This window comes from Diadema antillarum, unplaced genomic scaffold, assembly GCF_040938485.1.
Source record: "Diadema antillarum isolate AM-2024a unplaced genomic scaffold, OU_Dant_1.0 scf00000071, whole genome shotgun sequence".
Lineage (NCBI taxonomy): Eukaryota > Metazoa > Echinodermata > Echinoidea > Diadematoida > Diadematidae > Diadema > Diadema antillarum.
In genome coordinates this window covers 12070076-12214027 of record NW_027270960.1, presented here as the reverse complement: position 1 = coordinate 12214027, position 143952 = coordinate 12070076, and the positions used below count along the sequence as shown (strand labels likewise).

Below are 143952 nucleotides of genomic sequence, written 5' to 3'. Positions count from 1 at the left end.
CAATATTAAAAGCTGTTGTAATCACATGTAGGAATATCTGTTAATGCATATGAATGGGCCGTAATAGAGTTCATCTCATTTTTTTTTCATTCAGTATTTATTGGTAAAAAAGCAAATGCCATTTACAGCAAATAATAAAAAAGAATCAATCGAATTACAGAATCATATAATAAAAAATTGCAGCAAAACATAATGGATACTTAGAATATCACTTATCAAATATGACAAAAATACCTTGTAGAAAAAGTGTACAGTTCAAATTAAATGTCAAACCTCCAATTTTTAAAATGAATACCAAGTTTGCCTTTCTTTTTAGAAATTTTATATTCTATTTCTTTATTATTATTTAAGTAAGCCTAGAAAGATTCCAAAGTAGGGGTTTTATTCTGGAATTTACAGACATATATGAAATACTTTACAGATAAAAAGAATATATGATATATAAGAATCTCAAAATATTATTGATGTCCAAACAGACCTTTCGCAATCCACCGAGGATCTACATGATTCCGCAGAGTACCAAGTCCTGGAAGATGGCACCTTTTAGTTCAACCATTCAATCACTTACCTTCGTCAATGACAAGACAGAGATCTACGAAGAAACAATTCCGTTTACACAGGCTGGAAACCAACTCTCGTCACATGTACCAGATACCAGCTACAGTAAGAAGGAAGGTAAATGGTGCTGGGAATCCAACACTTTGGACGAAGATGTAGCCAACCTTGATGAGGAACTATTCACCTTCCGCAGCGATGGCAAGCCTCTCTTTTCTACGACTTCTCCTGCAGTGCTAGGAATCCAGGAACTGCCATCTTGTCTTCAAGTAAAGGTGAATAAGATTTTCCTTTTTTGTGAAAGCAAGACTGCTCAAAGGATATTTGAATGATAGCATAATGCTGTGTATGGAGTCACTAAAGCCCCTGTCACACTTTGCCGGATAGGCCCGCCGTACAAGAAACGGGCGATATTTTGCTCATCCGTTGTTGAAATCGTCAATCCGGTGGACAAAGTGTAAGGTTTCCGTTTTAGAGGAGCGTACATGCACGGTTTAGGGGCCGAACAAAACGAAGAAACAAAGCACCTGGGGCGTTTGTGTATACGACAGTGGAACTTGTGCAAAAGCATGAGAAACGAATATGAACTGCGTGCCCACAGGACAAAACGTACGAGGAACAAATGGGTGACGCATGAGACGTACATCGAAACATCAGAGATCCGTTGACGTGACGGCTATCAGGCTTTAAATACTTGCATCATCTTAGACAGTTGGAGCGTTCACCACTCGGCCAGTTTTGCCCCTACTGCCTCTTCACTTCACTTCACATCCCATCAGTTCCCATCAATATGCAAAAGGGATCAATGCCAATAGACTTAGTTTCCTCCTCAATGTGGTGGCTACTAATTGCTATAAGACCTTTGGCACGCCATGTCCCAAATATCACTTACATGCATGATTTACCTAAAGGTTTCTCACTTTACATATTTAACATCCAAACATGCCCAGTGTTACTTAACAACTTTAATCTTCTCTATGTTTGTTTGTTTTTTTCTTTTTTGATTGATTTACCTTTTAAGATTTTTTTTTTATGATCAATAGCTTGATCAACATTGATTTCATGAAGTAAAGGCACATATCCTCAATGAACTCAGCCATTGTATTCGAAGATCCAAACAACATTTGACAGCATTCAGAATATCAATGTCAAGAATGAATTATTCAAGTTTTGATGTTGACTCAAGGTTTGAAGTAGTCTTTACTTTCTCTCAAACAGTTTCTGTTACACATAAAATCAAATTCATCACAGTAAGATGGCTCATTTAGATTTTCTAATGCTATTCGAACCTTGTCGTCATATAGGGTTTAATTTTGATGGCTTCTACTCGTCTCACTTTCAACTCGAAGTTCACTCACAACTCACAACTTACAACCTGTGAATATCCAATAGTTTATCTCAGCCAATGCCCAGTCACATTGAATACGCTTCATCACCCTATGATAGCAAAAATGATTAAGGCTGCCTTTTTTTTTGTTTGGTGGTAAAAACTACAACTATACATAGTGTATTATAGGTGAGATGCTTCCCTAAAATTGTTCAGATCTCTGCAGTTCCTCATTATTTACAATATTCTAACAACTCACTGAAAACTTTGCTTTTTCGAAAGACTAGTTATCCTGTCACAAAGAGTGAGATTTTTTTTCCCGATATTATGATGCATTAAAATGTTTGCTTTGTTTTTGATGTGCCCCTCACCTTTTCACCTGAAACACAACATTTGCATGCTAAATTCAGGGAGACTTAGCAAAGTAGTTCGAATTTGTTTCGCCTTTGTGTCTATGACGATTGGTGATACAAACCAAATTGCCTGCGTCTCTCAGAACCAAGCCACTTCTTGGACCACACCTGCCTTCTCTATTGCTTGCGTTGCCTCCTCCAGGCGGCAACGATGCTTCTGCAGGGCCATGCTGGCATTCTGCAGATTCAGGTCTGCCTGAGGTAAGGCTTTTGGCTGCCCTGTATCAATGTGTATAGCTTGGAGTCGTTGGCAGTTCATCAGTTAAGAGGCATTAAATGAAAAGGGCGAGGTCCTAAATACGACGTTTTAATATGTCGTTGCAGGGGTCAGTTGTAGCAAGGCTGGTATGTATTCGTTAAACATCGGCTTCATTTCCTGTTCATATACTGTGGATGTGTTGTAGGTATCCTGTAGATATGCTGTAATCATAGCTTTTGGCCGTCCTGTGCGTTTGTCATCCGGAACTACATGCGCTTTGCCCGGTAGTTGTCATGTGGCTATGCCGTGGGTATGCGTTTGATATGCTGTACATAGCCGTTCCATCCGTTCCTTCTCTTACAGCAACTGAATCTACAGGAGGCCTTGCGGACGGAAACGAGTGGAAAACGACAAAGTACAGTACAGATACAGGAGAAAACGGGCAACTATAGGACAAGGGTCGGATCGCGCTGTCCGTTTTTGGCGAGGAAAAAACTTTGTGCATGCACAAAGTTTTCTCGCCGCTCTGACGAACATCACCGGAAGACACCGGAAGACAATCGTCCATCTAAAGGATAAAAAGGACATGAAAAGCATTTTGACGGATATCAACGGATGCCAAAAATCGACCTTCGTTTCCCATGCGTTTGCCTTATCCGGCAAAGTGTGGCAGGGGCACAACAAAACATAAAAGAGTGGCGTGTCGTTTTTTATTTCGAACGTTTGTTGTTGTTATTGTTGTTTGGTTTTTTTTTTTCTTCCTCCGGCAGTAACGATTTCAAACTTTTGAACCAATAACTCAAGTGCACGAAATCACATACGTTTTGTCGCATTATTTTTTCGGGTTGTCCGCCGTCCGTCCGTCTGTCCTTCCGCCCGTCCGTCGGACGTCCGTCCGTCAGTCCGTCCGTCTGTCCTTCTGCTCGTCCGTCCGTCCGTCCTTCCGTCTGTCCTTCCGTCAGTAATCATTTTTGTGAACAGCGTAACTGCAAAACCGTTTGAGGTATCCTGTATGAAACTTGGCATTGTATATGTAGGAGCGGGCGAAGTTGTGCCTATCAACTTTTGGGTGCACATTATTACGGTCAAAGGTCAAAAGGTCAAGGTCAAATGCTCAAAATTTTACTGTATACCCATATCTATGCAATGCCTGAAGGAATTTTCTTGAAACTTAGTGTATACATGTAATACCACATAAAGATCTCTAAAGAGAGTTTCGGGTCATGGGGTCAAAGGTCAAAAGTCAAGGGAACATGTTAAGATTTCAGTTTTGTCCTCCATATTCTGCAAATTTTGCATGAACTGACTGGCAGTTATAATCTAGGGAATTTGGGGGTCATGGGTCAAGGTCAGGGTTAAGAATCAAGGTCAACTCCTCAAATTTTACTAATTCCCTCATATTCATGCAATATTCCAATGCCTATTATACAGGATTTTCTTGAAACCTTATACATCCTCTTATAGATCCTCTGGGAAGTTTCTTTGACGAAAGTTCAAAGGTCAAAAGGTCAAAGTTCAAGTGAAAGTGACCTAAGGTATCATCATGAAACTTGGTATGATAATGCACGTTCTTTGACAGTGATCCTCTTGGGAATTTTAGGGTCTAATGGAAAAAGGCCAAGATTCAAAGGCTGGCTTAAAATGCTAAAATTTTACTATTTGATACTGAAATTATTGTTTTTTCCATACCTTGGAAATTGCTCAATGCATAAACTTATAAAAAGGTCAAAAGTCAAGTAAAATTCCTGAAATCCCCAATACCTTCACTCATAGACTTAGACTCATCCAATTAAACCTACTTCAAAGAAAGTGAACATTCAACACAATCGCGTCATTTATTTTGTGACAAACCTATAATTGAATATTTTGTCAATGATGTGAAACTGTCATTACACATTGCCAAGATATTGTACTAAAGACCTATAAGGAGAACCATGCATTATGACGGAGGGATACCAGTCGCCTTGTTAGTTTTCTTCTTCTTCCCTATAAACGAGTTGTCTGATCTACGAAATGTAGGGTCTACTTTTCGTTGCTGTACATGCCCGTAGATTTCAAATGGTCATTTTCGGACCCTTTTAGCATGTGACACTGATTCATCACTAACTGAAACTGCAAATGAAAACTTGTACAAAATACAGTTTATTATTATTGTTATTATTATTATTATTATTATTATTATTATTATTATTATCATTATTATTATTATTATCATTAAGTTTAGTCACAACGTACACAGAGACTAATCTGTCTATAGATAGACATATAGAGCCGGGCTGGCCAGATATCCAACATATTTCAGAACTACGTCAGCCATTTGGTTAAAAGCTGAAAAAAAAAGAATAATTAGTTTCAAAATAACGGAATTGTTATAATGATATTTATTTTACAAATCTAGAAAACAGCACTAAAGCAAATCATTGATTTATGACTATAAAAGAATTGACTCCAAGAGCAACATAGACAATAATGGCATCATAGACCCACCTAACTAGACATTGGACAGTTTACCAGTAAACTATTACCACACTTGACATAATACAGATTGGTCTAATTTCAACTCAACCCTTTATTCATCTATCGATTTTCTTTTAAGGGAAGGGGGTTGCGTTTTTTTAATTGATAGGTTTTATTAGGTGATCCGAGTATCCTCTCGGATCACCTATTGTATTTGTACGGATTCTTTCTTTCTTTCTTTCTTTCTTTCTTTCTTTCTTTATTTATTTATTTATTTCTGGACAAAATTTGTGCAGAGGTTAGCTCAGAAAGTCCTGTGCCTATCAATTTCAAATTTCGCTTTGTTTTTCTTTTGAGAAGATTCTGTTTCTTTGTGTTTGTGTGTGTGTATCTATTTTTTTTTTGGGGGGGTTGCTTTGTTTTTGTTTTCTTGCCTGTCAATTTATCTTTATTTAGCACAAGTTTTCATTTCTGGCATTTGGCCTGCACGTACCGCGTGATCACGAGTTCATCCAAAATCATAGCAGAACTATGCGTGATATGTACTCCTTCACCCAATCCTGCATATTAGTCTGTGACTATTAGTCACCCCTTAAAGGTAATTTTTGAACGTCTCTGTCGAGCACATGATTGCTGTGTGCTTGTTTAACAAGAAAATTTTAACAGAATATTGGGTTATAATTACGTGACCCACCACTTCGTAGATCACATCGCATGCTTCCACAAAGGTGAACAAAGTGTAACTTGAATGACGTTTTACACGTGACTGCTAAAGTCAATTCAAACGGTAGAAGTAGCAAAGTCCTGTCACGCACTTTCTCTTTCAGGCTACGTCTGTCGAGCTGATGTATTGCCATCTAGAGCACGGACTCACCGACCAACTATGGCGCAGTCTCACGTCATGCGAGAACCTTCAAGAAATGAAGATATGGGAGTCGTCGCTGAATTTCTGCGATACGCCGAAGCTCATCACCGTTACTCGTCTCACAGTAGGACCTCTCGAACACACCTATCAATATGTGGGACTAATAGCATCTCTTCCTAGTCTTCAGGAGCTGTCCGTTGAAAATAATCCCAACCTTGACAAACTGAACGCCGTAATAACGAGCGTAGCCACCGGCTTGAGACAAACCAATGGCAAGCTCAGATGCCTCACTATCAGCGGGTGTAATGGAAGATTGTCAGAAGAGGCTGTCAAGTTTCTGGATCGTTCCAGAATGAATACTCCGTGTCTAGAAAAACTGGAGCTGGTCAGCTTAAGAGTTGATGAAATTTGGTTGGTCCAAACACTCAGTGAGTTTAGAGCGAGCCGGTACATGTCGAACATTGAGTGAGTATTTCATGATTACCTTCACGAATGAACCTTTAGGAGACCTACACCAACGAGCCATACATCCTACGAGTTCGACATTGCAGATAATAATGATAATAATAATGTATCCATGAGTCACACAACCCACGATTCATACAGCACATGGGCTTCACACTGGAAAAATAAGGCCCATGAGTCCGACAGTAGGCAAAGAAAGCCCCAATAGTCCGACACTAGGCAAGAAAAGCCTTACGAATCCGACATTACGCTGTGAGCAGTTATTTGTCTCATTCGGTCGAGCGTCTGCCCCCAGATCCATAGGATTCCCAAGTCAATTATTATGAGCAATGTTGTGTGTAATCATACCGTCCCCTCTAGCAAGAGGCAAAACACTCTGTCCCTCGGATGTGACTTGAAATGGAGGTCCCGTGTGTGAGAGAGTCACGACTCATGCACGTAAAAGATCCTACTTCATTCATTCATCGAAAAGAGCAGGGTGCCATAACCCGGTGAAGTGGTCTCGCCGCACATTAAACTTGACCCTATGGAAGACCATAGAGTGCAGCTGAATAATTGTGCGCTATCCAGTCATCTTCTCAGATTGAAAAATGAAACAACTAGTCAAGCAAGGTCAAGGAGTTCGACACTATAGGCAAATTAAAAAAAAATCGACATTACATCAATTAAAGGGCTTTACTGGCGATCTAGTCATGCTAGTGGGCCTTTTTGTTCAGTGTCGAACTCGTGGGCATATACAGTGGAAGTCACGGGCCATTTTGCCATGACTGTATGACTCGTGGGTGTCAAACTACTGCAATGACGTGCACCCCATGCAACACACCAGGTTCCCGGTAACCATGGATGCCCCGTTTCAAACCACCGTGGACAAAACGGGATGGACGTGAAACAACGCGATGAGACGGGATGGGCAAGCGTAACAGGCCGCGATTGTCCGAGTTTTAAACGGTCAAAAAAAATGTCAGTTCTGGTGCTGATGAACAATCTTATATGCCGTGATTAAACGGGGTGAAAGCAAAGAAACACGGCCGTAACAAAACTTGGAGGCGGTCCGTAGGGGGAGGCCAAGGAAAATATCGATAGTCTAGCCTGACCAGACGCCGTGAGAACAGCGTCTGACACAGTAGCTATATGTTCACCGGGGCGAAGACTGGAATGGACAAGGCTAGAATGCGAAGAGGCGGGGGGTGGGGGACAGGAGAATATCTCATCTATATACCCACGGCGCGCTACGTTACGGGCAAATGGGGCTGTCTTGGCCGCCGGGAACATGGTGTAAACGCAGAGATAATAATAACGTCTGCAACACGTCCATAGTTTTATGCTATTTGTATCTTCCACTAACTGCCTATTTTCTTGGAAGTATTTTGGCGAAATTACTCAAAAGAGCTATCATAATAGTCTCCTCTGGTATATGTTGCATAAACAGAGCATAAGTGCTCGCATTGTCATGAAAACTTTGCACGGCTTTCCTCATCCTATAGGCTAATCGACTGCACACAGGAGGGAGGTGCAGTGCACCGATATCTCCACATTAAGGAGGACAAATTACACGGCGAGATCGAGGTAGTTCTCCAACATGTAAGTTTCTTGTAATTTTAAGTACATGTAGACTTTTTTTTTTCTTGCTGTAGCTCTTCGTAAGTTAGATTGCGTGTTCGGTCTATATCATAATAGCGTTCATGAAAAGATTGAATCCGCCTTGGATTTGAATCCCTTCACAAATTTCTTATCACGTAGCAGCACTACCAACTAAGCCGAATCCGAATGCAATTCATTGAGTAATTACAGGATAAACTAAATTATTACAGGATTACCTCACCCCCCTTTTCTGGCGTTCTCTCTACCCAGTAAGGAGTGTGCCAGTAGCAAACGTCACTTGAATTAAATGATTGCGTGTTTTAGATAGAGATTTTATTCTTTTGTAAAATTATTCAGTGCTCTTGTTGCTGTCCGCTGTACGTGAAATTAAGTGGAGAAGAAAGAACCATTCTGGACTCTGAATAATTCAGAGGCTGAATTTGTCACCTACTCCTTAACTGCAAGCTTGGTGCAACTGATATTGATGAGCTTTCCTCAACATGATTAAAATATCAATGCTTTATAGAGCATCATTGTCCATATAGAGGGTTTTTTATTCCCTCCACAACGTGTTATTTTTGGTTTTGTGTAGGCCTATGTAAAGTTTTTAATGTTCTCTCAACATATTCATTTTGCAATAACGCTCATCGAAAACTTACATTTAACATGGACGACACGGCATAACAAATTGTCACTATTAAAAGCTGATGCAATCAATAGGAATATCTGTTGATGCATATGAAAGATTGTAATAGACAGAGTTAATCTCAAAATATTTTGATGTCCAAACAGACCTTTCGCAATCCACCGAGGATCTACAAGATTCCGCGTACCTATAGAGTGATGAACGTCACGCAGAATACCAAGTCCTGGAAGATGGCACCTTTTAGTCCAACCTTGCTTGATCTACAGTGAACACAGCAACGAGAGAAGTCGCAGAGTTCGGATATAAGAACACATACCTCTACTCATATTAATGATTCTTTTGTTTCGAGTTAGCTGATGTTTGATGTTGTTGTTTTTTAATTGCAGTTGATTGACACCAATCAGTCAGTCTAGTGGATAATAGAGGCTCGCATAGCAATCACGAAGTTATGATTTCGAATGAATATCATCTGATATTCATAACGATGATCAATCAATAAGACAATAGAATCATGAACTGATACTCGTATCACAAGCAAAATGGCTTTCTGCTTTTGTATAGCATTGTGTTAACAAAGAACTCCAGCGAGTTTAAAAGTTATTATTAAAGACCGAACATGGATCAAATAACATTAACATCCTGAAATGTACCTAATTGCTTCAATTACTGGAAAGTTACCAGCTACTGCCTCGATCGTGGTAACCATGACAACTCTTTTCATAACTTTACAATTCTAGCTAGTTCTATATATGCAATATAGTATCGACATTCCAAAGGTTCGTTATTCCGATCAAAGGTTTGTCAATCCGAAAATGAGATAAGGTTGGTTTCGTTATTCCGTAAATTCGTAAATCCGAAAACGAAATAATGTTCATAATTTCGAATGTTCGTTTCTATGCACCGCTTTTTGGTTCTATTTTCGAATTTAAGATACCTTATTTATTATCGGACTAAAGAACCTTTGTAATAAAAAACATCACCCCAACTATTTAAAGGGCTTGAATAGTATTGGTAGAGATAAGAATTGGGCTTTTAAATTTTTGCGAGATATCAAGAAACTACTTATGAAATAGTACAGAGCATACTGTTCTAAGAGGAATTAAAAGTTCATTTCATGGAAATCAGTTTTGGAATTGCCTTGACGTATAAAAACAAAGTAAAACAAAGTGATCCTTGTAAAATGTGGGTTCCACTTTTTTATTAGGATTGTTCTTTTTGGATATTTCAGCCGTTTCAAAACCAATTTTCATCAAATAACCGTTTAATTCCTCTTGGAATTGCATGCTCTTTCATATTTTAAAAGAGGTTTCTCATTTTCTCATAAAAAATACTTAGAATCTTGAAGTTTGGTCTCAACAAATAGTATATGATCCTTTAATGAAATTCGTTTGTTTGTAAAATATCAATGCTGTTGGTACGTAAATCACAGTTCTTTTCTTCAGTCATACGTGAAGTATGTAAACTGTGGTTCAGATGTTTCAAATTCTATTTGAAAGACTTTAAAAAAAGATGTAAGCAATTAATTTGTAGAACATATTTCGTGCGATTTATTTTTTTCAAATGTACGGGTATCATTCCTGAGAAACTCAATAATGCAACTTTGCACATTGATAAATCAGAAATATTTTATCTAGCCTATTGTCGTCATCTTTGACTCTAATTAGCTGTTTAAAAGAATGAAAAAAAGATGCCCAACGCCTATCGGAAAATTGTAAACTAATTGTCGAAAGGAAAGGAGATATTTCACACACACACACACACACACACACACACACGCATACACACGCGCACCCACACACGCACACACACACACACACACACACACACGCACACACATACACACAAATTACTTATAGTGTCGTTCCCTTTTCCGGTTTCCTATATAGGGGAATTTTGAGGGGAACCTGTTCTTGTTTATAGACATGTTGACGATATCTCGTAGCACTCAAAATTACCCATAAATAAATTTTTCTTGCAAAACGAAAGCAAAATATTGTACAATGTATCTGGTTTCAAAAACATCTCAGTGACTTAAATTAGCAGGGCCTATGTGATGGGCGATTGTGTTAACTATATGCGATTGGTTATTGACAAAATAGTGTATTATATAAGAATGATATACATAAAAACGTTTTGTGTAATGCACTTATCTTATTACATGTTTTATGTCAACGGTATCTTTTCTTCAAAGCTGTATTTTGTATATGTTTAATAAACAATACTATCTACAGTCACAGACAAGTTCTTGTCATTTCCACTATTGCAAACGCTGCATGTTGGGTATGTACATGAATAGTGCATTGCCATTGAATTATTCTTAAACTTCAACTTTAAATAACAAAGTACTGAGGTTACATCCAAAAGGGAAATAACTTTGACTATAATCCAAAAGATATTAGGATCGAGAACATTCCAAACAAAGGAGGTGAGTCAAAGAATTTCTCAGACATTTTCTTGGTATAACTTTGACTAGAAGTACCGAGTATATGACAACACTGTTTGCTTTAGAATTTTATAAGTAAAGGTGTCTTATTTAATCCATATTTATTCTGTCTTCCCAGAATATTGGATAAGATTAATGATATTGTGATGTCACCTCACCATAACTGACCATCCGTATCGCCTCTTTATTCATATCATGACTTGTATTGTTTCATATTTTGCCAAATGAACAAATTGATTGAATGACAGAATGAATTCGTGCATGTGTCTGAATTGGCCCCTATCATCACTATGATCATCATCAAATCTAATCTAGTTACATGGATAGGGTCGATATCCCAATATTTGTGTACTAAATTGCCGTGTCATTGTTTTCACAAAATCTTTACATTTTAAGAGAAATTGAAGGATTTTCATATGTTCATGTGGGTATGTTTGACAGGTAGCCACACTTGTCCAGGTGCACTTGCGTGCGTGTACAGTGTGTGTCTGAGTGTAATAAGTGTATGTATACAGCCTGTGTTGATTTTCTTTCTGGGAACCTACTCTTACAAGCATCTGCTTCTTTGTGGGTTCCCGCCACACATAATTTTATTTATCCGTCATGAATGTACCCTTGAGAATAATTTCAATTGATTTTGTGCTATGTAAATGCTTTTTGTATATACTGAACTTATAACTTACAATTTATGTGTCACTTCACATTGTCATTGATGGATGTTGTAAACAGAACACTGTATGATTTGTGTGGAGACCTAATAAATGGAATGAAATGAAATGAGATGAAATGTAAATTACCATTCTCAATTTGATTTTATACCTGTGTTTTCCCTTCTCCGTTGACCAAGACAGTTCTGGACCAAAACATAATAAACAGATTAAGCTCTAATCACTTTCTTGCAAGGAATTTACACATTGATGCATTTGTATCATTGTGTTCCTGTCTCGTGACACTTCTAGGCAAATTTTGTCCTATCGTGTAGAAATAAGAATTGCTGCACACACACATACACACACTCTCTCTCATATATATATATATATATATATATATATATATGCATATGGATATGGGTAATTCAAATCAATTCAATCTAGTTTATTTCTATTCTATTCTATTCTATTCTATTCCATTCTATTCTGTTATTTTCATTCCTTTTTTTTTTCAAATAAATAATATTCCGCTGAGACGTAAAACAGTATTTCTTGCATCTTTATTATTATGTATATCATAATCACATAAAACCAATAGTAGAACAGAATTCCAGAATTAATCTATTATGCTGTCAATAAAAACACTTTGAAAACACACTTTCTGTATAATTAACCTATAAAGAAACTTTGCAAATGAAGTAAATGAACTCTTTGTTAACAGCATGATACATTTCTGGAGTTATATTCCCCTACTGTTGATAATACTATTTGATCAACACACGGGCTACGAAATACTTAATATTATAATGTTTTATTGTGTTCACTACTGTTAACAGTGTTTGTATGCGTGTATGAGTAGGTGTAGGTGTAAGTATCTAGGCCTACCTGCCTACTTGTCCATCCCCCGAGATGAACTTTAATCTACAACTGTATTAAGTCCGTAAATTCAAGCCACACTGTAGAGATGAGGGAGTCGAGACCCAGCATATTACTACATACGGTATATCTCCCAGCAGTAACACAAACACACACACACACACACACACCATGCCATCACCACCTTCATTTATAGTCTCAACCCTCTCACATCTATTGAAGTGATATTTATCATAATCTTTCCCGTCCTGCTAGTCACAGTGACCTACGATCACTCTCCACACATTTTTCGAAACACACCATAAAGTGCTATGGAAGACAAACAGACAAACGGACTTTGATAATACGTGATTTATTCCAGTCTATGCTCATTGAATGTAAAAGGAGAAACAGAGACACCTGCAGATAATAGATATCAAACACAACAGTGTATTTTGAGGGGGAGAGGAGAATCAGCTATACCACTAATTGAAAATCATTTTAAACTTGTTAAACTTGAAAGGTCGGGAACCCTTTAATGCCAGTAACATTCGGAGGATACACCCAGTCGTTCTTTGTTTACCTCAAATTATAAACATTCATTCTAATAATGATAACATCAACTAATAAGACAGAAAAGTATTAACTGCCTGCCAAGTTTCAAGGCTGAATCACGACAAGCCACTGTCAGCTGACGTTCAAATAAAATCAAAGCGGAAGAGGTCGCTGCTTACTTTTCTTATTATTTTTTCTAGAGTCAAGAACACTCGATCGTGTATCAAGTCTGACAATTGCACTGAGTTTGTTGAACACATCGATTTAACATCACTCAACATGGTGTCTTCAGTCGCATGCTTAAATTAAATTTTCTGATTTTGTGATATATTCATGACACAAAAACAAAACGAAATGCAAGTGGAGTACTGTGTACAATAGAGTCGAGAAATGAGAGCGACCACATTCACATAGCAGCGGCAGTCAAAAGTTTGTTTTTGGAGGTGGGGTATACTTCATTTGATACTGGTACCAATGATATTGGTACATGCAAAACAGGTTGGACAGGACAGTTGAAGGTGGATTTTCGGTGAGATGACTGGAATCAAGGGCGTGGTCAAATGTATGACGTCAGCAGCAATCGAAGAGCATGCGTTTGTTCTGTAGGAAAACATGGAGACAAACATAAAGACGAGTTTCATGAGTCACCCAGAATAACTATTGTTGATTGATTTAACAATCCATGCTGTTAAGACAACCATTACGTAATCACCACGAAATTTCCCGGATGGGTAAAAACATATGAACATTTTTTTTTTCGAAAAACGGGTTGAGCACCTGAGGGTAAAATAAAACTTTGATACTTCACTTACTACATATTAAGGAAACTTCTTGAGGTTTTGATTTGAAATTTCCCATATCTCTTTATTATTTTCTTTTGTTTCTAGCAGCTTTAATCACAAATATCTGAAATTAACACAAAAGGAAAGGAAAAGAAATTTTGCTAAGAAACTCTTCATATCCTGCGCTCATAGAAGTGTGAAGAGACGAAACTGATATGTCTAAGCAAAATTTAAGGGTTCCCCTACCTGTCCATTACACTCATGGGGTGCCACGGATTAGACCCATGGCATGGATCTGTCTCTTTTTGCTGAGCTTTTTATCTAATGTTATTGGTGCATGTCACATGGTCAACACCAAGATAGTTTAGAAACCCAACGAGAAGAGACAAATACCATCGGTCTACTCATGGATGCGTTTTTATCTTTTGATTTTATTAACGACTGCGAAAGACATAGAAATCACCTCTTTCATCACATCTCTTAATGTCTTCAATGTATCTTATTCTAAAATCATTCATGATATTATCCAGAACTGAATTTGCATTCTCAACGTTATTGTCCAGACGAAGACTGCTGTGATTTTTTTTTCACATAAGTTAATTTTAAGTATAAGGTGGTAGATAATTCTCTCGTCACTACTAATTTTCTATGATGATTCCAAAGGAATGCTGATGGTGTTGAGTACTCACTAACGGATGTAGCAACCGTCGTAGTAGTCTTTCACTGCGCATGTTTGTTTGGTATTGTTGACGTAGCAGAAGACACGAGATAGGCCGCTCCCATCAACATTACGGCATTTGTTCCCCAGGTCGCCGAAGGTTTGAGCGTAGCTGTTGCCGAGATCAGCCCAGTTCTGACACGTTTCTCCTGCTTCAGTGATTGACAAGTCTCCTGCATAGTCAGTACCCGACCCAAGTAGGTAGCACTCTGGATACACGCCATATCGCAACTCTGTAAGAGAGAGGAAGTAATAAGCATTTGCAATATTATCTCTTTTTACTCTGTATCATTATGAATTGAGAAAACAACTGGTAACAGTTTCAATAAGTATTGTAAGCTTCTCTTTCCAGAGAACAAAGTCCTACACTTCTCAGAAGAAAGTTCATGCAGATAGTCTCACCCCTGAGATCTTGTACATTTTTAAGTCGACTGCATTGAATTCCAGAACGATAAATGACAATTCAGCCCATCGTACCGAAAGGCGAGACAATCATTTCCCAAAAATCGTTGAAAATTTCAGCTAGTGGTCAACTGGTGGTTCTGAATAGATGAAGCAAGTGGTGTGATCAAACGCAAATTCTAAAATAAAGCTGTGTCGATCAAGTTAGCATCACGCGTTTTTCAGCAAATTTGCTGAAGAGTGTATATATGTCCTATTTACGAAAGTATCTGGCTATCATTCTATTAAAAACTCACGTGACACAGCAGTGCCCTTTCCATCACAGGAGTCCTTCTTGTACCGACCAGTGTCACAGTAATCCCAAGTTTTCCTGCATAGGGAAAGGGGAAAGTATGACGTACAGTGCACTCTCGTTATAACGAACACGGTTTTATAACGAAATTCCGGTTAACACGAGGTTAGAATTCAGACCACAACATTATCCACTCTATGTAATTATATTGTTTATTTGTTCTCAACATTATAAATGTAGGCCCTATACAACTTTTTACAAAAATCAACACAACGATTCAGAAAAGAAGGTCGAGCTAAATGAAATGCTCAATTGCCTTTGGCAATGGAAAAGTATACTTTTATCCTACTTCCTAGTTTCGTATTAATTTACCACGTCATCTTTGCTTGCAACATGATGTTTGCATTATTAACATCCGAGGAAAACACGCATATCATTGTTATGTTGGATACGTAATTCACGCAGACCTCGGACAAGTCTATGCAGTCTTCGCCGGTGGCCCTTTAGAGCTCTACTGAAATTCACGTGTGTAATATTGAGATGCAGCCGAGCAGTTCAACCCGCACTTCAAAATAACAGTCTAAAATTCCCATGAGCTGTTGAACAGGAACCAACAAGTTCTGGCAGGCAACGGGTTAAGGCACGTGTAAGTGGGTTAGCCAAGTATTTACACCGGTGGTTCTCACCCTGCTGATGTATCAGCAATCCAACACCAAGGACCCGTCGCTGTTCCGTCGGGGGCGCTGCCCATGTTTCTGCAGTAGTTGTGGCTGCCGAAGCGGATATGGTCAAAACGGGGTTTGGCCTTTTTCGCTTGTCCACTCCTCTTCTGGGGGTAGTTAACGTCCCATCGCTGGCATTTGTACCCCTCGATAGTCACATCGACGTATCCTGTGTAGTCCAGACCAGTGTCGTCGGTGTAGCACTCTGCGCGATCGTAGTCAGTAATTGCTGCGAACTCGGCGACCAGGGTGTCAAAATCTGGGAAGGCCAACAGCAAGAGTGTCATTTCAGTCAAAAACGGATCATCTGTGTCTTATCATAGTCTCTTTATATAATAGTTGGCAATGTTTTAGCATCCTCAGTGACAAAGTGGGATTTTGTTGTTGTTATTTTTTGTAACACTTTACATTGGCATTCCCCTCCTTGGGAATGATAGGTAACTTGTTGACACAGGGATTCATAAAAAAGCTGTTCGACAGTATTTTGGAAATACATGCACAAAATGTATTGAAAAATTGAAATTGAAATTGAAATCAGTCAAAGAATATTATTGATTAGCTGAATTATGACTTTGCGTTGTTTTCGTCACTGCCGTTACAGTGTTATCTGAACATGTTACATCCCTTATCAATCTGGCAGCATTTCAGTGACTAAAATGTATGTAACGTTGACAATATTACCAGGTATGGCAGGCTTGTCCGTGCAAACGTCACTTTTCTTTGGTATCAATAGGCAATACTCCCATTCAACTTCCTCAACGGTAGTGTAGCACCAGGGGGCAGTCCTGCCGCTCCCGGGGTAGTTACGGCAGTAGTTTTCGTGGTCACGGAAGAGGAAATGATCGAAGTCGCTGCATCGACAATGAGAAAATTTAAATACTTGCAATTGCCTTGACAGAATATTGACTCCAGCAAATTAATGTGAAGAGTTATAAGGTAAGCTTTTATGCAGATATATTGCACAGATTTTCCTCTGATATTGTGAAGCGTTACTATCTTTATTTTCATTGGAAAAAACACGGAAATGCATCTCAAGAATAAATGCTCAAAATGTATGCTGGTCTTTATGAAATTCGATTTTCATTCTTCTTCTTCTTCTTCTTCTCCTTCTTCTTTTTTTAGGGGAGGGGGCGGTGAATAACATTAATGTCTTCCGAGCAATCCCTACTAAGCTCACCTAACACGCTGAGGGTGGGTGTTGGCCCAATTCTGGCAGTCATACCCACTTTTGGTCATGGCAATTGTACCCCGATAATCCGATCCATCGTCCTCCACGTAGCACTCGGGTCCGCTTCCCTCAACTGTTTGGGTCACGAAATGAAGCCATAATGATAATAATGATAATTGGACAAATTTGTATAGCGCAGCTACTGTGTAAATACTCTACTGCGATGTGATGTAACAGAGCTCCTAACATTGTTACTGATTATAGACACACAAAAATATAATGCAAATTGATCAGTGACAGATATACTGTAAACCACTACAATACACATCGTAAGATTTTTCCTTTTTACAATGCTGAGCTTGACAGGAACAAAAACAGACCAATATTTTTTTTTATTACGTATATGAACATGTTATAGGCCTATGTGGTACGCAGGTTAATTTTGAAATCACAATTGCTGTATTTGCTCTATTCACCATGTTTATTTCTGCACACAAATTTTTGAGCGATTCGCTCTTTCTCAATTCAATTCAATTCATTTATTTTTCACTCTTCTTTTTTCCAACAAAACATAACGCAAAATAAATTTGGAATTACATCATAAACATAAACATTCGACTTTGCAAAAGATATATGATACAGATAAACAAAAGAATGCATACTGGCAACAAAGTACAATATGCTTCAGTTGAGAAAAAAAAGAATTGAGAGGTCCACTAAAAAGCAAGCTTGTATGTTATGAACCACTCAAAAAATGAACAAACTTATGAATTACTTATTTACAAATACTTATCACAGATCTTTTGGGTTTGATCAATTGGGTTTGAACGAGCTCAATAACAAGTATTTCCAGTATCATAGTAGTGTATTATTTTGTATCTTTTCTCGTAATGTTCTCGTAACTCTCAGGAATGCAAATGCTTCTTATTACTCAAAACAAACAAACACACACACACACACACACACAAAATCAGAGGTATATCCTGAAGATATCCGAGTATTTAGCAATAATTTGCCTATTTATCGAAATTTTCGTATAATTTAAGAAGCTGAACTTACCCATGTCACATCTCTCTCCGCTGTAACCCACGTCACACTCACAGTGGAAATAATTTACAAAGTCCACACATTGTCCATTCACACATGGATTAGACGCACAATCGTCAATGTCTGGGAACAGAGAGCGAAGAGCCTTGTGTAAATATAGAGAACTCACATAATATTTATCGTTAAGCTCTGCGTTACCACTTTTACTCCTTAAATATCGCTTGCATGAACGGTCTTTTTCAATACAGTGATTGAGTTTTGTACGAGTGAAAAGTGCTCAAGACCCACCAACACAAGTCCCTGGCTTCCAGTCAAGCCCGATTTGGATTGTCAGTCTGCCTAGTTGGAAACCTGAAGCCCCAATCTCAACCAAAATTATAACATCCCTTTAACGGGCTAGCATGAATGGCGATTATTTGTCGGTAGAATCTGTCAGTTTGTGCTTGAAGTAAGTTTGCTCTTGAGAAGATATTACCATTATCGCCCATTAGCTTAAAATTTAAAGTTTACATTGTACACTAAAAGCATAAAGGAATGTAAAAAGTAAAGCGTAATCAACTATAGCTGCTGGCGAGTCAAGATTATAGGAAACGCACATCTTGGTCGTGTTGGTTGCCATGATAAATGTAAACTGCTTTAAGCTCAGAAATGGTCATTGTACTGGTGATTCATAAACTTACCAATTTCACACCTATCACCGTCGAATCCTGCATCGCACTGACATTGGAAGCCGTTGATCAAGTCTGTGCAGTACCCATTCACACAGGGACTGGATTCACACTCATTTATATCTAGACAGAGAAAAATATCATAATTTGCTCTTGTGAGTGTTAAGTTTTCTGTTTGTTTTTGTTTTTGTTTTTTTGCTTTTGGTTTGTATTGTGCTGTTTTTGTTTTTGTTTTGTTTTGTTTTTTTATTTTTTTGGCTGCTTTCATATTCATCGTTGGTGTGTTCACATTTCTTGAAACAAAAAAAAAATCAAGATTTATATTGCATATTGGAGATTATTTTTTTTTTTGAAGATTTTTTTTTCCCCTTCCACAGGGTTCCTTTATTGAATAATATCATACACACAAATATATACAAAAAGAGATATGTATGTACATGCAGATTTAACACATGATATTCTTGGCCATTCTAAATACAATAAGAACAGCAAACAGTTACAAAAATCAATTATAAATTGCAAATTCTTTTCAAAGTGTCAGAAAATTACCTGACAAATCATTTCATAAGAAAACACAATCAGAAACATTTAGTAAAATGTAACCACTTTTTCATAAATTTCTTTTCTTTCAGATTTGTTTTACATATATACTTTTCCATATCATAATAACTTTTTATCGCTGACATGATTTGTTCAAAAACTGGCAAACAATTTTTGCATTTGGCTGTAAAAATTTCTTTCCTTACTATAATCATAATGCAATTGAGGGCACTGTTATTACGTCCATAAAAACCAAATAATTTATTTTGATTTGTAAGCTTAATATGAATAGCATTACGGGACAGCCAAAGCTCAAGTTTTGACCATATCTCGTTTGAATATATACAAGAACAAAATATATGCATAATTGTTTCTTCGCTGTTATTACAAAAAGTACATAAGTTATCTGTTACTAATTTAAATCTCAATAAAGCGTCTTTCATATAAAGAATTCTATTTAGCATCTTGAACTGAAACCATCTCATGTTTACATCGACAGTTGAATAAAAGGGAATTTGGTAATAACTAGAAATGTCGCTATGGCGACTGGTATGCCTCCGCCATAATGCATGATTCTCCTAATAGGTCTATAGTACATGTGGACAATGTGTGATTACATTTTCACAAAATTGGCAAAATATTAAAATGACATGTTTGTCACAAATGCATTGAATGTTTACCTTCCTTGACCTATGTTTAATTGGATGAATAGGAGAGCATGTATTTGGGGATTTAAGAACTTTAACTTGACTTTGACCATTTCATAAGTTTATGCACTGAGTAATTTTCAAGGTATGGAGAAAAAGCGCAATTTCTGTATTGAACAGTAAATTGTTATCATTTTCATCTGGTCTTTGATTTATAAGAGAAGCACTGTCACGCAGAACATACATAAATTCAGCATGTACTAAGTTTCAAGATAACTTGAGCCACTTCCGAGATATGGAGAAAAAAGTAAGTTCAGCACGTTCACTTGATCTTTGACCTTTTGACCTTTGACCTTCTTGGCAAAAAAAAAAAATCCCAGAGAATCTCTATTGGGTTAGACATGCATGTATACATCAAGTTTAAAAAAAATATATATCCTGCTGGCATTGCATAAATATAAGGAAAATAGTAAGATTTTGAAGTATTGCCCTTGACCTTTGACCCCTGACCTTTGACCCCATGAACCCTAAATTCCCTAGATAACCACTGCCAGTCAGTAGATGCATATACACTATGTTCCATGAAGATACCTTGAACAATTTCCAAGATACAGAGAAAAAAGTGAAATTTTAACATTTTACTTGACCTTTTGACCTCATGACCCCAAACTTTCACCAGAGAATCTTAATTGGGTAGTACATGTATACACTAAGTTTCAAGAAAATATCTTCAGGCATTGCATAGATATGGGGGAAATAGTAAAATTTTAAGCATTTGACCTTGACCTTTTGACCTTTGACCTTGAGCATGTGCACCCAAAAGTTGATAGGCACAACTTCACCCCCTAATACACATACATGCCCAGTTTCATTAGGATACCTCAAAAGGTTTTGGTAGTTACCCTGTCCACAAAATTCATTACGGACGGACGGAAGGACGGACGGACGGAAGGACGGACGGACGGAAGGACGGACGGACGGAAGGACGGACGGACGGAAGGACGGACGGACGGAAGGACGGACGGACGGACGGACAACCCGAAAACATAATGCCTCCGGCACCACTTCGTGGCGGAGGCATAAAAACTCCAAATGATATTGTCAAAATCAAACTCCTGTTTCCATTTCATAAGACTTTTACATTCCTTTGTCTTATGTTTCAAGAAAGCCTGGTAGATATGTGCCCAACCTTTTTTCACTTTCAGTATTAAAAGCAATGTTTCAGGGATAATACATGTAGGTTCCATAATCTTAGGTATGACATTTTTATTATAACCACATCGAATAGCATTACACAAACCATAATATTGAAGAAAGTTTACTTGTACATTGTATTTACGTTGAAAATCAAAATATGAAAGAAATTTTCCATCTGTTTCTAGAACATCGTTAACAAAACGTACCCCCTTAGCACACCATGACTTATAATAAATTACATTATTATTAACTTGTATTCTAGGATTGTTCCAAAGGGGTTGACATGCGATATTATCTACAATGGACTGAGTTAAATCTGAAAAGGCTAATAATACCTCTTTCCAAAATGGGTTGCGCATTGAAATGGCTAATTCTTTGTAATGTTCAGCCCCCATGAATAAGTGGAGAGATGTGTATGATGGAGGCAAGAATGATTGGAACATATGTAAAGTGAAATTTTCGTTACTTGGATAACAAAAGAATCTTCTTATCCATGATATTTTGAGTGATTTAGAATGTATAAAAATATCTGTCATTTTAACCCCACCATCACTGTATAATTGACACATTTGTTTCCTACTTATTTTATCAGGTTTATCGTGCCATATAAATTTATAAAAAGATCGGTTAACATCATTCATAATTTCTAATTTTGGTTCTGGAAGAGATAAAAGCAAATAATTCAGTTTGGGTATCAATAAAGATTTTACTATCGTTACTCTCCCTAAGGGAGTCAATGTTCTTTTCAGCCATATCGCTATCTGACGTTTTATCTCTTTAACCTTTTCTTGATAATTGTGATTAACCATTTCAGATAATTTAACTGAAAAATCAATGCCCAGGTACCTGAAATATCCTTCAGATATCCAGTTTAATTTGTACTCATGTAAAATCTCTTTTTTGAAAGTTCTGTTCTTCCCAATCCATATTACTTGAGTTTTAGTTACGTTAATTTTGAGGTTGGACATATTTGCAAATTCATTAAGTATTGTAAGAGCACTTTGTAAATCCTGGGTTGAACCGTTGAGTGTCAAAAGGGTATCATCTGCATATTGCAAAAGTTTAAGCGATTTCCCATTCATATGCAATCCAACTAAAGAATCCGAGTGTCGTATTAGGATACCAAGTATTTCACTGACTAACAAAAAGAGGTAGGGGGACAAAGGATCTCCCTGGCGACACCCTCGTCCTATTTCAAATCTATCTGTACAGAATCCGTTAACTAATACACAAGAGGATGCATTTGCATAAAATAACTTGATCCATTTCTTTACAGATGGACCGAAGTGAAAAAAATCCAGGACCTTGAATAGAAAAGTATGCGATACGGAGTCGAAAGCTTTTTTCGAAATCGACAACAAGAAGCATGCCTGCTATATCATTTAATTCAGTATAAAGTATTGGAGATTATCATGATGTTTAGGCGATGTTGTCATTCCAATGTAATTTTAATCTTGCCCAATGCTGGATAAGAATTCGAATCTGATATTCCTGATGATATGCCCCATAATATAGTTAGGGTCCGTTTACACCGAGCACGGTAATTTTAACGGTCCGGTTTCTTACTATGGTGCGTCAAAGGGAACCGTGTCTGGTTCTGTTACAATATCACTTCCCTGCTGATAATTTTGGTACAAAATTAATCTTCAACTGGTAATTTTGTTGCTCTTGATTTGACATAAGAATAACATTTTGGGTGATTTTATACGGAATTACTGGGTTTTTTTAACAGAACCAGATATGATTCCTTTTGGCGCACCATAGCATATAATCGGATCGTGCCTTGTACCGTGTTCAGTGTAAACACGCCCCATACGGTTACAATTACCATACTATTAAGCTTAGATAAAGATATGCAAAACCTCATTACCATAATCACAATGACGTCCGTGGAAACCCGGATCACAAAGGCAGGTGTAATTATTGATGTGATTCTGACAGACGCCATTCACACATGGGTTCGACAGGCACTCGTCAATATCTTGGCAAAAGATCATGGCGATGATAAAGACAAGGAAATAAAAAGAAAATAAGTTGCCAGAAAAAAAGAGTAGAAGCGCGTATAGGTCAAAGTTTTTGTATCTTAAATTTCACGTATGGTGATAACTCCGGAGTAATTATCAAATATTGAAGATTGCATCCATCTCGTGCATGTAGATCCTGATCCCCAATATTTGTTACCTCTAAAGTTGGAGAACAATTCAATTTTGTGGAGGTTTGAACACTTGCTTGGAAAAGACATCTGATGATGTGATATACATCCTTTATGAACATTATACTTCTATGTCATACCCAACTCGTCCCACGATTTTCACCTTCAAAACTGTTTCACAAGCAACACCACCTAATATTCTTAGATGTAGTTGATTATATATTACCTTATGATTGATTTCACTAATTATCACTTTCAGAACATAACTTATACCGGAGGATTGAGGCTTAGGAGAATCTTAAATATATTCCTACCATTATCACAGTGGAGTCCGTCATAGCCAGGAGTACACTGGCATGTATAACCGTTGACTTGATCCAGACAGACGCCGTTCACACACGGGTTGGACAAACACTCATCAATATCTTGGATAAGGATTATAGACAGGAAAGAATATTTTTTGAATAGAAAAAGTTGTCAAACTCTTAGCAAGAACGATCAATAGAAATGTATATTTTAAAAAAAAAATGTTAAGACCAAGAAAAAAATCAGCAGCATAAACCGAAGTTTGCACCACAGTAGGTTACGTATAGCTTAAAATTTTCTATAAGGCCATTAGGTCTTATGTGCAATGATGTACCACCGTAATTAGAATTGAATCGTACCGTCCTTTCTATTTTTAAAGAGGTTATTGGTTTGAGGGATTCCAAGCTTAAGCAGCGTCATTTTCGTGAGGTAACATATATTCTGGAATGATGTCACATGAAAGTCCATCTATTCTTATCACTCACTTACTAACTATACTGATTGTTCTCATGAGTTAGCTAGAGGACTATATGCCTAAACCTTGAGTAGAAGGCTGAGCTAAATCTGAATTGTATTCTCACCATTATCACAGTTGAGTCCATCAAACCCAGGAGCACACTGGCAAGTATAACCGTTGATTTGATCCTGGCAGACGCCGTTATTCGCACACGGGTTAGACAGACACTCATCAATATCTTGAGGCAAGAAAACAAAGACAGAAATCATGAAAGAAGTATCAACATAGCGGCAACAGAAAACAAAACAAAAAAATTAGACTTCTTATTGCTTGGATTTAATCTCTGAAAGTATCAGAAATAATAAGAGTATAGTTACCTGTGTCGCATCTTTCTCCTCCAAAACCGGCGTCGCATGTACACTGAAAGCCGCCAACCACGTTTACGCAGAGTCCGTTTACACAGGGGCTAGAGGCACACTCGTCGATATCTGGGGAAAGGAAAAAAAATATATTTTGTAAAGTGCAATCCCGAAGCGGGGTCCCTGCTAGTCTTTAGGTGATGTTTTTATCATAATAAAGAGTTACTAGATTTCATGTGGTAGAAAATTACTTTGTCGTGGTTGTACAATTCGTTTCAGAAAAGTTTTGTTTAATGACGTAGAATGTTCATTAACGCTGATGATATAATGAATAAATAAGCCAGGGGAAAATGTTATTTATACGCAAATTAAAGTTTTTATTACTTCACGTTGGAAGCTTATTCTGTCGATTTCGGGCTGCTTTATGGGAAGATCTCAATTCTTAATAATGATACAATTCTTTCAACTTTGACATTCAGCGCTAATTTCACCAATAACGGATTAAAACAGAAGAAAAAGAAAGGAAGGAAACCCTCACCAACGTCACAGTTGAATCCTGCGTAACCAGAATTACAGGAGCACTGGTATTCCTGAGAGGTGATTCGAATACACGTCCCTTGTACGCACGGGTTGGAGGAACAAGGATCTGTTGCAATGTAAGAATGTGAATTATGAAAGAAAATGGATAAATCAGTGAAGAAAGGAATAACCGTTTATTCGAGACTGAAAGTTCTCAGGTGGAGGGTAAAATAAAGTTCCAGCGCGTTTATGATAGTTAAGGTAACATGAGAATATCCCTCATTTAATCTCTTAATATTTCAATCTCTTCGGAACAAATTGTATCCTTTGTCCACAATGTCTGGGTCGATAGAAAACGAATGATCATAGAAGAATATTCGAAAAAAAGTATCTTCACAAAGCATACGAGGCGCTTGAAAAAAGAAAAAAACACTGACACCTTTATTTGTCATCAACCCATCATTTATACACAGTGGCTGATCTAGAGTGGGTGCACTTGGCGCGCACCCCCTCTTTCTTATTTTTGTGTGTGAGTGTGTTAAACCAAAATGAATAAAAAGAAAAAATGGGGGCCGCGTGCGCCCCCCTTCAACGTTATAATTAAGCGCCTCCCCTTTATGGAACTCCTGGATCCGCCCCTGTTTACAGAACTTTACTTTGGAAGTGGGGCATTTCAGTATTTCATTAGTATAAAACACGCACATTGCCACTTTTAATACCAAGATCTAAAGTAATGAATGATATGTACCCAAATGCATGCCCAATACTTACCAACGCACTGGTTGTCATTTATGATGTTGTCGAGAAGAGCTGCATAATTAAACAAGTAAACAGGCAGTAGATACTGAGTATTACATTGTGACATGGTTACTAGTCAATGCAGTTTCACGGTATATATACCAATACTTCTCGCACAGAATACGAACACAATGTAAAGAAAATTTTAAGCTTTAAGATTAATGTCAACTCATCAACCAATGTCAAATATCAGTTTCGATCACTATAATTTACCATTTTTATTTTATTTTTTTGCTACGGTGACAGAAAATTTCAATTTTCAATTTTAATTTATTTTCATATTTCTCAAAAATAGCACATAAAGTATAATTATACAACACGAAAATTACACAAAACATAGATTAGATGAAACTTCACAGGAATGTACAAAAGTTTGCCTTGGGATAAACACAAGGTCTGTTTACATCAGAGTTTAGCTATGGTCATATAAATGCGAGAAATATAATGGAGCCTGCGTAAAAGCAAGCTTGTACAGTCGCAAGTCCCGCGACAAAGCAGATTAGGGGAATTATGAAATTATGAAAATGAGATACGATATTTAAATAGTATTTGATAGTAATGAAGAACAACCTGCCAGTCTGCAATCGTTTCTCATTCACCTACGTGCCAAAAGCAGAGGACGGTTGATGATTTATGTTACTTTGGTTACATGCATCTCGCTGAACATTCTATAGGCCAGTTGGAGCTTATAGGCCAAAGCAACGGCCACAATCTACGTTCTCACGCTAAAAACGTCTTACAACTCTTTCTACGGCTGTCGAAATTCCTTTACATGCAAGAAAATGACACTTTGAATGACTATAGTCTAGATTTTACTGAATAACTGGTATGATATATATAATTAATTTTTTAAAAAGATCTTTCCCGTTCTATGCCGCTCAACAAATATCTATTTCCGATAATGACTCGCCAACACAGAGATCTGAGCAAGTATCTTACCGAGGGCATCCTGGATTAGGGTATCTGAAAAGAATCATTAAAACACAGTGCCAGAATCATTATGATATTTCTTTTTAACTATCATAATCAAAGACACTGACTCTAGATAGTGCAGAAATGATGTCAGTGTACCATCTTATCTTTAGAAACATCCATGACATCAGTTGATTATTTGCTGTGCCATGTATGTGAATGTGTGGTCATACAGTAATTTAATTTGATGCTGTCGTGGTTATAGAACACATTAATTCATCAATTTGTGACAGCTATCCGTGATCTATTTCTTTTTCGTCAGGGCTTTATAACGACCCTTACACACAAAATCGTCACGAGTAATACAACACGGTTCGAAATAACAGCGCCCCTGTTCTTGCGTCTTATTTAAGTATTTTTCCAATTTTGATACATTCAAGCAAGAATAAATCAATTTTGTTTTAGTAGTTGGTCTCATACGACACCTTCATGACAATGTTAACATTTCTCTGTGAAATCAATGAGATATAAAACATTTTCTGGTTAATTATAGAGAAATGTAGATTCTGAAGAATTCATAGTGATTCGGGACGTTGTCTTCAAAGTCATGCAGGGAAATAAAGAATCATCTGGAAAATAAAGAGAGAGAGAGAGAGAGAGAGATAGTACATACCGGAGTTACTGCAATCCAGGACTGTGAATTAGGATAAAATGAGAGAGAAAACATGGATTTTCAGTCAATATTTCGTGTGTGTGTGTGTTTTTTTTTCTCATACCCGTCATAATTCTTAGGGTTTGGAGTATCCCACTGAGCTTTAATTTCGTCCAATTTCGTCCATAATTCATTGTATGACAATATAGTATCTCGGAGTTTAGTTAGTATTAAATTATGTACCATAAGCAGCAAGCAGGTATCACTGTGAAACAATTAATTGATATTAGCACACTAATCATACTAATGAGTTGTGGTAAACGTGCACTGAAAGAGTGAAAAATGGCAAGAATGCATAGATATGTAACGTTATGGCCTGATTGTTTTGTTGTTGTTGTTGTTGTTGTTTTACGATTTGGAAGATTTAACCTGACGCGAAAAGGAATATAATCATGCACTATTTCGTTGCGTGATTTTACTTTGCAAATAAACACGACATCAGCACTCAATGAGGTTATGTTTCATAAATCTACCCACAAAAAGGAACTTTTAGAAGACAAAAATAGCTAGATCTGAAATTTTACCTGGGCTGCAGAGGTCTTTGTTGAGATTGGCAATGCACTGGTCTGGAATGAATAATAAGGTCAGTGATAAACCTCTGGCAAAATCTTTTAAAAGTACAATTTTACAACTTTATACTGCACAAAATCATAACGCTGCCTAAATGAAGGTCACGCGTCATTTTCTCTATGCAATATTTGTTACCATTACAGGAGTCGAAATTTTGAAAAAAAAAAGTTGATTTACATCCCTGTTTTTCTTTCAAAAATTAGCTTTGAACATGGCATTTACTTAAACATGGAAAGGAAAATGAGTTTTCCTTTTTCATGTTTATTTGCTTCAACGTCGGGATTGGCCTATATGTCACTATCTTATAAAGTACTAATTTACACAATGCTTAGGCTTACATCAGAAAAGTCCTCATGATATATATAATATATATATATATATATATATATTTCTTTTTTTATCTAGAAAATGTTTTCTTAAAGAAAAAATGTATCTCACACGTAAGATATCATGAAAAAACTGATATGAACACAATGAATACCATATTGTTCAATTTGTATCTTGCGCCATCTTGCAGAGTAGATTTTAGTTTGAAACCATTTATATCACGATTACTGCCAAAATTACAAATTGAAGCAGAGGTAACATACTGTATGCTGATATGCAGAAAAACTATTGTTCTTTTTTTAACAACGGAAACCATCTTCTACAAGAAAGAGATCTGCTATATAATCAGTTTGAGATAACCATGTTAAAAGTGTTTGGGTTTCCGTATCCTACATCCAGTCGCTGAGTCACGCACCTTGTTAATATCTTAATGATTCAATGAAATATGAAAGGAAAAGGACAAAACAACGTCGCAAGATAAGTATGTTCAATAAACTTACTGAGTTGACTGGATGAAACAAGTCCAGGGACAATGCTTGTGACGATCTCGGCGAAGTTACAGAAGTCGATCTGAATGTTGTTGGTTTGGTAGATGTCACATACACCCTCTGATGATAAATCGAATGAAAAATAATGGAATAAACACAAGCAGCACATCGGATGATACGCGACTTTTTTTCATCATCTCTTCTACCAGTGAATTACAATAATAATGACACACAAGAGCGGTAAATGAAACATATACCAAGCAGTTTGTATGCTTGCTGTTTTAGAAAATGGTGCTTAACCACAAATGCATCAGACCAAAACAAATATATAAACAAACTGTAAAACTATGACAACAACAAAAATACTAATATACGCATTGCGTTGTTTTTGTTTTTGGTTTGTTTGTTTTTTAGATATAATTAATGTTCCCAATGTAACTTTTCTCATTCTATAAGATCAATTTGATTCTATATACTTGCTACTTCGGTGTATATTGTTCTTATCATTTTAGGTATGGCTACCCACAGTTCAATAACAAAACAGATTGTTAAATTTTGCATTTCATTTACAGTAACTCTCTCAAAACCGTTATCTCGAAATTCACTTCATATTGTATACATGCAAGGAGGTAAGTGATGGTAATGCTGGAGTTAAACAAAGAAGTTGAAGGTTCTTGTTTTCCCGTTACTTACCAACCATCACGCTGGTTGCAATGAGGAGAACCCCGAAGGTTAGTAACCACGTCATGGCTGGTGTTGTTTGACAGTGGTTCTTCTACTGCGGAGAAAGATTTCAGGAGTACTGCGCCTGGTACACTGTAAAACGTATACACAAAATTATTAAATCTTCGTTTGTACTGCAAGAAGTAAACCATAGAAACACAACCACATTTGTGAGTTTTAGCAACTAATAATCTTATAATTGTTCTGCTTTGCTAACAGCAGTTGATGGGAACAAAAGACATTGGATATTGAGTCACAATGCCGTATATATGGCGTCGACCAAGAACGTGTTCACCAAATAATTCATGTGATTATTCAAGTGAATTCGATAAAGCAGCACAAGACGTGTAGAATTCTGTATATTCTAATGTCAAATTTCTGCACTTCTCGGCGTATTTTGTCTATGATAATAATATCAATGCTTCAATCACTTACAGGAATAATCAGAAAACTTAACGATAAATATGATGCAAAGTACATGTATCCCTCTCTTCGTCGCTTATAGACCCGCCAATTGGTGCAGTTTCTTTCTTTCACAGTGTCCGTTATTTCCAAGTCCTTCCCAAAACAACAGAGAACCAACAAATCACAGTAGTAAGAACCAAAGAAAGACACAAATGCTGAGTACTTACCAACCTCTGGGGTACAAGGCAGGATGATTTCTGCGCTGAAATCTTCGACTATATATACAAATGGCACGGAAGGAGTGTGAGAATGCGCGCAGATGACGGTTTGTTGGCATTCGATACAGAATCTGATTGCTTTCTTCATTCTTTTTAATTAAAACGTTAGGGCGATTCCTCAAGATGAAAGGTTTCCGATGAAATCAGTTCTAAGAGGTATCATCTGTCAAACAAAACAAAGATTACCTGTTTAGCTTATAAATCAGTCAAATCTGTCACTTTGGTTGGCATGTATTGATTCTCAAGTCTTTTGCAATAATTTCAGAATTAAACTCAACATTGCGCACAAGCTAGAAATACGTCATAAAGACACTCACACAAACACACACACACACACTCACACACACACATACACACACATACATACAATGACACGTGAACGTCTTCGTGGTATTTCTTAGCTTGTCACAGTCAACTGCTAGGGTTCTCATGCGCTTGTTGATTTTCGCAGCCATCTGCTGGATGGGAATGACAGTCGTCGATTGAAGAAAAAACCGATTTACTTTTGCCTCTGTTTGAATGACAAAACGTCTTGTCAATTTCCCCTCAATTCTAATAAAGTAATAAATTTTTGTATTCGAGGAGGATGTGATGTTGCAATTCTTGATTGTACCCCGTGAGCGATGACAACGTGTTCAGAGGCCGCTATGTCAAAGTGAAATAAACGAATAGATAGTTGAATTGTAACAGGTTTGAAGTTTAGTGTGTTAAAGACGTCATCACAATTGCTTGCTTTTATTCAATGGTTGACCACAGCCTATAATCCTAAAACACGCTGTTGGGCTGTTAAAGTCTTGAGTTACGCTGATGAAAATGAACAATGAAAATGAACGCTGATGAAAATCAGAAGTATCTTGCCGTTTCAACTCCATTGAATTGCGCACAAAACACAGTATTGGACTCACTGGACCGTAATCAATGTGTGGGAGCGAGACTATTATACAACATAATCAGTATCTTTCTTGGCAGGTACTGTTTTAACTGCCTTATGTAACCAATAATTCTTGAAATTTTACCACAACTCTTTTCAATATGTTTATCAAATCTAAGAAAATTATCGAAAATAACACTACACCAAGATATTTAAACTGATAAACTTGTTCAATTCTATAACCTTCATACTGTATTGATAATGATTTTGCATGAACTCTCTTACGAGTTCCAAACAACATTGTTTTACACTTATCTATATTCAGTTGCAATTCATTCATATGTACCCATTGCATTATCTGATTAAATTCATACTGTAAACTCATCTGCACAGATATATTATTTCTCCCTTTACAAGATAATGCCACATCATCATAATGTCATGTTACATCTGAAATTTGGGAAAATTGCAATACTTTTTGCTAATACAATTAAAAGCATGTTCCCATGCCAAGATATATCAGGTTAACATTTGCTTTTTGTATTTTTGGTGGTTTTAAGACAATTCTTATATTGATAGAGCTAAAATATGAGATTTTTGTCATTTTTTATTTAAAATGAATAAGAAATTGTGATAGCATGACATCATCAACTTGCTGATTTGAATATTCATATCTGGTCAAGAAATGTTTTCAAAAAACAAAATTGAAATTTCAAAATGTCACATCTTCCTTATTTCTTATCCAATTTTTGTAATTTTTGTAGGGCGTTCTGTGGGGAATGTTTTTCACATTCTTTTGAAGTTTATCTATTTTTGGGGTGGATTTCCTCTTTAAAGGATGTGCCAGACTGTCTTTGTCCCAAGGATACAAGACAATGAATTCATGTCTCACTCAACTCATATACCAGCCACACTCCAGGAAAGATTATATTTATGATGGCACTTACTCTTCGCCATCTCTACTTGCAAAAGATGAGCTGTAAATCATGGTAAAGATACGGGGATGCGCGAATAGGAATTGCGCAGATATTGCTGAAAATGAAACAGTGATGGGTCTGGATATTAATCTGCCATACATTGAAAAAGAGTTTTACCGTACTTGAGTGAGCATTGTGCACAGTTTCATGGATATCGGAATTAATCGGAAGAGTGGTAATTAAATCGGCTTTCTACAATATCAAACACTTTCAAAAGATATAGCTCAGATATACACTTTTGCACATGATTTCTGGATTTGGTTGACTTTTGATTTATGCTTCATCATTCTTGGTGAATTTTCATTTCATTTACTATAGCAAACAAGCAAAATATACCAGACATTATGCCAGCTTTCAAAACCATTCTACTCAGAAAGATTGTGGTATCCAGTGGCGGATCCGGGGTGTGCACCTGGCGCCCCCTGATTTTGTTTTCTATTTTTTTTATAAAAGAAAGTCAAAAAAAAAAAAGGAAAAGCGCTTGTGCTCCCTATAATGTTCTTTTTTTTTTTCAGAAGCAAAACCATCCCTACTGTATTCGCCGATTGTATAGTGGCACCAGAAAATTGTGCATAGCCCTTTTTCTTTGTTTTGTTTTGTTTTTTTCGTTTGTTTTTTGTTGCATTTTTTGTTTTTCTTGTCAGCCGATGGAAAAAAAATGACAGCTGTTTGAATACTTATAGTCATTAAGAAATACATCCTTTTAAAACCTCCTTAAACTAAATTACTAGTAACCGGACTGACATCAACGGAGTCGTACATCGAGGAGCGACATCTCTCGACTACCAGTGGGAACTGGGAATGCCTATGCTGTAAACTGTGTGTACACCTTGCGTGCAATATGCACGGTAGCTTGTTGGTCACCATAGTGACTGACGTCACACAACAGCCGCACGGTGCCTGCGCCCGTGGATGTGCCTAGCTAGCCTGCTGTATGTGGCCGCCGTGTACACAAGCCATTGCTAGTTCGCATGCATGCATTCTCACGTACAGGAATTACGGCGCGACAACAGTGTATGCAGTGCGGCTATTTCCCGTAACTACACCACCCAGCTAGCTGGACAGTAAACATGCATGAAGTCACGTCATCTTTTGCAGCAAACTGACCGACCATACAGTTGATACTTGCACCAAAAGTTTGGACACAACCTTCTCATACCTTCTGATAAGTTTGTGGATTCAAGTATTTGGCACCAGAGTTTTTGGGGTTGAAACTACAACAGACAGTCACCATGTTGGCAGCCCAAAAACCCCGGCGAACCCGGGAGTTCACCGGGCCGACTCCTCATGCTGTTGCCATCGTGAGTATTGTACTCGTAGCCTAAATTTCTTCATATTCTGATATTCTAGCTAGGTTTGATTGTTTTTAACAGTATGAATGTACTACCCAAATTATGTAAATTCGAAGAAACTGGAACGTTAATCTTAACTAAGGGGAAGATGAAGGTTAGACCCATAGACCATCTAGACATTTATGACTGATTTCAAGATAGAGTCTATTTGTGAATGGCCATACCCCATATGGCATGGGCCAGATTATGGCATGGGTTATTTGATATGCGAACACAAAACTACTAGTAGATATTTCTAATTCTAGATGACACATTGACACCTGTTTATCAGGTCAGGAGAGTCTATAATTTATAATATAAGTTATAACCTTGTAGTTGAGAGTTTCAGAGACTATCTGCTCTTGTACGAATTCAATGTCAAAACAAACAAGTGAAGTACCAATAATCATGCATATTTTAGGGCCTTATTTTGAACACAAAAGTAAAGGCCCATTGTCTTCTCATTAACCTCATCTCTTGATAACTTTGGTTGTTTGTTTGCTCGTTTGTTTGTTTTGTCACATTGTCATGCTGTATTTGTCATACTATTGTCACATTTTTATGTACCGTAAACCGGGGTGGCTTTGGACAAATTTGAATTATTTTTATTAATATCTTCATTAAGAACAAAGGAATTCTCTGGTTAATGTGGGGGTTAATAAGTACTAATAAAGAGGATATCATGCCATATAGAGACTTCTTCAGTTTATTCTATTTTATCTTAATTTTTTTTGGTCAAAGTTTGTCCAAAGTGCCCCCGGGGTTCGGGGTAACTTTGGACAACTATAGACACCTTGTCAATATACCCTGCAGGATTGTAGAGTGTCCAAGAATAAACTCCCTATGGGGGTAGTTTTGACTACTAACAAGTTTTTTTAAAAGTTTTAACAACTCTAACATGTTGAAATGTTTCAGAACAACCAGCAAATACGATTTACAAAATACACATTAATGAATTATACATTGTGTATGGTGGTTTTTAGAAGCAAAATTCTACACTAATGAACATGTGAAGAATTTCAGTTTAAAGAGGCATTCACAGATATTTGCTTGCACAATTTTTTCAAGATACTAATACTAGAATTACTGGTACCCCTACATTTGAAAATTTGAATTTTCAAAAAACCTAGATATTTATTATAGTTTAGAACAAAAATGAAAAATGATGCTACTTAAACAAGGCACTGCATGAATTTTCTTGCAATTAGGATTGTAAGCAACTTTGATCACATGGATAAGTGAGGTATTGTAGTATGTACATGTACCATCATTGAGTTGTAAAATTCTACAGATGTTAATAAAGTAAACTACTATTTAAATGGGTCATGGATCATTTTCATGTCATTTTAAAGAATAATTTGGGGTTTTACCCCAAGAAATGCATGTACACATGAGGTTGGCTAGATTCAAGTACCGGGGTATGTAGTTTTGTAATTTTCTCTGAATGTTGTTCATTGTAACTTTAGGTCAGTGTGAAATATTTGCAAAATAACACATCTTTATTTTTTTTTTAAATGCCTTGGAAAGAAAGAACTAACTGTGTCTACTGGAAACACAAGGTTTTTATTGGCCCTAGTTATCACAAATTTAAAACCAATGTCTGTTGGAAATACAAGGTTTTCCTTGCCCTAGGAATCACAAAAGTAGAACCAAATACAGGAAATATTTGCTTAAATTCTTGGACCTAGGTTCACAAAATGAAAACCAATGTCTACTGGAAATCTTGTGTGCCTGTGTGCCAACTGTTCAGTCTGTTACACAAAGTCCCTCTTTTAACGTTAAATTCTGCGCATGCTTTCCTGATCGACATTCCATTTTTGCAAGCTCTCACAGCATCATGCTTTCTTCTGAAGAGTTTCTATAGTCTCTTGACCCAGATCGTCTTTTACATGATCTCCCCATCCTAACTAACTATTTTACCTGTAAAAGAAAGAAAAAACATTGCATAGCCATCGAACATTTGGTACTTTTGTGGTGTCCAAAGTCACCCCGTAAGTGACTTCAAATCCAGGGGTGAAATTGGACATGACCTATTTTGAAATTTGTAAGGGTGGTCAGGTATCCTGAGTATACAGGTGGGTTCATGACCACTTCATGTTCACTATCCAACAAATAGGCTTGAGCTTCCATACTTCTGTATTCCTAGAGTACCAAAAGTTTGACAGCCACAAAAATCAAGCATTCCATGGAACCAGAAAGAAAAGCCCAAAAAACATATAAGGTAATGCAATATACAAGAGAAGTGCAGTCATTCAAATATTCACATATTCCCCTTTCATAACCTACAAAAATATTTTAAGAAATACCAACAGCAAAACAAATGTAAGTGAAACAATCTCTTTTTTCTGAACTGTCCAAAGTCACCCGCCTGTCCAATGTCCCCCCGGTTTACGGTATGCATGTTTCATTATATAAGGTGAAAAAAAGAATAAAGATACACTAAACCTAGATCTATCTAGTCCTCACTCCAATGACAAGAGTGATAACTACACGACCACCTTCTTTTAAACCGACCGCGTATAATTTGCGCACTGAACACTTAATAGTACGCACTTCTCTGCCCGCAAAGCACATACAAATGGATTGGCTTTGAATGTAGATGAGGATGGTGTGGGAAAACGTGATAATTCACTGTTCATTAATGGTTTTAATCAAGGACAAAATGTCGAATGAATATTTTCACCGAATCGTAATGACAGCACAATGTAAATGTCTATGGAAGTTTCTAAAAGGCTTCTAAAAAGCTTCGTACAACACGGTGTTCAATACGACTCGGTTTGCGTGCATTGTCGATGCAAAAACAGCGGTTGATCTTAATAACGAGATTTACCGCGGGGAGCTGAAACGAGGCCACGCAAGTTCGTCAGCGATATTTTTGCACTGAAACTTCAAATCGAAAAGGGAACAACGGCATTTGATAGAGCTGGATTTTCTCAATCACGTAGGTCAAGTTTTTTACGTGAATTTCAGTGTTAAATATTCTTGTCAAGCAAATAAACATTAGGCGGTCGATGAGTAGTAGGTCCAACCCTACAGGTGTGTAATTAACGTTCATGCTCTAAAATTAACTGAGTCTACCTACCCACTGTGCATGACACTGAAATATTTATTTAGTCCTTACTTAAAGTGAAGATTGCATGTTTGTACTGTATCTGCCATCACTGATGATCACAGAGAGCCAAGATGCCCAGCAAGCTCCCCCCAGACCATCTCATCTTAGAGAGGAGGAAGCGTGATGACCAGCGGGAGGAGGCCGAGGCAGTGACCAAGTACAACGCCCTGTGTGACCTGAAGAATGACTGGGAGAAGATCACAGACAGACGCATTCAATCCAACACAGTCAAGAGACGTGTCAAGAGCCTGATGCAGCAGAATGAATTCACACTAGAAGACAGGAGACAGAGGTACATTTGTATGTGATGATCTGAGAAACTATTTTTTTACAACATGTACAGACTTTTTATCAGGTCCAAAAGTCAAGATAATTGCATGGTCATACAATACAGTGCACTCCCGTTATAACGGAATGCTCGGGACCGGCAGTTTTCTTTCGTTATAATGAAATTTCGTTATAACCGAACAAATATAATATATAACGAAAACAAAGAACCACGTGTATATATCATATCATGTTTGCTTAATACTCATCAAACACTGGAAAGCTATGTGAAATGTGATGGGATAACTGTATTACAATTATAAACGCTAGTTTCCCTCAGAAACTATGCGTGACACAAGGAGCGAACACACAGTGAAGTAAAGCGTTCATCCATGCAGAGACGCTACAAATGCATGTTCCGCTACGTATTTTCGAAAGCAATTCGCATTTCGTTATAACGGAGCACATTTCTTTTGTTTTTCTTTGTCTGTGGCGCTCGGAAAAGACTTCGTTATAATGGAAATTTCGCTATAACCGTGTTCGTTACAAGCGAATTTTGTAACATAGATTTTAATGGTGATAATTTTGGGACCAGAAGATTTACTTTGTTATAACCGTGTTCGTTGTAACGGGAGTGCACTGTACTTTCTACAACAGTGAAGATTTATATCAATGTGTATAAAAGAGAAAAATATGTAGACAGTTCTATAACTTTAATAATCTACTTTTCCAATAATGTGCAGATAACTTGAATTTTCTTGTGGCATGATTGATTTTCAAGGTGAATTCCTTTACATAGAAGTGTTGCATGATGGCTACCAAAAAAGGAGACAACTTTTGTGTAGTATGGTAGACTTGCTAACACCATGGCTGTGTGCTGGAAATAGGGAGAATTGATATTGTAACAACATAATGTAACAATATTGATAGTACATCGTAAGTAAAAGATCAAAGATAATGGAGTAATATCATACAACATGAGAAAATATGGAAGTTGGTCACCCTGTGAACTCTTCATTGGTATTCAAGAATTTATTTTATTACTGGTACTGGGTTAGTTTTCCAGATAACCCCAGTACAGATATCCTTGAATTTTTCCCCCAGTCTCTTTTTTGAAAGAAGAATAGATAAAACAATGCAACAGAGCATAATGGTATTCATGAATGATATTGTAGAGTTTACCAAGAAGTACAATTATTAACTTCAAACTAGAGCACGTGCAGTAGAAGTATTAAATACCATGTTACATCTGTGGGGCCATATAATAGTGTGTTATCTACTCAATACAGTGAATTTAACTACCTTGTTCATCTAATTTATTCAATTTAATTTATACAGAAAATATAACATTCACAAGAATTTTATATCTCACTCCTCATCTTGAGGATGTTGTGAGATTTGATGTTCATTTGAAATCATACTAACCTGGCTGAACCTTCACAATAACTATCAAGCTTGTTTAATGCACCTACTGTCATATTTCCCACCACACCTACTACCATCCAGGTTACGAGAGCTCCTGGCAGCTGAAGAGGTTGCCTACGTGGCTGAGATGGAGGCCAGCCAAGAGACACTTCTAGAGAGACAAGCCAAGATGAGGGAGAGGGCGAAGTTCCTGAAGGAGAAGAGGGAGACGGAGAGGCTACAGATTGTGGCTGAGAAGTTGGACCAGAAATGGAGGTAGGTAACATAAAAAATAATTTGATTTCGCATATTTCCACAAATTCAGGAATATTAACCTGTTGAGGACGGGCTGATTTTGCTACAACATGCATTTCCCTTTAATAGACACTTGCCCGAGTATACTCAGGACTCGTCCTCAACAAGTTAATTTGCATGTTTTCACGACAGATACACCAATTTCTAAACTTGATCATGAAGTCATAACTATTCATATAAAGGGAACATCTCTGTGATCTTACATAATCAAAAGTACCTAACTACAGTACACTCCATTGTAACGAACATGGGAATGAAATTCTCTGTACAACAAAATAAAAATTCAGGTCCCTAAATGCTCATCTAAATATATCTTTATATACTTCTGTGTTCACATGTAATGAAATTTCAGTATAGTGAAAGAAAACTGCCGGTTCAAAGGACCTTGTTGCAACAAAGTTGTAAAGTGTTTGTTGCAACAAAGTTGTAACTGGAATCACCTGTACTATCAACGATTTGTGCATTTTGTGTCTGTGCAGGGAGGAGTGTGAAGAGCTACGTGCCACCTTGACTCGACGGCACATGGACGAAGTGTGCATGGAGCGCAGCGACCAGCTGGCTACTAAGGCTCGCATCGAGGCGCACGAACGTGAAGTGGAGATGATGTACGCTGACCTGTGGGAAAAGGACAGGCTGGCTAAGGAGGCTAAAGAAGAGAAGATTGCCCAGGCGCAGCATGTTCGTAATCATGAGATGCTGGATGTACTACAGAAGCAGATGGCTGCCATTGATGCCAAGAGGCAAGAAGAAAAGCGGCTGAAGATAGAGGGCGGCAGACTCAGGGTAAGGAATATCTTATCTTTTGACCAGAAGTATTGCAATAGATTATGAGCACTGAGTATTTCACTTGTCGAGCTTGAATGCAGCGAGTTCAGTTAATGGGAGCTTTCACACCATATCCACTGTATACAGTAGTTCACTTACCAGATTTTTGCCTAAAGAGCTAACCTTACTCAAAGCTGACCTTGCCTCCAAAAGTTAAATCAGAAATAGACCCTTATACAGACTTAACTTTTGACAAATTTGTGTTTATATCTTAGGTAAATATTTACCACCCTCTAAACTTTTATCACAAAAAGTGCACATTTTATCTACATATTGAAGTTGCATTGAAATAGATTGAACTGCCAAGTAGTCATAGAGCAGTATTTTCCAATGCTGATTAGAAATCTTCTGTCTTCAAATATTTTAAGCCACAAATTTGGGGCTTGTTTGTCGGGTATGATGGCAACTCACTATAGAGTCCATGTCCCTTTCGGCTCACAGAAAGAGGAGACAAAGCTACGTAAGCTGGAGGAGCAGCGTGCGTTGGCCGAGAAGCGAGCCCTGCAACGGGAGATGCGAGAGGGTCTGGACCAGAATGTGAAGCTGAAGGCCAAACGCATGGCCAACGAAGTCCAGGAGGAACTGGCCTTGGACATGAAGATCTTGGAGAAACTCCTGGAAGACTCCAGGAATGAAGCTATGGAGATCGCCCAGAGAAAGGTGGGAAGATGTACCATGATATCATCTTTAAAGTCCTCTTTTCTATTGCTTCTGAGTTTTGAGTTTTTGGATAAACATCAAACAAAAGATCATAACACAGAGCTTTCTTACGGCCTGCTGCGATGTTATTATCGAACGTAATTGATTCAAGCAGAAGGAAAGCAAAACAGGAAAATCTTTAAAAATGTGTTCGTTAACTCTTTATGTGCCACGTTCACACGCCCGGCTCAGTCGACAGCATGCCAACTTCGCATATTCTGGGCAAACGCACAAAACCACCCTAACCTATTGGTAAATCACTAAATGCCACAGTACAATGTGAATGTTTCTCACAATTCCATTCCTGTCACATGTAGCTTACCTTCTATGTGGTGATTGACTATCAAGTGGTGCTCCCTTCTTGTTTTGCAAGTAAATTCTAAGATTCTGACACTGTTTTGTGTGCAAAAGTCATGCCTCTAAACAATATTGTAGATACTGGTCATATGACAGAAAAAAACAATCATAGATTGTCATACAGTTTACATCACAGCAAAGCTTGGTATTTTCTCTAAAACGTTGCTCATTACGTGTCCAGGATAACATAAATCTATAAAAGTTACATTGATTTGAAAAACAGAATGTTTTTCCAAAGCAGTGCTACGTTGCTGTATCAGAATAATGTGGCATGCGTGGGCTTTTCACCATGGCACATAAAGAGTTAAAAAATTTTGAATAGCTATTGGATAATTAATGTGTCCAAGACTGTGTCCTCAGTAATTGCAATAGAACATAATCACATACAACCATCATGAGGCTAATTATCACTTCATTCACAAATGTTTTGTGTTTGAGCGACTGTAGAAGCATGTCATGCAAATATATGGGTTTTTTACTAGTCAGAAATATTGCTTGTGGAGATTTTTGTTTCGATTTGTATGCTGATTCATGTTTCATTGATTATCAGTATGCTAGCTTTAATTAGCATCATAAAACTCATATCAGGTTCTTTTTTTGTCTTATTTGCTTGTGTCATATCCTAAACCACACATCAAAATGTGTCTTTCATTCAAAGTATGTGTTATTAATTTGCATTATGTTACTCCAATATCCTTCTATTTCTCAATCTCTTTCTGTCTTCCTCTATCCTACTATCTCTCTCCATGTCCACAAAAACAAACAAACAAACAAATAGAAAGAGTTGCGGGAAGAGGACCAGCGCTACCGTCAGTACCTCAAGGACCAGATGCTGATGGAGCAGGAGCGGGAGGCGGAGATTGACCGCATGATCTCATCAGAGGTGGAGCGTCAGTGGCAGAAGCGGCTGGCTCAGTGGGCCAAGGAGCGCAAGGCTCGCAAGAGGCTGATGGAAGAAGTGTTAGCCATCCGCCAGCAGCAGGTGACAGAAAGACGTAAGTCCGCAAGACAATGTGGTTTCAGTTGTATGACATACAGTATCACTACTTGCTGTAGAAAGTCATATAGAGTTCACAGTGAGAGCTTGAGACCATGTGACCCTCTGCAGAATGCAAATGATGAAAATATTAGTATCATAGCATCGCTGGGGCGATAAGACCTCGTATCTCAAATTTAGGTGAAAATGACTTTTTGGATTAATGGTCAGATAATCACTTAAGTGATGTCCTGTCCAAATCCTAGCTGCCTTACCCCCCAAAATTAAGCCACCACGGCAAGTCAAAGGAAAGGCTCTCCCATATGATAAAGTACTTTGGCTGCTGTGTTTTTTTACTCTCCTGAACATTTGACATTTTGTAGATACTAGGTCTTGTCTCCCCAGCAACAAAAGTTAATTCAACTTGAAAAAAAAAACAAAAAAACTTTAAGCACGACAGGTAGATGAAAAGTCCAGCCAGGTCAAGTGGAATGCCTAGTTGTCATATGCAAGAAACTATTTGAAGTGATACACAAATATTTGTTTAAAAATAAGTTTAGTAAGTCTAAATTTTTTCGAAAATGATATGTTATAAGGGAAAAAAAAAACTATTATAGAGGTCCAAATTTTATGCACAATTTTTTCTATTTCTTTGCCTTTCTGTCTAACCCCTATCTGTGTGTCCTGTTTCTCTCCATCACTCCTCTCCAGTTGCTGCCAATGCCAAGGCCCAGGAAGAGCTGGCCAAAGAACGGGCCGAGATGCAGGCAGCCATGGAGGAACACCAGCGACTGGAGGATGAGAAGCAAGTCCAGGTCCTACGGGCCAACAGGGAATATGAGCAGGACCTCCTGGCCCAGATGGACTACACTCACCGCCAGGAGGAGCACGTGCGGGATGAAGAGTACCGAGAATATCTCCAGGGTCTGGAGACGGAGGCTCAATACCAGGCTAAGCTGAAGGAGGCCCTCGCTAGGCCAATCATTGACAAGGCACACCCCATGAGGAGAAAACATATGATGGCTGGGAAGCCCCTGTAAAGTTATCATGTCTACAGACTAATAGATTAATGTCGGCGTGCCTCATTTAGCCATGGGGGTTACTGCACTGTAGCTCTTATGCCTTAAGGTACCTTCTTGACGTTACAAGAAGTTGTTGTGGAACCATGTATGCTTCATTCAAAGCAGAGCATGTAGATGGCCAACAGATAAATGATCCCCTTGTTGAGTTTTTTCTTCAGATTGAAACATTGAGTTTGTAGGAGGCTTGTATTCTCATCCCTACTTTAAAAAAAGAAACAAAAAAAGGAGAAAAAATAATTTGTAGTTAAATGCAACTTCAAAATGTTTGTCTTGTCACTTTGCTATAAAAATTTGTAAGGAACTTTGTGAATTGACGAGACCCGAGAATTTTAAAAGCATGGAAAAAACAGAATGTTCTTGCAAATTAATTTAATTTTGCTAACAAGTTTAAAGCTGGTATGGTTTTCTTGTGTCTGTATGATCACGGTTGAATAAAGAGTGATTTCTGATGTGTCAAGGATAAGAATCGTGGAGTATATGTGAAAGCCTTGTCAAAATGAAACTCATGACAGAGTTCATATTACTTTGTCGCATGGTAACTGTACTGCATTTGATTTTGTAATTGATTTCTATTTACATTGTGAAATGTACATGGCTCTATTGTATATTTGCATATATCATCTGACTTTGTGTAAATTTGTATCAAATATTAAGAGATGTCTAGGGAGATTTTAAGAGACATTCAAGACATTCTATCTCTCTCTCTTTTTTTTTCAACAAATGAAAATGTTCATTATGTTCATAGATTTTGGCGTTTATTCTTACCAATGGTGTTTGATTCAAGGTTGATTTTCTAAACCTTACATCACCATCTGCCCACTGAAACAGCAAGTTTATCATTTTAACTGTATATGCGGTGTATTTCACAGTGTTCTTACTTCCACGCATTTTGCAAGTGGACTGATGCTGATGAAAATAACATCTCAAAGTAAGGCAAAACTTGCATTTGTGCATGTCAGTGTGATATAATCACTGTTATCTGCTGGCTTGAGTGATGTGTCACATGCAGACACACAATTAAAATTTGCATGGACTAGTGTTGAACTATCTTTATGCATCCTATCCAGTGGTACATAAAATTGTGCAAATGTGGCTTGAACTAACCAAAAGGAGATCACCCAGCCTAGATGTGATCTCAAAGTTATATAACACTTCATATAATGACTGGAACATTTCTTCTATACCCTGTCGAATTTTTTTTCCTGTGGCTTTCTTTCTTTCTTTCTTTCTTTCTTGTTACTTTCATTTGATGTTCTTATTTATAGCCAGAAGTGTGTTCGAAAGGTAACATGGTATACATGTCAGTTTAGGTTACAGAAATATGATTTGAAAGTGTCCATATAAATTTATTGGGTCATATACCAAAGTTTGCTGTTGTATAATAGCATAGACAACATGCTGATCGGCAGTTTAACGAATCCATTGAAAGAAGTCATTCATACCCCTATACATCAGACTGAATATTCAGCAGGTTCGATGTATATTTCAATAGGTAGTACATGTATTATATTTTTGTGGCGCATTTCTGCATCCATGTACATATAATTTCCAAAAGAGTTTCACATTTCTCATGCATATATAGATTCTTCAGTTTGCTTGAAGAATGTTTTATGGGACCTGGTATTAGAGACATCAGACTCACATAAATTAATTTTCTTGGGTTTTGTATACATCTTTTCTGGCCAAAGATAATGTAGAATAAGGCTGGTTGTGTCCGTCCATATTTGTTGATATTTGTGTATTAAAATGAATTAAAAGTATACAGTATTTGTTTCTGGCCTGAGCTGTTTTGATGGCATCAGTTCTAAGCCAGAAGAGAGCCAACACAGCACACAGACTGTTTAGTTCCTGTCAAGTCTTGTTCTAAACCAACTGCAGGTTGATTAAGATTTCTATGTACAGGTGTAGGGAACACAATACAAATTCCACTAGATGGATTTGCAACACACTCACAAATAGAATGTGTAGACTTGTATTCAAAAGACAGCATGTAAAGAGTGTATTGTATATACATATGATATGTCATTTTCTGTGGATATTTGGTCAGGAAATTGAAGTAAAACATATTGTATGGAAATGTTATCCAAGAAAATGCATTAATTTGTGTGTTGTGTGTTTGTTTGGTCTTTCACATGAAATTTTATTTTATTTTTTGAGGACAATGCCAGTTTTTGAGATGTAAATATTTGCCATGATGGAAATGTTGAACGTTCTTCCTTAAATCATGTATACATAATGAGCCTAACATTAAGTCACAGCATAGGCATAGCTGTCCATGAACATTCACAGCATATCAACTTTTGAAACCAATCCTGGAAATATTGGACAAAATTGTTAAAAGGTGCTCACTTTAATAGCTGTACAATATTGAAATCAAACTGAATGTTTGTGTGTATGTGAGCGTGTGTGTATGAGTGTAAACAGTCAAAAGTAGATAACCAAATTGGATAGTAGTTCCCCCTTTCTGTTATGTTTGTGTTAATATAGCCAATAACCTTTGGACAACGAATTTCACTGGTAAAATGCATATAAACTGGTACAAAAGAAACGAGTTACAATGAAAACAAATGAATGACTCTTCACTTAATCATTTGAAACGGAAAAGAAAATTATATGATAGACTTACGACTTGTTTGCATGCCTATTCTGACATCATATGTGAGGATAATTGACACATTCACTCAAGTACAGTTAACTACAAGTATCAAAGTAAGCAAAAATTCTCACTGAATCAGAGGATGCATTTATCAACTCAGTTCTGTCGCAGAATTATAAGATTTCCAAACAACTTTCAGGGAGTTTTTGGCAGTTGATTAACACAAAGTTGCTTTGATTAATGGGATTAGACACATATTTCTGAATCGCCGAAAAAGAAAAGTGTGATCGCAAACGTGTTTGAGCCAAAAACGCGTTTCTGTAGAGTTCTCATCGAGTCAAACCAAAAATGGAGCTGCGCAGTGACAAGGCCTCCTAGTCGACTCACGAGGAACTCGATGAGTTAAAGGGGCATAGTCCCGGTAGTGTAGATGGCGCTGTTGATGATACTGCCGAAGATTACCGAAGCAGAGCTGTCATCAAGAGTAAAGTGCGTAGGTGTTGCTAAGTAACGTTGCCTTTGTTGTCTTCTCTGCGCATCGCGCAGTCTGTAGTAATGCCAGGGTGCGTGCATATGTGCTTGTTATTATGACATCACAAAAGAAGTTTGCTGAAGCTGTCATCCCCCTCAGCCGAATCATGAGCCGAAGTGTGATCGGACCACTGACTACAGTGAATCGGTCTTCTTCGGACTCGGGAAAGTGGGCCAAAGCGTAAGCGCCAAAAGAAGTCGATAGCGTAGGTCTTTATAGGAAACTTGCGCCGTGCGCCCGCGCACGCATTTGACTAAAACACGGGGACCATGCACCTTTAATAAACGCAACAACTCGAGAAACGCAATCCGAAAGGCGTTTGCAAACGCGTTCTGACGGTGGGTATTGAAATGTGTTTCAAATACTAGTATGGGAAAGTTGGAAAAGCAGCTAGAGATCAATGAATTTTCAAAGTAACACTTCAAGCAAATCTTCCATCTTTTTCTTTTCTGCACAGCTTGTCATTAGTATTGGTTAACCCCGCCCCTCATGCACCACCACCACAACCATCACCACCACAACACATACATTCACACACACACATCAGTACATGCATAAAAAGAAAATGAGATCTTGTGATACAACACAGTTGGGTTTTTTCATCAAATAAGAAATGGATAGATAGCGATTTTAAGCAAAGTAACAAATAGCGATTTGTGGGTTTCATAATGATTACCAACGTGTTATAGGGCGAGAAAGTACACTGGCATTATCAATGTTTAAGACTGATTGCAAAACCCGCCATTTTAAACTTTTTATAAAAAGTCCATCACCAGACACTCAAAATAAAACTTTACAGTTATACCTCACTTGTTACATAACACAGGGTGTTCTTGAGGTTATGATTCAGAATATCCGAAAATTTCTTATTTTTTAAAAGCTTAATAGCAAATATCTCAAATTAACACAACAGAGTTATCTCCTTTGGCAATAAACCTTTCACTTGAATAGGACTTTGATATGATATTGTATAATGTGGAATGTGAATAGACTAACGGATGCTATAGAATAGCCGCATTTTGTTTTGAAATAAGCAAAATTTATGGAAAAATGTAAATTCATTGCTCAACAATCATCAAAACGTTTCAATGATAAGAAAAACGGAGTTCAGAAGAAAACACTGGCATATGCTTGTTGTTGTTGTTTTAATTTTAAGGCGTGTATCATTCATTTATGAATATTCATGATATGCAACCATTTTAAGAGTAGGCTCCAAACAAACCAAATTCATTGTCTGAATTCAATTTTAAAACCTTTGTAAGTTTTGTTGTTTTTGTTCACAAGAAAGCAGCGTTGTCTGAATGAGGTCAAAGTAAATCGATTAATATTTTTTTCAAGCGAGTACTAAAAATATACGATACTAGCAATCATTCATTTCTAGTCAAAGAAAACACGTCATCGTATGTTCGCCGATTCATATCATGTTTGATAACAAACAACGTTGTAGCGCCCTCTATAGTTTATTTCAGACTAAGTTTTTAGCCAAGTACTAGTATACTGAGTTGAATACTAGCATACAGTAATTTATTTCAAAGGCTGGACTCTGTTGTTTAGCACTCAACCATAATAATTATCAGATGAAGGTCGTTGCAAAAAAAAAATCCATTTAACTTTTGGTTTCGAAGTGGGATTAATTTGGTTAAAGAATATGTTCTTATTGTCCCCTCTGTTTTGGTGTGTTGTTAAAATGTCATCTCTGTATTTGATTTATGATTTGTTTTTCTTTTTATTCTCGTGGTGTAATTCGAGTTGTAAAACCTTCGTAAGATTGATGTGGTTGTCTGCCACCGGGCGCACATTGACTACCGGTAGTAGTCTCGGTTATTCTTCAGCATGCTAAATTACAGCCTCGTACCTCCTTGGCTTAACTCAGGAAAGCATTGTTTGTCACGCACATAAACACAAGTCTTTGATCGTCAAGGAAATTGCTAAAATCTTACAATGATTATCATTAAAGGGGACCTTCGTGATCAGGAAGATATCAAATTTGCTACCAATTTCCTTCCTGACGATAAGTCTATTGTCATAAAATTTGTTCATATTAACACCTCTATTCTTGTCATTTTCTCTTTGATTTCATCCAATCCAAACATTGCCCCGTGGCCGCACCGTCACAGAGTCAAAATATGACATTTCGATGCAAGGAGTCACTCTTCCAAGTGTATGAGCCAAATATAGCGATTTTCTCCTGTTAAAGACAGATTAATTGTTCAGTGTTTATTTTCTTTTTGAGGTATCCGACTGGAAAAGTGGTTTCTGTCATGGAATGCATCTTTTGTGGTTTTATTACTATTTACAATATTTTCCACAATTACAATATTTTCCACTAGAATGTGGATGGGAAAATATAATCTGAATGGTCAGATATGGTTCAAACACCTTCCTGTTCAATAGAGATTGATGTCAATATAGATTCTGGTAATAATCAGATGAACACATTTAGAGATAAGAAAGGATGACTTTGGATGTGACTTTTATATTGTATTTGATATCATATTATATATATATATATGAAGGGTTTGTTTGCAAAAACCGATAAGTCCATTTTTGAAGATTTTAAAGTATGGTCTCTGTCATAAAGTACAAAATAATACCTTTTAAATGATATATTGGTAACTACATATAAAGGTACATTTTTGAAGTTATGGTCAAAAGAAGCAAAAATTTTCTTATTATTCTCTTTATTTTTCTTAACCTTTAACCGCAAATATCTCCATTTGGCAAATATGGACTTATCGTTTTTGCGAACAAATTCTTCATATATATATATAGCAATAATAATGTCACAACAGACAAAAGCATTAAATGCCAATCTTGATTTTAATGAATAATCTGAATTTTCGAGGATCCTTCCTCTTCATCAGGGATGACAGTGCCATAATTATTATTGCTATTTCTAGTACTGCCAATACGCGGAGCAACTACAATATATATATATATATATATATATATATATATATATATATATATATATATATATATTGCAATAAAAAAAAATTTGACAAAAGTGTTCAGCAGAGTCTACATCTTTCCTTTCAATAGAGATTGATGTCAAAACTACTGAGATTCCGGTAATAATCTGATGAACACATTTCTTAGAGTCGGCGACTTGAAGCAGGTACTGCCAACTTTCCTTAATCTCGTCGAGGTTACATGAGTTGAGATTTTAAAGAATAATAGGTGAAATTAATTATAAGCTAAGGGACAGATCTTGCACTGCAAAATAGATAGAGCAAACTCATTCATAGCATTTTTTTTCTCAATTAACTCAAATAGCCATGCAAAACAGTGTTAAATACATTGATGCTGTCCTGCGGCAATAGATAGATTACATTTTATTATTCTTCGGTCAATTCTGGACCGGTTTCTTTCAAATATATAAACACATAAACATACAAATTTAGCTACATGGATAGTTTGCTTTGAAATAATTTCTGAATATTTTTAGGAAATGAATTAAGTGTATAAGTGAGGAAAGAGAGTATGTTTTAGAGGATTTTACGCAGCCCTCTAAGAAACTTCGTTATTGATTTTCTTATCGAGCATTTATTGCTGCAAAAGGCAATTATCGATTACTCAAAGCGTTAATGATAGAATTGGATTGAGCTAGTATGGGTTAAGTCGCTGGGCAACAATAAACATGTTAAGCTCGAGAAAGCCTGTGTTCGATTGGACAAGGTTAGTGATGATAATTAACATATCATGATTATGCATACTCCCTGGCCAGTATTTACGATCGCACTACTTGACTGCATGAGTGAATAACATGTAGAATGCGTGTCAGTGGTGTTCGTGTGTACCGTGTGTATTTTCATTCATCTTGGATCTTCACCCGTACCGTGCGGGCGGGATCGTTCGATCGGATACGGCTGGTTGTGTTTCGAGCTGAAAAATAACCACGGGAGCGCAGGAGGATTTACATTTTATGCGTGTTTATCGACATTCTACATGCAAGCACACGACAGAACCTGAGCTACATCTTCTACTGTAGTGAACAAACGAAGGGTAGAGAGCTAGATACAGTATATATATAAAAACCAAAGAGAACATTGAAGACTTCGATGAGACCCTCCCTTCGCAGTTTTCGCGGAAATAGATCTATAGACCTAGCTCTAGCTATTTAGTGTCATTTGCGAGCAGAAGGGATGTTTATGTGGAATATCTGCTTGTCTTCATTTTCGTGCTAGTGTCTGGAATATTTTCTCTGCATTTGATGGCGTGTTTCAAGTGAAATGTAAGTATAATCTAAATACTGTACCGATTAGTGTTACTGTAAACGTACGGTACGAATGAGACGGCGTCGGTCCCAATCGCCGATTTTGGCGTATGGTTTCATATGAAGCAACACTGCCGTGCCGTCAAGTGGGCCACCAGTACTGTGGCTGGCATGCCATACAACTCGTCCACGTAGCGTAGCCCGCTGTGGCCGACCGGCCGTCCACGCCGTTGATAAAAACTCGTCCAAAACATGGAACTGCGCTGAAGTCACAGCATCTATGGAAGCAGGAGCCCGTCAAAAACATGGATATACGTCGCGTAGCAATTCGAATTACTACGCGACGTAAATAATTACGTCGCGTCGTAATTCGAATTACTACGCGACGTAATCATTTACGTCGCGTAGTAATTCGAATTGCTACGCGACGTAATTCCGAATTACTGCTCAACGACTTAACGTCACGACATAAAATGAATTAGTGTCATGTTGTAATTCCCATTGCTACACAACGTAAATAATTACGTCGCGTAGTAATTCCAATTAAGACGCGACGCAAATAATTACGCTGTGTTGTAAATAATTACAACGCGACGTAATTCCGAATTACTGCTCAACGACTAACGCAGCGAATTAACGTAGCGACGTTAAATCAACCAATGGGATCGTTCCTAATAGCGTGTGAAAAACAGGTAGTGAAGCGCATGCAATCCGTTCACTGCGTGCTGGTGAAAACCGGAACTGACTATACAGCAGGGTGGTGGAAGTTCCTTTTCACCTCCCTGCTATACAGCGAGCCATATGCCATTTCGTTGACAGTACAATCCTATGAAATGTTTATAACCTAAATTATTGGGCCTACATTGCATCAGAAATATATGTATTCAAGGTATACCAGCTAACCAAGTACTCTGTACTGACAAACATGCTGTAGGAAATGAGTGTCTCGCCCTTTGGCACGTGCACCGTGATGCATCAATGAGCAAATAACGAACGATTTCATTGGTTGATTTAACGTCGCTACGTTAATTCGCTGCGTTAGTCGTTGAGCAGTAATTCGGAATTACGTCGCGTTGTTATTATTTACAACACTACGTAATTATTTGCGTCGCGTCGTAATTGGAATTACTACGCGACGTAATTATTTACGTTGCGTAGCATTAGGAATTACAACATGACACTAATTCATTTAATGTCGTGACGTTAAGTCGTTGAGCAGTAATTCGGAATTACGTCGCGTAGCAATTCGAATTAGATATACTACGCGACGTAAATAATTACGTCGCGTAGTAATTCGAATTACGACGCGTAGTAATTCGAATAACGACGCGACGTAATTATTTACGTCGCGTAGCAATTCGAATTACTACGCGACGTATATCCGTGTTTTTGACGGGCTCCTGCTTCCATACAGCATCCGCCCGCGTCACAGCTTGATAAGCAGCGAAAATGGATTTAGGCAGTTCTACAGACTGTAGCTCTATCGTTTAATAAATTTAGACATTGTAATTGCAGGATGAATGAACATGATGAATTACTTAAAAATAGTAAACTTGTTTCACGGGTTTTATCTAGATTCAAGGTCTAGATTTTCTGTTGGCAGTGTTGCTGTAAATTAGCTAAATTTACCTGGGCCTGCTAAACTAGATTTCTACTGTCTAAAATAGTCTAGTCTAGTCTAGACTCTATATTAGGTTAGATCTGTTATATTCTCCACATCTGCATAAATCTTGCTGCTAGGAAGTGAAGAAATGGTCTTTGTTTCACTTCTTGGTTCTACTTCTAAATCTATCTACCACTAGATCTAGAAATTTAAATACTCAAGATTTCTTTTTGTTTTCTGCTGTTATCATTTTCCATTAATCTGAACAGGAATAGGGCCTAAGCTTTCTATATTGGCATTGCTGGTTTAAAAATATTGATTTAGAACCAGATTTTAATTTACCCAGATAAAATTTAGTGTGATAGAATAATCGATGATGCTGAACAATTGTTATTTGTGTACGTACAATGTAAGCATGTACATACACAGCCATGTGTTAACTGCGACCAGCAGCCCCAACGTACAACGTACAGTGTTGGGGCTGCGCCGTTTTGGCACCGAGATTTTAATGTTGTACCAAACGGGTGCCGTTCCGGCGCTGTATTTCCTTAATTTTTCAACAAAAACTACTAGGAATACTTACATGGGTCGATTAAACCTGAATGATTCTTATCGGCGACTGTTTGATGCATTTCATTGCTTATGATGCAGAAAATGCTGTCTTATAAGGCAAATATCTTCAGCTCACCGATGCTCACTAAAACTCACAATCACTTGCACATGCGCACAGCATGCATTCAGTCGGTCCATTGGCAGCTGTATCGCTCGCTACATGATGCATATTCATTTCACCTTATATGCACCGTGCGATGATGCATTATTCATATCCTGGAGCATCCGTAATGGTGACGTCACTGTTCACGCATGCGTAGATGCGTACGAATGGATATACACGTTCAAAATAGCAGCAAAGCTCTCCACTAGGGCAGGCTGCTTACTCCTAAAAAATGTGGAAAATTTTGCAGTTTCCAGATAAATTGGTGAGAAGAAACAAGGCAATGGGGTAGTGTATATTTCATTTTTTATTGTCACTGTGTTTATGATAGGAATTTAGCCATGGTTTATTTGTGAAGTTGCCGTATATGTGGAAATAGTGAGTTGTTCGTGATTCTCACTTGAACGAAACTGCGAGGTAGCCGCCAGGACCCCGCTGCAGAGCGGCGGGTCTCTGGGGCTAAGCCATGTGTATGCTTGTACACACTGAACACAGTGTCTGTTTTTTATGCTGGAGGAAGGCACATTTCCACATTCATATTATTAGATATGAATGTCCACAAATTTTGTTAACAATGATCAGTTCAATTCAATTCAAGTTACACTTCCAGTACTAACCCATTTCTGTTTACAATTGTTTTGTGGTTTTTTGTGTGTTTGGTTCATTTGTTATGTACATGTACATGTACAGTTTGTATTTGTCTTGCTGGGTGTTTTTTTCCCCTCCATATCAATTTTAAAATCAAGCGACTCATTTATGTATAAAAGCTAAACTGTAGTCATTAGAGTGGTTAATACAATGACTTGTGTGTGCATGATAACTGACAGCCCTTCTTCCTATGCTTAAAAAATGTTTTTAATCCTTGATTTGCCTACACTTATTATTCTGGAAGGAATACCTTACGTCCCCTGCCCCCACTTATTGTATTTTGCCATACCACTATATAACTGTCCTACAATGTAACCACTCAACAATGCATGTATGCTTACATCTGTGCGTAAGCTAGCAATGTTAAAGGGAACGCAAACCCAAAGAGCAATGTGGATTGAGTGAAAGCAGCAACAATATGCATGTACTTGTAGAACACATTAGTGAAAGTTTGAAGAAAATCGGACAACCGATTCAAAAGTTATGAGTTTTTAAAGTTTTGATGTTGAAACGGCTGGATGAGGAGACTACTAGAGGTTGTGACATATGAGTGGACAACAATATAAAGAAAATATAAAGAAAATTCCACAAAAATTCATTTTTCATGAAAATTACAAATTTCATCAACTTGATACTGACATATTTATGTTAAGGGTAACAATTATTCCACCTGCTTTCTGAAAGCGGTTTCATAGTCAAGTGCTCTTTCATAATGCTAGAAAAGTGAATTTTTGTCGAATTTTTCTTTATATTTTCTTTGTATTGTTGTCCACTCATATGTCATAACCTCTAGCAGGCTTTCAAGTGGCCCTACTTTTCCTACTTTTTCCTACTTTTTTACTGCTGTCCCTACTTTTCCTACTTTTTTGCTCAAAATCCTACTTTTTCCTACTTTTTCCTACTTTTTTGGTGAAAAACCCCGCAAAAAAAATGTGCAAGGCTACTTGAATAATTTATATTCAGAAATGATGAGTAGACTCTAGTTGCAGATTCTTACTGGTGGGGAGAGCCTCTTCAGCATGAAAGAGGGATAACACACACCAATCAACCACAAGACTGCTGCCAGCCTCAGCTTTTGCTCCTGTGCAGATGTGATTGATCCCACTGATATTGCAGCCTAGGACATGGAGCAGTGCTCAACCAGCTCTCATCATCGCTCAAAATTACCAGGCTCTCCCAGGAGCAAAAGTGAGGCTGAGGCAGCAGGGTTGTGAGTACAAATTAAGATTTACATGTAACATCAAGAGTTCTGGTGAGTGTCGACGAAAACTACTCCAAAAAGCCTGCACATGTCCTGACTTATTCCTACTTTTTTTTTCTTTAATGCCCTACTTTTTCCCTCTTTAAGTCCTACTTTTTCCTACTTTTTTAGAGATTTCGTTCCCACTTTATTCCTACTTTTTTACGTTATCCCACTTGAAAGCCTGCTCTAGTAGTCTCCTCATCCAGCGGTTCCAGCGCCAAAACTTTAACAATTCGTAACTTTTGCATCGATTGTCCGATTTTCCTCAAACTTTCACTGATATGTTCTACTAATGTTTCTGCTTTCACTCAATCCACATTGCTCTTTGGGTTTGTGTTCCCTTTAAGGTTGTGTCGAGTGGAATGGCAAAATTCATGAGGGGAATTTAACGGAACTCAGTCCAGTGTATAAACTTCCCAGCCTTTTTTTCACCAGCATTCAGTAATCCAACCAAACTTCACCTACAGACTTGTGTGTAGAACTTTGTAAAATTAGCCAGCCCACTCAGGCAGAGTTGAAGGAAGTGTCTCAGTCTAAACTGGAAGCCAAGGTGGCACAATTAATAATGATAATGATAATAATAATAATAATAATAATAATTATAATAATAGTAATAATAATAATAATAATAATAATAATAATGATTGGTCAGCAAAGACATCGGCATGGACTTCGGCATCAACAAGTGCGCTACCCTGGTTATGAAGAGAGGGAGACGAGTGAAGAGTGCAGGAATACCACTCCCTGATGGAAGAATACTACAGAGTTTGGAGGAAGGAGAGAATTACAAATACCTCGGAGTGTTGGAATCTGATGATGTCTCGAACAATGCTATCAAAGTGTCTGTGACGAAGGAGTACTTCTCACGTGTAAAAAGTGTACTAAAATCACACTTAAATGGCGGACACGTGATCACAGCTCTAAACACCTGGGCGGTAGCAGTTTTGAGATACACAGGAGGAGTGGTCGAATGGACGAAGGCGGAACTGGCTGGTATGGATTGGAAGACAAGAAAGATGCTCTCGATCTACAAAACCCACCAAATGAGTGCTGATGTCGACAGGTTGTACCTGCCAAGGAAAGAAGGAGGCCGAGGGCTCGTGAGTGCGTCAGATTGCGTTGAAATGGAGCAAATCAGCCTCAACAATTACATAAACAGCAGTGAGGAAAAACTCCTTCGAGCCGTTCTGGTTGAAAGTGGAAATAATGTAAACGCCATTGATCCACTTACTTTCAAAAGCCAGAAACGAACAGAAAGATCTGCAAAGTGGAGAGAAAAGCAGCTGCACGGGCAGTTTTGCAGAGAGACGGAGAACATCAGCAGTAATGACACATGGTTATGGCTGAAGAAAGGAGAACTGAAGAAGGAGACAGAAGGACTGATCATCGCTGCCCAAGAGCAAGCACTGTCAACAAATGCTCTGAAAGCCAAGATACAGAAGAGAGATGTGGATGCCACATGCAGGATATGCCGAGAAAGAGACGAGACAGTGCAACATATCGTATGTGGCTGTAGTAAATTGGCGCAAAAGGAGTACAAAAGACGACATGACAAACTGGCACAAGTCCTTCACTGGGAGCTTTGCAAAAAACATGAAATACCATGTGAGAGCAAATGGTATATGCACGAACCACAGAAAGTTTCTGAAAATGATCAAGTGAAAATCCTGTGGGATTTTGATGTTCAAACTGACAATGTCATCCAGCACAGGCGTCCGGATATCATCGTCGTAGAAAGGGCTCGAAAGATGTGCACAATCGTCGATGTAGCGGTACTGGGAGACAGCAGAGTAGCCGAGAAGGAGAAGGAAAAGATAGCGAAGTACCAAGACCTTGCCAGAGAGCTTCGCCGCCTGTGGAATATGAGAACGAAGGTGATCCCTATTGTCGTTGGAGCACTCGGAACAACGCCAAAGCAGCTGCGACGGCACTTGGACGATGTTGGTGTGCCAGATCGAGTGCAAACGCTCCAAAAAGCAGCTTTGCTGGGGACGGCACGAATCCTGAGAAAAGTACTGGAAGTCTAAGGTTCCAGGATGGAACTTGACGTGATATTAATCTCCAAGAGATATCTTGTGAAGATAGAGATAACATATAATGATAATAATAATAATAATAATAATAATAATAATAATAATAATAATAATAATATAATAATAATAATAATAATAATAATAATGATAATAATGACAACAATTTTTAAAACTGCTTTTATCATGCATAACACGTACATGTAGATATGATGTTTCTACTGTATGCATTCAAAAATGGAAAGATAATAAAAAAAAACTCTATGATATACTACTTCATTTACAATGATGGTAGTGAGCTTCATGTTTACGTACTCTGGTATAAAAAAAAAATGCATTTCAAAGCAGATTTGAATATATATATTAATATTAATGATTTGTTTCAAATTCTGGGGTAGATTATTCCATAGGTTAGGGGCATTAAAAGCAAATGTTCGTTCTCCGTAAAATTTGGTTCTTTTCGGAATAACAATTAAGTCTTTGCTTCCATGAGCAATTCATCATCCAAGATAACACCTACATTTCTGCAGATTTTGGCTGTAATTAGGATTAATTGGATTAGATCATCCCTATTCAATGACATTTAGTTTCCGGACATCCATGCCAAATGTTGAATAAAGCACTCCTCTGTGTGTGTACACGTATGTGTGTGTGTGTGTGTGTGTGTGTGCCAGTTGGTGCCCAAAGCACAGTAAGGGTTAATAGGAAACCAAAACCAAAAGAGAAATGTGGATTGAGTGAAAGCGGCAACATTAGTAGAACGCATCAGTGAATGTTTGAGGAAAATCGGACAATCGATGCAAAAGTTATGAATTTTTACAGTTTTAGTGTTGGAACCAATTGATAAGTATACAGACTAAGTCAGATTATGATGTATGTGTGGACAACCATAAAGAAAACAAAGAAAATTCAACATGCTTTCACTTTTCTAGCGTAATGAAAGAGCACTTGACTAACTGCTTTCAGAAAGCAGGGGGAATAATTACTAATCTTAAAGGTCCAGTTTACCTTTGTGAACAGTAATTTAAACAAATTTCAAGATATCACATTTTGATGCATGTGGGATACAATGTGTAGGCCTTTTGTACCACAAAACATCCTACCAATCCCTACCATATAAAATTTTTGCAATAAAGCCTAGAATATACATGTAAGGAGATATCAGTATTTTTCTATAACAAAACCATAACTGTAGACGTTTTAGTCTGGAAACATCTTTATTATTATAACTATTGCTCACATTTTGTGTATCTACATGTATTATTAAAATACTACTCAACATCGATGGCTTCAAAATTTTGTAGTGGTTGTTTCTACCCCAAAATCACATTTTAGAACTATAATTCAAAGCACTACTGCTGGGTTTTTGTTTCATCTGTACATGGTAAATTATGCCTTTAACATATTTCAGTATCAAGTTGATGGAATGTATAATTTTCATGAAAATGAATTTTTGTGCAATTCTCTTTATATTGTTGTCCACACATGACATCATGACTCTAGTAGTCTCCTTTATATCCAGTCATTACAACACCAAAACTTTAAAGATTAATGACTTTTGCGTCTATTGTCCGATTTTCCTCAAATTTTCACTGATGGGTTCTATTAATTAATGTTGCTACTTTGTACTTTCACTCCTTTAAGAGTCCTGGGCAGTGTCCCTCAATTTGTGCTTTCATGCCAAATCTCATCAGGCTCTGAGAGTATTAAAACCTAAGACAGGTCTACATTACAATATAATGGTGGTATAGTATTTGCTTGCAGCATTTGCATTAGACGCAATTAGTGTAAGGTTCTTGACTATCCTTTATACCTCAATCTAGAACAGATCTCGGACGGCCTAGGCAGTCTTTTTTCTTCGCACAGTTGTTACAATGGGACAATCTAGCCCCATGAGGCAGTTCTTCAACCAAGCATGGTACACTTGTAGCTTTCATTCACCACCTGACGGAAGGAAAAGAAGAAAAACAAAAAACAAAAAAACATTGTGTTGGCAGGGGGGTGGGAAGAGACTCTCCCCACCTCTCCCTGATGTTGGTTATGAGTTTTCCATGCAGTATTTCCAAAATTGGCATGTGTTTTGAAAGCAAAAACAGTAAAACAAGTCTCCGTTTGATGCAAATTAGCATTGAGATCCCTTTTGTTAAAGAGTTTGATATTTATTGTTATGTACAACTTTGGGCACTACTGAGTTGGGGTACAGTTGTACACTAATACAGTACACCCAGGTCCAGGTTTGCAGTCATACTATTTACTAGAAGATGTGGGGATACATGAAACAAAATATATTCAGCACATTAATGAAAAAAAGGACAGATTTTACTTGTTTACAAGTGCTACATATAAAATGAGATGCAACGTATAGTAGTGTAAATCGGTGTATGGACACCTACTTATCAATCAGCATAAATCCAAGCCCAACAATTTTGTGAAGTACATTGTACATGTACAGTATTAGTGCCTAATGAGTACAGAAAAATTCTCACTCGATGGAAAATGTTATTGGGCTGAACTTCCCTTATCGAGCAAAACACATGCAAGTCTTGCCTTTTTTTTCCTTTCCTTTGTTAAAAATGAGCACAGCAATTACATCATGCACTGTACAAGTTACAATGTACACTGATATCAATCATGTGTGTCACAGATCTCAAGGTTAGTTGCACACAAGTGTGGTGCAGTTGCATTCACTGATTTTACATGCTACAGTGAGTTTAGGGACACCTACATGTACATCGTACCTAAGCAAGCCAGCAGTAAAACCACCTGAGTAGAAGAGCTCTACACCCATAACAAAGATTATAGGCTAAGCTAGTGAGGGAAGCCGTACTGTTTTGTACCAGTAGAGAACTGCGCACAATAGTTTAATTCTACAGTATCAGCAGTCACTGAGCTGCAAGTATTTTTGCCTACGGTACCGGTAGTTTCCGTAGGATGGGATATATATGTACAAGTTGTACATTTTCTATCAAGTGTTCAGGCTACAAATCCAGCCCTAGCTATATATAAATCAAAACGTCCACTGTCTATTAATTTTGTACACTTCCATTTCAGTAGTTTCCTCTCCCTTTTTGTCGTTTCTGTGAATTCAGGACCTCTCGCAGTGAAAACAAAATGAGATTTATGCAGGGCCTGTGGGTGCTTTACACACTATCCATCAAGCATTCCTTGTAGTTTGCCTGGGTACTGGGGCATGCCATCATTGATCACTCAGCTCTTGTTCGTTGCTGCTGTTCAACTCAAGCAGTATGCAGAAAACCAGTCACAGATTCAGAGTGTTACAGGCTACTCCCAGTGTAAAAGATAAAAGTCCTCATTATACTAAAATTTTGTTATAGAGCTCTGAAAGTTGTATAGAGCTTGCTGTTTGTGTAGGTACAGTGTATCTACATGTATACAACGTACATTGTAGATCTTACGGTAATTTAGAGATCTGACTTTTTAGTTTGTTGGAATGAGAATTGCGTTGAACATTACCGTGTGTTCGCGGTCCAACTTTGATTCGTGAAGCAATTCGCAAAACTTAAACCCTCACGAAAATAACAGCTTTCATAGGCTATACAGTAATTTCAGGTGACTGCATGTCAAGGGAGGTACATACTTCTAACAGTGGAAATGTCCCTACACAGTGTCTTTGATATCTGGAATTTGTACCCACTGAAAGTTTATTTAAAAATCATTCCTTAAAAAAAAAATTAAAAAAAACATGTTTAAAACATGTTTTGTTCATGTTGTAGGTCCCTCAACTAATCATATTTATATTTTGAAATGTGCATAATTTCATTTTTAATGGTGTGTTCCAAAGAATTTACTGTTATTTTTAATGCCATCTCTAGTTTACAACAGCCTTGAACTCCACATTACATGTACAAATGTAGGATCGTATCCTCCACTATTTCGGCATTGCCAAATTTACAATGTACATTACAATGTATACTCAGTGTCAGTTGCCGTAGTATGCAATGCTGTAGTATTAAACTGGTTTGTTGTTATTGGGCAATACTAGGAAATACATTACAAATGTAAATACACATTAATAAGAAATATTACTGTAAATAAACCCGTACTTTAGAAGCTATTCCTTTCACTGAACTACTGTAATAGTGCTTTTGATGTTAGACATTTGGTAGCAAATATGACACAACTGCTTGTATTACAGTGTACAAGAAAATACTCCCCTATCAAGTATTAAATATCAAATTGTACTAGGGAGATACACTGATATGTACCCGTGCTCAGCAGTGCACAATTATTGTTATTATTTTTTTTTTGCAGCACATTGGACATAAAAGACATCATGCCATTTTTGTCAAGGCCCTGCGGTTAATATTCATTGCAGTGTACATGTACATTGTATGTGGTGTCCTTGACTTTGGCAAATAAAAGAGGAAATTATGCATGTAAATATAACTGTTGGGTGGTGGTTCCGGAAGCTATGGACTAAATACACCACTTTATGTATTTTGATACTCTACAGATTTTGTAGTTAGGGCTGCATAAGAATTTATGTAAAATTGGAACAGAAGTGGTTTCATGAAATTATGACATACAATAAATAACTAGTAAAGACAAGGAACATGTGATCTACATTTGAACATGCACCACATTACTTACGTTCAGACGACAAGCCCTAACCTCGAGGTAAGGAAACCTCGAGGTTAAGCTCTTGCCCCCCAACTTCAACCTGCATCCACACGACGAAGCTTAACCTCGAGGTTAAACTCCTGCACCTTTGAGTTCGTTGATTTTTGTGTCCACACCGTGCTTAAATGACCCCGCCGCGACTCGTGGTTAGAGCGCTAACCCTGAGATATCTCATGGGTCTTAACATTGAGCTAACCTTGATGTTTAATAGCCAACTACGAGTGTGTCTACATGGTCCCTAACTACAAGCTTATCCTCGAGGTTAAGGCTTGTCCTCTGAACGTATATTATCTTGAATGATTACACTATGAAGTCAAATTAAAAAAGAAGTTTATGGGCCTACAGATGGAGAGAACACAAACATTTCTTCACGAGATACATGTATGTGTATTATAAGTGACGAACAAAAACTACAAATTGTAGATAAAGGCATTATTAAAGAGACATACATGCATGTAATGAAGTTTGGATTATTTCGGTACATGTACTTGACTTCATTGTTAAACTATAAAAGTACTCTGATACCCCGTTTACAGTGCGGGGCTGGGCCGAGCTGCGACAGAGCCCAGCCTCAAATTGCGGGGCCGAGCCCCGCAATTTTGTCCGTTTACACTGCCGGGCTCGGCCGCGCTTTTAATTAAAATCTTTCAATATTTTGTCGTAGTGGCGCTCTGCTTGTAAACAAACGCAATTTGGTATAGTCTGGTTTTCAGACCCTTTGCCAACTGGATTCCGTGGCGACGAAGTCGCCGTTCGAGCAAAAGCCTTTGCAGGACAAAACCACCTTAAACTATACTAGTTTTCGACGTTGAGGGGGTTAATATCCTGAATAACGAAATAGTACGGGCAGAGGGTTTGGAAGCCAGACTAAAATTGGCCGCGCATTTGCCCCAGTTTGCGTTTACACTGAGAAAAGGCCGAGACCACCTCCAGAGCGTGGCCAAATGCGAGGCCAATTTTGACCCCACATTTGGCCTTTTGCACGTTTACACTGAAGCGGGGCTGGGCCGAGCCGCGGCCGAGCCTAGCACTGTAAACGGGGTCTAAGAGCGCAGACCTCCGCCAAGCAGTACTTTCCACCGTGATCTTGCTCTTCAGATGAGTGATTTCTACCCACTGAAAAATCGCCCAATTTCCCAATATCCCAATATAGAAACCTTTGTTACATCATAAACCCTGAGATTCAAGGCATGCCTCGCCTCAGCAGAAACTAGAGCATGCACTTTACTGTGCGCATGAAAACCTAAAAAATACGCAGATTGAACTCCCAAGGTCATTGACCCTACCTGGCAAAATATAGAAAATCCTTCATAAAATCCATAAAAATTTCTGGATAACTACCAAAATTTAATCATCTGTATATAAAGTTTCATCAAAATCCATTAACTACTTTTTGAGTTATTTTGCACACAGACAAACAAACTAACTAACAAACAAACCAACAAACCAACAGTAACGAAACCATAACCTTCTCCCTTGGCAGAGGTAATTACCGGCAAGAGGCACGGTCACTTGGAAAAAGAAAGGACTCCAGAACCATGGTGTAGGCCCTACACTTTTCACAAACTGCTGATTTGGTACATTTTGAATTTTTCCCTGTACTGTGCAATCGGATATGTTTGTGTGGGCCCTATTGATTGAGCATAGCGAAACACCCACACATTCGCAAGGTGCAGTGTATACTCAAGGCTTGGAATTCATGTCCCATGCAACAATACCGGATTATTGAATTCAAAGCGGCCAGAGAGCTCTTAATCAGCTTACTCAGAGAGAAAGCAAAGAGGGGAAAAGTCAAGTTTATTGTACTTTGAGTGGGCTGTCCACACCCATGGCATGATCAGGACTTTTCTATGGTGTTTCTCCTCTCCCCCCACACCCCCCCCCCCCCAAAAAAAAAAAAAAAAATCAGTAGGCCCTATATTGTACAATGTACAGTGTACCTGTACATGTACTGGTATGTAGTGTACAAAGTATAAAGTGCAAAATTGACAGTAACTGTTTCTTTTTTGTGCTATGAAATATGTTGCAAAATTTCTTTTTCATGTTGCAGAGATTCATAGACTTTACTGAGAAGATAAATCAATACATTGTCCATTTGAGGGGCACTACAAAATTATACTTAAAATTAATGTAGTACAATTAACCCATTCAACTCAAGAGGAGGAAAATGTAGAGAAAGACAGAATTTATTTAGAAAGTGAGTGAATTATGCACTCTTCAGAACTTAGCACAATTTGGATGCTTTCAAGGGGGTATTTCATGAAGCATTTTGTCAGATATTTCTTCTGACAGACTGTTAAAAGCTGCTGAAATCCTTGCATCTGATTGGCAGAGAGCAAATTTGTTAGAAAAAAATATCTGAAAAAACGCTTCATGAAATGCCCTCAGTTACAGGTATACTCAATGTACATGTATTACAATAGACGGTGTATATTCTTACTGACAGAATGACTTGTGGACAAGCTTGAATTGAGTTGTACACATCAGGAACTTCAGATGTGTACAAATGTACGTAACATAAATTGTAATATTATACCATTTTATTTTGATTCTTACATCAGTTTCTATCATGTTTACAGTAGATGTTTTCATGAAAGAGAAAATTCTCCCAAATTGTCCATGTGCTGTTAACATCCCTTTAATCTGTAAGATTTGGCTTCCCGCTAACAGCCATATGGACCACTAATAGGGCAGATAGGGCACAGTAGGTGTATGTAATAAATACGCCAAACGATGCTTTTCCAATTTATAGAAGAATCTCCACTGAGTAATAAACGGGATTTTGAGGCCCTATTTAGCTAATTTGACATGTACAGTACAATTTGTATGTGCGTGCGTGCATTTTGAAACAAGGGTAGGTTCCATGCTTTGCTCAACTTTTACAACAACACCGTGCATGATGAGTGTTCCTACATCTGTATGCCACCTACGGAAAAGTGTACATGAGTTAGAACTGTAGAAAGAGACCATCTCCCTGATTTAACTCAACTTTCTTTGTTCTCTCTCTCAAACTTCTTCACAAGACATACTGTACTCTAGGTCTATAATCAGTAAGGTACTTCTCAGCCAGTGGGCCGCAAAGCTCTCAAAGATAGGCTGCCTTCCCAGAATGAAATAAAAGAGATAATTTGCATTTGGTGTATCATGGTACAGTGTACAGTAACTGGGCCTCAATACTGGATGCGTATAAGAAGAGGAATCAACCATCACATACCAAGTAGAGAGTTAAATTGTATGTGTTTCAGTGATAAAGTGAGAGTATTTTATGTCATTTTATTCAAAACTTCATTTCATCTGTTTTTCATGATTGCAGTGTATCGAGAAAGGCCTTCGCACTCTATACATACAGGGAGGTCATGTCCCTGATACGTCTACGTAGTTATCATTATTACAGATTCCAGTTTGAATTTTTCATCTGTTTTTGATTTCAATGAATCTCTCCTGTCTTATATTACGGAAGTATAAATTTCTTAACCGAGACTCTGCTGACAAACTCAGCTTCCTGAAAAGTATGAAGAGGTACACACAACCGTTGTAGGGAAGCACATACACTTATTCCTTCAATAGTCAAATTCCCCAAAGATCTAAACATTTGTTATTTTGTTTTGGTTGATGTTTGCGGTAGTGCAGTTTGGGGCATGATTTGTGGATGCCAAATAATAGTTCAGATAGAGTTGTACATTTGGTTTGCAGACAGTCATAAATTGTAGAATAGAATAGAAGGAAAATGTTCAGAAAAGGTTTCCTGTGATTCAGCGTGCTGTGCAGCGTACAGTGTACAAGAAAATACAATGAAAGTGCAGAGTGTCCACAAACATTCTACAATAGCTAGCATTCCTTCTTTGGCAATCTGACACATCTATTTGGGTATTTATTTAAAAGAAAAAGACATCTGCTATAAACTACATTATAGCCTATTGTATCAACCAGGTGGGATTTTATCATTTTACAGGCACAGTAAAAGTTCACCTTCATAGACACGTGGGTTGAGTGAATGCAGCAATGTTAGTAGAACACATCAGTGAGAGTTTGAGGAAAATCGGACAATCCGTTCAAAAGTTATGAATTTTTAAAGTTTCTGCTTACTCAAGGCTGGATGAGAAGACTACTATGGCTTGTGATGTCACATGTGTACAATGATGTAAAGAAAGATTAAAGAAAATTCAACATATTTTCACTTTTCTAGCATAACAAAAGAACACTTGACTTCTCTCTTTCAGAAGGTAGGGGGAATAATAAGTTGAAGAAATGTGCACTTTATCAAGAAGGTGTAGTTTTGTGAAATTGTCTTATTATTTTCTTTATATCGTAATACGCATATGACATCATACACTGTAGTAATCTTCTCATCCAGCAGTGTCTGCGCAGATACTTACAAAATTCGCAACTTTTGAACGGATTGTCCGATTTCCCCGAAACTTTCACTGATGTGTTCTACTAATATTGTTGCATTCATTCAATCCACATGTACATGTATATGAAGGTGGACTTGTCCTTTAATGCTTTTAATGTATTAATCTGTACATCAAAAGATCAATATGACTCCCCACCTTTAACCAGTCTGTTGCTCAAGTCGTCAACTACTGTAAAACGAGAAATGTTCGCGTGCATTTTAATTTCGCGAATTTCGCGAGCGCCAAGATTCGCGAAATTTCTTATCTACACTATATGCATTGAATGCAAGAGGCAATTTGCGAAAATTTCTTGCCACGAAAAAGGCCGTCGGCTCCAATTCGCGAAAATTTCGTGCCACGAATATTTCATGTTTTACAGTATCCCCCTTTCAGACGGTGGGAAAATCTCGCATGTAATAGTGATTATAATCTGTATAAAAGAATCACAATTGCACTTAAAGATATTTCTTGCATCTAAGAGAAAATCATTTTGATCAGGATTGTAGAATCTTGATTAACAAATCAAGGTGCTGAGGTGTTTTCAAATCCTGATTTGCTCAATCTATGGTGTGCACTTCCCATCTAAAAGAACTGACCTCCAATACATGGTTGGTTGACGAGGCGGCACTTTCAAGCTCTACCCTACATTTACATCCGCCCACAAACCACACGAAATGTAATGCAATCTCATGGGCTGCACTATTGTAGCTAGCATCAGGGAGCACCTCCCTGCTAGCATACAGTTTGCAAGTTTGATCGACAGATCAGGAAGCTTGTACAGTGGTCACCATTTCATAGGGAGGGGTCGGGAGACAAGTTTTTCTCCTTTTAAGCAGTGCTCCCGCTTTTAGGCGATGGCTGGTATTAGCCTGTGCAAAGCACATGTAATGAAACCTGGTATGTGGGTATAGCAGTGCACAGTTATTGTAAATTATGATTATTTTTAAACATTAATGATGGGCAGTGGAGCCAGAATTTGTTCTGATAAAGCAGATTGTGCTTCCGATTATAGCGGTGGAAATGACACCTAAAGAAAATGGTTCCCAATTAACAGGTGAGCATTTCACATGTACCTCCAAATCTCAGATGAAGATTACAAATTTACGTGATTAATAAAACATGGTTGCAAGAGAGGTTTTTCTATCATGTGAAAGGACTCTTGCTTGTTACAGTTGAACATCTGAAAGGGGTCCTTCACTCGAAATGTGAATACAATCATGATTCATGAAGATGATTACGAGAGAGGCGCTTTTTTTTTTTCAATTGTCTGAAAGGGCTGGCAGACAGCTAACTGAGTAATCACCTCACGATTCCTTTATCGTTTCAATGCATGGCCAGGAAATCAGTCTTCAATTGCACTACACTCCCACAGGATGTTTATTACATTATAGGTTCTGACCCTGTCGGTGAAGTTGACATCAACTTTATCATCATTCCAGACTACCAGATCTCAGTGAAGCCCTTTTTACACTTGTGTTTCTTAACCCCGTACTTTCTCTGACCCAGCACTATCGTTAGTCCGTACCAATTTTTTCAGCTTTTTACACTCGCCAATTAGTCCTGTACTAAGCTCTTGTCCGGGGCTACAACTGTAAGGAGAAAATTGACCTTTTTACACTCGTATTTCTTAGTCCGGTACTTTCCAAACCACATGAATATTCATGATTATGCTGTGTACTGTACACGTACACGCACGCACCGGCAGCACTTGAATACCTCGTTTCTGATTGGTCAGTGGGGGTCGGACTTCGTCTCCGTCGCTTAGCCCAGGATTATTTTTTTGTTCTGTTTACACTCGCTTGCTTGGCACCGCAATTGCGGTGCTAACCCTGCTATTTTGCACTGCCAGATAGTACGGGACTATCGATGGGGCTAGCCCACTTTGGCAAAAACAAGTGTAAACAGAAAGTGGGCTAAGGAAAGTCCGGTACCAACAGTGGGGCTAAGGCCCCCCCCCCCCCCCCCCCTTAGCCCCACCGTTGGTACGGGACTAAGCAAAAATTTGCAAGTGTAAAAAGCCCGTGAGAGTTTGCCCGTAATAAGCATTTTTTTTTTAAATCTCGAAAATGGCCCAGAACTCCCAGTCCAGAAATTTATATATTTGAGAGATGACATGTGCACTGACAGAAGATCAATTCACTGCTGCTAAGTACCTGTTATGAATTTCTGATTCTGCAAATTATGATCCCAAGGCAGTTTGAGAATTCATGTCATAACTTTTGAAAGCATGGCAATTCTGAGAGCATGACAATTATACATGTTTTTCAGTGTGAACATGAATTAATCATTTACAAATTTAAATTGCAAGTAGCGTACCCCTCCTGAGACTGCTTAGGAGAGAATGAATGTCATTAGATAGGCTACAAGTGTAACTTCCTGAACTTGCCAGCATAATTTCAGATGATTTACTCTCCTTGCCAGCTTCCTTTACATTTAAAGTTTGCTGGCACCAGCAGAGATGAATACGAATGTCCTACATATCCCTTTCACCCTTGGCACAGTGAAGGGGAATTTATAGGAAACGCCTTCAAATGTAATGCTTTGGTGTGAACAGAATGTAGTGAAGCTTTGCTTGAATAGCATAATCCAACGATGCAGCATATATAATTCACAGGTGATGTCTACAATGTGACAGAATATACATTGTGCAGTGTTACTCTTTGCTTTGCTTTGCTTCAAGTTGACCTGAGGCAAAATCAAATAACAGGTCAAAGGTCAGGAATAATCCTTTCCCTTATGAGCTTGAAAAGCATCATTTTTACTTGAAACCAGAATCATTTGATTACAGAGCACCGTTTCATTAAGGTTTACTTTGTACTTTAATATCTACTCGAATCTACTTAAAAATTCATCATCTAGTCAGCAGATGTATTGTACGTGATGGCACCATGCCAAGCGTGCTTTAAAAATAATTGTTACTTCATGAAATCACTTACCAGTACATGTAATATGTGGGAACTATATGTAGAAATGATGTTCAAAGTAGAATGCTCTCGATGACCTCAAGTTATCAGGTATTGAAAATTAGGAGAGTTTTGATAAAGATGGAGAGAAAATATCACCAAATGTTTGTACTATTGAAGGGCCGAGAGAAAACAAATGATTCAAATGGAAGCTTTATATAAGTGTACTGTCATATATAATACCAGATTTTTTCAAGGAATTTTTCCTTTGAATTGAGCTTTTCATGTTGAGGTTTTAATACCCTTTGCTATTTCCGACAAAAAAGTCAACTGGCATCATAAAACTCAGAGGGGTTACAGATCGCAGAAAGTTCCTGTTTCTTATCTTATTTGTGAAAGGTTTTTGGAATCATATTTAGAGTAAAGTTTGACTATTAAAGTCATTGAATAAATTCTCCTTCCACTGATTGCATATGACCTTCCATACTAGCTACAGATGTGTCACAAACTCCATGGTGTATTGATCGAATACAAAACTCTTAGCATATGAAATGAACATTGTATACTGTGAAAGTGGAAATCTTCGCAGTGTTGAAATTTTCATGCATTCCGCACAACCAGAAACTGAAGTGTGAAAATAAAAGCACACAAATATTTTTGTTTGCCATACAATTTTTGTATGTTCCAGTACATGTATGATGTCTTGCTTCTGCATGCGAAACTCATCTTACTCAGCCAAGCGCAAAAAATTACTTAGAACTGCGAAAATATCCACTTTTACAGTATTTGATTAGTGAAACATACGTGTACAAAGAGCTCCAGTAGTACCTGAACATAAAGCAATAATGGCTGGCCGCAGAGAGGTGGATCACCTCCATGCTGGCCTATAGGAAAGGTAAGAAACCATCTGTCTGTAATCCCACGCTTGTGGTGTCATTGATATGTCAATACACAATTATAATGCAGCCTAGCCTAATGGCTAGGCAAACTATCAAATCTAATCATTATCATGACAGAAAACAGGTCTACAGTACTCTGTTTTCCCAATGCTGAACTGACACTCACATCACTCTGAGATTCAAGCGAATATCGAGTGAACTACCTTTTAGTGATAGTGAAGCCCCAAAGTAGTTTTATGTGTAAGGGACAGTTTAGAATTGTGTAAACATGACTGATCAACTATCATATCTACATGTAACTCACATTTTAGAATTATTTTGAAGCACGAAAGCTGGGTTTTTGTTTCATCTGCAAATTATGGTAAATAAGGCCTTTAATGACCGGATTTTACAATGACTTTTGATCAGTCATAAAAAAGGCTCCATTATTGGTGATTACATGTACAATGGACAGCAAATTAGTGAACTGAACTTTCACTCCAGTCTTTGTTCATATTCAAGTTTGCTTTTCAATTTCTAGAGTGATATCATTCAAACATAATGGTGATAGTTTTATCAAAATCAGACAAAAAAAAAATAAAGTTTCACTTTTCATTCAGCAGAGATATGAACTGCATCCACATGTGAGAATTAGATCAGGTGATGATATCTGCTGGTCACATGTTTCATCCTGTTTTGTTACTGTGTGCATACATGAAGGTGTAGAGCAAAGGTTACAGTGTGTTTTGTGAATACCTGGTACTTGGGCCTAATTAGGGATACCATACCTCACTGTAATACACTGCAAGGAGGATACATTCACAATATTACTTTTTGAAAAATCATGGCAAGTAAGCCCTTAGTTTGCCTGCTTGCCTTTTTCATGTTTTTCTGCCAGTGTGAATGATAAATGGGGGAAAAATCAGGGTTTTCACATATTGTTTTATACAAACCTGTACAAGCAACAATGGGCCTAATAACACAATGGCTGAGACACAAATTTCAGGTGGGTTTCAAACCCTCAGGATGGCAGGAGACAACACTCTGAGAACAAGGAGTAAAATTTTGCGCTGCCAAACTTGTTGCATCCCAGGTGTGTTTTAAAAAAAAAAATTGCGTACTTAGAGAGAGAGAGAGGGGGGGGGGGGGGGGGGGAGAAGAAAATGTGTAGTTGTGTTCATGACGTGCGTGATATTTTTAGCCCTGCACTCTAATGAGCTATTGCTCGAAGCCTGAAGTGATCATGTACCTGTACAAGGTACAGCCACTCCCACAGGCTGCTGGAAACCACAAAGCTGCTAGGATTTACTCTCTCCCTTTTCCTGCTATTAACCTGCTCCCTTTGCTCCTGCTCTTATCTTGTGGGCTGTTGCTGGCTAAACAATATGTGTACAAAGTCTTATTGACATTCTGCATACATGGGAATGTAGCTGAAGCATCTTTATTATTATTATCATCGTCACCATCAGCATTACAGTTCCTGTCATTCCTAGCAACGGCTTTCATTTTCTGAACTCTGTTTGAAATTTTGTCTGTGATGTACATTGTACATATCCCAACTGAGTAAGAAGATACGGAGAATATAATCTTTTCATTCTCTCACATGTAACGATTCGTAGCACTGTAGTTGTTTTTTTTATTGCCACTTAATTCTTAAGACTTACATGTATCTTCCTTTGTGATTGCATTTCATTATGCAAAGCCATGTTTGATTGACTTTTATTGTAGTTAATGGTTTTTTAGCCACAACGATTTCTCTGAAAAGTTGCAATTTAACTATTGCTGCACTGTCATAGTCTGCCTACATGAATCCATGAAGCTTGAAGTTTAAATTCAAGGTGACATGAAAATGACAAAAATTAATGGCCTTATTGTGTATGAAGAGTTGTTCTCAAAATCTCCTTCCTGTCTTCAGATCATATTCCTTCATCATTCATTTTTTTTTTCTGTTTTTCTTGCAGGAAATAGATATTGCTGACTGGACACCAGCAGGACAGAACAGGTGTCACCATGGGGTCTGATGATGGGGGTAAGCACGTATAGAATAACAACGAAAACATCTCAAAATGCCAACTGATTTATTTGCAGAAGCAAACAACCCCAGGATGTTGTAGCTAAATGTGTATGATATCTATGATATATTTACATAATATATCTTAAAGGACAAGTCCACCTTCATAAACATGTGGATTGAGTAAATGCAGTAATATTAGTAGAACACATCAGTGAAAGTTTGGGGAAAATCGGACAATTTGTTCAAAAGTTATGAATTTTTAAAGTATTACAGTCACTGCTGGATGAGAAGACTACAACAGTGTATGATGTCACATGCGTACAACGATATAAGGAAAGTATATAAAGAGAATTTCACAAAATGTTACTTTTTGAAAAAAGTGCACATTTCCTCAGCTCGTCTCTGACGTATGTTAAGGGTAATATTATTCCCCTTGCCTTCTGCAAGATCGCAGTCATGTGTTCTTTATTATGTGAGAAAAGTGAAAATATCTTTACTTTTCTTTATATTTTCTTTATATCATTTTACACATGTGAGATCACAAACTGCAGTAGTCTTCTCATCCAGCAGTGACTACTGTAGAACTCTAGTATTGACCCTCATTTCTTCAAAAGAACACTGAAAATATCTTTCTATCCTTCAAAAGCAGAAACTTAAAAAATTCATAACTTTTAAATGGATTATCCGATTTTCCTCAAACTCTTGCTGATGTGTTCTATTAATATTGCTGCATTCACTAAATCAATTCACTCAATGTCCATGAAGGTGAACTTGTCCTTTAATGAGGGGAGTTACTCTGAGAGGAAAAAAGATGTAAACTCGTGAAAAATGTACAGTCGTATGATGTACAGTAGTTGTAAATTTGAGACTTAATGAAGAAAAACAATATGGCCAAATATCTCAGTGCCACTTTGTGACTTGTTTGAAGACTGAATTATCCCAATAACCCCTGCAAAAATTGTGACCACTACAGTAGATTATTGCAAGCAATTGCCTATTTTTATACAAGTATGTTGTGAAAGGATTGTTTTGGGGTTGGTTAGCATTAAGGAGATACCTGGGGAAACCAATAAAGAAAAGCAGATAATATAGCAAATGGTATAGCTCCTATTAAAAAAGAAGAGAAAATACAGAAGCAGAGTCTGATGTTTGCGTGGTATGAAAAGGGGAAACCTCATGAGGTGGCTCTGCACCGTTTCTCCTTTACTACATATTATTTCGTATTCATGTATAATACATTGTATGCCACAGTCATTAGTTTTGCTTTATCCCTGCAATTTTGTTAATGTCCTGGTTATGCTAATTTTCTCATTTTGTGGGTGGATATCCTGCACCTCCAGAAGAATCCGGTCGCAAAACACACATTTTCATGTTTCCAACCTGCATGTATGCAGTAGATTGTATGCTGCATTTATACACTGTATACTGTGCATTGGTACAGTGTATACAGCACAATGGGTGTGGTCTGATATGACCATGTAACTGTGTTACATTCAGTGTATACAGAGCACACTTATTGGTCTTCCTGGAATATGAGAATGTTTTCAGCTGGCATTGGTACTTGATATTGATCATGAATTCTATAATACAAGAACGAAGTGATTGTACTGGTACGTTTGTCGGTATGTGTGTTGATAGTCATACCATAACTCAGTGTTGTGCTTATACAAGACTGCTGAAATCATATCACTACAAAAAGTTCATCTTACATGTAAATTGAATTACACACTGCCTATGTGTGTCCTTCTCATTTACATTTTTCAGAATACATAGGACCTACGTATTATTTACTTGTACTTGTTTAGTACTTGGTATATCTGGGTCAAAGATACATCGGTACCTCATTATAAAAGTGAAAGGGAACGTAACTTTTTTACAAGCCTCCCACTTACAATGTATTTATCAAGGAAGGAGGTTTCAGCCAAAATGGGTGTTTTTCCAACGACTCGAGTTCTGTTCAGAATGGTAAAGTTGGTGACAATTAACGGACATCAAACCTGAGAAGGAAGGCCAGAGATGAGAAGGAAGCGGAGAAGGAGAAAACGCTATCAGGCGTCTAATTAAGACCTGCAGTCAGTGAAGAACGGGTGTAATTTAGCCCAGTCTGCCTCCTCAATCAGGAGAATGAAAGTGATCAACACTACAGCTGTGAAATCTCAGCTGCAGCTTGGGTAGAGTGCTTCACCATATGGAGTCTAATGAGGGTTGTGCTTTCTCGCTGACTGTGAAATACCACAGTATTTCGTGATATGAATGCATACAAACATTCGAAATTACACAGCAAAATGCATTGGAAAATACTGGCACAGTATGTAGGATGCTGATTCAAACTTGGCAAGAAATATTCATGCAATATTTGAGTGTGAATCGTGCCACAAAATACCCCTGATCGTACAGTGCTTATATTTCTTACATGACTTGACACATACTTTGTGTCTTTCCCCATTGGAGACCCAATCTGCATGTGCGGTGATTTACAGAAACACCATGGTACAGTATTTCGTGAATGACAACAGTACAAATTGAATTACCACGTTATGTTTGTAAATCCAATGCGAATGCACCTATTGGTAGTAGTTCAACCTGTACAGTCACCTTCAGTCTTTTCCCAATCAGTAGCTATTACTAGTATTAGGTACAGCTGCTGTATGTGTGCCTGTACAGTAAAGGTGTCAATAAATGATGCCAAAGTTGAGTTCTAAGGTTTTTTAAATCCTTCACTGAGGTTCAAATGTTATTGTACATATTCATTTCCCTCAAAATTGAAAGTGTCAGTAAATTGTTTCACAGTCATTTTGTGCTTCATAACTCCATGTTCACTTTTGCTGATTCTATTTCAGTTCTTAAATACTGAATAAGCTTTTAATTTTGCATAGAGATATTTTCCTGAATGAGGAGGTCACAGACAATTTTGCGAGATTTTGTTTTAGCAGTTTTGACACTGAGGCTACATGTATCATAAGTGCACTAATGCCTGTCAGTTCGAGATATTTTTGCATCTTGTTAAATTCGCGGTCCAGCAGTGATTTGTGAATTTTGTGGAAAGTTAAACCCTTGCAAAAAGAACAGCTTACGGATACAGTATCCAGGATGACAGGGGAAGAGAGATTCAGAGTACATTACAATTTTGTTGTATTATACATTGTGTAATTCAGAGCATGTTCCTGTATGTACGTACAAAATCTGCCAAAGAATGTTATTCATATGATACTAGACAACTTTGATAATTTGTTTACTTTAGATTTTGTGTGTGTGTGTGTGTGTGTGTGTGTGTGTGTGTGTGTGTGTGTGTGTGTGTTTGTGTGTGTGTGCTGGTACCAATCACATATCAGTTCTAATATCTGAATTTGTACTTAATGTTTTACAAAGTTTGATGCAAGGGAATTTGCCCCAGACAGGTGTACACCATACATGTGGTTTCAGTAATTGCAGACCACAGTATGAGAACATTACAGCACAAAAGTTTGAAGAAAATTGGACAATCCTTCCATAAAAAATGAAAATTTACACTTCCGTGTTCTTGTTCTGGGAGGGGGGAGCAGGTGGTAGGGAAATAGTCTCCATTTGATGAGGGTATGGGAGCTAGGAGGTTGAACAAGTGTACATCTATCATGCTAGAGATGGGATTTGCCTTTCCTCCACCTGATTTGGGGGGGGGGGGGGACTCTTACACCTTGGTAACACTCTCATCATCACTCTACAGTGTACAGCATCCACAGCAAGAAATAGTAGTGAAGGGGTTTTAAGGTGAAATTCTCCTTCACATTCAAGTCTGCTGTATTTAAAGATCGTGCTTACTGAAAGGACAAGTCTCAGCAAAATCAGACATTAATAATATATGTAATATTATACTTCGTAATTCCTTCAGGGATTACCTTGACAAGAGAGAGACCTGCTGACGCATGCACTGATTCTCCAATTCGTTGACGGCGCCTTGCACTGAAGCACAGCTTCGGATGCCCGTTTTTTCCCCGAAAATATCGGCGCGATCCTTATGATTAGGTTAACCTACAAAAAAGATGTATTTTCTCCTACTTAAAATTTAGCTTTCTTCTGCTAAACTTTAGTTTTGTCATATGTTTGAAAAAAATAGCACCAGAGAACATTTTGTAACCCTCTGAGCTTCCAGGGCCCTTCTAGTAAAGTGCAGCCTGGACTCCAGCCGACAGGGATGTTATGCTTCATGCTCGTGACAATGCATTAAAACTGCAAACATTATTTTGTGCACATGTTCCCGCGATCAGAGTCTTCAGTTTGCTGGGAGAATCTCCCATTTTATGCATACAATTTATTGTACTGTAAAAGTGGTTTCTTTCGCGTACAGATACTTTCGCGTTTTCCATTGGTGCCGGTTTTTTTGTGTGTGTTTAAATTTTTGGTCTGCAAAATCTGTGAATTCACAGTCAGCAAAAACTGTTTTATTTTGCACATGAAAACCCAAACTATAATCCAATTATTCTTTTATGAATTAAATAAAAATTAAAATTAAATGCAGGCTTACCTTAAATCCTGTCTCTCAAGTACTTTATAACATGCTTGTACTATGTATATACCTACATTGCGCGGTATCGCTGTGTGTGTGTTGACCATCAATACACTCAATGCGCGGAATCTTCATGTGTGTATGTGCGCAATAGCGTTGTAACAATCGGTGCACTGCGGCGAGTTGAAAACATTTTCGCGTGATGTATGGTTCAACCTCAAAGCGTGAAAATAAAATCAACACAAAAGAAACCACTTTTACAGTAATGTGTACTTGGGAGTGGAATCTCTGCTAAAGCGTATTTCCCATAGACCTGTGCACAAATGTTGAGATTTCCAGAGAAAAGTAGTACGCTTTCATACAGATTCCATTGATATAGCAATTACAGTCCACATCATACCTCTGTCCTCAGGATAGAAATTTGTGTTGGTACAGTCACACTTCCACAACTTTTGCGTGCATACATGATAAATATAAAACCTATGTGTGGTCAAATTTCCTCTGCAAATAACAATAGAGAGTATTTTTGAATGATGCTCATGGGATATTTTTACACATTACAGCAAACTCAGCAGGGAGTGATTGAAAACAAGCTGTTGTTGGTACAGTCTTATGAGAACTGTGGATTTTTTGTATCTAGAGCCACATTTGCAAAAAGAAAAAGGCTATTAAAACTAATTACTCATTGAAACTTGGAATAATTGAAACACCATGGCAACCTTCATCAAAGTCAAAGCCAGTCATCAGTTACCTGGGTATTTACAATCCGGAGGCAGGAGAGTTGTCATGTTTAGAAATTGAATCAATCAGTCCTGAAGTATTGTACATTCCATTCTCTACCCATTCCACAGGGGAGTGGTTTGTAAAAGGAATATTACAAACCTTGAGCAGCACACCCACGTCCACACACACACACACACACACACACACAGCACACATTATACATGATGCAAAATTGTACCTCAAATGATACCATGAAACTGCTCCACAATGATACATAAAATTTATGAATTTAATTTTATGGCATTCAAAGGTGAAAGTTTTGTGTTTCTTGTTTACAAGTGCTTTTAAACTGAGATTTTTTTAAGTGATTTGAACGACAATCTGATGGCTCAAATTAGAAAATTGAGATTAGTACATTTATTGTTTTCTGCTTTGTTTTTCTTTACAAAAGTTGCCAATATACTTACATGTATTTATATTAATTGATAATCCAGATACATAATAAAATGATCGATGAGGATGGTAGATGTTCATTTATACTATGTATAATTACTATTGATAGAAGTATGATTGATACTGTTGGAAAGAAAAGTTCCACTTTGAAAATGGTAAGTAGCAAAAGTAAAAACTTGTTGTATTTTGTCAGAATCATATTAGGCATTATTAAATATTTCCACATAATTTGTAAATTGGACAAATTTCTTAATCAAAGTGATTCCAGTTGTATAAATGGTGATACATGTACAATGTTTGTACACTGTATGTCGTACTGTTTACTTACTCAGTGCAGAATGTTAAAGGACAAGTTCACCTTCATAGACATGTGGGTTGAGTGAATGCACCAATATTAGTAGAACACATCAGTGAGAGTTTGAGCAAAATCGGACAATCCGTTAAAAAGTTATGAATTTTTGAAGTTTCTGCTCAGTCACGGCTGGATGAAAAGACTACTATAGCTTGTGATGTCATATGAGTACAACGATACAAAGAAAGAATAAAGAAAATTCAACATATTTCCATTTTTCTTGCATAACAAAAGAACACTCGACTTCTCTCTTTCAGAAGGCAGGGGGAATAATATTACCCTTAACATACGTCTGTAGCAAGTCGCAGAAATATGCCCTTTATTCAAAAAGTAAAGTTTTGTGAAATTCTCTTTTTATTTTCCTTATATAGTTGTACGCATATGACATCATACACTGTAGTAGTCTTCTCTTCCAGCAGTGACTGCGCAGATACTTAAAATATTCGTAACTTTTGAACGGATTGTCCAATTTTCCTCAAACTTTCACTGATGTGTTCTACTAATATTACTGCATTCTCTCAATCCTTATGTATATGAAGGTGGACTTGTCCTTTAAATATGAAACACACAGAGATCAAGACTTTGGAGTGAATAATTGCTGATACAGTGATAGAAATCCTATCATCATATAGATACATGTACCTTTAATTCATCCCACAAACTTTGTTGTGCCTGTGAATTATCAGAGGTGGATGTGGAAATCGGGAGGAAGCCTGGGGTAGAATTTTAAGTGCAGGGACGGGAAAAGATGAGATATATGCGCCGTTTTTACAGCGGCAATTCACTCTGTGAGATATGTGACATGACAAGGCTGTAAGTTATTCATGGCAGTGGAGCAAACAGACCCATTACTCTGATTGCTGGATGGTTTATGGTCCACTTTCTTGGGCAAACTTGCAGAGACAGTGAGGCCAGAATTCCAGCCAGACTTGGACAGGAACCTCCCATTGTGGAATAGAATGTCTGATTGCATCTCAGAGAAATTACAGTAGTTCTAAAAATCTTCAGCATCATGTCGACAGACTGTAGAGGTTTGATGGGATTGAATCAGAGCATGACCCACAATGACAAGCAAGTGTTTTCAGTTTAAATAGCTTGAGTATTTCAGTAATGTACCTTCTTTTTATTTTGAAACGTGCAACTGCATGTCGCAATGATTTCTCAGAAGTTAACAGTGGGTAGTTTTAAACAAAACAAAAAACTTAAACATACTGTAAAACTAAAAATTTTGGCATTCATGACACTTTGTAAATTTCACAAGGAGCCAAGATTCATGAAAGTAAAATGCATTCGAAAGTTTTTGTAAGAAAAAAATGTGTGTTTATGTAATATAATACTCATAATTCTAATTTCTTATGGTTGGCAATTCTTGAAAGTTTCATGCTGCAAAAAAGCCAGTTGACACCATTTTACGAGAGTTGCATGCCACAAGTGTTTCTGGTTTTGGAGCAATATAAGGTCTTTGATGCTGTTTCACCCATAATGAAGGTTTCAATGGTTAATGAAATATTTGCTGGCCTATATGAATTACAAATACTTGTAGTCAAAGACTTTCCCATAAAGATCCCATATTTGTTCATTTACTGACTTTCAATTGGTCATACCACTGTGATGACGTTTACACATCTTATTTTGCTCTAATTCTCATGTTTTGATTCTTTTGTTTCAATGCTTTCATTCAGATTAGTTTCCCCTTTAATTTACAAACAGTGCCTCTTGAAGAACTACATTAGCAATGCCCTTAAAAGCTCTGCCGTGATGAAGTCCCATTAACTTTGTTGTAATGCTTTCATTTAAATGAGTTTCCCTTTCTGATACAGGTGCCTGTAAAGAGAGCCATGATATACATTCACTTAAGCCCTTTCAAGATTGATAAAGCATTGTGGAAAAACATTGTTAATTGCTTTGAAACAATACCCCCCCCCCCCCCATGGTCCAACTCTGTAAGCTTATAGTTGATATTATGATAATGAAGAATGTGAGCAATAAGCAGAGAAAAAGAGTTCAGCCTGCATGTAATTGAAGGTCAAGTTTTTGTCTTGGTGATTTTGATGTCTGTATCATGTAGACTTTGCATCAAAAGGACAAACTTGATCAATTTTCAGGCTTCAATGGCACCAATGCTTTGAACTCTACCGCACATATTTATAGTACGATGCGGGCCTCTTCTGAATTGCAGGGAAAGTATTCAGCACTCATACAATGTATAGTATATCTGTGCGTGTAAGAATGTGGCTATTAGAATTACGTAGGAATGAGGCCAGATGGAGATAGTACTAGGGCAGATATATTGATTTCTGGTCATCTTCACAAGCTGACAATAGAAGTCCTTTGATGCCACTCCTTTTGTCGTGTCTTACCGGATGATGAGAGTGCTGACGACATCTCCCCTTACCACAATGCAGACACGGTGTCTGGGGCCGTGTTTGTTGAATATTTTCCATGGATGCAATTCATTGCATGCCTGTTGATTGCTCTACTCTGCACCCTCGTTAAAACTGAGCCTCGTTTTTTAGACCTGCATCATTTTCTAATAGAGAAGTTGAAATATAATGAAATCATTCAGTCCAATAGACAGCTGATGAAAGCAGTGATCTTTGTTGGCTGATCATGGTGCTGTGCTCAAATTTTCCTCTTCTTACTCTTCGCCCTGTCGTAGCTTTCTTTAATAGTGAAATCTGATTTCTCCTTTTGCAAAATATTCCTCTTTTAAGATGTAGGCCTACTTTCTGCCACATATTTTGTGAGTATGATATTTTTGGAATTAGGTCTTGTAATATAATTTTGTGAGTGGTTTAATTTGCGATCTTGAAAAACTGATGGATTGAGAAAGAAGTATATTTTCGAGAGAAAAATTTGTGATTCACAACTTGGATTTGATGAACAGATTTTTTTTTTTTTTGTTACAGGAGGTAATATTCTGTCTGTAAGTTGTTTATTTCCAGTATATTAGTCAACTTGCAAAATTCAAAACATACTGTGAAAAGAGTATTTCCTGTAACCAACTTCAAAGCAGGGAGCATACGGTGTAGCTGGACAGGAAATAAAAGTTGTGATATTCAATGTGCAGTAGATGTGTTTGATGTGAATTTTACCTGAAGAGATGCATTAAAATTCCATATTGACAGCAATGAAAGAAAAGTAATATATTGCCGTGGAAAGGAGAGATTTATTGAAGATACAAGTAAATGACAACATTATCTAAATGATAAATGAGCACAGAGATTTAAAGATGATTGTCATAAGCTAACTGCATTATAATGTTAACAGTTTTCATCTATAGCAGCTCTTTAAGCACACAGGCATATTTTATGAAAGCAAACTGGGTTATATCCTGTTGATGAGTAGGCATCCAGCATGGATCCAAACATCACACTCTATTTCACATAAACCTTTGTTTGTGCTTTGCTCACCCAGAAACAGAACGGATCCTGAAGGCCAATGACAGGGGCTTCAATTCACAGTTCAAATATGCGGTGAGTTGACTCAAACCATCAGATTTTAAAGATAATAAAAAGTTTTGGTACCTCAAAAGTGTCCTTGAATTTCCTTGTCTTAGTTTGTGTTTCAGGTTAAAGTACCTTTCATATAACTAACACTGTGAGACTTACTCGCCCCAAAGTGCTCTCATGTCTTAGTAATCATGCAATTAACTGCGATCAGCAGCCCCATACGCATAGCGACCAGCAGTCCCATACGCATAGCGTAATCGGGCTTCGCATTGTAGCATTCAGGATCATGACAGATTTAGTATCGCAGGGTAAATGTCAACTTAAAATCCCATAAATTCTTCAATTTGAAGACTTACCAATTAACTTGAAGTATTGAAAACAGGCTTCGGGCAACGTTTGGTTCTGCCTATAGTCCCTTTCTGTTCGAATTGATGACTGAATGTGACTCGGTCGACAGGACCTTAGAAGAGCTACATACAGTACACTGAATACTACAGCCAGTGCATGCGAACACATCACATGCACACAAATTTCAAATCCATGAACGGATAAGATGTTTGTGTGCGCATGCGCTGGCCATGGTATCCAGTGTATGTAGCTCTCCCAAGGTCCTCTCGACCGAGTCACATTCAGTCATCAATTCGAACAGAAAGGGACTATTGGCAGAACCAAACGTTGTTCGAAGCCTGTTTTCAATACTTCAAATTAATTGGTAAGTCTTCAAATCGAAAAAATTTTGGGATTTTAAGTTGACATTTACCCGCGATACTAATTCTGTCATGATCCTGAATGCTACAATGCGAAGCCCCATTACGATATGCGTATGGGGCTGCTGGTCGCATATATAAGCTATGCGTACAATGGGCTGCACGCTGCTGGTCGCAGTCAGTGGTTTTGTACAATATTTATCCACGCTGGTCAGCGTCGGCTCTGGTACGAAACCATTATTGCATGATCACTAAGACATGAGAGCACTTTGGGGCGAGTAATTCTCACAGACAACGTACTTTAACATGAAACACAAACCAAGACAAGGAAATTCAGGGAAGCTTTTGAGGTACCAAAACTTTTTATTATCTTTAACTTGGCAGATTTGAATGCAGTATTTATTCTCATTAAGTTTACCCATTGAATAGGTACTCCCATTGAAGAATCTGATTTGTTATGTTACAAGAATGCTGTAGTTACTGAAGTAATGAATGTTAATGTGTGAGATAGCAGATCCCCTGTCTGCTGAACTGGTAAATAATGTGATGATTTCTGAATTTAACCCATTGAGGACGGACTGATTTTGCTACAACACGCATTTCCCATAGACCCCTGCCCAAGTATACTGGGGACTCGTCCTCAACATGTTAAAGGGACTGTACAGTACTGGTTGAGGTAAGGGATTCATGTTTTGAACATTTGTAAGTGAGATAATGAGAAACCTCTTATGAAATATGAAAGAGCATGTGATTTTGAGAAGAATTCAACGTTTATTTGATGAAAATTGGTTTTGAAATGGCTGAGATATCCAAAAAAGTGATAATAATAAAAGGCGACATGCCACAACTTTATTAGGATCTTTTTGTTTCACCTTGTTTTTGGATATCTCAGCTATTTCAAAACCGATTTTCATCAAATAAAGTTTTGATACCCTTTATAATTGCATGCTCTTTGACATCTCATAGAGTGGTTTCTGAATATCTCACAAAATGTTAAAAGCTAAATCCTCACCTCGACCAGAACTGTACACACCCTTTTTAAGCTCCCATACACTCCTGTTTTGAATGCATAGATTTTTCACATGTTCATCTCCTTAATCAACATAATGTGACATTCGCTATTCAAGTTTTCTCAGAAAGGAGGAAATGGCTTGATTTCTCATTTAAATGCTGCATGTACACATAAGACAGTGCAGGATGTGTAGCTGTACACATCCTTCCAGGATGTGAGGAAAGGATGTTAACCCGTTCCATGCGGGAACCTGGTGGCCTGTGTATTAAGTCTATTGACATTTCAGAATTCAGTATGTATTGGGTTGAAAGAGGAGCCCCTGGAGGGATGGCACACACCTGTGATGTGTCAGGAAAGGCCAAGCTAGGAAAAACTGTCAGAGATGAACTCATCCCTGGTGGTGATGATGGTGGTAGACAGATCAGGAGTGACTGAGAGAGAGAGAGAGAAAGAGAGAGAGAGAGAGAGAGAGATGGAGGCGGCTCTGAGCCAAGTTTGTGACCCCGGCTAATATCTTCCCTCTCCCGGGAGCCCCCCCCCCCCCCCCATCACTCCGGCCTCCAGCTATTTCAAGGGAGTAAAGAGACTAATTTCAATCAAGCCGGAGAACTCCTATTTCATTCTCCATGGAGCATGGGACCGCATCATCATCATCATCATTCATCTTTTTCATTTGTTGGAGGGGAGAGGGGGGTCTTTTATCTGCAACCACTGCCTTTCTTGTCTCTGCCACACTTTGGTGAAAATACAAAATAATATAGTGTATATATGCAAGCTAAAATTATCTCAGAATTATGATCTCTCTCATTTGATCTTTCTCCCTCTCTCTTTCCTTTCCTCTCTCCCTCTCTCACCCTCTCTGTGTCTCTTTCTTTCTGCTCATAATACTAGTATGCCTTCTAGTTTCTTTCTTACCTTCATTAATTCTCAAAACTCTATAGGTGGGTCTTCATCAGCTCGAGCTTCAAGAATAGCACGCTTACAATGAGGGATCAGAGAAATAAGCCCGAAGTCAGCTGAAATGTGCAATCGCGTCTTCACTAGCTCAAGCTTCAAGCATGGCCGGTCAGGTTCATAGGCCCGATGCTGGCGCATGTGCACTGTAGACGAACAGTACCCGCCGCGCGAGCACACTCCAACCCGACTGCCTACACAGTGTACATTCCTGCGTTGTGCACAACGCATGCAGTGCTGATGTTTAAGCTCGAGCCGATGAAGACGCGTTAAGATTAGCACGCTATTTTGCAAATTAGCTGGCTATTCTGCAAATAAGCCCAAGATTTTGCTGGTTTATTTTCCGATCGGAATAGCGCGCTATTTTGATCTTCATTGTAAAATTAGCGGGCTATTTTCTGATCAGCTAATTCTTTGGATCAGAAATAGCGGGTTATTCTTCAAGCTCGAGCTGATGAAGACCCACCTAGTACATTTCTAAGGAAGCAAGTTATATTATCATCTCTCCCCCACCTGCCTTTTCTGAGTGTTATATTTGTTTTCTGTCAGTTGGGTTCTAAAATGAAATCATTTTATGCCTTCTCCCTCCGTCTGTCATCCTATGTTGTACAATGTATCTTCTACCTTGTTTGTGTCTGTCATTTAACTCCTATATTTTCACAATGTACCATCTGTTACACCTTGCATCTTTCAGTGTTGCACCCTGCTCTCCTCCCCCCCCCCCCCCCCACACACACACACTTAAAGATAAAATGGAGTTCCTGTTAAGGTGCATTTCACCGAGTGAAACCATGATTCAAAGTATCAGGATATAACTGCTAGTCAGTATGATGCTTAGGGAGCATTATAACTCATGTTTGATTACTAGAACGTCAATTTAGATGAGAAATGCAGTAGTGACTCTCGCAAAATAACGGCTCGTTTAAAACGGAAGGATTTGGTCTCGAGCGCATGATTCACAACGCCCCCTTGCGGTCCCGAGAAGAAAGTCGGTTTTCGGATACTACTGATACTATACTACTTACAGAAGTCTTGAGAGAGCTCTGTGATATACTACTGAAGTGTACTGTACACAAGCGCGACCGCATCCCAGAGGCTACGATCCGCGATCCGTTTATAGCAGAGCAAGCTGTCGACAACTGCGTACATTGTGTGTATAGCCACTGTGTGCGTTTTATGTCCGACGTCCAGTAGTGTACGATCGAACGATACCCCTGTGCGGTGTATGTTGTGTGTACGTATCATGGGGGCATGGATGGGCCAACCGTATACTGTGCACGTGGGTGGCCATGAGCATGCTATCTAGTACCCATATTGTACACATGCCCCACGCGCTTTCCCCACTCTTTGCCTTCCACCAGGGAGGTGAGACCTCCCTGCTTCCACCAAAAAGTCGATACTCTTTGCTAGTCATGCTTCCACCAAAGAGTGGATTCAGTCCACTGAACAATGTAGTCCGTGGCGATATCGTACTGGCTTCCGTTCGCTATGACAATGCCAATCACTGTACTAGTGGATGGTACATGCGTGGCCATGGCAAGCGAGCTGGCTTCGTTCGTTCGCCCCGTTGCAAGCTACTAACGTATTACACGTATTATGTACTTGGGTACTGTTAGTATTCATACGACCAGCTGCGAGCTGCGTGTTAGTGGACTGTTCTGCAGATCTATATAGAGGCGGTCCGAAATGCATGTTCAATTGCCATGTTTTCATGCTATAATAAACAATAAGATTCTCTCGCCATATTATGTGTTGACAAGAGCAGATAAAATAACTGAAACAAACAATCAAAGGTAGCCCTCCCATTTTTCTTGTTTTTGTTATTCTGTCGATAAATGAGCTTCCAAGTAAAAAAAAAAAAAAAGAGTAAACAATAGTGGGCCTGTACGTTTTGTGAAGGACATGTTTGTTGTTCGTCGGGTGATTTGTTGACAGGCCATGGACCTAATATAGGCCTACTAGTACAAGGACATTCATCGTACACATTTTTGCACACGCATAATACCTTCCCTACAGGATATACCTGTCCTCTACGAATACCGATCCCTTTTTTTTTTCCTTCTTTTTTTTTTTTGTGCTCTGGAATATGCTACGGAAAAGTGAAATATTGAGATCACAAGTGACAATCATTCTTCCATCATTTCTTTTAAAAACTGCCTGCTTTTCCCTAGCGAAAGTGTTTGCTTTGAGGTATGATTTCCTAACATACACCTCAAGACTGCACATTCACTTCATTTGATTTTTCTGCGTTATTTTCTTCTGCGCATATAGTTTTAGATTTATCGAATCTCCATCTTGTTCTTCTCCCGGCTTGCTTGCGGTGACAATCATGGGATCAAAGCAGTACCCTAAAGCATGCTAAAACTGTCTTTGAGACGCTTTTGAGATGTAGGCCTACAGGTGGCCGTGCATGATTGACACAAAATTTCTCATGATCTCAGGTATTGCTGCTCCTCATCATCTGTATCTATTCAAAGACATTTCTGTCTGAAAAAGGCACATCTGCAAAACAAGACTGAAATGAGGGAAACGATCCTTTTGTTAGTGACGATACATGATCACACAATCAAGTAAAGAAAAAATGCCAAGTAAACCTAAGAAAGAACAACAGCTCTCATGTATTTATTACTGATGATCATCTACACAGCCAAAGTTGCCATGCAGTCGGTAGATGTTGACGCTTCCGCACGTACCACATGCTGTTCATTTCTAATCTTAATTTTTTTATTTAATTTTTTAGTTGCATAGGCCTGATTGTCAGAGAAAGACATAATCCGAAATCGAAAGGATTTTTGTTTTGCCTTTTTTCTGTTTTTTTTTTTTTACTGATTGTTTGTGATTTTCAAATTAGTGGGGCCTATTGAGATACGTTTTGCGATTGTAGGACATGTTTGTTGTTGGTCAGGTGATTTGTCGAGAGAACTGACAACCAAATTTGCTAATCCTGTTTGTGTTATTGTCGTTTTAGGGTTTTCTTGTTTGTTTGTTTTTTTTTATTTGTTTGTCCAGCATGGTAGGGCCTACCTGTGTTCTGTGCGTAGTTACTGCGGCCGGCGTGTAATGGCGACAGGGTCTTGTTCAATTTGCCATGGTTTTTACACATATCATTTATGATGAAAGAAAAGCAATTCTCTCGCCGTAAGTGCTGACAAGCCAAATCAAAAAATCAATAACAATCTTTGCATCGTTTTTGCCAACTCTGTCCATAGCCTAAATGAGCAGTCCAATAAAAAAAAATGCACTAAATATCGTCAACTAAACCTACAGAAGTAAAAACAGCTTGATGATCTACACACGGTCAACGTTGCCATAGTTGACGCTTCAGCCTGTATATGCTGAGCATTTCTTTCTTAATTTCATTCCTTTTCTTCTTTTTTTTCTCAGCGTACTTTTACTGATTGTTTTTCAAATTAGTTGGGCCTATATGCGTTTTATGGAAGACGTGTTTAATTGTGTTTTCGTTTTGTTTTGTTTTGTTTTGTCAGGCGATCTGTTGACAGAATGATATTGATGACCACTAATCCTGTTTTGATTACTATTAATATTATTTTGGGTTTTGTTGTTTGAAATCAAAAATTGTCTGCACTTTTTTTTCCTTTTTTTGGCCGATTATGTCGATAAATCAGCTGTCAAGTAAAAAAAGAAAACAATCGCCGACTAAACCTAACTAAAACATCAACAACAAACCAACAACAACAAAAACAAACCCAGCTCGGTTGTTACTGATGATCGTCTATACACTATACGTTGCCAGAGTTGGTGCAGTACATGACGCTTGGCACGAAGCATTAATTTTATTCAAATTCATGAAATTCTTCCGTCGAGATGTTTTCATTGCAGCTGATTGACAAATTGCCCTACATCGACGTATATCAGTTGCAACGTAGCATTTATGCTTGACATTTTTCCATTTGTCCATTTTTTCTTAGCGTAAATAGCATAGGTCTGAGTGTCAAAGAATTATATGGATTCCGAAAGGTTCGGGTTCTTTATTTTGTTGTTGTTGTTTTACAGATTTAGTAGGGCCTATATGCGTTTTGTGCAGAACGCGACAATGTTTTTTGTTTGAGCAGATGATTTGTCGACAGATTGTACAGAAATGCTAATCCTGTTTAGATTATTATTGTTTTCGGGTTTTTGTTTTCGTTTTTGTTTGTTTTTGCTTCATTGCTCCATTCACGTGGTACCTGTGTACTGTGTGCAGTCAAAGAGTGTGTAATGGAACTGTGCTGCAAGATGGTATACATGTAGCGTTCTTCTAGAATAATGTTCAATTGCCATGTTTATATGCTTATCGAAGAAAAACACTTCTCTCGACATATGTGCTGTCAGGTCAAGATTTAAACAAAAAAATGAAAGAAATTATTTTTTAAAAAAGTCTTCACAGCCTTTTTTTTTTTTTTTTTTTTGCTCATTCTGACAATGAATGGGCTGTCTAGTCAAAAAGAAAAAAAAAATCGCTAACTAACATAATATAGAAAATCCGATTGTTAATGACGATTATCTACATGGTCAACGTTGCCATCAGAGTAGGCATAGGCCTATCATGGATATTGACGCTTGGCATGTAGCATTTTATGCCGGACATTTTTTTCTTATTTTTTTTTTTTTCGTAGCGTAGTATGCGCAGGCCTGATTGACCAAGAAAGACGTATTCCGAAATGTTGTTTTCTAGTTGTTTTACTGACTGTTTGTTTGTACAATTAGTAGGGCCTAATATGCGTTTTATGTATAACATGTTTGCTTGTCAGTTGTTTGGGCAGGTGATTTGATGGAATTGATTACCACAGTCACGTGCTGGTTCTGTTTGTATTATTTTTTGTTTGTTGTTTTTGCTTAGCGGCCAATTTTGTGGAGAGAATTGGCAGAAAAAAATTAATGTGAAGAGGACTGGTTTGTTTGCTTATCAGGTGATTCTGTGAGACAATTTTGTCAACAACAACAACAAAGCAAATCAAAGACCTCTTCCATCTGTGATTGTGCGACCGTCTTTTCCCTTTTTTCATGATGACAAATGTCATGACAAGAGCATAATCTTATGCAATCTCTTTCACATAACACAATCCCAATGGAGATCGAGGGGGCTTCGTGTTATAGTAAGCTATAATCAGTAGTGATCGAGGTGGCTTCGTGTTCGACCGGTATAACAAGCAACGGTGGACAGCTCTACACGTATGCCATCAGGTATGTATCACACGTATATATATATATATATATATATATAAGATATATATATTGCATCCTTTCTTTTTTATTTCTTTCTGGTGCCCCACTCGGGATTAATCGGCTGAATAGGAAAAAAAGGCTCCCCCATGCATTTTTTCCCCTTCAGTTTCTCGTGCCACCAATGCCCCCTCGTTACGGGGTTGTTTCCTTCCTAAAAACAAATATCAAAAAATAATATACCCGTGGTCACTGCAGAACCTTGATGATATACATTTTAAAAGAAAAGAGAACTAACTATACCCTATAGGGGGCGTGGGGGCAGTTTTCTTTCGTTATAACGAAGTTTCGTTATAACCGAACAAATACAATATTACACGAAAACAAGGAAACCACGCATATAAATTATGATGTTCTGTTTGCTGAATACACTGGAAAGCTATGTAAAATGGAATGGGACCTTTTAAATTTCGTTTGAATATTACAATTAAAAGAGAGCATAAAGTTGTTTGTAATGTCCGAAGGTTCGTCGATCGGAAATTAAAATGATCAGGTTCGTCATTCCAAAGGTTTGTAATTTACTAACTGAGAAAGGATCACTATTCCGAAGGTTCGTTGTTGCGAAGGTTTTTTAATCCGAAAATGTAATAAAGTTTGTCATTCCGTGGAAGGTTTGTTAATTAAAAAAAAATGACACAGGTTACGTATTTCGAAGGTTCAGTTTTCTTATAAGACGATTATAAGGTTTGCAATTCCTAAGATTTGTTAGTGGACTTACCTTTTCTTTTCTGGATTAACGAAACGTTTTTTGTTTGTTTGTTTGTTTTTGGGTTTTTTTTTTGTTTTGTTGTTGTTTTAGGTTGTTGTTTTTTTAATGTTCCAATTAATGAATGTTTGGAATTCCTATCATTTTCGGACAAACGCACCGTCGTAATAAGAACCATATTTTTATTTTTTTTTCGGAATAACGAATCTTTGGAATAACGCCAAAATGTTCGTGAACAAACACTGTTTCATTTCCGAACTAACGGACATTTAGGTGTATCAGAATCTTTGTGTTTTGTAATAAGGAACCTTACTCAATTTCAGATTATTGTCAGATTGTTTAACAATAATGCAAGTTCTCCTCGAAAACTTGTGCGTGACACACGGATCGAAAACGCAGTATTGTGAAGCATTCGCCCACGCAGAGACGCTATAAATGCTTGTTCCGCTACGTATTTTCGGAAGCGATCCGCATTTCGTTATAACAGAGCACATTTCTTTTGTTTTTCTTTGTCAGTGGCGCTCGGAAAAGACTTCGTTATAACGAAAATTTCGCTATAAACGTGTTCGTTATAAGCGAATCTTTTTAACACAGACTTTAATGGCGAACATTTTGGGAACAGAAGTTTTGCTTCGTTATTACCGTGTTCGTTGTAACGCCGGGAGTGCAATGTATTGCAAATAAGCCATAAACATCACATCTCATTATTATTGTCATAAATTATCAGAGGATTGTAATTTCCTGTGCACATATCGTTATGTATGTTTTTTATATTGTTTTTAACAGATTGAACAACGCTCCGTAAAAACATGACATGCTGTCCCTATATAGCACCAGTAAATGAACGTCACTGGAAACACGTCCTGATGAACTTCAAGATGATGTCAAGTCAAGTCGCATCAATGATCATTGATGTACCGCAAAAAATATGAATAACACATTATCCCTTCCCACACATTGTCATAATAGGAAATTAATCATGGTGACGTTATTTTGTTTTTCTTTAATCCGGAACAACAGAGAAAACGTAAACTTTTCACCTTTGTCACGCTGAGTGAAATAGGTCAGCTTCTAATTATTTTCAGCATCCAGAAATGTACGGTATGACATTAATTTTGGTGAATGTATGTTACTAAAATTTGTAGATTCTTTGCAAAATGGTAACATCAAGGCGATGGAAATGTCCGACCACTATACCCTTTATACCATTGGCTAATGTTTCTTTTGTGTCCATGAGTATACGTATGTATCAAAGAGAGGTCAGTCTTTATGCTCCACTGACATTAATTCGCTCCGCGAGAATGTGCTCCACAACATCACCCCAACGACATCTGCTCCGTCGACAATGATTGCTCCGCCGACGACTGAACCACCAACACTTGCTCCGGTGATGTTTCCTTCGAAGACACCACAATGAATTGTCCCGCGCCCCGGCGACATTTTACTCCAAGGATACGGCAATAACATTGATCTACCATTAGTTCCAGTGGAAATGGCTGCATTTCATTTATCCAAATTCTGCTGGCATGTCCTCATGAACGAGATCCGAAGATATTTTATGACATCTGCTGAACTCAGCTCAATATTGAAATTGTTCTTATAACTCACAATCTCATGTTCGCATTATATCTTGCCACATTCAAAAAATATGCAGGAATTGTTTTGCACAAGACATATAGTTGTTTCTTGAAATACTTGAGGGGTGCTGCCGATTATTTATAGGCAATTATTAATTCGTTTAAATGTTTTATTGGTTATTTAGAAGGCCTAGCTAGTATACATATGCTACGATTGTTTTGGTTTATAGGTAATGTTTAGGCACTAATCTTCAACATATATCCGAAGAGTGTTCTTCGTAAAATAGCATTGCGTAAGCTTGTGATTCTAATTCATCGGAGTATCAAGCCTTTGTACTTCATTGTCGGATATCACCTTCGGAATAAACATTCTACATCCGGCACTGGTGCATGTTTCAGAAAATTATTGTCAGACGGGAGGGGAAATCTTAAAAGCAAAAATGAATGTCATTCTTAGTTTGATATGTTTCCCCTTGGGCAGTGGGAGATATTTGATTGTCTGTTAATAAATGATTCACCGTAAAGTCCCAAGGTAACAATGATACATTTCAACTATAATAACATGGTATTATAACCAAAGGTAAACGTATGGATTGCCCTGCTCGCAACTCGGCATTCATGGTCGTAATGGTCTTCCGAGGAATCCAATTTGACATGAATAATAAAATTGATTGAAACTCCATTTAAAATGAAACTCTTATTATACGCACATAATCTACACATAACGAAATCATAATTATACAAAACAGTATTCGAATACCACCCACGAACAGCCCTCTTCATGTAACATAATCATTTACATTACGTCGGGATACCAGATCACATACATTTTCATAACATCCAGTGCAAAACATAATTATTAATTGCTTTCTTATATAGGAATTACACGATGGTGAGGGTGAGGATATCATCCAAGGTAACAGTATTGCATAGATGCCCCACGATAGGCGAACATGCGTTTATTCTGTTCTTGTTTATTTTGACGTTGTTCATTTCTTTTTCTTTTTCTTTATCGAGCAACGAGAGACAGACCTATACTTCCGAAGTAGGAGCCTTAGTATTGACGGAAGGGGGAATTGGCGGGAAACTAATCTCCCTTTTTGACATCGTTAATTTCTTTGCACGGTATCCATTACTTTGGGGGATAAGTACACGTCATGTATAAGGTTCGTCAATCCGGGTCCCCAAATTCCTGTTCCAGATCCATTTGTTGCTCCGAATATGAAGGCGTTAGTTATAATCCGAACATTTTTATTCTGAAAACGAATTAGGTCCTATACGTGGTACGAAATTTATTTCGTTTCAGGATGAACGAACACCCGTGTTCGAATCAAGGAACCATAAAAATAACGAAAGTGTTTCTCTCTCAGAACAACGAACTTGCAGAGTGACGAACAGTAACATGATTTTCCCTTTTTATAATCAAGCACCTCTGAGTCACCGTCAGAAAAGAAAGAATAATGATAGAGAATCTTCCCCCTTTGGAGGGCAGTGGGATATATTTCAGGAAAGATATAAAGAAAATAGAAAAAATGACATTATTTTACGTCAATTGATTGAAAGAAATGTAGAATCAGGTAACGATTGCAATCCTGCCAGTGGTCTTCCCCGGAGTCTTCGACTTGAGCTCGCTTCGAAACATCCTTTTCATTCCCGCAGGCCCCAGACTGTTTATGACCTCAGCAGGAATGCGCAACCGCGCGGATTTGTGGTTTACCCCCCCGCCCTCCCCCCTCCCCCTCCCCCTCCCCCTCCCCCCCCCCTCTTTGCCAAGTCTGTGGCACCTTGCTATCGTGGGATTTTGCTCTTTTCTCCGCCAACGAAGTGGCCGGAGGCATTGTTTTCGGGGCGTTCGTCCGTCCGTACGTCCGTCCCGTTTTGTTTTTGTCAATATCTCAAGAACCGTGAGGTGGTTTTGCATCAAACTTGGTATGAGGGTATATCCTGGGGGATAATACTTTGTTTGGATTTTAGGGTCATGGGGTCAAAGGTCAAAGGTCACAGGTTATTTTGTGAAAAAAGGTTGAAATTTCATGTTTTTCTCCATATCTCGCAAATGGTTCAAGGTATCTTCATGGAACTTAGTATATATATGAACCGATGGGCAGTGATTATCTAGGGAAGTTGGGGATCATGGGTCAAAGGTCAGGGGTCAAAGTTCAAGGTCAACTCCTCAAAATATCACTACTTTTCTTATATTCATGCAATGCCTGGAGGATTTTTTTAACTTGATGTATGCATGTATAACCCAATATATATTCTGCGGGAAGTTTCGTGCCAAAAGGTCAAAGGTCAAGTGAAAGTGCTAAATTGCACTTCTTCCTCCATATCTCAAAAGTAACTCAAGGTATTATCATGAAACTTACATATTTATGCATGTTCTACCTAACAGTGATTCTCTTTGGAACTGTGAGGTCAAAGGTCAAAGGCCAGGTTTAGATAATAATATTTTACCATTTGATACTGAATTTATATTTTTTCTCAATACCTTGAAAATTACTCAATGCATAAACTTATAAAAGGGTCAAAAGTCCGGTAAAAATCATCAGTTCCCCCAAATACCTGCACTCTGACGTTTTAATCATTCATCCAATTGATAGTTCTAGGAAAGTGAACATTCAGCACATTTGTGGCAAACCTGTCATTTTAATATCTTGCCAATTGTGTGAAACTGTCATCACACATGGTCAAGACATTGTACTATAGACCTGCATTATTGCGGAGGCATACACCTGTCGCCGTAGCGACATTTTTTTATTTTTATTTTTTTTTATTTTTTTTTAATGAAGATGTTCGCACGCAGTGTCTTTTCCCCGTACCACTGCGCGTTCTGTTTCAATTCGTTTGGGTTGTAGGTTTTTTTTTCCTTGAATTTTCACTATGCCCTATAAACACGTGGAACACGCACCAGCCATACACCACAGGTAGCTCACCGCAATTTTTGCAGCCAAATACTCGACTTTGTCAACACGAAACCCCCTAAAACAATAAAGAGATGATGGAGTACCTTGTATCGATGCATAAACGAAATACCATTGATGGAGAATAAAATATTCTTTAAAAAAAAAATGAAATAGAGTTCAGCCAACATATGAGTTTGTCGTCCCACAAGTTTTACACGTGTTTTTCACAAATTTGATAACACTTATATAGTTAGAACATGCATGTCGCCAATTCTCGAGGATGTCGCACACAATGTTGCAGGCTTCTGTTGTGTCGCACAATATTATTACAGCGACATGCTCATACCCGTGGCTACACTGGCGTCGTAAATAGGTAGTTCATAACTACAATCAAACTGAAGCTTACTAAAGTACTAGTATACCACCCACAAGATCTTGCGATATTCCTCTGAAACTCACAGAACTTGGATTTACTTATGTTACCTCAACCTCGGTATGCGCAGCTTGATTTTCCTCCCTTTGGAGTTGAATGTGGAGGTTTTGTGTTTCTCTGAAGGAAGAAGAGCGTGTTCGAAAGAAAAAAATAATCCGGTAAGTCCATTTTCCTTGAAAATCAATCGATTAATGATTTACACTGTCAATCTGAATATAATCTGTATGTAAAAATAAAAAATAAAAAAACAAACACGTAACTCGGATTATTTTCAGTCTAAAATCATGTTTTGGGGCCAATAGGCCACTTATCATAGGCCTACTATAATGCACCATCTGCATAATGAAAACACCAACGTAACTTTGAAATACAAAAAAAAAATAAAATGAAATAAATAAATGAATGAATTAGTGCAGGCCGAACTAAAGGCCAAAGAGTGACCTACATATCCTAAGCCCGCCGCACACTATTGGAATACGACTCACGACTATGACTGACCGACTTTGGATTTGAAAAAACAAAACAAAACAAAAAACAACTCGTTTATGCTGAAGCTGCTGTGACTTGTTCAGGATCCAAACTCTGTCAGTCCTATAGTCGTGAGTATGGGATGGGCTTTATTCCATCAAGGAGCTTCAAGCTCTGATTCCATCCTCGACTGTATCATGGAGCTACTGGCACTGTTCTCCACGATTGCGTCATAACGAGGCAGGTTTGTGAAAATGTGTCTTTCCCTCTTCCTCTCTCTCTCTCCCTGCAATCTGATCACTCCATCTCTGGCGTGGTTTCTTCTTCCTCTTTTTTTGTGAGTCTGACCCGACTCAAGGTCAATAAACGTTCGATCTATTTCTGTACCCGTGTCAAGACAGGTGGACTGGAACACTCCCTGGTGTCAGTGTGCTTGTGAGTATGTGTGTGTGTGTGTGTGTACTGTGTGTGTATGTGAGTGTGTGTATGTGAGTGTGTGTGTGTGTGTGTGTGTGTGTTGCTGTTCCAAACGTAAACCAGCGCGAGCGGGTATTGCATTCATGCATGCATCTGGTCGGGCTGGGAGCTGGTTGAGGTAATGTCTTCCTTCATGTACAGTACTGAATGAATAGAAAGTTCCCGTCTCCCCGGTAAACCACCTCCCTGGTAAAACGATCGACTGCTGAACAGGGCATGCTAAGGCTGCTTACAAGGTAGATGTCATCTATCTCATAGCAAGTCCGCGTGATAGTCTAGCACTGTGGTGGAGCCTCTAAAATCACGAGAGTTTACCAACATATGAATTCAGACAATATTAAAAATATCTAACTACATTAAAATATCATGTAGGAACTACTGTCTTATTTGGCAGCACAGCAAGTCACTTCTCACCACCGCAGTGTTGTCAAGTTGTGTGCGCGTACAATCTGTATGTATAATCCGTGCTTCGCTGCATAACGAGCCTCGATCTAACCAGGGTGGCCGGTGGTGAGTAAAACGCAGCGCCTAGTAGTATACAAAGTATACTGATGCATATCTGATCGCCTCAAAGTTGCCGCAGCTATACTCGTCTTTTTTTCCCCTCCGGCAGGATTGACCACTGTTTATGGTCTTCGTATTTGTTTTTGTTTCCCTCCTGCAATGGCTGTTCTATGTCAAACCCGTCTTCGTGTACCATACTACTAGTCCTAGTCGTACATCCTCGCCTCATGTACCATAATCTGTGATCACGCATTGTCGGCACTGTACATACCGCTCGCATGCATGCACGCATTACCGCATCGCACAAACAGCTTCAGAGGAGTGTTAGCGCTGCGGCACTGCCGGGATAACTGGCGGTCACAGAACTCTACACAAGTTCTGTGCTGGCGATCCGGTTCTCACGAGTTACACGCAGAATGATCGTTGAGGGAGCTATATAAAGATTCGAACGATTCGAACGAGCCGTTAGTATTTATTGACGTTGTACAGCGTCGATAATATCCGAAACCATTATTGCATGATTACTAAGATATGAGAGCACTTTGGGGCGAGTAAGTCTCACTGTGTTGGTTATATGAAAGGTACTTTAACCTGAAACACAAACTAAGACAAGGCAATCTCAGGGAAACTTTGTAAAGGTACCAAAACTTCATATTATCTTTAATCTTTCTGAAGGGTTCCCTCTCCCATTTGTTTGCCTCAATATATCATCGGCTGAGAACAAGAAGGGCATTATCGGATTTTCTTTTTGTTATCGAATTATTGGTATCATGTTGTAAGGATTGATCTCTGCTACATTTTGGTGTCAATTTAAATTATTTTCATTTTCAGTAAAATGTTGAAAATCAAAACCATAAGGGTGCTATTTTACCCATTATTTGGAACAACACTTATAAATTCACTCACCTACGTGAGTGATCAAATAAACTTTTTAGTTCATGGAAATTGATTGTTAGATATTTATAAGTACAATCAAATCCTAGAAGGTGATAGCACCCTTTTGGTTCTCATCTGATGATACGTCCTTTTCCCTGCATAGCAGAACAAGAGAATTTAATTAGCTTCCATGGACTGCATGATGGAATGAAGTGATGGAATATTGAAATGTCATATTGCACATATATCAAGTCCCAAGGCAATGTCACCTATTCCAATACTCATGTGTTTCTCGTCCCTTCGTTTCATCTGTTCCGGCATCTGAACAGAAGTTGTGGGAAACATGCTCTCTTTTTTGTTTTGTTTGTTTGTTTGTTTGTTTGTTTGTTGCTGGGTTGTTGTTTTTTGGCAGTTTTATGGAAATTGTTCTCATTATGCTAGAAGAGAGTAATAGGAAGCTAGGCTGACTTTATTTGAGGTGTGAGATGAATCTCGTCACCAATTTTACGAACAGACTAATTAGTTTGGAAGAGTATTACATAAACTACAAAATTGTGAATATTGAAGTCAGGGCTCAAATATCTCAGTTACCATGAAAAATAAATGCTGAGGATATTTTTACTGAGGAAGCAAAAGAAGAAGAAAATAAAAAAAGGAGGGGGAAGCAATAGAGGAAGAGGAAGTAGAAGAAGAAAAGAAGATGAACAACAAGAATAAGGAAGAGGAGGAGGAAGGAGTGAAAAATATGAAAGATCAGTTCAGTAGATGGGAAAGGGAAGCAAAATGAGAGAGAGAGAAAGGAGGAACTGGTTTGCATTATTATCATGATTCTGATCCAATATTTGTCTAACAGTGATCTTACTCAGCAAGTGCGGTGAGTTCAAAAAATATGGTTTGCATGAGAAGAAGAAAAGAAGATGAACAACAAGAATAAGGAGGAGGGGGAAGGAATGAAAAATGTTTAGATAAGTTCAGTAGATGGGAAAGGGAAGCAAAATGAGAGAGAGAGAAAGGAGGAACTGGTTTGCATTATTATCATGATTCTGATCCAATATTTGTCTAACAGTGATCTTACTCCGCAAGTGCGGTGAGTTCAAAAAATATGGTTTGCATGAGAAGAAGAAAAGAAGATGAACAACAAGAATAAGGAGAAGGAGGAAGGAATGAAAAATGTTTAGATAAGTTCAGTAGATGGGAAAGGGAAGCAAAATGAGAGAGAGAGAAAGGAGGAACTGGTTTGCATTATTATCATGATTCTGATCCAATATTTGTCTAACAGTGATCTTACTCAGCAAGTGCGGTGAGTTCAAAAAATATGGTTTGCATGAGAAGAAGAAAAGAAGATGAACAACAAGAATAAGGAGGAGGGGGAAGGAATGAAAAATGTTTAGATAAGTTCAGTAGATGGGAAAGGGAAGCAAAATGAGAGAGAGAGAAAGGAGGAACTGGTTTGCATTATTATCATGATTCTGATCCAATATTTGTCTAACAGTGATCTTACTCCGCAAGTGCGGTGAGTTCAAAAAATATGGTTTGCATGAGAAGAAGAAAAGAAGATGAACAACAAGAATAAGGAGAAGGAGGAAGGAATGAAAAATGTTTAGATAAGTTCAGTAGATGGGAAAGGGAAGCAAAATGAGAGAGAGAGAAAGGAGGAACTGGTTTGCATTATTATCATGATTCTGATCCAATATTTGTCTAACAGTGATCTTACTCAGCAAGTACGGTGAGTTCAAAAAATATGGTTTGCATGAATGAAGTGTGATGGTGCAGAAAAAAAAAAGCCCAGACTCAGCAGTAGAAGCCAGCTGTCTTAGAGTCAGATTCTGCCTGTGAATGACCCCTGACACTCCAGGAAGATGTCAAACTTTTCATATTTTTAAAACCTTTACAATGTAGGTCCCCCAGAGATGCCATCTGCTACTTTTTTTTGCACTTTTTTATATGTTTTTTCTCTAAAATACTGCAGGTTTCTTAAAAATTGTGTTTTTCCTTGGTCTAGGGCAATTACCCCCTTGGCAATTACCCCAGACCCTTCCCCTTCCCCTGGCCCTAATCCTAATCCTAATCTTGAACCTAATCCTAACCCTAACCCCTACTCCTAACCCTAAACCTAACCCTAATCTTTACTCTAACCTTACCACCAACCAGCATATTTTGGGGGAGGGGGGAGGAATTGCCCTCTGGGGGGTAATTGCCCAGATACAGGTTTTTCCCAAATTGTATTACAACCCAAGTCTTTTGCGAAAAAAGGGGTTTCACCAAAAAAATGCCTTTTCAGTTCTCAGAATATTGCAGCGCTGTTTACAAAGTTGGCATTCACGTATCTCCGGCTTAACATGTCCACAAGAGATCATCTGTTCATAGTGAAAGTGGTCATCAGCAAACATGTCTCAGAAGTTTAGATAAAACTGCATGTCATCATTCAACGATGAACAGGATTTTGGGGGGGGGGGGTTTCTTGGCTAAAATATTCTTACAGCACTTGGGGCCGAGTATATTTCTTTGCAGAGAAGACTGCATTATATCTGTTGAGATCCATTGTTATCACATTTCTTGCTGTAAACAAATGATAATTCATGGCAAGACCTTTGGTGTATGGTGCAAATATCAGTAAACATACAATTGTAGTTATTTCTTACCAGTGCCCAGAGACATCAACCATGAACCGCCAGTAAAAGTTACCCGGCAATTTGTGATCCATATGGAAACATTTCACTTTGATTAAAAGGGAGAGACGGTTTTCAGTGTCTGTGCAAAGTGGCCTCTAAATTTTATGTAAAAATGTCAGGGCACTAGAAAACACTACAAAACGTGCCAGTTTCATTGATTTTTGCTTTCTTTGTATGGATGGCATAATGTGTCATAAGTTTTCATATCTAAGTGAAGAGGATCATAAAATGTGAGCTGTACAAAACCAGGATAAGATTCCTTCAGAGATGCCAGTGCACAAAGAGACCGACATGCTTCAAAGAGCATTTGGTTTCCTGTTCATCGTTATGTGATGAGACAGTCACTTTGTATAGATAGAGCGTCTGGGAGAGAAATGTGGTATTTATTTATAAAGTATGGATTACCCTTCAGGCAACCACTGGATCCAGCCACGAGGCTTACCCATCATACAAGTTGTGGTACTCTGAAGCATGAAAGTAATCATGACACTCGCCGTCAATACCAATCAATGGTGAGCCAATGTTCAAAGCTCGCCAAGCGAGGGCCTCATCAGTCAAGCTGTCTCTACTCCAGACGATAGGCAAGAGACAGTATGAGTATAAAGCACACCTGTAGCACAGACATATGATTAGTGGGTTAAACTGCCTCAAACTCTATTTTAATAGCCAATTTGTGGAATTTTTCATCTTGTAAGATCTATACATGGTTGAATTGTGCAATCAAATGAAACTGCATGATAACAGCTTGTTTGTTTGTTTTATTTTATTTGATTACGGGATAAGGTATGCTCAGTCAGCTAGGTAAGGCTGTTTATCAGAGAGGCCATGAATACAGTGTTACAACATCAACAAAAACAATACAACAGTTAACAAATCAATCTAATCAAATTAACAATAAAGACATGCATAACATAAGGTTCATTATACCACACAAATACGTTATTAAATTTACTTCTGATCATGGTGGGTGGGGCTATTGGTTGTCAGGGAGAAGACAAAGAGAACTGAGGGAGAGAGAGGGAGAGGAAAGGATTGTTGCCATGGATACCAGCAGTGTGGCTTGCATGTATAAGACCCCTTCTTACATTATTTGATTTTATTTCATTGAATTATTTGTGTGTGTGTGTGTGTGTGTGTGTGTGTGTGTGTGTGTGTGTGTGCAGAATCAGAAGATTGGTTTGAAATGACTTGTTTTTTACCTTATTTGATTTTATTTCATTGAATTTTATTTTATTGAATTATGTGTGTGTGTGTGTGTGTGTGTGTGTGTGTGTGTGTGTGTGTGTGTGTTTGTGGCTCTAAAAGCAGAATCAGAAGATTGATTTGAAATGACTTGTTACTTCAGTAGTTCCCAGAATAGATAGATGTATTGCCTTTCCATGCCTCCATCAGTAAGAGAGCAAGAGAGAAAAAGAGAAAAGTGAGTTCCTATAGCGAAAGAGAGAATGATTATTAAAGTGAGGATGTGATAAAAGAAGAAAAGATGTTGAAATGTCAGTTTTGACCTTTTCAGACTTTTTGTGTTAGAGTGACAGTCTTGACTTGTGTGTAATCATCACTCATCAATCAACATGAAACTAACTACTGGAGTATTGTGAGTAAAATGTGCATCCAGGATATGATGTCTTGTACCAGTGAACTCTGTCCAGAATGAACCTTCCACTACCTGATACTAAAATGAAATCATAATCTGCTATCTGTGGAGGAGAGGAGAGGGAGAGAGAGAGGTAGAGACAGTCAGTAACTGTTCCTGTGTCCAATGCCCTGTTTGTTTGTAGTTGTTGTTGTTGGGTGTTTTTTTTTTTTGAAGATTTAAAGAAAATGAAGGAAAGAAAAGAAAAACCACACACCAAACTATGATTGAAATTTTCAGGATAACTTGGAAACCCACAGAACAGGATTTCCCTTACACAGTATGCTGCCTTTAGATGAACCTTGGTGGTTTAACAGGTCATGTTGTCATGACAATAATACCATTATCAAATTTCCTCCTACACAGAGGCTTAAAAGGATTAGATCATTTAAAGGGACAAGTTGGATGTAGGCCATAAAACATGGCAGGGGAAAAGACCAATTGATATAAAAGCTCGTATCAGACTGAATGTGATGTTGGGTTGAATTTACAGAAAAGCGCCTGTCGGTGGATCAAATATTTTGCCTGATAAAGAGAAAAAGTATTGATGAGTTTTGAATGATGAATGTGTGATTGAGCTTGAAATTCATCATTCATCCTGTGAACATATTTTCCCTTAAACTGGCCGAGTGGCAATCTACATGCAATCCGCACACACACACATATTTTACTTCACAGTTGCTGAAGGCTCAAGGGAGCTGATTTGATTGCTTTTTGATCCATCATGTGGCATCCATCATTCATAAACCCTCAGCAGGCGACTGGTTTTTTTTTTTCCTTTTTTTTCAATGATATGAATTCAGCATGTTAATTTTTTATATTTAAAAAGAGAAATAGTAAGAGTAGTTTTTGAAATCAATTTTTTTTAATATCTGAAATCTCACAATATGCATTTTCCATTTTTGAATAATCCATCAGGCAGCCAAGCTTTGAAAAATTGAATTCAAGAATCTGTTGTACATATAAGTGGCAAAGGTCAGGAATGTTTGTGTCATCCAACATACAACAGTTGATTTATAAAGCATGATGGTGATGACTGTGACAGATCGTAATGGTGGTCAAAAAATATGATGAGTCATATTTTGTGATACGTGCAACAATTGACATAAAGTGAATTATGTCAAATGGTGCATACAAATATATGTAAGTTGGTGACAGGATTTCTAACTTGCTTTTTTCTCTCTCTGTTCAAATTCTGTGTGAAGTTTCCTGTTGGGTGGTACTACAGCTGTATGTTTACTCTATTGGTATACACCATATTGTGAATTATCTTGTAAAACTTTAGTAAGTTCTTATAAACAAACAATGCGAAGTATCAACAACAGTTTGGTCTACTGTAATTGGGTAATTGTTTATGATTGAGAAAGCATAGTGAGTCATATCAGAAATGATTTGCCAGAATTTTAGTACCAGAACAATGTTCATGTCAAAACTCTATGTTCTTATACACGCTTCATTGTCGGTGATGAATTCTTGCGATGATTATTGTATGTGTGTGTGTATATTTTGTGTGATTGAGATTTTCAAAACTGATTTCTTTTTTTTTTAAAGAGTTCCAAAATGTTTAGGCTTTAAAATTAGAACTCCTGTGGCGGACTCGTTTCTTCACTTTATTAATGCTTGTCGTATTTGTAATCTCAAAATTTTGATGATTTTTGTCATAACGCAACTGGTAATTCCCATGAACATTAAGAAAACCTAGATAGAATTCAACTATCAGTTTTCATTATTTTGTAATTTGGCCGAAATTTGGCATTGTCTGTTTTGATTGCAGTGCTATCCGCAGATGAATTTGATTTAATGCCCCAATAAATGCTTTTACCGCAAAACATAAAAAATGATATGTTTATTGGTGTGTGCAAAGTGTTTCCCAATGTCATTGTCATTACTGAGGTATCCAATATCTAGCCAGGGTACCATGATTTTTGTTGACTGATAATCTGGGCAGACCTGAAATTGTCATATTTCACATTTTAGAAAGTATGTGACGTATGTTTTCATCCTGTGAATGCAGTGAGTTCGATGCAACCTCGGAATTTAATCTTATGGTATCTGCATGAAGATTAATGTTTTATGGGCAAATCAGCAGTGGTTGTAGCTGTATAGATTCTGTGTTCTCTCAGGGGACTACATTATATTCAGATTTACAGGTGACTGCTAATTACTGTAGTTCTGATTCTGCTGAGTTGTTTCGACTGGCGTAATTCACTGCATATTCCCTCATGGTAACATGGCTAAGATTTTAATCTTAAAAAATAAATGGCAATATCTACTGAAAGAGTGATCAGAGCATGTTGTGTGAAAATGCAATTAATTCCACATTTGTCTGGGTATCTTTTGAATTTGCTGTATTTCTCTATTACCATATGTGACCGTACATCACAAAACAAACAAAAAGTTGCACCCCTTGATTTTACGTGAGGGCTCAAAACAGGTGAAATAGGTCAACTAAGTCAATCTTGTGTTTTTCATATTTTCTGAAAGAGCTGCCTTTCTAGATATAATTCTTTAGTTTGGGATCATAACGTGAATGGAAAAGTGTGTTTTCAGCAGTTTTTCTACAACCCCTTTTCGGGGGAGAGTAGAATGATCGAGTATGTACAATATGTATTAGAGGCCCCCTTTCATTACTTGAAATCCTTTGTACACTCTTCACTTTCAAGTCTAATAACTGTTGAAAGGATAATTTTACTGCTTTGAAAGTTGGCATTAATCATGGACAGAATGTGTAACTTAATAGAACATGCTTAATTTCAGCTTAATCTGATAAACCTTCATTGTTGTTTCTCCAGTGGTTGATATCCTGTGTTTTGTCCCTTTCATCGCACAGATAGTGCGGCTTGTTGAAAAATTAAGCGCTTGAATAGACCCTGTACTTTAGAGCCACTTTCCTCAGTTCACACTCTCCCAGAGTGTGTGCTTTCTTTTCAGTATTTAAGTAGGTTAGGGGAGTCCATCAGAATTTAGTTATATACATCATTTTAAAGCTTAGAGTCTGCTCTTTCAGAATCTGCCCATAAGTAAAAATCCATGTCTGGCGACTTTTTGTTGGTTTTGTGATGCAGGGTCACATATTGTATACATTGCTAGACTGGTAAAAAAAAAAAAAAAAAAAAAAAGGAAGACATGGATACGGTAGATGAGAAAAAAAAAATTTGCAAAAATCTAATAATCAGATATGAAGGAAGTATAGATGTTGGTATGGTATATTATGTGTATGATGTAATATGCATTGATCAATCACTACAGTCAACAGGAAAAACTTTTGTTTCCCTCTCAGAACTTGGCACTCAATATCAGGTCTCCATTGTGACTAATTTGATTTTATTGTGATTTATAAGAATGTCATACCACATTGTTGCCACCATGGGGAGTTTCATGCACCAACTTTTATTATTCTACCCCCTTGTACATTGTAGCTGTCTTACGATTTGATTATCCAATTTAAAGCAGTGTTATGAGGTATTGATGTGAAACAATGTGTTTTCATTGGATTTTTTTTTTCTCCATTACATTGCAGAACAACTACATCAAGACCTCCAAGTACAATGTCCTCACCTTCTTGCCCATCAACCTCTTTGAGCAATTCTTGAGGATCGCTAACTTCTACTTTTTGGTTCTCCTGATTCTACAGGTGAGGGTTCATTCAGGTATCCTATGGTTTTGTATGGATCTCACAGCAAGTAACCCAGCATATTATGCCACTTTAAATGATTTAATTTAAAGGATTATTAACCATTTGCAGATGAAACAAAAACCCGGGTTTAGTGCTTCAAAATAGTTCTAAAATGTGAGTTACAGATAGAAATAACCAGTGGAAAATGTTAATAAACATAATCTATGTTAAGTATCGTTGAATGTACAAAATGTGAACAATACTAGTTATACCATAGTAAAATTGTTTCTAGACTAAACCATGTATACTTATGGTTTATTGAGAAAAATAGTGATATCTCCTTATATTCTAGGCTTTATTGCAAAATTTTTATATGATAGGATGCTTTGTGATGCAACTGACCTATGTATACAACGTATGCACCAAATGTGATAACTCTTTTAATAACATTTTTAAATAACATTCTAAAACGCACATTCAAGAAAATAATAGAAATGTTGTGACACCAAATCATTTTATGTGTTCTCCTATAGATGCCATTAAAACATGTCATACATTATTACAGAATTTACACTGAATCAAGATTTCTTCCCTAATTTCATCTATGTTGCCATGGTAATGCTTTGTTTAGTTTGAGATCAGGAAAATGAAGTGTACACTACCTATGGTCAGTGATTATTAAGCAATGTTTTAATGTTAAATTTGACTGTATGTTTTTGTTGTGTATTCTTGACATTGAACTCATCTACACAGTGATAAAAGGAATATGGATTAATCAATTTTGTCATATTGATCACCAAAGGCATCAAATTAGTCTCGTTATTATGCATTTATTGAGGGGTGCCATGAGTATTGTGGGAATAGTGGTGGTGTGCATGTTGGTATTGATTAATTATACCATACATCTATATCTATACGTGTGTACAGCCTCATGCATTCACACAAACCAGGGAGGTACATGTAGGTTCTTTGTACAAACTGTACCTCCCGTCACAGACTTACTGTGCAGTGTATTTTGGAATCATTTAGTGCGATAGTGTGTTTCCTTGCGCCAGGGTTGGAAAGGATTATGCTAGTTATTGGTGATTCCCAAAATACATATATTCTAATTTAGCTTTTGATTACAATGTAGTTACATTGTTCTTTATCAATTGCATTTAAGATCTTATACCTTTTAGGAGAACTGACTCAATTTGTTTTTCCATGGGCATTTCTAAAGCTGCATCTGTTGTGGCATTTCCTAACAGAACATTATATTACTGTAAAACATGATATATTCGCGGCATTAAATTTTCGCGAATTGGAGCTGACAGCCCTTTTCGCGGCATGAAATTTTCGCGAATTGCCACTGGTGTTCAATGCATGTAGTGTAGACAAAAACTTTCGCGTGCATTTTAATTTCGCGAATTTTGGCGCTCGCGAAATTCGCGAAATTAAAATGCACGTGAAAATTTCTCGTTTTACAGTACTTGACAACACATATATGCAGAACATAATGCTTTCATAGACCATTTCATGTGGACCTTCAAAATCTAATTTGAGAAATCATGTAGTGTCAAGCTAGTTATTGATGCAAACATTGAATATGATACAATATAAAATGCATGAATTTCTATAAATCCAATGTGTGTGACATCAACAAATAAAACACAGTGCTTGAGATTAATGTGGATGTATACATGTCTGTACATGTAATGTGTGCATCTATTTTTATTACCTTGTTTTCCTTTGGAGGATTTGTTCATACAGTGGATATCACATAGATACATACCTTATCACAACATTCCATCCATACATATTTGAATTTCTATCCAGCAATAAATCATTACAGTATCTCTGATGAGGTCATAATTTATTGTCAGCATATTCCATGTCCACACTCATGTGTGTAGATAATGCTAGTGATACTGTAAAAGTGGAAATTTTCGCGATGTTGAAATTTTCGCGCATTTCGCGCAACCAGAAACTAGCGCGAAAATAAAAGCATGCGAATATTTTTGCTTGGCATATGTTCCTGTGCGTGATGTCTTGATTCAGCGGAATTAAAAACACACGAAACTCTTCTAACCCAGTCAAGCGCGAAAAATTAGTCGTGCGAAAATATCCACTTTTACAGTACTTTGAATCCCAAATTTCTTGTCAGTACACTGTACTTCCAAATTGATATTGATAAAACGCAATATTTTCGCGGCATGAAATTTTTGTGAATTAGAGCCGACGGCCTTTTTCGAGTTAGAGTTTTTAGAGTTGCCTCTAACATTCAATGCGTATAGTGAAGACAAGAACTTTCATGTGCATTTTAATTTTGCAAATCTTGGCTCTCGCGAAATTCGCGAAATTGAAATGCACGCGAACATTCCTTATTTTACAGTATGTTAATCTGTGTGAACATTGAATAAACTCTCCCACTCTTAACTGACCTTTCCACACATCCATAAAGCATCCATGCATTTAGTAATAAATTTAGTAGTGAATCTACATCTTCAAAGTATTATCAGTGAAATATGCAATTCTATGCCACCCATTGATCTCACCAAATTATTTGAACCCAAACCCATCATTATAATTGAGTGTACTTTCTCCCCTTCTATTGTTCACTTCATATGTCAAATGATGGACCCATAACTAATACTCATTGCTGATACTTGATTGTCAAGCCCTGTGGGTATACAATTGACATGGTAAACTAATGACCAGATATTAAAACTAATCATCATTACTGAGGAGACGAGATGTTCTTTCTCTCCCTGTCATTGTCCAGGTGATCCCAGCGATCTCCTCCCTGAACCCCATCACCACTGCCTTGCCTCTGGTCGTCGTGCTAGGTGTCAGCGCCATCAAGGATGCGGCAGATGATGTGGTAAGACATCAAACTAAATGACATCATTTCTCACCAGCCGGGAGGTGGTTTTCTGAGTATTTCATTTGCATTTGAAATGCATCAAGGCAATTCTACCTGTAATTCTTTTAAAGTAAAGAAAATACGGGTACTGCTTCACTCAGATGTGATGAGATAATCAGATCATTATTCCTCAGAGAAAAGCAGCACTATAATGGTGGATGGTGTTCATTTAGTTTTAATGTGTCTTCTTCTTTTTTTCTTTTTTGGTGTTTGTGTACATAGAAGATAATACAGTATTCATTTTCTGAGATGTAGTGCAGCCGTTCGTAAAAACAACAGCTTCTTTAATACAACTTATTTGTTGAAATGGACCTTTTTTCTTCTTATTTTTTTAAAGAAAGTATACAGATAAATGACACTCAGTTTAGGTACAAAGCAAAGATTGACCTTTTTTAGTACTACCAGTACATTCCTTTTGCCTGTTTGTCCTGTCATAACTATGGCTCAAGATCCAAAGTGACTTTATACTTGGTAGCAAAACATCAGAGTACAGATTGACATACGTTTGGTGTCTTGAGAGGATGTAGATTGAATGGAGATTGAATTGACAGTTCACACAATAGGTATGCATTCACACTGTAAACAACCACCCATCGACTTAATAGATTCACTCATTCTTGCTTTGCTTATGGGATAGTTTGAGTGTGTGAAAAGTAATGGAAAAATATAAAATGAATAGGAAGATCAGGAAGGTAGCTTTAATGGAAATTTGATGCATTCTTCTTAGCTGCAAATCTTTAACCAAAGTACCTGGGAAAACCAGGGTTCCTGATCAAGAGGAATGGTACTGTTAACACAGGGATGTTTACAAGTGCCTCAGATTTGGAGCCAAACAAGCTCAACACCCAAATACCTCCTCCCCCCTTCATCTTGCATTATTCAGGTCTGTATAAAAGTTAATGCATGTATGTGTGAAAGCTGGTGTATGGTTTCATTCACCAGTCAAACCGTGAATTGAATGTGATAATGTCAGACTTCTCACTGTAGTGGGAGAGATGGTGTCACATGACATGGCGGAGAGGGTCTGATCCGATCAACCACAATCCCTCCGACACCTCTTCATTTTTTTCTCTCTCTTTTTTTTCCCATTTCTGTGTCTCTCTTTCCCCCCTTCTCTAATCCATGGCCTTTTTAGTTTCCCATCTGAATAAAGATTAACGATACGGTGGTTTGAGTTTTGTCTCGTATTGTCTCTGTCTGTCTGTCTGTCTGTCTGTGTCTGTCTCTCTGTCTGTCTGTTCTACCACCACCCTTCCTCTGACTAGGTTCCCCTATCCACGGCTGGGCTGGCCTAAATAGCAGTACTTGGACCTGCTATTTGTGTGTTGTACATTAGTGTTTTCAAGCCGGCCTAAATGAAAACATTCTTAAATTATTTTGTTGTAGTGGTGATCTCCATGTAAACAAAAAGATTTGGGGGTGCTGTGTAAGGCAGTATACACTTCTGTTATAGAGAGCTGCTGTCGAGGATCTTTTTAAAAGTTTGGGCCCAACCTTTATTATTACTACTTGGTTCTGTACCTCAGCCATTTTACAAGCAGTTTTCATTGAATGAATTTGGAATTCCTCTTTTATAGAGTTGCATGCTCTTTCATATTTCTCAAGTGGTTTCTCATCATCTCACAAGAAAGTTCAAATCTGAAGTCCAATCTTAACCAAAACTATACCATCCCTTTAAAATGAAATATAGGCCGCCCGATCAAAGGGTGATCAAAGCAGACGCCCTTCCGTTTCTCGGTGTAACAGGTGTCGGTGTTTTCCTCCTTGATCTCTTTCTTTGCTTATTACTTGTTTAATGTTCTCTTTCACTGACGCCTCTTTTATGTACATATTTTGCTATGCACTACTTTTCCCCATAGAGTTCTTCCTTTTATGGGTGTCATACAATGTATTCATTGATTCTTATCAGTCCACATGTCTAGAGATATTGATATTCAATTTTTGTCTTGTTTTGTCTCGTTCTTGAACTGAGGAAATGTTGATATTTAGTTTTTGTCTTGTTCCGTCTCATTCTTGTGCCCAGAAACGACATAAAAGTGACAGTCAAGTCAACAACAGAGGCTCAGACATCCTCGTCAATGGAGAGTGAGTACATTTAACACATCGAGCACAAGCTGATTTTGTATTAACACGCATTTCCCATAGACACCTACCCAAGTATACTGGGGGCGGGGGGGGGGGGGGGGGGGGGGAGGGGGAGGGGGAGAGGGGCTGGTCTTCAATGGGGTAACCAGCAGCTGCTAGACACTGCCTTACTTTTGATTGATGATGTCATCTGTTCTTGCAGTACCGGCATGTTTACTATAAACTACCCTAATATACAATACCAAAGAATATCAAGTGTCCATATTGGGGTGCCTATGCACACATTTGTGTGGTTCCTTCAGGCTGATTTATGAGATGTGCTAGCAAGTGAAAGAAGAAGAAACAATCACTGTATAGGGCCTGCTGCAGCTTGTCCAACAATTTATTCATTTACAACAGTATCACTGTTTGTACAGAGAGATGAGTGTAGACAGATCATATCTGTGTCATAGCATTTCCATATTTTTTGCCTTACTGTTGTTTGTATTTAGGGCTATGCAGTCACACCTCCTTAAATAAAACAATATAGTCATTATCAACTGTAATGCAATATATACATTCCATATAGAGGAAGTATTTGACCATTTATACATTTATATGTTTATTTTTGGGGAGGAGGAGATCAAAGAAATGGGCATAAAATTCTAACTAGGGACGATAGTTTGCTTTGACTGTAAACATTTACAAAGTGCAAATAGGCAAAACCTTTCCAAAGTTTTGTAGAGTCATAAAGTCAGCATTGTAGTAAGATAGTGTAGTAAGTGATTCATCACATCTTCCTTGACCTGTTGAGGACGAGTCCCGAGTATACTCCGGCAGGGGTCTATGGGAAATGCATGTTGCAGCAAAATCAGTCCGTCCTCAACGGGTTAAACTATCTCTGAGCAAAGAGTGATACTACATTGCTAGTGAAAATCAATCATGTGCTTAAAGGGGAAGGTAAACCCAAAGAGCAATGTGGATTGAGTGAAAGCAGCAATATTAGTAGAACACATCAGTGAAAGTTTGAAGAAAATCGGACAATCGATGCAAAAGTTATGAATTTTTAAAGTTTTGGTGTTGGAACCGCTGGATGAGGAGACTACTAGAGGTTATGACGTATGAGAGGACAACAATATAAAGTAAATATAAAGACATTTTCACAAAAATTCATTTTTCATGAAAACCACAAATTCCATCAACTTGATACTGACATATGTTAAGGGTACCAATTATTCCCCCTGCTTTCTGAAAGCGGTAAGGCAAGTGCTCTTTCATAATGCTAGAAAAGTGAATTTTTGTTGATTTTCCTTATTATTTTCTTTGTATCGCTGTCCACTCATACGTCATAACTTCTAGTAGTCTCCTCATCCAGCAGTTCCAACACCAAAACTTTAAAAATTCATAACTTTTGCATGGATTGTCCGATTTTCCTCAAACTTTCACTGATGTGTTCTGCTAATATTGCTGCATTCACTCAATCCACATGTATATGAAGGTGAACTTGTCCTTTAAAATGAACTAATTTTGGGTACACCAATCCATTGATGGTAGTCTTTATGTAATTTTTATGTTCCAAAAGAGACAATGGACATGGTTTCCTGTGAATGTTCAATTACTAATATTCTCCGGCAATTCCAAACAAATAGGAAATTACAGAAAGTTTCAAAACAGCATGTTGCACACAGATAGTTTATACCTAAACCTGCCAGTGTAACAAAGAGCAGCCTACTGTAAAACCAGATACAATGTATGTTTGCATACAATTGTAAAAATAAAGAAAGAAATAAATAAAATAAAATAAAAAATCACACTGCAAAAATATCTTACTCTGCAGTAGGATGGACTAGGTATTTCAATACATTTTTTTATGTCTTTTATTGAAACTGGAAATATTTATGCAAGTTGATATTAAATTATTTGGTCTGTGGTTTTCTATATTTAAACATTACATTCAGCAATGGTATCTAATACAGCACCTTCTTTCAACTGATTGTCAAATATAGGCCTACAGAAGATTGTAGGTTATTTTTCAATGTGCAGTATTACTAAACCTGATCTCTAGCTTGAAACATACTGCAAGCTAAAGAGTAGGGGGCTGTTTGCAGTAGAACTCTCTGTGTCAACAACGTAATAACGAAGAATGAGTCAGACCCATAGGTGAGCTGTCTCCAGTCCGTGAATGGCCGAAAATCAATTAAAATGTTTGCTGCTACAGTCTGCATACATTCGATTATACGCAAGGATACCCAGCTCTCATCCACATCGCAAGACATTTAGTGGCATTTTGGATCACCTTAAAGGCAATTCGTGAATAGAGAATTAACGAGCCAAGGGGACCCGGAGCATTTCTCGATGTCAGAAAGCAAGGCGCAGTCCGTGTGTTTGAGTGTCACTGTGAGTTTGTATGTATGCATGTCTGAGTGTTTGTGTGGGTGCATATTTGAATGAATGTATGTGTGTCTTGTAGGATAAAATGTCAGTGCTGTTTGTATGTATGTATGTATGTGTGTCTTGTAGGATAAAATGTCAGTGCTCTTTGAGAGTAAGTCTTCAGTGACAATGTGAAGTGACAGAATGCAATCAATATATGACATTTGATATTGGTTGTGATGAAAAGAGCCTGGGGGTGCTTGCTCACCATTCTCAATAGGCAGAAAATGATGCCATAGATTTTGAAATGAAATATGAGGAGCTTACTAGGTTCAAAAATCTCTACAGATGATGGGCATGAGGATCAGGGCATGTTTTTTTAATCTCTTTTGGGAAAAATGTGATATGCTGCAGATTCTTCCAAAAAAAAAGTTCAAACACACACACAAAAATGTACAAATCATAAATGTTTCTAATGTGTGAATAGGCGTACATTTTCTTTAGAGTCGTTGAAAATCTAGTGTCTACTTCAATCAGTGATGCAAATGTGTTGATTAATTGGCTTTTTGGTGAATCTATGTATACAATATATCATATTTGTATACTGGTATACAATAGTTTACAATGTATGTATAGGCACCTGTCAATGAATCACACCTGGGGTAATCTGATCCGACATCTTTGATCAAAATGTCTTTAACAATTAGTATATCAACATGATGGTATTTTTGAATTGTCAATATCCTAATCCTGCTCTCTGCAGAGATGGGAATAGAGATGGGGATTACATATACAATGTTAGGGGGCCTACCATCAATACATGGCTTAACTGTGCACTTGTGAGTATAATGTCAGCTAACAGTTTGGGGGGGGGGGGGTTAGGGGTGGGGAAGGGGTTAATTGGGGGATGTTATAAGGGGAAAGAATCATGAAAATTACCTGGAATAACAATAACCATGCAAGAACACTTGTCAGTCTTTATTTACAGTCTATATCTCAGAAACAAGATATAAAACAAAAGTTATGGCAGAGAAGACTCACCTTAAAAAAAAAAAAAAATCCTCCGAAAGGATTTCACATATTTGTATCTAAACTTGGAAAATACTTCTGTTTTCAGTGCAAGAATAAGTGCATTCATGGGTCCTTTCTTGCAACTTTGCTCCTCCTGTGAAAGTTTGCAAATATGTGAACCCAAGGTCATGCGAGATTGAAAATAAGTGGGATGGGGGATTCTGATAAGAAAAAAAAAAACAGTATGATAAAATGTCATTTGTTGAGGCAAATCCTGCTCTATTTGTTGGAAAAGTGTCCACATCACTTCTGTTATATTTACATGAGCCCTGTGCAGAAAATAACATGGAATTCTTCTTTTTCAGGAATGTCAATTTAGTTTGACAGGCTTTTAGGCAGAAATGATGTTTTTACTTACAGATCAGATTCAGTTTCCCTTGCTATATTTAGAAAATTGTGATCGGTACTGCTAACTTAGGTTTCATCATGTAACTCCATGGCTTCATCACACCAACCAGTTTCACATTAGAGAAGGTCGGAGTTTACAAAACTCTAACCTCCAGAGAAAATTCAAACTATACACACACACATAAATGTGAACAAAAAGAAGAGAAGAAAGCCACAATTCTTTTTTCAGCAGTTTCACTATAGCCGTAGGCACATTATCGTAGCAGACATCACGTCTGTACGTTTGCGTCTGTAGCATTTTGAGTGGATGAGTTGAGAAAGTTTTAATTGACCCCATGTTATATGTAGCTACCAGGAACCCAATTTCAGAGGATCTGAAATTGTGATGATCTCAGCCATTTTAAGTATGTATGAACAGTGGCTCTCAAAAAGTAAATCCAGTACCAAAATTCTTTCAAGGTTTTTTTTTTTCCATAAAAAAAGATTAAACAAGCAAACCAGCGATTTGCTTATGAGCAGTTTTGGAACAGTTTATTGTTTCTTAGCATAAACATTTACTCCAATTTGAGTAGAAATATTGGTCCAGCTTTGATTACGTTTGATTACATGCTACAGTTGTTGTGAAATAATGGGCCTATATCATTCTCTAATCACATTTTAAAACTGAATCCAACAGACCTTTGAGACACATGCACTGTTTGTTGCTATGTCGGGCAAGCTGTGAAGTTGTTATAGATTTTTGTGGTACAGGTACATGTGCAATACTGTAAATGCACAAATTTTTGCGGTGCATTAATTTTCAAGCATTTCGCACTTCTTTTGGCCGGGGCAAATTCTAAAACCGGCAAAAGTATCTTCACAATTATCTTTGCACATTTTAAATGGGTCGACAATCTGCAGCTTGAATTCAAGAACCCACGAATATGATTTGAGCTATTCAGTGTGAAAAATTAATCGTGCGAAAATATGGACGTTTACAGTAATGTATACCCCAACATGGAATGGATCATTCTTGTATTATAGACTGACTAATGTTCATTGTAGAGGTACACTGTACATGTCATATTTGAATATATTCCAGGATGACTGTTGATACATTTGTATTATGATTATGTTATAGACTTATTGACGTTTGTGATACAGGTAGACATTCCATTTGAATATCATTTTTGTGTTACAGACTGACTGACATTTTTGGAATATAGCATTCTTATGTTATAGACTGACTTATGTTTGTTGTAGAGGTACACATATGAACATAATCAATTTTATGTTAGAGACTGACTGATGTTTGTGGCAGTACTTGCACACCTTATTTGAATGTGTCATTCTTGTGTTACAGACTGACGTCCATTAGATGGCAGCATGTGCAAGTGGGAGACATCATCCGGATGCAGAATAATGACTTTGTGGCAGCAGACATTCTCCTCCTTTCCTCCAGCGAGCCTCACAGTCTGGTCTACATTGAGACAGCAGAGCTAGATGGGTGAGACAACTCTGCACTAGCAGGACTAGCTAACAAAATGATGATGATGGTGATGGTGAGGTGATGGTGATGGTGAGGTGGTGGTGGTGGTGGTGGTGGTGACGGTGACGGTGACAGTGACGATGATGGTGACGGTGACGATGATGGTGATGATGATGGTGGTGGTAAAGATGATGGTGATGGTGGTGGTTGTGGTGGTAATGGTGATGGTGATGGTAATGGTGGTGGTGGTGGTGGTGATGGTGTTTGTGGTGATGGTGATGGTGATGGTGGTGGTAATGACGATGGTGATGATGATGATGGTGGTGATGGTGGTGGTTGTGTTGTTGGTAATAGTGATAGTGGTGGTGATGATGGTGATGGTGATGGTGATGGTGATGGTGATGGTGATGGTGATGGTGGTGGTGGTGTGGTAGTGATGGTGGTGTGGTGGTGGTGATGGTAATGATGATGGTGGTGATGGTGATGGTGTTTGTTATGATGGTGGTGATGATGGTGATGGTGATGGTGATGATAGATCGTCATCTTCATCATCATCATCATTGTCTTATTAATGATAATTGTTTCCTTAATGTACTTATCAAATGTGTATCATTTCATGTAGGGGGTGTATATCATTTTTTCCATTTCCTTTTAACAACATACAATTACTGGAGCCAAGCCCAGACTTACAGTTTCTTATAAGATCCTTTTTATTTTACAACAGGGCTGATTTTTTTTTTCACCTACCAATGCTAGATCCAACCACAATGATATTAAACTTCCTACATAAAACTGGTTACTAATTTATCATATACAGCTGTACTTCAAAGTAAGTGTAATTTTTTGCAAATCAGAACTTCACAGCGATTTTGCAGGTGTTTAGAATCATGATGATGGAGTACGGCAATGGATGGCAAAATGTACACATTGGATCAGAGTTAATAATTTCATGCATTTTAAAATTCTCAAATAGCACCTGACAAGCAAAATTCATGAAAATGAAAACCCCTCAAAATATATGGCATGTCATATGGCACATAACTTGATATTAAAGGGGTGTGTTATGAAAGATGTTTTGCTTGAACTCATATACTTTTAAAGTGCAATTTTTTCACCTTTTTTACACCTTGTCATTTAAGAGCACAGTACTTTACATCTCCACACTTCTCGGTTTGAGTCAGAACTCTTGTATGTGTGTATTAAACCCTCAAAGTGCTTCGTGATCATTGTCCCTTTCATTGGGTGTGTTCACATTGATGGTGGATTACTGTGGTATTTCTTGCAGTAATTTCGTAATGTAAGCTCACATGTGCTACAGGATACATCGCAAAATACCCTGGTATTTAGGGTGGTATTTCAAACTTCACATGCAGTGCGCATGTGAGATTTGAGTGTGTATGCCATCACAAAATACCACCCTTTGTACAGCTGTTTATTTGTCACATGACCTAACACACTCCCTGTCTTCTCCACTTTAATAGGAGATATGCACATCTGTAGTGCTTACCAGAAATACTATGGTACAATATGTAGTGAACAAGAACCATACCATGTGAATTACCATGATTGTATCTATTACTGTGGTATTTTGCCAGTGTGAACGGTGGTTGTACCATTCAGTACCATGGTAATGTGGATGCGCCTACTTGGAAAGTGAGAGTTATGCCAAGAAGGGAAGTTGTTTAGAATGCAAGCACTTAGCTGAATCCAATCACAAAGTGTCACCTTCATCAAAATGTTGACCGAAAAGAAAAAAAAAAAGGAAAGTGCTGTCAAGTTTCACTGGTTCTGTAGGAAGCTTCTTGAATTATTATTGTCTCTTTACTTCCTGACAAAATATCTAGAAAGCAATCCTGCTTTCGGAATCATTCTTGTCTATTGAGATGCATGTTCAACAAAGAAGTCTCCCTTTCAGCTTTTCTGGGAATTGTGATTGTTGGCAACCCTGCACATCTACATATAGTAGACCAGCCAAACCTCAAAAAAGGCTCTAGATAAGGATTCAACGGCATTTTTTGTTAATGCTCCGTTCTCATACTGAAAGTCTTGCAAAAATACTAAGGAATAGCGTACGGCCGGATGTCACGCGCGTTTTTGCCGAAAAATGTCATTTTTAGCACAAAATTCAGAAGCATGTCAAAAATCACGATTTTTATTTTTTGCTTGCATTCAATTGATATTTGAAAGATCATGAGTTTCAATTGTCCCTTTTAATGAAATTGCAATTTAAATGTGTTTCCTTAGCATTTTAAAAAGTCATTTTGTACAGCCATATATGGGGCTCTCAAATGTTTGGGTGTTGTTTTCTCGAAATAATATTCACAGATTACTTAACGTTCTGCAAAGTTTGCTTTTCCAAGCTAATTAGATGATCTTCCAAAAGTACTTTAATGTTTTATAAAACTACAAGTGCTTCTTTAATTGAATGTGTCAATATTATTTCTAGTTTTCTTGAAGAAATCTTTACTTTTAATCAAAACTCTGAACTTGCAGGAACTCAGAAAATGCATTTTCCGAGCATTTTCCAGTAGCCCCGCGCAGCTTGTGTGCGCGCGAATACTTAATACGTGTGCGTACGTCTACCACGCACTACCCCTACGATCTAGCTACATACAGGTAAAATCTCTCGCGCGAGAGCTGCATGTTTCGGTCGTTGAGTTGGAAACGTGGTGACTGGAAAAGGGACTATTTCCTTCGAATGTAAGTAACTTAGTAAATAAATACATAGTTCCTTATTGCACTGCATAACGGAACTTAAAAATCTGTTTTGATCTATTAGTTAGATATACAACTTTGATCTGAGACTTGGTTAATATCAAGGTTCAAGCGCTAGTACTACGTTAGGCCGATGTCTTTAATTACTGTATTTCGCACCGATCCCGTGGGCGCGGGCATGCCTACCAACCCCCGGGCCGCCACCCGACCGTGCCGGCGGTGTTTGTTAGTGGAACAGCGATTATTCCGTAAAGCACGTCTTGACACGGTGCGAAAAGAGGCCTAACAAACATTAGGTCTACGTCTAGATTTAGGTGTCTTGTTAGTTCGATCTAGGTTTGTAATTTATGGCCTCATCACATGCAGTTGGACTGAATCCTCGTCTACTGTTAGGTCTAATCTATCTAACGGTAATACACTCTCTCTAACTGTTAATACTAACGTTAGTGTTAGACATTCTAGCTAGTAGGGGTAGTGTTACTCTAACGACGAATGTTAGTGTTAGTGCTAGAATGTACGGCTACGCCTGTTATTATGCCAAAACAATTCAATCGGGCTAGGCCCTATGACACTAGTAGTATAATCACAATGAACTTAACACCTAACGTTAGCACATTAGCAGTTGTATAACGTGGACAGTACAGGTCCACTACTACTAACGTTACTGCGCTGGTTAGATGTATATTGTAGGGCTAGAGCCAGGTCCAGGGCAAGGGGCTGTAGACTATACAGAAGATGTAGATGTAGATCTACCAACGTTTAGAGTCTAATAGTAATATACTAGACCTACAATATAAAATCTAGGGCCGGGGTCTGAAGCATAAATAGCTGGCGTCTGGAATTAGGATCTAGGTCTAACCTTAGTCAAGATCTGGGCCACTGATTCTACCTAACGTTAGAGGTTTCTAGTAATCTACTACTCATATCTAGGCAGTTTTGTTGTAAAGACCCAGCTTACTAGGCCTAGCTAGACCTAAGTTTAGGCATCTAGAGGTTCTAAAATCTATGCATAATAATTATACTATATATGTAGGCTAACTTTGATCAAAAAGTTCATGTTAGATCTAACATTAGAAGATCCTAACATTAGCTCTAACGTGAATTATCTAGGCTAATATTAGTCTCTAGAGCAGAGGTCTAAGGTTGATTCCACTCTTTCTGGTATTTGTAGACCTGTGGGTTCAGAAAAAGAGTCTAGGATTTAGGCCTAGGTGTTTTATATAAAAGCGAGTCTACAACCAAGTGATCTTGCCATTCGAATATGCCTGAAAGAGAGAGAGAGAGAGAGAGAGAGAGAGAGAGAGAGAAAGTGTTCAGTCCTGACTGCCAACCTCTCCTAATCTGTGAATCATTTACATGTACTCTTCTAGTTTACAAATAGATCTAGTCAAAGAGAAACTATTTAGAAATGTCTTTACTCATAAGTACCAAGTTCTTATGTTAATGTCTCAAAGAATAAAGGTTCATTTGAAAAAATGTAAATATTAAATTTTTAATGGATCATTTATACCGACTCACTGAAACCTAAATATCTTCTTCTTTTTTAACTTTTTAAAAAGCTAAAAAAAAAAATATATATATCATCTTAATGAAAGAGATATATTTTTAGTTATAATTGATTTGCATGGGAAACAAAGAAAATTATGTCAATGTCAAGATGCCTTTTCAAAACAATTAAATTTCAAATTGATTTTATTTTTTGTTCACTATTAGCTTATAATGCTCTGCTTTAAAGATGAAAAAAAAATTATTTGAGTCATGTTGATTTCTGTTTTCAGCTAGATGTACCAACAAGTGGACAGACTGAGTCTTGTCTTCAAACTTCACCAAAGAGAGAGACATATGCCTATTCTGACTTGCCAAAATCTAATTGTAAAGACTGAGCTCTTTCTACCTGCAACAAATTGCAGAACAACCAGAAGGTAAGAAACGGTAAATGTCTTAAATAGCGGTCTAATTTGAAATATCTTTTAAATACTAACTTACTAAGTGTTTGATTATCAAATGTATCACTTCAGTGCCCAGTTGAAAATAATGCCAAATCTAAATACATTGAGTATCAAATATTCCTATTCCATTTGAATAAATTGTAACAAGCATGTTTTCGCTTTGACAGTTGCATTACAATGCAGTGTACAAATACTTTGCAAACAAAGAGAGGAGAATAATCTTATACACGTGTATCTCCATTTATATAATAAGGGGAGCAAATCTATGATCGGATGTGTATTCTTGTTTTCTTGTAAATTCATTGCATGTTCTATTGTAGAGGATCATATGAAAGAACGGTATTCTATCTACTGAAGATGAGATCATATAAAAATCAAACATAAATGTAATCAAGTAAGATATTATATGTAATGAAATATTTCTCAACCATGTCAATTGGCACAAGTGTTTAATGTGTGCACAAATGAAAATACGTCTGTAGTCACAGATCAATTAACTTTCCATTGTTATTATGTTGCGTTAAGTATGACGTAAGGGTGATATGCTGTGATGTATTGTTCTTTATTTTTATCAAGGTGTCACCAACAAATGGACATGCTGAGTTTGAGATCACATCCACTAGAGTGAGGGGGAGATAGAAAGATGTCTTGACTGCGATGTGAATGCCCTTTCCAGCTCAGAAGTAAGTGTCATCGATTTGAAATTAGGAATATCATCTCATGAATACAAATCGATTTAGTCAAGGAAATCATATCCTAATCCACATACAAATGAGAGCATGATACAATCAAATATTTGTGTACAGGAATTACAGGTGTCAAGATGACTTCCATCCTACATAATTCATTTTCAGTAAGATATGGCTTTAGAGCATCAAAGATGATAATAACAATGACATGATTAATGTATTACATGTAAGACAAATTAATGTTGACAGTGACCTGAAGATCCAAAATCTCATACTAAGGGATTCATGAGATCGTGATGATTAATTCTAATTCATGATGAATGTGTTTGTTTATGTTGCAGTATGATTATCCTGTTTCACTCATAAAAATGATAACTTATTTAAGTTTTTGTTAATTGTATTTTCGACCAGAATTAGCACAAAGTGGACAAAATGGACCCTGCAAACCACAGCCAACTACGGACAAGAGAGAGAGAGAGAGAAAAAAGAAAGAGAGAGATGTCCTGACTACCAACCTCTATTCTGTGCATCCTGCACTCTATTTCGAAAGGAAATGTGGGAGGTAAGCAATAATACATGTACATGTAAAATGTAAACCCCAAATATGTTGGAATATTTTGTCAAGCCTTTGACATCTTGACCAAATTTTTGACTGTCGATCGTTCATTGGGCAGAAAATTAACGCATGTTTTGCTAAATGAATGCAGTACTGCATATGCATGTAGTCAATCACTCCAACAACGAAGATTTACATGAATTAACGCTGATTATTATTTTTTTTTTTAGCCTCTGTCAAAGATGGTTGCAGGAGTTTTTATGTTGTTGCAGTCATCATTCACACGCACATCTGTCCTATTCTCATCTTGCAATAACTTAACATTTACTCAGCAGATCATCTTCAACTTTGGTTTTATACAGAAGAGATGATTACCTGCTGAGCCTTGTACAAGTAGCATTTTAGTTATTGTTGTGATTTTGCTGCTGGTTGTAAATTACAGGGAAACCCTGATTTTTATTGACTGTAGAGCATTGCTACCATGACATTATATTTACATTCGGATGGCAAAGTTACCATAACCTCTAAGCAATTTGACTTTGATTAGTTATGAGGGTATTGATGTGAAAGGTCACAGGGACATTATATGCACGAAAGTGTTGAATGTATCCAGTTGCAGTATCAGGCAAGCACTACCTTGAAATTCTTCTGAATGGAATAAAAAGCTTAATGGAAAGAATTGGATATTTGGATCATGAAAGTTTCCTACATTTTATATTTCATCGTGTACTCACGGTTAAATTGCTACAATTAGGATCTACTGTATAAAATAATATACTTTACAGTTTCAAGGAAACACTACATATAGAGGAAATCAAGTAACCGTATGTCTTTATTACCCTATATGTCACTGTGTCTTCACCAAAGATTAAAATGCCCATGTCACTTTCCTCATCAAGTAAAGACAGATACACCATTCTTTCTCTCTCTCTCTCTCTCTCTCTCTCTCTCTCTCTGTCTCTCTCCAGAAACAACCCTGCCAGGCTATCCGGTCCGCATCCAGATTCCGTATGAAGGATGTCATCAGAACCTGAACTTATATGTGGAATGCATCCATCTAAACTTCTCAAATATAATCACAATGTGCTTTCAGAACTATTATAGAAGTTGAATATATAAAAGACATGTGTATATATTAGACATTTCTACTAATCCAGATTAAATGCTTCTTTTCTAATCTTTTTTTTCTTTTTTTTCCCTTAGTGATGAAGTAAAACAAGACCTGATATCAAAATGTGCACAACACTACTTGGCAAAGAGCATTTACAATATGATTTGATGTAGATCTACTTCCAATTTTGATGGCAGCATTAAAGGGATGAGGGATGGCCTACTTTTGGTTGAGATGGGGGCTGATATGGAGATTTTGTAAAATAATGAGAACCCTGTTACGAAATATTAAAGAGTAAACAATACCAAGAGGAATTCCAAATTTATTTGTTAAAAATTGGTTTTGAAAAGGCTGAGATGTACAAAAACAAAGAGGTCCTAATAAAGGTGGCACCCACTTCTAATTATTATCATTCTGTGTCACTTTTTAAAAAAATTTCTCGGCCATTTCAAAACCAAGAACTTTAATCAAACAAACTTCAAATTACTCTAAGAATTTGATGCTCTTTCATATTTCATAAGTTGTTTTTATTTGCTTGCAAAAAGTTAAAGTCTGAATCTCCATCTCAACCAAAACTATACCATGCCTTTGAGACTCACAGTTACAAGCCGCATACTAGTAGTTCATGGAAATTGATCCTGTTATTTCCTTTGAAGCCCAAACGCCAACATTTTAATCCTGTCAGATTGGAATGTCTTTTGTTTTTGTTTTTATGGGGGGGGGGGGCAACAAAAGGGAAGTGAACTTTGCCTTTCTTCATCAGATGGAGGAAAATATGTGACATGTTAGAAAAAAAAAACTGCACGTTGAAGTGCTTAAAAAGAGAAAATTTCACAAAGTAACAGTTGGTGAATCTGAAGGGAAATAGCATAGAGCATGTTTTTTCTTTTCTAGTTTAAGATATAAAAGAATAGTATGTAGCTTAAAGGAACGAACATAAGTAAAATGTTTCAATCCAAATGCCAAGTACAAGAAGTAGTGAAAAGAAAATGTACTGGTCAAGATGTATGTTTTGCCAGGTTTTCTTTCACATGTGCCATAATTGTCATGATGTTGGTAATACTGTAATATATGTTAGCTATTCAGGGCCCCAGCAATGTATTCTGGTACTTGGAATGAGGGAAAGTATTAGAGGGAAATACCGGTACCATGCATTTTGGAGAGGTGATTTTTTTTTTTTCTTCATTGAGAGACGAGTATTCAGTACAGATACCTTATCACACTGGTCTGCAGAACACAAAAATAATATCAGACTAAAAGTAGATTTTTAAAAATTTGGCAGTCACCATTCTAATTTAGTTGTACATTGACGAAAGTGCAATGCAACAGCGTACAGTCATAATTAGCTAGGATATGTAACCACAAATTTTTTAAAAGATAGAGATATTGAAATATTGCTTAAAGAGAACATTTTGTTTTTCTAACTGGTGTAACGTTTGTGATGCTGGACACATTATAGTATATGTCACATTCAAAAAAAAAATTGAGGCTGTCAATGCAGTTAATGTAGTCAGCGCAATTTGTATTGTTTTTCAAACTCTTTTGATGTATATCACAGAGATTTGTTCATGAAAGACATTTTCACTGAGGACTCATTCTCATCTAAAGCTTTTAATCATTTAAGAAGATTGCTTTCAGATGGATTTTTTTGTTTGTTTTTAGATGTCCACAAATGGAGACTGAGGTTCTTTACCTTTCAAAACGAAATACTGTTGAAGAGAAATAATTATATATATTTTGCAGGATTCAAGCATGTTCTTACTGTGTATGGTATTCTAATCAGCATTTTGGTAACCAGCAACATAGATGTCAAGTGCTGCTATTCTAGTAAATGTACGCTAATGTCAAATCATTGCTTTAAAAAAGAGAAATTGCCTCGTTTACTGTTTACTGTATTTCATTCGTGAACGCTGTTTGAGACGGTGGTTGCGGGCGTGTGCACATTGTGTAGTACGTTTTGTTGGTTGACTGGGAATTTAGAGTGTTGGTGATAACTGAAATGATTTTTTTTTTCACAAATTTGTGATAATATAGAAAAAAAAATCGAATTGCAAACAAACAAGTTGTTACATGTCTGCTCCAAGGACATAGAACTTGGCCAAGGATTAATATAATCTGCAATATAGACTCGATGATATAACCGACTTAATGATGGGAAGGGGAAATAAAACTGTTATTGCATTGTACGCATTTCACTTCTACTTCCTTTTCGCTTCTTATTTTCTCTTTTGAGGGTGATATTTGCCTTACTTTTTCACACAAATCCGGGATACATAATAACATTTTTATGTCGCTGACTAAGTGTGCGTTCCAAACAACGTTGCATGTCAACAATCAACCATCATAAAAGAAACATTTAGTATAAGTCTTCTGCGGGAGAATAAATCAAAATAAAATGCAAACACCTCCCCTTAGAACATTACAAAAGTAAAAGTGATTTCGTGCCTATCCCTTGCAGGGCTCCGTTTCAGGGCCTGAGAATGCAAACTATATAGCATTACGAATTCCAAAGCATTCTCGGGGGAAGGGGTGAGTATGCAGGATGGGAGATTTGGTATCGTAATTTTTCCCAGTAACATGTGATTTGTTATCACGGTTTCCATGACAACCATTTCCGAACATAGTAAACAATTTTATATAACTCTTAGGTTTCATTATTAAACATAGATTAGTTAGAATGACACATTTTTCACACACACACAAAATGTTTCAACACTTTTGTACGTTTTACAATTATGAATATTTGAAATTTTCAGGGAGTGACCTAATGATGATCAGTTGCCATGGTAACAACACTACTGATTTTATTTTTTTTTTTTTTGGGGGGGGGGTGGGGAAGAAGCACATTTCAGTCATATCAAGGTGCCACAAAGGGTTTTGCAGTCAGCTATCCAACCTGTCCATTGACTTCGCCAATTATGTAAGATAAATACCTACACGCACTATATACCATGTACAATATATATGGGCTTACGCTATACATTCGATTTTTCATTCAAAATGCGCGTCCGGTAAAAATACATCGTCCCATTTAGGATAACATAAAACGAGTTATCTTTCGCCTTATCTTGTAATTTCTTTGCTGCATAAGATATCAGAATATATATTATATTTCGGAATAATAAAAACTTTTGAATAGATTGATTTAGGTAGTTTAAAAAAACTTTGAAATATTGGTAGATTTTACAAAGTACAATTTTGAGTAAATCAAGTTTTTATGTTTCATTGCGCCATATATGTGCGTGTAAAAATTCTATATTCAAATGCATATTAGTCAGGTTCTAAACTTGAAATGGAAGATAACACATTTCTAGTTTGAAAGGTACTTATCAACCATTACTTATTTCGGTAAAAAAATAAAAATCGTGATTTTTTACATTCTTTCAAATTTTGTGCTAAAAAAGACATTTTTCGGCAAAAATGCGCTTGACATCCGGCCGTACGCTAAACTTGAGTATTTTTGCAAGACTTTCAGCTGGAAAACTTAGCATTAACAAATTTTGCCGTCCAAAGTAAAAAAAATCGTCTTGGCTGGCCTACTACATAGACTGTTCGTTTGTTTATAAATTGATGATTGCAGTGTTGTTACGAAAATCTCAAAATGCTGGTAAAATTTTTAGCCAAGGAATTACAATCTTGGCATGTCTTTCTGTCTGTCCAGGGGGGCATTTCATGAAGGAGCTTGTCGGATAAAATATCTGACAAGTCAATTATATCCGACAAGTTCAGAGAAATCAGCCAATCAGACTAAAGAATTTCTCAAAACTTGTTGGATATAATTGACTTGTCGGATATAATTGACTTGTCAGATATTTTATCCGACAAGTTCCTTCATGAAATGCCCCCCAGATCTTGTTTGACCCATTGAGGACAAGCCAATTTTGCTTTAACATGCATTTCATGTAGACACCTGCCCATGTATACTCATAACTAGTCTTCAACAGGTTAAGTTTGACTTGAATTGACTTGAATTTGAGTTAAGTATACTGAACTGAGTACATAAGTGTTCTGAATTGATACTGATTCACATACACATACCTTCATCTATCAGACAAGTTTATCAAGACGTTCTGATATTATCCTTGTACACCAATTTCATTTTCCACCCTTGTCAATGTGATAGCTATGTTAATGATAAGTTTTGTTAATTTCTGTCTCTCTCCAGTGAAACAAATCTTAAAGTGAGACAAGCGCTTCCAGAAACATCAAAGCTCGGTGAAGACCTTGACAGATTAAGTCATTTCAATGGTAAGTTACCTTTGCTACAAATCCCATCATGTTGAAACCATTCGGTTTCACTGGGAAGTCATGCTCTACCTTTCTTGAGTGTATTTTAGAAATTTAGATTATGCATTGTACAGGATGTTCAAAATTACAACATTCAAGCAGTGACGGATCCAAAGGGTGCGCACTGGGCTTGCGCCCCCTCTTTATTTTTTTGTTTAAACAAATGAAATAAAAAGAAAAAATGGGCGGGGGCTCTTGTATCTCCCCTTGAACTTTGTAAAGGCGCCTCCTCTTTACGGAATTCCTGGATCCACCCCTGATTCAAGATATGCTTATCATTAAAAGTATTGTCAGCACTAAAATTATTTATTTAAAATTATTTTCAATAATTTACCACGTAGGGTCAATGAACTTGGGAGTTCAAGCTGCGCATTTTTGAAGTTTTCATGGGCGTACTAAAGTGCGTGCTCTAATTTCTGCTGGGGCGAGGCACGCCGCGCATCTGAGGGTTTATGACTTAACAAAGGCTTCTATATTGGGTAATTGGGCGATTTTTCAGTGGGTGGAAATCACTGATCTCTATGGAAGAGCAAGATCATCGGTGGAAAGTAACTGCTGGGCGGATGTCTGCGCTCTCGGAATGCTTTTCTAGTTAATTCATAACTTTGGTTTCAGTATCCTCCTTTGTCAAATAATTATGAATATTACTAAATAATAGATATGATACCAGTGATAGAAAGCAAGCTGACAGGTTGAAGAGATCTTTGTTTAATGATTGTCTTTAATAGTGGTTTGCTTTGCCACTACTCTGCTGAAATCATCGACATGATTGATTTATCTTTTTTGGAGGTCATGCTGCGTAAAGTTCAGTTCAGGATAAACATGATTTATATGACTTGAGTCTGCCGCAATATGAAAGTGAAATTAATGTGGTCATCAAAAGAGATTTGCAGATGTTATTTTAGTTTCAGTCTCAAAAAGTTTGTTTGTTTAAGGTGTTTCTAATGATAGAATCAAATGACAAGTTTAGATTTTGTCATGAGAGAGAAAAAGACCTTGTTGAAATAAAGTGTAGCACTAAATCAGCTAGTATACCCTCATCTTCCATTGGAGTTTTGTTACCTGTAGTATTGATTTCAATCTAAATATGTTTGCTTAAAGTTTTTCCCGTGATGAAAATTTGTAATTGACTCCATACAAAGGAAGTGCTTTATCAATTTGTTCTTTCTAAAGCAATGGCAATAAATTCAAGCTTATTATCATAAAGTAAAAACAAATCAAAACATGTTTTTCAAAAGTCATTTCTATCTTCTCCTCACTCTCTCAATCTCTTTCTCATTATCCTCTTTCTCCCAACCTCTACCTCTTTCTTATTTCATCTTCATTGCCATCTTTTCTTTTTTATTGTGCACCATCTTTCTCCCATGGATCTTTTTTTTTTTCTGTCCATTTGTTATTCCTTCTCCCATCAATCTTTATTCCTTCGCTTTCATCCCAATCGTGTTTAGGTGAGATAAAGTGTGAGGCTCCAAACAATGTGCTGGACAGGTTTGAAGGCGCCATGAATTGGGCAGATGAGAAGTTTTCCCTCAACAATGACCAGATCATGCTGAGGGGATGCAGGTATGAAGTCAACCAAGGACAAGTTCTTGTCCTCTTCTTGAACTTAAATGTCTCCTTTTTCGCTTTCCTCCTCCAGCTTGGGCTGTGTCCATTTTGTCATACGTGTATCTTTGGTTCGACCACCTGTTGTATCTCCATGTGATGAACATTCTGAAGTGACATATTGACACAATGTTTGCATTTCATCTTGGCCAGTTTTCTTGATATTTTTCCAGTTCGCTATTAGAAACTGAGTCAGCTTTACAAAATGAAAAATGGGGAAAATATATATCTGCTCTTCATGTATTCAAACATGATTTTAAAATTCATGTTCTCAAGTAACAGGCTTGTGCAGTGTGTATTAAGAATACCATCAAGTCTTGAATCTTGTGGTCAGTTTGAGCTGTACGAATGCTGCCCAAATTGTGGCTAAAATTTTCTTTGAGATCTCAAAGTAGCAGAGACGTGCCCCATGCTTCAGGTAGTAAACCAATAGTAACTTCATGTAACTGTTATTTCATAGCCATGAATGACTGGGTAAATTAGTCTGACAATTCTTCAGGTTGTGCAGTGTTGTGCTGCATCGTATATAAAACCACAAACAAGATACTTCAAGAAGTTTTTCTTGACTAGATACTGAGTAAAATTTCACTGATTTCTCTCCCTAATCCCTCGGTTGCCACTCCAGGTTACGCAACACACAGTGGTGCTACGGCATCGTCATCTTTGCTGGCCTGGACACCAAGCTGATGCAGAACAGCGGCAAAACAAAATTCAAGAGAACAAGTCTGGACAGACTTCTCAACAAGATGGTGGTCTTTGTAAGTGTTGTAGTCTGGGCACACATGTCAACAAGAAAGTGGTCTTCCTAAGTTCAGTAGTCATCTTCTGCAAAGGAGTATAAAACCTGCATTCTTACCAATATCCATATTATAACTCCCTTCATCAGGTCATCTGTCATGTGTGTGGTCAAGATTGCACAGCACATAAATGTATAGGATTTGTAAACCACTTAAGCATTCACTGTAATATTGTACTGTAATTCTGCAGAATTTCTCATTTTTCATAGAGAAAATGATCATATGTAATTGAAAGGATTAACATCCATGTATCCACCTTGTAGCAGAGGGGGATTAGTAACAGTTACTCGTAAATGATGGAGAAAAGTTTTGATGGGCGGTTTTGTTATGACCTTTCTATTCTCTGTAGATTTTCTCTCGAATATTTGCTTAATTTCATGTTGTAGGTTAGATTTAAACAGGATGAAATTCTGTCATTATTTAAACAAGATACTTTTAAGAAACTGTTATCCATATCTGAGTAGACTGCTTGCTACCAAATTTCTTCTACTCTTCACTTCTTTGATCCTGACATTGCTACTGAATGAGTGTGTTGGGTGTGCGCTGTGTGTGTGATGAGAATGTGGTGTGTGTGTGTGCATAGTGTAGGGCTGATAAGTTTTTTTGTGTGTGTAATTTTTTTTTTTGCATTTTCATTTTTGCACAATATGCTATTTAGCAACTGTATTTTGTATAATTTTGTTTTGGGCCCCAACAACAAGCACCAGATGCTTCAAAGGGGTTCCGGCATTGATTTCCATAATGTGTGCATGTATGTTTATACACATTGCTTTTGTTTTTATTGTGTACACAGGGGCGGATCCAGGAATTCTGTAAAGGGGGGGCGTGACTAATATTTCTGGTGCCACTTCCGGGTTTCATTTCATGTTTTTTCTTTTTATTTCTTTTGTTTTTTAACGAGAAATAAAGGGGTGGCGTGCGCTGGTTGCGCCCCCCTCTGGATCCGCCACTGGTACATAATGTACTTTTGATTTATTATGTGCCAAATAAATTGAATTGAATTTAATTTAATTTAATTATATGGTTCAACAATGATGACTTTTTAAACAGAGTCATAGTTTGCTAAGTATTTCACAAATATTCTCCTGATATTGTAATTTCTTCGAGTGATGATTATTTGTTATTTTGTATCATACAATTTGTGGTAAAATTACTAATCCTGCACATTTGTGATTCCAGATTTTTGGTTTCCTCTTCATCATGTGCATTATCTGCTCAATTCTGGCCTCAACCTGGGAGCTCCGGGTGGGGAAGGAGTTCCAGGTCTACAATCCTTGGAACCAGAGTAATGCTGCCATCATCGCTACGCTAGTCTTCTTCTCATACATCATAGTCCTCAACACTGTGGTGCCCATCTCTCTCTATGTCACGTAAGTCTGTAACCTCCGACCCCGTCCCACCGTATTTTAAGCCTCTCTGACCCTTGACCTTTTACCCTTGATGCTATCCACACCCAAGTTTTCCCCTTATATCTCATATCTTGTATTCAAACCTTCTCTTACTTCAAACTGGTAGTCTATTTAAAAATGTTTCCTCTCAAACCACTACCTCTTTGAGTTTGGCATGGATGAATGCAGTACATGCAGTGTATGTGACTAAATTGACCGTTTAGGTTTATTGTAAATACATTTTATGAAATGTTCTTTTTCTTATAAAAAAAGGTTTATGATTGTCAACCTCATGTTATGTTACCTTCTACCTATCAATTGAGACCCCCTGATTGATTTGAAATAGCCTACATCAAGACTTTCTGACTTTGATGTGTTGTTGTGTGTGCAGTGTGGAGGTGATACGACTCTTCCAAAGTATGCTGATCAATTGGGACACCAAGATGTACTATGACGTGAAGGAGACTGGAGCCAAGGCTAGGTCTACCACTCTGAATGAGGAACTGGGCCAGATCCAGTATGTCTTTTCTGACAAGACTGGCACGCTTACACAGGTAGGGGGCAGCCTTTCTTGTGTTGCTGGCCATCTTCCCTTTGATAGGTGATACTTAGGATGGTCTGTCAACTGGGAGGAAACTACAGCATTATATGAATCAAGGGTGGTATTCTGAAAATCTTCCTAAGTTCCTTCCTAAGTTTCTTCCTAAGTCAGAAACTTTGGAAGTGCCTGGGAAAGACAAAATTGGTACTCTGAAATATCTTCCTAGGAACTTCTTAATGCAAATTAGGCCATCCTTATCCCCGCCCATGTCCTTTCTTAAGCCAATACAAAATGCCATATCATAGGGAACCCGCCAATGACAATTGCGTATTATTACGACGTAGGGTTGAATACATGTGTGCGTGGCATATCCCCTTTCTCATGCCCATTTCGCGCATCAAAGTACATGTTGCACGCTGTGAATGACAAGCGCCTATCGCGATGTTTTGCAGCTTGCTATATCTTAACAACGTACTTAGGACAGGGGTGGGGCTTTCCTAGATATCTTCCTAAAATTCTTTCCTAAGTGCACTCTAGAATACTAACTTCTTCCTAAGTCAGGAATTTGCATATCTCATCCTCATTACCATATCCTTATAAGTTTCTTCCTAAGTTTAGGAAACAAGTCAGGAAGACACTCATGATGAAACTCAAGGAAGATTTTCAGAATACTACATAGGAAAAAATCCTGACGTAGGAAGAAATTTCTTCCTAGGAAGGATTTCAGGACACCACCCCAAAGTCCTTCAGTTCTTTCCTTGTAGGATCCATGACAGTGTCTGCAGACAGAGTTGTTCCACAATTTGACATCACACTGAGCTTTATTGCCAGGCCAGAACTTGTCATAAGTCTTCTGGTGTAAAAAGAGAAATATAAAGATAAAAAAGATGAAAAAGGACAAATAAAAATATATATTAAAAAAATAAGAAATAGAAAATAAAAATATATATAGAAAAAAATAAAAAATAAAAAATAAAAATATAGAAAATAGAAAACAGAAAAAAAAAAGGAAGTAGTTGGTTAATCTTTGATAAGTTTCTATATTAAGAACATGCAACCAAGGAAAGATTTTAAAAAAAGAATTCTAGAAACTTTAGTATCGCATCATTGCAAAATTATCATGCATATGTACCACCTATAGATATGAATCATTCTAGAGCTGTGTGAGCCACCATTCTAGTCGTATGAACTCAGAGTTAATGTGATTAACATCTAAGCAGTTTCCTGTTGTACTTGATGGTCCATGTAGTTAAGTATCAAATAATCTTGATTGACAAGGAAGTTACATTCTGGAAATCAGACTGGATCAAGCCTCTGCTACATGCAAAGGCAATATGTGACCAACCACAAAACCAGCAAACATTGCCAGACATGGATTTTTAGTTAAAGGGCAGATTTTGAAAGAGCAAACTCTCAGCTTTAAAATGATATATAACTCAATCCAAGTGGACTCTCCTAACCTATCTAGATATTGGAAAGAAAACACACACTCTTGAAAAGCGTGAACTGAGAAAAGAGGCTCTGAATTACAGGGTCTATTCAAGCACTTGATCTTTACCAAGCCGTGCTACCTGTGCAATGAATAGGACAAAAACAGGATGTGATCCACTGTAGCAACAACAATAAAGGGATTATCAGATTAAACTAAAATTGAGCGTGCTCTATCAACGCATTCTGTCCATGATTAATGACAACTTGTAGAGCAGTGGCATTTTCCTTTCAAAAGTTATTAAAGTTGAAAGTGAAGAGTGTTCAAAGAATTTTCAAGAAATGAAAAGGGGCCTCAAAGACATACCTGATCACACTACTCTACCAAAAATGGTTGTAGAAAAACTGCAGAAATCCCACTTTCCCATTCATGTTATGATTCCAAACTCAAGAATAACGTAGAAGAAGAGTAGCTCTTTCGGAAAATATGGAAAGCCAAAAATTGACATGGTTGACTCATTTCTTCTTTTGTGAGTCCTTTCGTAAAATCAAGGGGTGTGCCTTTTTGTTGGTTTTGTGATGCACAGTCACACATACAAGATGTTGGCATTTCCATGTCAGCTGTTGAAGGAGAGAAATAAGTTGTTTATTTGCTCTGGTTTTGTCTCTTGCATCAGAACATCATGACTTTCAAAAAAGCATCAATCGGTGGAAAGAAATTTGGCGATGTGAAAGATACCAATGGAGATTTGCTGGAGATAACAGAGGTGAGCTGAAAACTTAATCAGGGATCCACTCTAAGTTAAATCCTGTTTTATGGCCTAGATAGATGTATGTTCATTGACATCATTCAAAGCATTTACGTAGATGAGAAACTTGTCAGTGAGAGAACAATGATATGTACGTATGTCTGTCTTCTCTCTGTGCACTGGTATATGGAAATGTAGCACTGGATATAGTAAGTATATAATTTGAAATAAATGTTGCATTGAACAGTAAACTGCAAAGTGCCCTGCAGTTAAGATTTTACACTCCTATTGGTGCATAAGCTCTATGATACTTATTTGTATATATATATTTACTCTGTATGTATAAGATATAATACATTCATGATGGTCAATTTGCTCTAAATTCTTATCCCACAGTAAATCCCACATATTATTTTTCAAAATCATTAAAGAGCAGCTGCTTTGTATGTCGAATAAATGTTTTCAAAAGCTCTAGACAGGAATACCTTCTGAATGCTATTAACCCGTTGAGGACAAATCCCGAGTATACTTGTGCAGGTGTCTATGGGTAATGCATGTTGTTGCAAAATTAAATCGTCCTCAACGGCCGAAAAAATTGAAATGAAATGTATAAAATCATTCCATCTGCTCTAAACGTCATCCCCAAATCAGGACACACCCCTGGTGGACTTCTCAGCCAATAAGATGTGTGACCCTGGCTTTAGGTTCTACGACCAGAGCCTGCTGGACTCGGTACAGTTTGGCGACAGAACAAGCCTGCTATTCTTCCGTCTACTCTCCCTCTGCCATACTGTGATGGTGGAGCAGGATGAACAAGGTACCTTGTCAGCCAAACACTCCTTAAAGACCCATGCAATATTCCCTGCTTTCCCATTCATGCCATCCAATATAATATTATTCCGGAAAAAAAAAAGTAAATCGTAAATAGGCGCTGTATTCAACTCGGCTTCGTCTCATTGAATAGTGCGCCTCATCTTTCACCAAGTGCGAAATCTCATTCCATGGCACGAGTAAAGACCATACACTATTTGTTTTATACAACACCTCGAACATCAACAGATGTGGTCCACACAGATTCTGGAATTCAGCACAGAAATCGCAACCATTTCCCGTGAAAGACGAATAAGTAGCCGCACAGTCACCGTATACGTATGTACGTACTCAGAGCCAATCGGTTGAAATGAGTGACAAAAGTTCGCACTTGTAAGCGTGCTTGTAATTGTTGAGTGCGCGTGGCAAATGTTTATTTATTGTGACATCAGAGCCATGCGATGGAACAAAACCTTTGAGTCAATCGTGAGTTTAACATGGGTGTCAATGGAAATGGGTGACGTCAGCCATGCGCTATCCATTTTTGCTCAAACAAAATTGCACAGCTGACAGCCACAGCGTGCGATAGAACTTTTAACTACATGTCACGTGATGGGCAATCGACCAATTGGATAGCTACATTCTTTTTAGGTGTTGTATAATGTGCTCTAAGCTCAGAAAGTCACAATGAGGATGGGGCAAGAAAGGGGGATGGGGAGGCTTCTATGTTTGTGACTGAATAGGCCTGCCATTGTAAGTGATTACTGGTTTTTCAATGTGATTTATTTTTAGATCCATTTTGTAATTACGTCCTTTTCTCTTTTTCAGGCAACCTAGCCTACCAGGCACAGTCTCCTGATGAGGCAGCATTAGTCGGAGCAGCCAGAAATTTTGGCTATGTCTTCAAGGTATTGTTTATTGATCTTCATGACTATTACGGAGTGACAGTAAGTAACTTCATGCAAATATTATTTGCTGATGGTGTGAATTCCCATACGTTTTTGCTCCATTAATTCTTGAATGTACTTCCATTTTGTATAAAACACTATAACATGTTGTATGAGATGCATTCTGCCATCATGATTGACCCCTCTTGTTCATTGTAGAAGTTGTTTCCCATAATACTGACACAGCAAGCAATGAACAAGTTTGTTTATGCTCAAAATATTCATAGGACAGCCACTCATATATTCTATGGTTGTGAGTAACCTTTATTCATATGTCTCACTTTTGTTTTTCTGCATTACTATGCTATGATCCCAAAGGTGATTAGTGTAGAAGTATTGACTGCTTCGAGGGACATGGTTAAAACTATTTGCCCAGAGATGATTTCTCAAACAGTGCTATGCCCCCGGACAAAGTCATGGAGCTTAGCATACCAGAAAGAAGGCAGTTGATATTTTGTTTTGTATACCCCGTCCCACTTTATTTATGATATTTTTTTCTAGATTAAAGCCTTGAAAATAAAGTCAACATTCAATGGGTAAGAGAAATCATGTAAAATATCATTTCACAATGCATATTAGATACATGCACAAGGTACTGTCACAATGAACAAGAATGCACAATTATAGATACACATGCAAGATAGACTTACATGCATCTTAAAAAAAAAAAAAAAAACACTATATGACTGCTAGGCAGCACAGTGAAAAATATTGACTGCACCTCTGACCAATCAGAATCAAGGATTCATTAAAGGAGGTATATAATTCTACGTTGTAGACCATCTGTCCCAAATATTAACTGGTCATTTTCTCATTTGCTCTTTGGACAGTCGAGAACACCAACCACCATCACACTGAATGCACTGGGACGGGATGAGGTGTATGAGTTGCTGCATATTTTGGACTTCAACAACGTCCGGAAGCGCATGTCGGTCATCGTCAAGCAAAACAACAAGATCAAGCTATTCTGCAAGGGAGCCGACACGGTGATCTACGAGAGACTTAGCGGCTCCAGTGATAATGTGAAGGATATCACGGCGGAACATTTGAATGTGAGTCACATGCAAACTTGCCTCTTGCTTGGTCTTGTCATGTAGAGCTGGGCCCCGTTTTATCAAAAGATAAAATCGATTTTACATTTCCTTACCACACAGGCTGCCATAGACTTACAGTTGAAATCAACTATATAATCAATTTTAACTCTTCATAGAACAGGACCCTGGTCATACTTTGGATCGTATTCTTTGTAGAGCACCAGAGTAAATGATGTCACAGTCTTTTGCTTTACAAATAATAAACAGGATATCCTTGCACAAGGCAGTGTGTAGGAGCCGGGTATGAGCATAGTTAGCAACCATGGTTTTCACAGATTTTCTGGCCATGTAAGGATGATAGAACCAGTTTTCATGGTGTTAAATAACTATACTATCACACTGCTGTACTTTGTGGAGGGGTGGAGCCACTATGATGTACCACATGTACCAGTTTATGTATGAATGACTGTGTGTGTGTATCTGTGTGGTTGTCTGTTTGATAAAGTGTCTGATGACATGTATCATATCACTTGTGTCCCGTGCCCAGGATTTTGCCAACGAAGGTCTTCGGACGCTCTGTCTAGCAATGAAGGAGCTGGATGAGTACACCTACCTTGAGTGGAGAAAGAAGCACCATGATGCATCGTAAGCAGCCGTCTCCGGTTCCGTGGCATTTACACCTGCGACAATTTCTCCCGTGAAATATCTGCACCCTAAGCGAAACATAAATTCTACCCACAAACATAACCTCAACCATAATCAGATTTACAATTGTATCTTGTACATTTTATAGTATTGGAAGTCTCTTTTGACTGTAAAGAGAAGGCTTGAAGTCCTCTGTATATAATGTAGTGGATATTCATGCAGTTTTAAAGTGACTGTGTACTTTCCAGGCAAATCACTCGGTTTATGATGGTATCACAAGTCTACACAATGCAACCTAGTATTCTCTCATACCAGAAATGATCTTCACGTGTAGAGACAATTACTCCCCATGGAAATTATTATACCCCCCGCTAAATACTCGTACTTGTTGGTGATGGGATTACGGTAAAGATTAGGGTTAGAGTTAGCAGGTTAGAATTTGGGTTATGTTCAGGATTAGGTTCAGGAATAGGACTAGAGTCAGGGTCACGGGAAGGGTTTTGGTTAATTGTCCTGGGGGTGTTTTATAAAGCTGCTCTTAAAGTTATGAACGACTCTTGAGAAACAACTGGTGATCAGTAATAATTCTGCACAAGAACTGATCAGCAGTCGTTCTTAAGTCGTTTGTAACTTTAAGAACAGCTTTATGAAACACCCCCAGGGGGTGAGTGACCTATATCAATTTTCATGACTCTAACATGGAACCCACAGGACTGCCCTGGTAGACCGCGAGGCCAAGCTGGATGCTGTCTATGAGGAGATCGAGCAAGACTTAGTCCTCCTGGGAGCCACAGCCATTGAAGACAAGCTGCAGGATGGAGTGCCACAAACTATCGAGAACCTCCACAAGGTACGTCTAGCTCTGTTTCTCAGCTCGGCATTGTAGGCAAACCAGGCCACCATGTCATAGGCAATAACAATGAATACTTGTGTGTATATATGGTGCATAATAATCTAGAAGACTCTCTGTGTGGTTTTCAAAACTTCCTAGACATCAGGAAAAAAAATAGTTTGGAAAGATTTTGCAATTTGCTCTGAAAAAAAAAAAAAATGTCTTCAGCAATAATTAGTTACAATTCAACAGTTTCTATGACAACCGCCTTTCAGCAACCAATCAGATGTGAGTATTGGTGTCATTACCATGGTTGCTGCAATTGTAGCAACTCGCAATCATCATAAACCCCTTTATGAAACGGGCACCCAATGGCAGAAAGCATTAATTCAGTGAGAGAGGTGCAAGTGAATGCTGGGTAGATGCATGCTTGATAAGAGATTGTATGGTCATAAGACGTATATAATAAGAATCGCAAAAATATTTATGATTTACTTTTTTTGCTTGCTTTCAATTTATTTGATTTCAATTTATTTTGTTTATCTCTTGAGAGGGGTCTTTTCTGGAAAACGAGTCTTGTTATCTATAGTGAATTTTTGGTAGTGGTGATAGTTTTAGTTATTGTTGGTTGTAGCTTTAGCTATGTTAGGTATGGTTTCGATAGTTTTGGTTACAGTTGGTTGTAGCATTAGCGGGGAAACCAGTTTTCAGGTAAAAGCCTGAATTAAGACTCTGGCATTATCAAAGTTCAAGCCCATTTGTGTACAAAGTACCATCATATACATATATTTCAGACCTTCTCTTTCATTCTAACTGGCATCCCTGCTTTCGCTGTGGTAGAGATGGTTGTGATAGCCATAGTTGTGGTAGCCATTATGGTGATGGGTCTCGGGGTTTTATGACAAAAGTTGTGGTGGTGATGGTAATGGTCTTTTCAACATGTGTTGACACAAGGAAGGAAGGCGAATGATAGAGTGTAAAACTGTGACTCTCCCCTTTAATACCAGGCAAACATCAAACTGTGGGTGTTGACTGGAGACAAGCAGGAGACAGCCATCAACATCGGCTACTCCTGCAGGCTGCTGACGGAGGAACTCAACGAGATCTTCGTCATCTCGGCCCGGGAGAAGGACGAGGCTCGCCAGGAGCTGGAGGGGGCGTTGGTCAAGATGCGCGACGTGATGGGCATCAAGGACAAGGACCAGATGGACGATGACGACGATGTCTCAATAAAGAGCAAGGACATGGATGAGCTGGGAGATATCTACAGCTTTGCTATGGTGGTCACTGGAGCGGCTTTGGTAAATATTAGTCTTGACGTGGTGACAGGCTGGATCTAGTGCTTTAAGTATAACAAAGCATATAAAATTACACCTAAAAAATCATATATCTATTAAAATCAATCCTTCTGATATGGTTAAACCAACAAAAGTAGTACTAATGTACCCACTTTTATTTCATATCTGCAAACTCAAACACACTTTGTGTTTGACATTGGAAAAAGATTGCAAAATTATATAAATTTTCCAAAGTAGTTGCTTTGAGAGTACTGCCAAAGATTTTTATCAATATTTTCAAGCATTGACTTCCCCCATAATCAATTTACACTTGTTGCAGTAACACTCTCTCCCCATTTACTTGAAATACACCACGGAAGATGTATGAGTCTATGTTGATCTCAGCTGATGTTTTTCTGTGATTCCAATGCAGTAACTCAGAATGATTAATGATAATTTGTTTACCATCTCCTTCAACATTCATAACTTCAGCTCCCCCCCCCCCCACCCCAGTGCTTGACCCCTGACCTCTACATGACATCATCTCACTATTAAAGGTCCTGTTTACATTTAGGAGCAGTGATTTAATGTTGTTTTTTTTTTCAAAATATCACATTTGACGCATATGTTAAGGTCAGTTGTGTCACAAAACATCCTACCTTATAAGATTTTTGCAATAAAACCTAAAATTTATGGAGATATCACTATATTTTTTTATAAACCATAACAGTAGATGGTTTAGTCTGGAAACATTTTTATTATAACTATTGTTCACATTTTGTACATCTAACAATACTTAACATCCATTATACTGGTTCAAAATGTTACATTAATTGTTTCTATATTCAAATCACATTTTAGAACTATTTTAAAGTGCTAATGCTGGGGGTTTTTTTCTTCTGCAAATGGTAAATTATGCCTTTAATCCTCCCCCTCCCCCCCCCCCCAGGCCCATCTCCTAGACCCCGAGGTCGAGCTGGAATTCCTGGAGGCGGCTTGCTACTGCAAGACGGTCATCTGCTGCCGCGTCACACCGCTGCAGAAGGCCCAGGTCGTTGACCTGGTCAAGACCCACAGGGAAGCGGTCACTCTGTCCATTGGTGATGGGGCCAATGATGTCAGCATGATCAAAAGTGAGCAATAGTTCAAATACCAGCCAGAGGTCTTGCTGTCTGGAATACTGTATATGCCAAATATTTCACAAGGTTTTTATTTGTGCGAATTTGGCGAGTCAGCTGCTATACGCGAAGTTATTGACTCTAGTACCGATATGAATGTGACGTACGTGTATACATTTCTCCGTTCTGTACAGGACTCCATGATCGCGAATTTAACCACTCGCGAAATTGTCGGGAAGTCCCGATTCACGAAAATTTAGACTCGCGAAATATATGGCGTATACAGGAGATAGTTCATAATACACAGATGGGTGAATACTGTAAAACACGATATTTCCGCCGCATGAAATTTTCGCGAATTGGAGCCGATGGCCTTTTTCGCGGCATGAAATTTTCGTGAGTTGCCTCTAACATTCAGTGCATACACTGTAGACAAGAACTTTCACATATATTTTAATTTCACGAATCTTAGCTCTCGCGAAATTTGCAAAATTAAAATGCATGAGAACATTCCTTGTTTTACAGTATTCTCCTCTCATTAATACTGTAGAAGGAAGAAGCATGCTTTATCTGTGGATTAGATGCACTGTTGATATAGAGCAGAAATTCTCAACATTTTTTTTTTCTTTTTAAACCCAAGGCCCACTTTGGCACCTAGAATTTTTCTCAAGGCCTAGTTAGATTGCATACAAATCTGTTTCATTTTATTTTTGGGAGACACCTACGAGAGCTTTGCAGCCCACTGGTTGAGAAGCACGAATAATAGAGGGCATCAAACTGAGCATTATAAAGGTCATGTTGAACCAAGCTTTGGAATGGAGAAAAATTTGCTGTGTTGATTATTTAGAAACAAAGTGACTTGTATAACTTTGTCCAGTGCTTCATATATTTGTCATTGTCAGGTTCATCAATACTTCTAGACGAGAGATATATACGTTTTGAATCGTAAAAATATTGCAACTCCATTTCTCTCTGTCTATCTATTTTCCCAGCTGCCCACATTGGTGTAGGTATCAGTGGTCAGGAAGGGATGCAGGCTGTGCTAGCCAGCGACTTCTCCTTCGCTCAGTTCCGCTACCTAGAACGGCTACTCCTGGTCCACGGCCGATGGTCCTACTACCGCATGTGCAAGTTCTTGTCCTACTTCTTCTACAAAAACTTTGCCTTCACCGTCTGTCACTTCTGGTTTGCATTCTTCTGCGGCTACTCAGCCATGGTGAGACTGCTCTTGAAATTGTTTTTATGGCTGAAATGAAAACATGAGACGTAACTTTGATATTGCTTTGCTCCATTATATGTCATTAGAATGTCTGCATATTTCTTGAGATTTCTTATTGCAAAGTTGCAGATTTTCTCTTTTTTCATCAATCACCTGAGTTTTTGTCTGATATATTCTAGATCGTTTTGTGGTGTAAATGTATCTCACATTTAGAATTCATGTTTCTGAAGAAGAAAAAAAAAAGATGATTTGGTGACACAGGAGAAGTTAACCATGGAACTCCCAAACAAAATAAATGACTATGAAATACTGGTATTTGTGTTTTCTAATATGGATAATTTATAGATTAAGGTACACCAGTTTGAACTGGAACTTCTGATAGGAATTGAACTTGAATGCTGAATATTTTTGCCAAAGAAATGTATGTTTGGATAATTCCAACATATGGAATAAATGCAGTCACCTGTTAGAATTCATTGTGTATCACACTGAGTTGAAATATGGACATGTCAATGGATTCTTTGGATGTCTGTCTTTTTCCTCCAGACTCTGTATGACCAGTGGTTCATTGCAGCCTACAACACTGTCTTCACCTCCCTGCCTGTCATATCGCTTGGCATGTTTGACCAGGTCAGTCCACTGGTCACTCCCAGTGATCTGACCACTGATGATACCTCACCAGTTCCCCATATGTTGATGAAACCTCAAAAACCCAAAGCCAGCCAAAGTAGCTCCCTAACAACATTCTCCTAGCAGAATACTACAAAACAAATCAGCTTCTGTTTTTAGTTAAATCAAGATGGAATCAAGAATTTGAAACTATTTTATGTATATATATATATATATATATATATATATATATATATATATACATGTATATATATATATGTATATATTATATTTGTGTGTGTGTGTGTGTGTGTGTGTGTGTGTATGTGTGTGTGTTTTCACAAAACTGCAATATGGTTTGATCTTAATTTTTTATTCTGATACAAATTTTATTGTGATGTATGATGTTGGAGATCTAGGAAAAAGTAAAAGCTAAATGTGAATAATTGGTCTGAACTGTTCTTTGTGTTTTCCAGGATGTTAATGATGCAATGAGTGTCAAATTCCCTGCCCTTTATAAACCTGGTCAGAAGAATCTCTTCTTCAACTGGTTCGTCTTTCTTAAGAGCCTCCTTCAGGGTGTGTTAACATCCCTCACACTCTTCTTCATTCCTTATGGTGAGTCTGCTCCTCCTCTCCTATCATCTCTTGGGGCATCTATGCAAATTTTCTGTCAAATGATGAATTATGGAGGCACTCCAAAGGTAGTAATTAAAGTGAAGTTAAGACTGGGTGTAGATGGATGCTCCAATCGAAGTTCATGTTGTGAGTGTAGTTATTCAAGTTGATTTGGATATATTAATCACCGTGTGTTCCCATTAAGCCAAATAGCTGTAAGAGTACCAGAAGTGTAAAGTCTTTGCAAAATATGACTCAATTACATTGAATGCCAACATATGTACTGAGTCACACCTGAGGTTTCTGTTTTATGTATCTGATGGTGCATGTGGAGCTGAAGGTAGACCGATGTATCACCATGATGACATTTTGTCACGCCAGCACAAGTACCTCGAGCTTGATACAGCACCTACCGGTAGCCAGTTAAGGTCACTCAAATTTGAAATATGTGATTAAATTGTCGTTGTGATTCTGATAGTTTAACCGACAACCTTTTCCAGAAGGTATTACTCCTCAATGATGTTGATTGATTGAGGTAACATCGGTAACCAATGGATTCCAGTCTTAATATGTGTATTTTTCATGAGGTCACTTTTCCACCCTCTCCCGTCTCCCTCCCCCCATGTGTGTAGGTGCCTTCAGGGAGAATCTGTCCCCGATGGGGCAGACCATCGATTCTCAGTTCCTCTTTGGATGTGTTGTTGCCACCATCCTCGTGCACATCGTCAACTTCAAGGTAAGCTGATGATTGTAATGAGTTCATCAATACTATTGATACTTTCTCAGTGTTGCCAGACTGTACTGCTCTTAGCCTGAGCTAGACATTCTGCAGTTATGTTGTACGCATTTTAATATGATGGTGTCAAGTGTGAAGCAAGCTGTGTAGGCCAAATGTTGAATCTGTTTTGAATCTTAGAGATTTAGTGATTTTTTAATACCTTTTGTTTGTTTTGTATTTTTGTAGTTATTCTGTTAATGCTAGTCTGTAATCAGTGCAGAATAGATTGAATCTTCTCCTCAAACCACATGTAATATGGCTTAGAGTGTGTTCAAGTTGGTACGTTGATCAAGCATTGTGCAGGAAGTATGTATCTCTTTTCCTCCAGTGTAAAAGTCAAATTGTAATTTGGAGTGTGAGATTTGATAGAATATTCCATCTATTTTGCCATGATGTAGTGAGCTGTAACTATTTGTGTGTGTGTGTGTCTGTGTCCGTTTGACAGATTGCTCTGGACACGTCCTACTGGACAATATTCAGCCATCTGTGTATCTGGGGCAGTATTCTCCTCTACTGGCTCTATGCACTGCTCGTCTACGCTGAGCCCCTCTACGCCTTACTGAGGGCGACCTTTACCTACGTGGGTGTGACCTGGGTCATGTGTCGGCAGCCCACCTTCTGGTTCACCATGATCCTAGTCACCGTCATCCTCCTCTTCCCTGTCTTGGGGCGCCGCTCCTTGATGATGGACATCTTTCCCACCCTCACTGACAGAGTACGCCTCCTCCAACATAAAGAGTCTGAGGAGGCTCGTAAAGGGAAGGGCGTTGAGCTGCGCGTCATTCGCAAGCACGGCGGTGTTTCCCGTGCGGGCAGTGCAAGGCCGGGGTCGCGACTGGGCAGCGCCAAGTCGCGACCCGGTTCGGTCCGTTCGGGCTACGCCTTCGCCCACCAGACCGGCTTCGGCGAGATGATCACGTCAGGGCGGAGCTTGAGGGAGAAGGGGGACAGGCGAAATGGAGCTGCCTCGGGGGGCATCAAGAAATCCAAGAGCAAGGAGACGGTTACCGAGGAAACCAAAGATGTACCAAAGGAGAATGGAGTAGACTCCGCTGATACTGCTCCTATTGAGGTTTAGGAATGCGGGGGTCTATCATGCCTTATAATCCAAGAGTAAGGGACCACATATCATCTGTACATAGCAACATCAGATCTTTCTTTGATAGTTACTGACAAATTCGAGCCATTTCTACACATTTTAAAGAAAGAGTGTTTCAAAACTGCTTATTCAGCTAGTTATAGGTTGTGCAATTACTGCACCATACCCTCATTCCTTGCTTATATACATCCCTCTAGAAAAGTCTAACTGCAAGTCTAAATGCAAGTTGTTGTGCAAATTCTGTGTAGAAATCATACATATATGTATAGCATCCTGCCCATGCTTAGGAGGGATCAACTAAAGAGGTTCCAAGATGTTGATTCTCCATTTTAGCAAGTCTTCTTGGGTAGCACAGTGCAATGAAGTGTCACATTAGTGCATGATAGAGTGTACAATGTAGTTCACTCCACGAGTAGATCACCTTTCCGTAGATTTAACTCTGTCATGTTCTCAACGTGTTTCTCTTTAATATCTCAACGATGCTCTAACCCTAATCCTAAACCCTCATCCCTCTTTCCCCTCTATCCCTCCCTCCTCAACCCCCCCCCAAAAAAAATGACAAAAAAAGAAAACATGCACACACACGATTACACAGCATCTTCTCAGATTGTCCTCAATTCTTCTCTAGACATGAAAAGCTGCTTCTTCTTTTAAAGAAAAAAATAGATAAATACATAGAAAATGATATTAGATCCTATGTGATGGCAGGTTGTAGTTGCAGTATTAGATTATTTTACGAGATATGATGCTATTTCTTGTGTGGAATGCGTATTCAGTATAATGCATTTTTCACCCTACTTACACTAAGTCAAACAGTATTTACATTTGGTTATTTGTAAAATGTGTTCACAAATGTAAGTACTGACTGATTT

The 143952-nt window shown here is 37.8% G+C and overlaps 3 protein-coding genes and 1 long non-coding RNA gene across 4 annotated transcripts; 3 read left to right on the top strand and 1 right to left on the bottom strand.

Annotated features, from left to right (window-relative positions):
* Window positions 1-12991: 12991 nt before the first annotated feature.
* On the bottom strand, window positions 12992-29542 carry LOC139717097 (uncharacterized). Its single transcript, XM_071628602.1, has 19 exons — window positions 29488-29542; window positions 28807-28914; window positions 27934-27975; window positions 27371-27391; window positions 26725-26748; window positions 25759-25797; window positions 25007-25114; window positions 24487-24597; window positions 24234-24347; window positions 23661-23771; window positions 23065-23175; window positions 18823-18933; window positions 18155-18265; window positions 17105-17228; window positions 16609-16778; window positions 15892-16186; window positions 15210-15283; window positions 14483-14744; window positions 12992-13611 (listed from the first exon to the last, which is right to left on the bottom strand). Coding segments are annotated over exons 1-19 (1992 nt in total). The 3' UTR covers window positions 12992-13610.
* Window positions 29543-33123: 3581 nt separating this feature from the next.
* On the top strand, window positions 33124-42607 carry LOC139716937 (cilia- and flagella-associated protein 53-like). The gene is made up of 7 exons (XM_071628461.1): window positions 33124-33349; window positions 36554-36783; window positions 38265-38438; window positions 38957-39260; window positions 39744-39962; window positions 41137-41353; window positions 42046-42607. Exons 1-7 carry the CDS (start codon window positions 33281-33283, stop codon window positions 42372-42374), a joined length of 1542 nt encoding a protein of 513 aa, XP_071484562.1. The 5' UTR covers window positions 33124-33280; the 3' UTR covers window positions 42375-42607.
* A 6762-nt stretch (window positions 42608-49369) lies between these two features.
* On the top strand, window positions 49370-143517 carry LOC139717045 (probable phospholipid-transporting ATPase IM). Its single transcript, XM_071628557.1, has 25 exons — window positions 49370-49778; window positions 70777-70844; window positions 80258-80316; window positions 103958-104071; window positions 106815-106913; window positions 108979-109040; window positions 114154-114297; window positions 125465-125547; window positions 127035-127149; window positions 127817-127949; window positions 129168-129358; window positions 129768-129930; window positions 132023-132112; window positions 132746-132911; window positions 133733-133812; window positions 134682-134903; window positions 135433-135530; window positions 136242-136380; window positions 137370-137663; window positions 138589-138772; window positions 139750-139973; window positions 140523-140606; window positions 141062-141203; window positions 141836-141939; window positions 142427-143517. The coding sequence occupies exons 2-25, from the start codon at window positions 70826-70828 to the stop codon at window positions 143057-143059; spliced, it is 3642 nt and encodes a 1213-aa protein (XP_071484658.1). The 5' UTR covers window positions 49370-49778; window positions 70777-70825; the 3' UTR covers window positions 143060-143517.
* On the top strand, window positions 116341-120130 carry LOC139717046 (uncharacterized). The gene is made up of 4 exons (XR_011709946.1): window positions 116341-116979; window positions 118773-118916; window positions 119520-119626; window positions 120044-120130. It is a non-coding gene; the product is annotated as an uncharacterized lncRNA (long non-coding RNA).
* Window positions 143518-143952: the final 435 nt, after the last annotated feature.

Bases quoted from the DNA above. Each gene is read 5' to 3' on its own strand.
- LOC139717097 (XM_071628602.1), bottom strand. From the start codon at position 29,542: ATGACGTGGTTACTAACCTTCGGGGTTCTCCTCATTGCAACCAGCGTG. The intron at 27,976-28,806 runs GTAAGTTTATTG...TATTCATTCCAG, and splicing joins TGTTTCATCCAGTCAACTCA to ACCAGTGCATTGCCAATCTC. The intron at 23,176-23,660 runs GTAGGAATATAT...TCTTTTGCCAAG, and splicing joins CGGACTCCACTGTGATAATG to ATATTGACGAGTGCCTGTCG.
- LOC139716937 (XM_071628461.1), top strand. From the start codon at position 33,281: ATGTTGGCAGCCCAAAAACCCCGGCGAACCCGGGAGTTCACCGGGCCG. The intron at 33,350-36,553 runs GTGAGTATTGTA...TGATGATCACAG, and splicing joins CTCCTCATGCTGTTGCCATC to AGAGCCAAGATGCCCAGCAA. The intron at 38,439-38,956 runs GTAGGTAACATA...GTGTCTGTGCAG, and splicing joins AAGTTGGACCAGAAATGGAG to GGAGGAGTGTGAAGAGCTAC.
- LOC139717045 (XM_071628557.1), top strand. The intron at 135,531-136,241 runs GTAAGCAGCCGT...TGGAACCCACAG, and splicing joins AAGAAGCACCATGATGCATC to GACTGCCCTGGTAGACCGCG. The intron at 139,974-140,522 runs GTGAGACTGCTC...TTTTTCCTCCAG, and splicing joins TCTGCGGCTACTCAGCCATG to ACTCTGTATGACCAGTGGTT.